Source organism: Salvelinus fontinalis, chromosome 35 (assembly GCF_029448725.1).
Source record: "Salvelinus fontinalis isolate EN_2023a chromosome 35, ASM2944872v1, whole genome shotgun sequence".
Taxonomy (NCBI): domain Eukaryota; kingdom Metazoa; phylum Chordata; class Actinopteri; order Salmoniformes; family Salmonidae; genus Salvelinus; species Salvelinus fontinalis.
In genome coordinates, this window is record NC_074699.1 from 16,869,793 (window position 1) to 17,013,971 (window position 144,179).

General features: G+C 43.1%; 5 protein-coding genes and 1 pseudogene across 10 annotated transcripts in view; 4 read left to right on the top strand and 2 right to left on the bottom strand.

The window, feature by feature from the left end:
• The first annotated feature begins 8,658 nt into the window (after positions 1 to 8,658).
• On the top strand, positions 8,659 to 27,193 carry LOC129834405 (protein GOLM2-like). 4 transcript variants are annotated; one of them, XM_055899351.1, is made up of 10 exons: positions 8,660 to 10,133; positions 20,731 to 20,785; positions 21,121 to 21,223; positions 21,414 to 21,504; positions 21,765 to 21,870; positions 21,984 to 22,067; positions 22,172 to 22,468; positions 23,674 to 23,820; positions 24,654 to 24,821; positions 25,688 to 27,193. In XM_055899351.1, exons 1-10 carry the CDS (start codon positions 9,807 to 9,809, stop codon positions 25,762 to 25,764), a joined length of 1,455 nt encoding a protein of 484 aa, XP_055755326.1. In that variant the 5' UTR covers positions 8,660 to 9,806; the 3' UTR covers positions 25,765 to 27,193. The 4 variants fall into 4 exon arrangements, with proteins under 4 accessions (XP_055755331.1, XP_055755326.1, XP_055755327.1 ...); XM_055899352.1 differs by having other exon boundaries at positions 21,987 to 22,067; XM_055899356.1 differs by lacking the exon at positions 24,654 to 24,821 and having other exon boundaries at positions 8,659 to 10,133; positions 21,987 to 22,067.
• A 1,348-nt stretch (positions 27,194 to 28,541) lies between these two features.
• LOC129834406 (CTD small phosphatase-like protein 2-B) lies at positions 28,542 to 49,200 on the top strand. 2 transcript variants are annotated; one of them, XR_008756247.1, is made up of 14 exons: positions 28,542 to 28,754; positions 35,889 to 36,079; positions 39,075 to 39,213; positions 39,341 to 39,493; positions 39,761 to 39,994; positions 40,111 to 40,204; positions 44,517 to 44,628; positions 45,063 to 45,149; positions 45,358 to 45,420; positions 45,537 to 45,616; positions 45,889 to 46,015; positions 46,163 to 46,258; positions 46,515 to 46,638; positions 46,871 to 49,200. XR_008756247.1 is itself a non-coding variant. In XM_055899357.1 (13 exons), exons 2-13 carry the CDS (start codon positions 35,912 to 35,914, stop codon positions 46,578 to 46,580), a joined length of 1,419 nt encoding a protein of 472 aa, XP_055755332.1. In that variant the 5' UTR covers positions 28,542 to 28,754; positions 35,889 to 35,911; the 3' UTR covers positions 46,581 to 49,200. The 2 variants fall into 2 exon arrangements, 1 of the variants encoding a protein (XP_055755332.1); XM_055899357.1 differs by having other exon boundaries at positions 46,515 to 49,200.
• Positions 49,201 to 50,901: 1,701 nt separating this feature from the next.
• LOC129834127 (uncharacterized) lies at positions 50,902 to 76,047 on the top strand (annotated as a pseudogene).
• A 291-nt stretch (positions 76,048 to 76,338) lies between these two features.
• On the top strand, positions 76,339 to 82,706 carry LOC129834408 (eukaryotic translation initiation factor 3 subunit J-A-like). The gene is made up of 8 exons (XM_055899360.1): positions 76,339 to 76,450; positions 76,594 to 76,685; positions 77,970 to 78,021; positions 79,997 to 80,088; positions 80,172 to 80,277; positions 80,364 to 80,540; positions 80,797 to 80,870; positions 81,141 to 82,706. The coding sequence occupies exons 1-8, from the start codon at positions 76,429 to 76,431 to the stop codon at positions 81,270 to 81,272; spliced, it is 747 nt and encodes a 248-aa protein (XP_055755335.1). The 5' UTR covers positions 76,339 to 76,428; the 3' UTR covers positions 81,273 to 82,706.
• A 148-nt stretch (positions 82,707 to 82,854) lies between these two features.
• LOC129834407 (cartilage intermediate layer protein 1-like) lies at positions 82,855 to 108,486 on the bottom strand. 2 transcript variants are annotated; one of them, XM_055899359.1, is made up of 9 exons: positions 108,313 to 108,486; positions 88,907 to 89,062; positions 87,638 to 87,703; positions 87,107 to 87,376; positions 86,769 to 86,966; positions 86,301 to 86,615; positions 86,101 to 86,209; positions 85,830 to 85,987; positions 82,855 to 85,635 (listed from the first exon to the last, which is right to left on the bottom strand). In XM_055899359.1, exons 2-9 carry the CDS (start codon positions 88,965 to 88,967, stop codon positions 83,285 to 83,287), a joined length of 3,528 nt encoding a protein of 1,175 aa, XP_055755334.1. In that variant the 5' UTR covers positions 88,968 to 89,062; positions 108,313 to 108,486; the 3' UTR covers positions 82,855 to 83,284. The 2 variants fall into 2 exon arrangements, with proteins under 2 accessions (XP_055755334.1, XP_055755333.1); XM_055899358.1 differs by lacking the exon at positions 108,313 to 108,486 and adding an exon at positions 90,180 to 90,268.
• A 27,032-nt stretch (positions 108,487 to 135,518) lies between these two features.
• The window catches only part of LOC129834409 (immunoglobulin superfamily DCC subclass member 3-like), a 109,899-nt gene continuing 101,238 nt past the window's right edge, over positions 135,519 to 144,179 (bottom strand). The window contains exon 14 of the mRNA XM_055899361.1: positions 135,519 to 142,881. Within this exon, the coding sequence (XP_055755336.1) occupies positions 142,702 to 142,881 (180 nt within the window). The 3' untranslated portion in view covers positions 135,519 to 142,701. The remainder of the gene's footprint in view (positions 142,882 to 144,179) is intronic.

Consider the following 144,179-nt stretch of genomic DNA (forward strand, 5'->3'; position numbering starts at 1 on the left):
CACCTGTCGTGTCTTTGCTATCGTTAAATTGAAGACTTATAGTTTTTATAAAAGATTCCTGTAATTAGGGATTACGCTATCACTTGAGTAATAACGTAACTAATTAACTATGAATTCGAGGGCACCAGGGAAAGTTATTAGATTACAAAGTTATAATTTCCCAATATAACCTTTCAGATATTTTCATATCTGATCAATAGTCTTCTAATTAATGATTTATTTACTCTACCTCACGTTAGTCTCATTCCAAACGTCGTAAATTATTGATTATCTGCACGAACCCAGTCTTCACTATGAGTCATCCATACATCAATTGTCTTAAATCATTTATTTATTACTAACTAACGTGGTATGGTTAAAGATTCAGCAATTATACTCAACCTTCGTTCTCCTCCTTGGAGGATAAACATGGTCTCAATGGTAATTTCTTAAAGTTGGCTTTTATTCAGATAGCAGAGAGGGGTGGTCCCATGGTCTCTGACCCAACTGGCTCAGGGCGGTCCTTGGATTTAGTTCAAATACAACAGGGATTTGTATTTTCCTTCATTAAACAGTTCAAAATCATATTACACAATTATACAAACAGTATCATACTCACTCATTCATTTTATACAACAAACAGGTGTAAACCTCATATCTGAGGTTATTATATAAACAGCGGTATGGTAATATGGTCCCACAGTCTCTCCTGAGTTTCCCACATGGGGACAAATGGACATGTTAATAGCTGGGATCTTCACCGATCTTTCCTACTTTTGCAGGAACATGAAATATGTTCATACCTCAAGTTCTGTGAGGTGGAAGAGAATTCCTTTGTCCTGAAAGTTTACCCTCTATCTATAATAATGTTGGCCATGAGGAGATTCTCAGGAATTTACGACATCTCTCTGTGATCACCGCATGGGTTGTGGTAGGAAAGGGAGAGGCAGGGAGAGGGGGATGGGGTTTGCAGTACCCAAGCAGGCAACATCATGACACACCCCTTTGTTATGAAGCCCCTAAATAAGATCTGATGCAACCAATTACTGTTAAGCGGAGCGACACAGGGGAACCCAAGAGCAGACTCAGATGAGGAAACAGGGATGAATGAACCAAAATATGTATTGTTACACAGGGAGATATGGAGTGCAGATCCAGGGAAGCTCGGATGAGTTGCAGAAAAAACAGATGTGAAGACTGAGGTTGGAGTTGGCTGAGTAGAACAGGGTAAACAGGTCCTGAGGGGAATCCAAGGTAGTGGTGGTGAGTAAAATCGAGAGCAAGGTAGTTGGGTGGTGAGATGTGGAACATGAGTCAGAGACAGAGCGGTAACTGCAATGAGAGGATAAACGGTGTCAGGCAGGGAAACAGGCACAGCAGAGTACCAGGATCTTGAATAATAATAAATGGCTAGAATCATGAGCTGACTGAGCAGAGATTACAATCCGGCAGAGTGGAAGTGGCAGGACTGAGTATTTGTAGAGGTGTTGATTATGGAACGAGTTGCAGCTGGTAGGGATCTTCTCTGACTCCAGCACACCTGTTTCCAACCACACAATCACACAGAGAGGGACAAGGAGAGAGAGAGGGTGTACAGGGGGAGTAACTGCAGGTCAAGAAGGGTAGAGCAGATGTGACAATTACCTTCAGAAGTCACATAATTAGTTAAATAAAGTGTCAACCCTGCTCCTGCGAAGGCCTCTACTGCTCATCCTATGTCTCCTTGACGTGCCGCCATTCGGCCAGTACTCTCTCGCTCTTCCTCTCTCTCTGTGTGTGTGTGTGTGATTGTGTGGGCGGAGACAGGTGTGCTGGAGTCAGAGCAGATCCCCCAGATGATGGGGGGGGGGGGGATAGTTATGCACGCTCAAGTTCTGTTTTTTTGTCTTATTTCTTGTTTGTTTCACAAAAAATATTATGCATCTACAAAGTGGCAGGCATGTTGTGTAAATCAAATGATACAAACCTCCCAAAAATCTAGTTTAATTCCAGGTGTAAGGCAGAACAATAGGAAAAATGCCAAGGGGGTAATACTTTTGCAAGCCACTGTAATAACCAGTAAACTTGGAGTAACATTATGATATGCGTATGTTGTGTCCTCACACTACAACTTGGGAAAATATGCAGTTTATTAGGCTACAGATGACATACTATGATGAACTTCACAGGGTGGTGAAAGTGCACTGTGCTCTTGATGCTCCTTTCCAATAAATATTGACAATCTTATTCTGGTTACATGATGCTTGACTGCAGGTTGACAAATAAAAACATTCTTGCTCTTATCCATAATCTCATCATGTAGACTACCTGCACATCCTACCTGCACTGTAGGCTATCTGCAAGCTGTTGTATAGAGCGCACGTACCAAGACCAGAGTAGGCTATTTAACGCAACTGTTTTTGTGACATAAGTATTGGTAGAGTTCAAAATGTGATGGAAACACATTGAACTGTAGATTTTTAGCTGGTAAATGGAAATGTAAGCGCAAAAGTACATTTTGTGTGCACTACGTCATCACACACTGATGTTTATCTGCAACGTGTCCCTTTGGTGGAAACAACTAGTGGGGAAAGTCACTTTTCTAGAATATTCGCACGAAAATCTGTTGCCAATTGGATTGAAATTTAGCTACAGTGATAAATATGCTGTTTCCATAAGGCCTCTCGTGACTTATTTTATACGTTCCATCCGCATGAAATTATTTGATGGAGACAAAGAGCAAGAGGCAAAGCGAGAGATTTCACTCTCAACAAAATCTGTCCAAAATAAGCCCAATGGGTTTATTTTGGATTTACAGTAAGCGTGGAGATATGAGCATCTCGTCATTGTATACAGATAATGGATGGAAACCTGGTTATTGTAGCTTACATCGTGACAGGGTTGTTTCATTTCAAAATTAGGTTATTGAGCCAGACCACTAACCAGAGGGTTATACTACAATCAATGAGTTAGCCAGATAACTTGCCCAATATTCTGAAATAACATGGTGTAATTGACTCAACAGCCAAAAACACATATCAAAGTTTAACTTTCATAATGAAACAGAAAATCAGTAGGTGTAGTTATTTCTGGTTGTTTATCAAAGTTAGCTGGCTAACTAATTGATCCTGCTTTGTAGTATACCCCTCAGGTATGACATTGGTTGTTGTGTTCCAAACAGCATTGGTGCATTTTGTACCATTTCCACACATCAATAGCACTCAATATAAATATAACATTTGTAGGAGTATAAACTAAATCTCCTTGAGAGTTAAGAAAAAAGCTGAACACCATTTAAATCTATCAAATTGCTTATTTTCTGTCAATTGTCTGTATTTTCTGTCAATTGTCTGTATTTTCTGTCAATTGCCACCCTGACACCTTCAGTGTAATGTCTGTTCTGATTCTTGATTGGTTCTCATTCTTTGAGGTTGTAGATACAATGAGAAATTACACACACACACACACATTTTAGTGGCCCCCCTCTTGACAGTGGAGGGAAAAATTGTAGTTTTAAAGCTCATTTACTGCAATTCCACACATTTTGCCATAAGGCTTAGAGAAAACGTTTGCAGATTTAAAGGTGATTGTCCTGTGGTTTATGTTTCCACATTATGAGGTTGGAATAATACTGTGAAATTGTGAACATGATAATGCCATTTTAGTGTAAGAGCAGTTTGAAAAGACCACCAACAATGTCAGTCTAATTTGGTGTGATGGAGTTTAGGCCTTCCATGGTGAAATCACCATGTGCTAAATTAGTTATTATAAACTGGGCGGTTTGAGGCCTGAATGCAGATTGGCTGACAGCCGTGGAATATCAGACCGTATACCACGGGTATGATAAAACATTTATTTGTACTGCTCTAATTACATTGGTAACCAGTTTATAACAGGAATAAGGCACCTCGGGGGTTTGTGGCATATGGCCAATTTACCACGGCTAAGCACTCAAATCAAATCAAATGATATTAGTCACATGCACCGAATACAACAGGTGTAGACCTTACAGTGAAATGCTTACTTACAAGCCCCTAACCAACAATGCAGTTTTTTAGAAATACGAGAAAGAATAACAAATAAAAGTAACAAGTAATTAAAGAGCAGCAGTAAAATAACAGGACAGTAACAGACTATATACAGGGGGGTACTGGTACCGAGTCAATGTGTGGGGGCACCGGTTAGTTGAGGTAATATGTACATGTAGGTAGTTATTAAAGTGACTATGCATAGTTGATAACAACAGAGAGTAGCAGCGGTGTAAAAGGGGGGGGGGGGGGGTGCAATGCAAATAGTCTGGGTAGACATTTGATTAGATTTTCAGGAGTCTTACTGCTTGGGGGTAGAAGTTGTTTAGAAGCCTCTAGGACCTAGACTTGCCGCTCCGGTACCGCTTGCCATGCATGCGGTAGCAGAGAGAACAGTCTATGACTAGGGTGGCTAGAGTCTTTGACAATATTTAGGGCCTTCCTCTGAGGTGAGATCTTGCATGGAGCCCCAGACCGAGGGTGATTGACCGTCATCTTGAACTTCCTCTATTTTCTAATAATTGCGCCAACAGTTGTTGCATTCTCACCAAGCTGCTTGCCTATTGTCCTGTAGCCCATCCCAGCCTTGTGCAGGTCTACAATTTTATCCCTGATGTCCTTACACAGCTCTCTGGTCTTGGCCATTGTGGAGAGGTTGGAGTCTGTTTGATTGAGTGTGTGGACAGGTGTCTTTTATACAGGTAACGAGTTCAAACAGGTGCAGTTAATACAGGTAATGAGTGGAGAACAGGAGGGCTTCTTAAAGAAAAACTAACAGGTCTGTGAGAGCCGGAATTCTTACTGGTTGGTAGGTGATCAAATATTCTGTCATGCAATAAAATGCTAATTAATTACTTAAAAATCATACAATGTGATTTTCTGTATTTTTGTTTTAGATTCCGTCTCTCACAGTTGAAGTGTACCTATGATAAAAATTACAGACCTCTACATGCTTTGTAAGTAGGAAAACCTGCAAAATCAGCAGTGTATCAAGTACTTGTTCTCCCCACTGTACGTACGGTCACGGTGGGGACGACGTCATCGATGCACTTATTGATGAAGCCAATGACTGATGTGGTGTACTCCTCAATGCCATCGGAGGAATCCCAGAACATATTCCAGGCTGTGCTACCTTCTTTAGATATCGTGCACCAGCTGTTATTTACAAAAATAAATAGTCCACCGCCCCTTGTCTTGCCAGACCCGCTGTTCTGTCTGGCCGATACAGCGTATAGCCAGCCAGCTGTATGTTGATAATGTCGACGTTCAGCCACGACTCCGTTAAGCATAAGATTTTACCATTTTGAATGTCCCGTTAATAGTTTAATCTTCTGCGTAGGTCATCGATTTTATTTTCCAAAGATTGCACTTTTGCTAGCAGAATGGAAGGAAGTGGGGGTTTATTTGATTGCCTATGAATTCTCAGAAGGCAGCCTGCCCTCTGGCCCCTTTTTCTCTACCTTCTCTTCACGTAAATGATGGGGATCTGGGCCTGTTCCCGGGGAAGCAGTATATCATTCACGTCAGGCTCGTCGGACTCGTTAAAGGAAAAAAGGATTGTGCCGGTCCGTGGTGGGTAATCGCAGTTCTCATGTCCAGAAGTTATTTTCGGTCATAAGAGACGGTAACAGCAACATTATGTACAAAATAAGTTTAAAAAAATAAGTTACAAACAATGCAAAGAAACAAACAAAAAAACACAATTGGTTAGTAATACGTAAACCGTCAGCCTTGTTTTCCCGGGGCCATATTTTTTCATCATCTACGTTGAGTCTTGCATAAGAACATCTCTTAGCCGTGGTATAATGGCCATATACTACAACCCCTCGTGCCTTATTTCTTAAATATACCAATAAGAAAGAGTTCCAAACCTCTCTGCCAATAACAGTTTTTCTGTTTTTTCCTCCCCACTCAGACCACTCCCAGACAGTCCTATCAAAATGTTTCCTTGAGAAATTTTTCTTGGCTAAGAAGCTATTTTTGTTCTTTTTTTATCATTTTAATTTAAAACAATCACAGTAAGGTACTTAATTGTTAACCAGAAATAATTTGATAGAGATAAAAACACTGCATTGCACCTTTACAGCAAGTTTTGTGAAATTCTACACATTCTGCCATGGGCCAGGGAAAAACATTGCAGTTTTACAGTTAATTTCCTGCAATTCTACCCATTTTGTAATTACTTATGCCATGTTTATATGATATCTGAGTGACAGTGACTAACAAAATCAATGGGGCTCCCCTTGAGGTCAGGGCCCCTGGGCATGTGTATGGTTGGTATTTGGCAATGATTACTACAAGTTTAGATAGCTGGCTAGACTAAATACCAATCAAAAAAATGTTAGCTGGATAATTGAGTGACAGTCAGTGACTGACATTATAAGAGAAAAACTGCTAATGCACAACCCCATTTCGTAATTGCACCTGGTGCAATCTACTATTCTTAAAGCTGCAATATGTAACTTTTTGGGTGACGACCAAATCCACATAGAAATCCACATAGACATTGAAAGCAATGTCATTCACATTGAAAGCAAGTCTAAGAAGCGGTAGATCTGTTCTATGTGCGCTATTTCTATGCGTCCCGTGCTTAAGTTTGGTATTTACATGTTTCCTTTCGGTTTTGTACAACACCTTCAAACAGCTACAATGATTCTCTAAACTAGACATAGCTTGTTTTGTCACATAAACTGAAATGATTATTTTATATATATACACTGCTCAAAAAAATAAAGGGAACACTTAAAAAACACAATGTAACTCCAAGTCAATCACACTTCTGTGAAATCAAACTGTCCACTTAGGAAGCAACACTGATTGACAATAAATTTCACATGCTGTTGTGCAAATGGAATAGACAAAAGGTGGAAATTATAGGCAATTAGCAAGACACCCCCCAAAACAGGAGTGATTCTGCAGGTGGTGACCACAGACCACTTCTCAGTTCCTATGCTTCCTGGCTGATGTTTTGGTCACTTTTGAATGCTGGCGGTGCTCTCACTCTAGTGGTAGCATGAGACGGAGTCTACAACCCACACAAGTGGCTCAGGTAGTGCAGTTCATCCAGGATGGCACATCAATGCGAACTGTGGCAAAAAGGTTTGCTGTGTCTGTCAGCGTAGTGTCCAGAGCATGCAGGTGCTACCAGGAGACAGGACAGTACATCAGGAGACGTGGAGGAGGCCGTAGGAGGGCAACAACCCAGCAGCAGGACCGCTACCTCCGCCTTTGTGCAAGGAGGTGCACTGCCAGCGCCCTGCAAAATGACCTCCAGCAGGCCACAAATGTGCATGTGTCTGCTCAAACGGTCAGAAACAGACTCCGTGAGGGTGGTATGAGGGCCCGACGTCCACAGGTGGGGGTTGTGCTTACAGCTCAACACCGTGCAGGACGTTTGGCATTTGCCAGAGAACACCAAGATTGGCAAATTCGCCACTGGTGCCCTGTGCTCTTCACAGATGAAAGCAGGTTCACACTGAGCACATGAGCACATGTGACAGACGTGACAGAGTCTGGAGACGCCGTGGAGAACGTTCTGCTGCCTGCAACATCCTCCAGCATGACCGGTTTGGCGATGGGTCAGTCATGGTGTGGGGTGGCATTTCTTTGTGGGGCCGCACAGCCCTCCATGTGCTCGCCAGAGGTAGCCTGACTGCCATTAGGTACCGAGATGAGATCCTCAGACCCCTTGTGAGACCATATGCTGACACATGCACATTTGTGGCCTGCTGGAGGTCATTTTGCAGGGCTCTGGCAGTGCACCTCCTTGCACAAAGGCGGAGGTAGCGGTCCTGCTGCTGGGTTGTTGCCCTCCTACGGCCTCCTCCACGTCTCCTGATGTACTGTCCTGTCTCCTGGTAGCGCCTGCATGCTCTGGACACTACGCTGACAGACACAGCAAACCTTTTTGCCACAGTTCGCATTGATGTGCCATCCTGGATGAACTGCACTACCTGAGCCACTTGTGTGGGTTGTAGACTCCGTCTCATGCTACCACTAGAGTGAGAGCACCGCCAGCATTCAAAAGTGACCAAAACATCAGCCAGGAAGCATAGGAACTGAGAAGTGGTCTGTGGTCACCACCTGCAGAATCACTCCTGTTTTGGGGGGTGTCTTGCTAATTGCCTATAATTTCCACCTTTTGTCTATTCCATTTGCACAACAGCATGTGAAATTTATTGTCAATCAGTGTTGCTTCCTAAGTGGACAGTTTGATTTCACAGAAGTGTGATTGACTTGGAGTTACATTGTGTTGTTTAAGTGTTCCCTTTATTTTTTTGAGCAGTGTATATATATATATATATATATATATATATATATATATATATATAATTGGTTGGGGCCCCTTAATTGACCACTTATTCTGCTTATGCCTGGAACCGGCCCTTCACACACACACGTTTCCACCAGAGTCAGACACCAGCAGTTTTGATACATTTGACTTGATGATCCTGAATCATATCATATTTCTGTCCGCTGTGTTCTGCATTGCCTACGAACACGGAACTTCAGCGCGTTAGAAATCAGAATCCAACACCCCCTCATGATCTGTAAAACCCCGTCCATGTCATTTTTTTCTCATCCAATGTGCTCCCAAAATTGCAAGAACTACCCAATAGAATGTGTTCTTTATTGCAAGACGTATGTCATGATTGGATCATTGTACTGTCACTTTAACCTAACCACGCACCTTGCACGCCTTGGCTACACTTCAGAAATCTGAAATGGGTGGTTTGACAAACTAGCTTGTATTGTGTGTCTACATTAGCTAGGCATTTGTCAATGTAACGTTAACTGTCTAACCTTTATAACGATATAGCTAATCACTGTTTTCAACGTCGCTTGCGTTTCGCATCCACGAGTCAAGAGGCACCAACATCAGAGGATATGCCAGCCAAACCAAGGTGGAAGTAGCTAAAGTAACCATATCAACAGACAAGACAGACTCGAGACTGGGGACTATCTTTAGGGGACAGGGGTAAAACAAAACTGATCGGATTAGGAATCTGACAGCAAACTAGCCCGCTAGTAATGGTAATTGTTATCTATCGGTAAAATAAGCGTTTACCACGTGTAACCTTATTTCAATGGGTCTAGTAGCTAGCTACAAAGAAAGCCTCTATATAGGGTTATCGTTATCTTGCGTAGTAGCTCCTTGGATTAGCAGTTAACGGGTAGCAACTACGTTGAATTGCATTGGATATCGCTAGAAAGGTTAGCTAGATTTAACGTTTGAATACAGTATTTTCTATGTACATAATTAAGATCCATAATCAAGATGTATCATTAGGATGACGATAGTAGTTTTGTAGTGTGTCTGACTAGCACTTTCAGTACATGCAACTAGCCAAACCAGTTTGTTTCATCTGTGTTAGCGCGTTAGCTAACTACTCTAGGTTTACGATTTGGTGGATAAATACACTATCTATCTTGAAACGATTCAGGGCCCACCAGAATAGCTCAGATGATTTTACACTGGACTCGTTAGATAGCTAAATCATTTGTCACTTGCGTGCTTGGCTAGTGTTTGTCCACGTTTGCTGTTGCATTTAGGCCACGTCGCTGCAGATGCATTTCATCCACTGACAGCGTCGTTGGATGAATGCAAACAAGACAGGCGACAACTGTGCGGAAGAGGGAAGACGCGTGAATAACTATTCCCTGAAGCTAACTAATGCAAGACACTCGTTTGATACAAATGCTTTCTTTATAGACTTTCTCAGTCGCTGTATTTTTGCCGTAATTGAACGGCATGTCACCTAACCAGTGGAAGCATAAGCTTTTTTAGTTTTCTAGATCAATCATCGAATACATTCTGAAATGGTTGGCTTTGGCGCAAACCGACGAGGAGGCCGTCTCCCTTCTTTCATCCTGATCGCGCTAATTGTGATCATTGCCATACTGTCTTTCAACTACTGGACTGTGTCCAACAAGCAAGGGCGCCTATTGGACGAGTTGGCGGAGGTGCAGACACAGGTGAAGCGGACCGACGCGGCGCGCAGTCGACTGGAGAAGCGCAACTCGGAGCTGATGGTGCAGGTAGACACCCACAGGAAACATATCGATCAGAAGGACGGAGATAACAGCATGCTGGAGGGCAAGCTGCAAGCTCGCGAAGCTCTCATCAAAAAGTGTACGGATGAAAAGGTGGGTAGGACTCGATACTAGATCACTTCATCCATCCGTAGTACCTATGCTTCATAGTTCCTGCAGATCTCAGGCTTATTAACTAACTGTGCCATAGGTTTGACAGGTGGAAAGCAGCCTTGCACCTGCATCCTATTGTTGTATTACAGTGGAGGGCAAAACCAATGATGTCAACCTAGTGACACCTACCAACATGGGTAAAGACTGAGCAGTTGAAAGTGGGTTGTCCCAGTGCCATAGGACTAACTGTCATCTAAGCCTCAGGTCATCTAAGCCTCAGATGAGTTTGAGGTTGTACTGATGTGTACCTAAGTGACAGTGACACCTTTTTATTTACTTCCTAATTCATGGAATGAGTCTTGTTGTAATTTTAAATGTAGGTTAAACTCATAAACAATATTTTAGTTTATCTACTTCAGCTATGATACCCATCAGATCCTTTGAATCTCAAAGGTGATTTCAAAAGCCATATCATGTAACAGCTTAACTAATTTTTCACAATAGTGCCTGCTAACCTGGCATTGCAGTTTGCACATTGTATATTGGTGTGTATTTGTGCACTTATATTAGTCATTTTACATGAGGTAGTCTCCCTCCCTGCAGACATGGGGGTTATGAGTCCCAGCTGGGTCCCCTCTGCAAGGGCCCATCTGTGTGCCCAGTGCTGGGGACCAGCCTCTTTTTACCCTTACTACAGTCAGCCCCCCCCCCCCCTCCCCCTGTCCCAACAGCCTCAATGTATGCTTATGTGTCTCACCAGATTGCATAGGAGGTGTGGAACAGCTGAGGGGGAGTGCCTACCTTTCATTAGCATTCTGCCGTACCCACACGGATGTTTGCTCTTCGGATTGTGTGGGCTAGCCATGCCCAAACCGGGTTGTATATTTTAATTACAGCTCATTTCCTGAATGTTAATGGTGTCCAACAGTTAAAATCTTCTGTTCAACATGAGGGATGTCGTAGTGTAAGGCCAATCCCAGATTTTTCCCAGCGTTAATCTACTCTTTGTCCCGTATCAGGATCTCATTTTCTGATGTTACCAGTGTTAGGGTTTGGTCGATGTCATCATTAGTCCGATTGTGATTATGTACCCATAAAACATGCCCCTTTTGCGCCCCCCCCCCCCCCCCCCCATAAAAAAAATTGTTGGGCTCTGTCGTGACATTGAATGCAACTGGATGAATCATGACAAAATATAGCCTGGAAAAAAGCTAAGTACAGGCAAAGGCAAATATGTTCTAATATTCCTTTCTGGTGTAGCAGAACAGGTTTGTTTGTGTCTCTGTATGGCGAACACATGATGGAGCAGCAGTGACTGTCTGATGAGGAACGGGCTGTCTTACCATAGTGTGCTAGGTTATAGGCCTAGATCATGGGCTGGATAGAAGCAGTCTACATTCTTCAGAATGGATTAATAATTGCTTTATTTCCCTCATAAAATAATAGAAAAATAAACTAGATGGTTATTTTCCATGAAGAAAAATTGGTGGGACTTGCTTTAACTCTTTACACGTGTTTTTGTGGAAGAAGTTTAAAATGTTTTACTTAAGCCAAGCAGTTAAATATATATTCAAAGTTAGATTTTGTAAAATAAATGGTCTTGCTTTGATAGACTACACTATCAACCTTATTACTTTGGATTGTGAGGCAGTTAGATCCCATATTTCATCACAAATAACTATACTGACTAGCCTACCGCACTTTTTCCCGCTGTCTTACTACAATACCACAATGTATATCCAAACTGTAATAATAGAGTACAGAAAACAAGGAGGCATTGTTGTAGTTTAAAATAAATGTAAAGCTGGAATATGTAACTTTTTGGGTGACCCTGACCAAATTCACATAGAAATTAGTTATAGATTTGTTTAAGAAGTGGTAGATCGGTTCTATGTGCACTATTGCTATGGTTCCCATTCTTAAATTGAGTTATTCTGGGTCTTACTTTTGGTTTTGTACACCAGCTGAAAATACATTTATCATAACCAAAAATATTGTATTTCACAGCGGTTTAGATGGTACAATGGTTCTCTACACTATACTGGCTTATTATGTGATTGGTTGTAGTTATTGCTGTTTTGATTTCAGATTTGAATATCGGAGAAGTAGACCATGGTGTCATACCCTTGAACTTTTTATCTATGATGCGTTGTTGGGAAAAGTGGTCAAGGTAGCTGATTTGTCAAAAGACACATTTGCTCATTGGGTGTTTCTCAAAATGCATACCACCATGCTCTGAGCACGGGAGGGCCAGAGTATGAGTCCAAATCATCTTTTCGAATGCGTACTCCGTTTGTATATATTTTTAAGCATGCATCGACGCAAGCTTCAATGGAAAGAATGCACAAATGGTGACGCAACCACGTAAAAAATTGTGCAACATTTCTTGAAATTAATGGCGGTCATTATTTGAGCTGAAGCGAGAGAAAATGCACTCTGACTTCGGAATGAAATGTTGCTTATTCACATCTTGTATGTTGCCCGACTACTATTTTTTATATATTTATCTTGAAATGTTAAATACATGCTGTGTTAATTTTGGTTTGTTTACCTGCCTACAATACCCACTGTAGTATGTGTAGATTGCAAGCCCATAGTAAGTCAATAGGGCTAACTGGTTAGCTACTACTGTTAGCTAGCCAGATAGCCACGAAGAATTGTTAGCTAGCTACCTACAAAGATTTTACATCTACCTTGCATAAAATAGTTTTAGGTCATGTTGCCTGTTGAACTAGCTGGCTAGATTTATTATGATTCACATATAACTAGCTGATAAGTAAAATGTTTGTTTTGCGTATGTATCTTGTTTAGTTTCTATTGTTGCCATTGTCTTGGCTGGAAGAAGGTTCAGTGGAGGTGCAGCGAGTTCTTCTCAAATGTAATGTTTTATGCGTTCTCCACACTTGTCCTCACAAGAACGTACTTAAGAGAACATCCTGAGAGAATGCACTTGAGCGTGGAGCACGGTAGCATTCAAATTGAGAAACAATCGTTTTCTCATGCTTAGACTGTGCTCCCCCATTGTTATAATTTGAATGTTCTGAGAAGTTTCATGGCAGTTCATTCAACAGTAGAAAGTTAGCTAAATTAGTTTGTTACTAAAACGGCTATACCTCTTGATTGGTAGTAGATATTTCTGTTAGAGGTCGACCGACTAATCGGCATGGCTGATTTAATTAGTGCCGATTTTCAAGTTTTCATAACAATCCTTAATCGGCCTTTTTGGACGCCAATTATGGCCGATTACATTGCAATCCGTGAGGAAACTGCGTGGCAGGCTGACCACCTGTTATGCGAGTGCAGCATCAAAAGGACCTTGTGGCTGCAATGAGCCAAGGTAAGTTGCTAGCTAGCATTAAACTCATCTTATAAAAAACAATCAATCTTCACATAATCACAAGTTAACTACACATGGTTGATATTACTAGGTTAACTAGCTTGTCCTGCGTTGCATATAATAACTTAACAGGCGCCGCATTGATCATCGAATCACAGCCTACTTCAACTTTACCAAACCGGTGATGATTTAACAAAAGCGCATTCGCAAAAAAGCAGTAGTTGCACAAATGTACCTAACCATAAACATCAATGCCTTTCTTAAAATCAGTACACAGAAGTATATATTTTTAAACCTGCATATTTAGTTAAAATAAATGCATGTTAGCAGGCACTATTAACTGGGAAAATTGTCACTTCTCTTGTGTTCAGTGCAAGCAGAGTCAGGGTATATGTAACAGTTTGGGACGCCTGGCTCGTTGCGAACTGTGTTTCTTCCTAACGAAGATTGTAATTAATTTGCCAGAATGTTACATAATTATAACATAACATTGAAGGTTGTGCAATGTAACAGCAGTATTTACACTTAGGGTTGCCACCCGTTCGACAAAATACGGAATGGTTCCGTATTTCACAGAAAGAATAAACTTTTTGTTTTCGAAATTATAGTTTCCGGATTTGACCATATTAATGACCAAAGGCTCGTATTTCTGTGTTTTTATTGTAATTAAGTCTATGATTTGATAGAGCAGTCTGACTTGAGAGGTGGTAGGCAGCAGCAGTCTCGTAAGCATTCATTCAAACAGCACTTTACTGCGTTTGCGAGCAGCTCTTAGCAATGCTTGAAGCACAGCGCTGTTTCTGACTTCAAGCCTATCAACTCCCAAGATTAGGCTGGCAATAAAGTGCCTATAAGAACATCGACTAGTCAAAGGTATATGAAATACAAATGGTATAGAGAGAAATAGTCGATGCGTCATAATTCCTATAATAACTAAAACCTAAAACTTCTTAACTGGGAATATTGAACCACCAGCTTTCATATGTTCTGAGCAAGGAACTTAATTAAACGTTAGCTTTTTACATGGCACATATTGCACTTTTACTTAATTCTCCAACACTGTTTTTGCATTATTTAAACATGTTTCATTATATATTTGAGACTAAATAGATTTTATTTATGTATTATATTAAGTTAAAATTAAAGGGTACATTCAGTATTGTTGTTATTGTCATTATTACACATAGATATCTATCTATCGGCCTATTAATCGGTATCGGCTTTTTTGGGTCCTCCAATAATCGGCATCCGCGTTGAAAAATCATAATCGGTCTACCTCTAATTTCTGTTCTTATTTCCAGATTTGAATAGCAGAGAAGTGGAGGAAGATTTCATACCCTCTAACTTTTTGTCAGTTCGGAAAGAGGTCAACCGCAGTTAAAAAAATTATACAACAAGTTGTTGATGTTGATACTAAAACGTCTATCATTAGATATGTACAATATATTTTTGTTCTGATTGCAGATTTGAATAGCAGAGGTAGACCAAGATGTCATATCCTCTAACATTGTGTATAACTTGTTAGAAAAAGTTGTCTCAAACACATTTTGTTAAAAAAGTATATATATATATATATATATATAGCTGTTTTAGTATCCGCATCAACAACTTTTTGTATATAAATATAAATATATACAAAAAGTTGTTGATGCGGATACTAAAACAGCTGTTTTGTTTAATCTCTACAAGATATTTCTGTTCCAGATTTGAGTAGCAGAGAAGTAGACAAAGCTGTCATACGCTATAACATTTTGTCTAATTTATTGGTAAAGTAGTCAAAGTAGCCGATTTGTGTCAAAAGTTACATTGTTTACAGTAAATGTGAAGTCATGATGGGGTGCTTTAGCCCATACAGTGTCTTCAGAAAGTATTCACTCCCCTTGACTTTTTCCACTTTTTGTTGTTATAAAGTGGGATTAAAATTGATTTAATTGTCCCTTTTTTTGTCAACGATCTACACAAAATACACTGTCAAAGTGGAATAAAAATTCTAACATTTAATGAATACTTATCTAGATTAGATAAGTATTCAACCCCCTGAGTCCGTACATGTTAGGATCACCTTTGGCAGTGATTACAACTGTGAGTCTTTTTGGGTACGTCTCTTAGAGCTTTGCACACCTGGATTGTAGTATATTTGCACAATTTATTCTTCAAGCTCTGTCAAGTTGGTGGTTGATCATTGCTAGACAGCCATTTTTAAGTCTATTCAGTTTCTTTTGATCCTTAAACTCCCTAGTCATTGCCGATGACAAACATACCCATAACATGATGCAGCCACAACCATGCTTGAAAATATGAAGTGGCACTCGGTGATGTTGATGGATTTGCCCCAAACATAACACTTTGCATTCCTTACATAAAGTAAAAACAAATTGACAATTTTTTTTGCAATTTTACTTTGGTGCCTTACTGTTCTGGAATATTTTTATTCGGTACAGTCTTCCTTTTCACTGTCATTTAGGTTAGTATTGTGGAGTAACTACAATGTTGTTGATCCATCCTCAGTTCTCTCCTATCACAGCCATTAAACTCTAACTGTTTTAAAGTCACCATTGGCCTCATGGTGAAATCTCTGAGCGGTTTCCTTCCTCTCCGGCTACTGAGTTAGGAAGGACGCCTGTATCTTTGTTGTGACTGGGTGTATTGATACACCATCCAAAGTGTAATTAATCACTTCACCATGCGCAAAGGGATATTTTCACCCATCTACCAATGGGTGCCCTTGTTTGAAATGCACTACTCGATTGAGGGGCCTTACAGTTATTTGTATATGTTGGGTGCAGAGATGAGGTAGTTATTTCAAAATCCTATTAAACACTATTATTCCACACAAGTGTCCATGGCAGTTATAATGTAACTTGTTTTTTTACTCCTGAAATTATTTAGGCTTGCCATAACAAAGGGGTTGAACTGTTATTGACTCAAGACATTTCAGCTTTTCATTTTTAATTAATAAAAAAAAAGTCACAATATCAGTGGTTTTATGTTGTGTAGGCCAGTGACACAATCAAAATATAATCCATTTAAAAATCAGGCTATAACACAACAAAATGTGGAAAAAGTCAAGGGGTGTGAATACTTTCTGAAGACACTAACATATTTAATGAAATAGGCTAATGTCTCATTCAGAGCATAAGAATTTTACTTTACTCTGCGGTTACATCTGCGACCCTGTGCATGTGACTAATAAACTGTCTGTCATATCATGATGTCGTCGTCGATTGATGATGCTATCGTAATATCGCCCAACCCTAACCAGCATCCTGTTCTACTCTGTTCCTCCTGTGCAGGTGTTCCACGCCTCTGTCAACACCACTACCAAGGACAGTGTTAGCAACTGTCAGTCACACACCATATCAGGAATGGGGTTTGAGTTACGGTGGTGGTGGTAGTAGTAATCAAGCTGTATTAGCATAGCCTAGTTAGGACAATACTCCTCTCATGTTAGTACTGCTGAAGGATAGAGAAGCACCACAATGTAAATGTCTGAGGTGTTTTTCTTTAATGTTTCGGTCTCCACATCTGCAGTGTGCTTTGTGGGTGCCTAGAAAGAGCACTGTTATTTTCCACACAGCAGATTTGGTGGAGAGACTGTGAATCACTCAGTGTCTCTCTCTGCAGGGAAGGTGACAGCATGAAGCTTTTATCTCTACAATGGCTGACATTGATGCTGTAATTACTGACACTCCTCTGTGCATTCTGCCTCATTAAAGTTCTGAGACTCTCTTTCCCTCCCTCCACTCTCTGTGTGGATTTGATTCAAGCTCTTGGATCTCCCTGGAGAATCCACCCCTGTGATTTGATTGGTGGCTAGTGACAACTGATGGGGACGTGAATCTCATTTGTGGTGGAGGAGTTTGTCTCTGGGACAGTCAGATAGGGGTGCCTGACTGGATACTATTCCCTCATTAGCCTATAAATAACGGTTCCTTCAGCCACTATTCCACACAGCTATAAAATGTTTAGTGACTGGGCCAATGGAGCTATCAGAGAGAATCTGCTTTGGGAGAGACTAGTATTGGATTGCACATATGGGCCAGGGCGCAGGCAAACAAAGTAGGGATCTCTTTTGACACGTGGTTACTTGCCACCTGGGAAGGGTAATCCCAGCCAGGCATCCCCTTGGTGTCTGCACCATGCTCAAATCGATTTGGTTTCTCCGGGCTGGGTTTGATGTTTTTGTCTTTTGATGTTCATTTCATGCATTGAGGGTGTAGGATACAGTAGGTCTAAGAAGCTCCTATGTTTGATGGTCCTTTGCCTGTGTTTCTAGCAGCTGGGATCTCCTGTCCTTACACTGGTGACAGTTTTGCTCATTCTGAGTGGTTATATGTTTGGCTGGGCTGTAGAGACTTAGTCAGACCCCAGATAAGGGAGATGGGGTAATTGGGTGGAGGGCAGACAGGGGCCTGTCTGGATCAGGAGGACAGAACTCTCTGTCTTCGGCCTCTCAGCCACTGACCTGACTGGACCTATATGGCCTGTGCTGGATTTTGGACAGCTTGAGTGCTTTCAATTAGATATGCTTTGATATATTTAAAATGAGTATTGCAAATGTGATGTGGCACATCTAACAAGTATTAGGCTGTGCATGTGCAGTAGCCCTCTCTGCGATGTACTGCCAATGAGGAGCGCTGCGATGACGGCTCCCTCTTCAGGTCACTGGGCAACACTGGGCGCTGAGGTCTTTTATTGTGGTCAAGGTAGGGGGAGGGGAAAGACGGGACAAAGGAAAGCGAACTGGACGAATTAGGATTTTGTCTCCTTTTGAAACAACCATTGCACAATTAGACATGAAACTGAACACAGGATGTATGCATAAATTAAGCTCGCAATGCCTTTATAATAAATCCGCAAATACCTACTCTTATTTGGCGTAGCATAATGTTGCCACACCCTCACCTCTTACTGTGTTCTATTATGTTCAATACAAAGAACTGTATACATTAATACAGCTCAGGTGTGTGTGGTCACGTAGGCTAATATCTGTCAAACATGTGCATATGGATACAGATACCAAACATGTAGACACTTCATGTTCTCTGTCCCTCTAAGCATGCATAAATGGTGCCCCAGGGATGGCCTTCCTTCCTATTTCTCTCCCAGCTGCATTTCATTCACCTCCTCCCCTCAGTCTCCTGAGATCAAACGCCTGCACCCCTCCCACTGTTCCATAAATCTACCTCAAAGCCACAGCCGCTCTCCTCTGGTGGAGGCAACAAAAACACTTGAGATTTAATTTTTTCTTTGTACATGAATGCAAATAAATTGAATAACCCCTTAGCCAGTCAGTGTGTAATGTGTCAATGGTGCATTGTTCTGACTAAGGTGGTTTCACTCTAAGCGGTCTAGGGGTGTATTATGAATTTCCTGATGCACAAAAGAGCAGTCACAGAAAGTCAATCAAAAATCAATCCAGTTTATTACAAGTTGCAACAGGGAGACACCTCGAAAACAGAAGCAGAGAAAATGCCTAACTGACCTTCTCTGAGACAGCCCTTTATCCTAAACTGCAGCCAATGGTTCTGTAAACGCGAGAAGCTATTAGGAAGTCAAAACAAAAGGCAATGACTTGGTCAGCTGCTACAGAACCAGTGTTTCACAGAATACAATCGTAATCAGTGTCCTCCAGTCTGGCATCAATCGCTATCAACAGATATGAGTTTGATCCATAACATACAGCATCCAGTTTAGAGCATCAACCCCAGTGTCACAAACGGAACACTAGAAACCATTTCACATTGTATAAGTCACATGCGCTGAACACAACAGTGAAATGCTTACTTACCAGCACCTAACCAACATTGCAGTTTAAAAAATACAAATAAGAAATACAAGTAGTTAAAGAGCAGCAGTAAAATAACAATAGCGAGACTATATACAGGGGGTACCGGTTAGTCGAGGTAATATGTCAATGTAGGTAGTTAGTGACTATGCATAGCTAGAGTAGCAGCAGCGTAAAAGAGGGGAGGCAATGCAAATAGTCTATTACAGAAAGAGAATGTTTAGCATATTTATACAATCACTCTAAATGTGAACTTATTCATCTTAAATATTCCTATTACAGTGAGCCATAGATGCGTTCAGCTTAGGTCTCTATCAGGCTTCATTATGAAGGGGAGAGGGGATCTAATGAAGGCTGCTGCTCTGTTCTGACTGCCTCAGCATGGTCCCCTAGGATCTCTCATTCATCTAATCTGACTCGATATCTGGCTGCAGATGGTCCTCCAGTCACTCGGCTGGTCAGACGCAATGAATGAGATGGAGTCTTTTGCAAGCAGACTTTTCACTCAACAGAACCTTTATGCAGCTAGATATCTCTACTGTTGCCGAGCTGACATTTCAAATGCTATTGCATGAGAACATAGTATAAAAAAGATATCTTTCCAGTTAGGCTAGTTCAGCCATGTAATAATGTAGATGTCCTGTTAAACCGGTTGTATTTGTCATTAGGAGGAGTGTTACGTACGCCTCTTGGATGGAATGCAGCACACTGCTACATCTCAACTCCCCGTGGAGTGAAAATAGTATGTGATCGTAGGTGCGGGGAAGGACGACAGAGGCAGAGAAAAATACCATATACAGGGTTTATTATTCCTTAACACGGTAATGTGGCGAAAAGGGGTTGGACGGAACCAAAGTAATTTAGTCCCCTCTCTTACCTTACCACTTCTTACCTAACCTTAAGCACCACCTGGCGCGCTAACCAAAATACAGGGGGTAGTCCGCCCAGGTCTTACCTAGTGTGCATAGACAGATTAAATACGACTGGTTATGTATCCCCGCAGGCCTTTCGCCTAAACACTCCCAAGGTGCCTTCCCCCCTGGGAACAAATGAAACAGAATACTTTAAGTGAAAAATTTCAATAGCCAAAAACCCTAAGCCCTATTGGCATAGGGCTACAAAATAATATCAACAAAACTTTTACTGCCCGCCACAACAACCAAAACAGGACATAAAAATAAGCTATTTTCTCTGACAAAGGAACACTGGTTTTTATCAAGCTGGAGAAGGAGTTGGTAATTGACGAGACCGCTGTATTCCCTGACGAAAGGGAGGGGTTCAGAGCTCCAATCAGCGATGGGGCCAACCAATCAGCTGCTTCAGGAATCCAGGAAGCCATTTCCTGAAATGCACACACTTACAAACCCACAACAACACAGAAACTGGGGAACGTAACAATGAACATAAAGGGTTCTGGTAACAAAGCGTTCTGGTGACTTCCTCAGACTGATGTTCTTTTCTCTCCTTTCCAGATGAAGGTGCAGGGTGATGTCACAACACAGATGTCAGAGGTTGTGAGGCTGAAAGGTAAGAGGAGACACTGGCCAGCAGAGGGCACACTTCTGTTGGAGTCTTAAGGCTAGGCTAGCAGAAAGCAGTATGGGCTTGTATTACCACAGATGGAACCTGGAGCAGTAACAGCAGTTTGCTTAATGCTGTTAAAACATCTTATCTCAAGTCCCCTGTGTGCCAAGTGGACTCTAATGCATACAGATTTGCAATGTTGTCAATCCTAGTTTCTTTATTGAACGATTGTTCAACACTAACGCAGTAGCCTAATATCACTACATGGTTGAAATTGTATTCGTTCATAGAATATGAACCCTAAGGTTATAATTTTATTTGGGGGGGCGGGGGTGTAGAGCAGCTGAAGGAGCTGAAACAGGAGTTTATGAGGCAGGAGATCCAGCTGAGGGAGGTGAAGAAGAACAGCACCAACCTGGAGAGGAAGCTGGAGTATGAGAGGTAGAGAGAAGGAACTCTTGCAACACATCTTTCATGTTTTTGCTCTAGGCTCTCAATCACAGCAAAGTTCAGGTTATGATGACTATCGCACCAATATAGCCATTGGTGTGAATTCTGACAAGAGCATCGTTGCTTTTCTCTGATTTATTTTAAAAGAATTTGTCTAACCAATTGTTTGTGTGTATGATAGCTTGCAGTGTGGGCGTCAAATCACACAACTAATGGACGAGTATGAAGAAGCTAAAAAGACCCTGGAGGAGGAGGCGGTGAAGCTGAGAAAGGTGAGGCCCTCTGTCAGAGCACCTAGTCATGATGTCCCTGCCTTTCCTTTCCTTCCCCAGTAATGTAAGTTGTCTACCACCCCCTGCTGGTGTTCATAGATCATACACTCTGTGGATTATCCTTTGCCCTGGATGTCAGCAGCTCTGCACTTAGTCATTGTGACTTTTTTACTTACCCAGCAATAGTAAAGGTGATTATATTAATCTCTCCCGTCCGTCCTTTTCTCTGTCCCTCGCTCCCTCCTGCCCGCCCTCTGCAGAGTGTGCTGGATAGCAGAAAGGTCGGAGCTGCAGAAGGAGGGACTGAGGTGGAGACAGCAGGAGAGCACCCAACTGTGGCCACACACCGAGACACTGACCTCAAAGGTAACATTACAACCAGCTCATATTGCCACGTTCTGCCTCTGTAATGTTTCAGAGCTAACCCACTCTCTCTCCCTCCACCCCATCCATTCTTCTCTTTCTCCCTCCTGGGATAGAAGTTTTGGGAAAGCCTGGCAGTGATGCTGGTATGCCTGGTATTGAGGACAGTGAAGTGGGAAAAATAGATGATGTGCAATTTGGTGAGTATATTCCCTCTGGTTATTCTACTTTTGATAACGATTCTGGCAGTAAGATTAGTGTGAAATTTCAACTGAAACTGTCCTCCTCCCCTCATTCTCTCCAGCCCTGAAGAAGCCAGCCATCACCCAGAACCACATAGAGATACCTGATACTGGGTTAAGAGAGGTGGGGGCCGGTATGGGAGCAGGGGCAGGTGAGGGGGCTGGTCGAGACCTCTCTCTGGACCGGCCTGTGCTCCAGATCCAGGACAAGGTCCTAGGGTTGGGGATGGACGGACGAGCGGGGGCCCTCCAGCAGCAGCCCCCCCAGGCGGTGGCAGACAGACCCATCCTCTTTGATGAGGACAACAAGGCAGCCATCCAGGCAGATGAGTTCGGAGAGCAGCACAGACCGCTTAGAGGTATGTCAACTCACACTCCACACACTCCATATTTGCATTTTCAGTTTACTTGATTAGTTTTGCTGCCCAGGGACAAAGCCACTTATTTAAAGCAGTAATGCTTTAGTGGTGACTTGTTATTGTGTGTCTGCCATTGAGTTTGAGACCTGAGGCCATGGCCTGGGTACTCAATCAAATGTATTTATAAAGCCCCAGCCGATGTCAAAGTGCTGTACAGAAACCCAGCCTAAAACCCCAAACAGCAAGCAATGCAGATGTAGAAGCACGGTGGCTAGGGAAAACTCCCTAGACAGGCCAAAACCTAGGCAGAAACCTAGAAAGAAACCTAGAGGAACCAGGCTATGAGGGGTGGCCAGTCCTCTTCTGGCTGTACCGGGTGGAGATTATAACAGAGCATGGCCAAGATGTTCAAACGTTCATAGATGACCAGCAGGGTCAGATAATAATGATCACAGTGGTTGTAGAGGGTGCAACAGGTCAGCACCTCAGGAGTAAATGTCAGTTGGCTTTTCATAACTGATCATTCAGTTAGAGACAGCAGGTGTGGTTGAGAGAGGGTCTAAAACAGCAGGTCCGGGGCAAGGTAGCACATCCGGTGAACGGGTCAGGGTTCCATAGCCGCAGGCAGAACAGTTGAAACTGGAGCAGCAGCATGACCAGTTGGACTGGGGACAGCAAGAAGTCATCAGGCCAGATAGGGGAGGTTAGGGGAAGAGAGAGAATAAATATATATTTCAATTCACACCGGATGAGACAGGAGAAATAGTGCTCTGACTGGGCTCTTAATGGCTGTACAGCAGAGGCTCTGCTGTTCTTGGCCTCCAACTCCACACTAGCTGCTATAAAACGTGAGCCATACTGGCTTCCTGTTTTCAGTTCAGATTTTTTTTCATGGATTGTTTGTGTAGAAAATGGAGGGAAACGTATTGTTGGCGCAGTGCTCTGCTCTGTTTGGCAACCTCTGTCTTTTTAAAGGTGATTCATCCCTTTCTCCCGGAGATTGAAACATGCTCCTTCAGACTGTAGGCTAGCTCTCTGTGAAGGAGCACGTTCCATACTACAGGAGAGAGTGCACCCTAAACCTCTATCCTATTGTACATTAGAAATGAAAAGCCCAAAAGGGATGACCAAATTTCAGGTGAAATATTTCTAACGGGGGAAAAAGTCATTATTTATGCTACCTCTGTTTCGATGTCTCATTTAAGCTCCTGCCAATGTGATGAAAGCAGATGGTGTACAGAGGAAAGGGGCAGAACTGCCTCTGCCTCCTAACCCCGCCCAGGTGCCCAACCCTATAGAACCTCGGCATGCCAGAGACCCCCGGCCTGCTGAGCCCCTGCGTCACAGACAGAGTGAGTGCCTCCAAAGGCTGATGGGGATGGGCGGGGGAGACTGAGTACCTCTCAGTACACAGGAGATGTGACACATGGAGACTGTGGTTGTGTCTTTACTCTGACCTTTAGCTGCAGCGTCCCAGTAAGAAGAGTTTCTCTCACTTGCAGATGTGTCAAGGTTACAACATAACCTTTACAATTACGTAAGTTATTTTTGAACGCACTCTACAGTCCGAGCCCTATCTAGAGTTTTCTTTCTCAAGGCTGCGTTAGGTCTACTATAAGTGGTTGCCATCCCTAGCTATCAGGGTTTTAACAAACCTTCAACACTGCTCGAAGTCATACATATTAGAGGTGCTGTCGCCACAGACTGAAAGAGATGGCCAGATGTCAGAGTGCACACAGTGGGAGAGGCCGCCTGACTTCAAGGGTCTCAGGGTGTTCCTTCCTGCTGCCCGCCTGGCTTCAGCTCTGCTCCCTCCCTCCCTTCGCTGCCTACTCTCCAAACAATACCCCAACCAGCTGCCCTACCAGCTACCCCTCTCCTTGCTTCATCTTCACACACTCTGCACCACACATACACACTCGTCCTGTTTTCGTCCCAAGTTTCTTTACACATATCACTTCATTGCCAATGACTCTATTGTCCCCCAAAAAATCCCCTTAAAACATATACACTATGCCTCCCTCCCATACCTTTACAGTCCAAACCATCACTACCTCCTTCAGTCCATCTGATCCCCTCCGTTTCTTAGTTTCATCATCCTCTCTCTCCAACCTTTCTCTTGTGACTCTGTCACAATCTCTTTGCTTCCCTCCCTTCCTGATGGGGCCCTTCTCTGCCTCTACAGGCCGTTTCTTTGATGAGAACGAGTCCCCTGTAGATCCGCAGCACGGCTCTAAGCTGGCGGACTACAATGGGGACGATGGGAACGTGGGTGAGTACGAGGCGGACAAGCAGGCCGAGCTGGCCTACAATGAGGAAGAGGATGGTGATGGTGGGGAGGAAGACGTCCAAGGTGAGCCAGGCCAGGGGTCTTCAAGTCCAGCTGTATCACCATTTTCTCCCTCCTCCACTCCTGCTGTCCCTGCATTAGACTGAGTACCACCAGCTCGGCCAGAGCTCACAGCACCCTGAGTTACCCACCATTCCTGTCTCAGGAACATCCATAACCAACCGCGCCTCAGGGTCTAAGCCTGAGGACTGTTCAGTGGGTCATTTAGGCTGGAGGGCAAGCCTCCCATCATTGTATACCACAATAAAGCCCTACCTCTACATGTGGTGGGGGGGAGGGCACTTCTCCACCTCAGTGACTTATGGTTCTTTGTGACTCCACTCCAATGTCTGCATGCCTCATCCAGCCGTGCGCTTCCCCACTATCTGTGCTCCACCACCTGTTTGTGCCCACTGGTCATCTCTGTGTACACCTGCAGTAGATTAGTAGATGCTGTGTTTGAGTAGTACTTGAAGTTTTAAATGCATGTGCGTTCTTGTCTTGTCATTATTGTACGGCTGTCATTCATTTCTCCACGACGGGTTAGGTTGTGAAGTGTTTTTTTTGTGTTACCCTTTTAATGGAACAGATTTCCATGTAGGTCCTTATCCCTTAGTCACTTAACCGCTTCATCTTGACATTTATAACAGCTATTGTTGTCCCTGCTATTGAAAATGCCATTGATAAATAGGCTACTGTGATAAAAGTAGTGTTAGGAATTCTATGGCCAATATGGCACCAGACTAATACGTACAGTATGTTGCTCTTCTATGGAGCATTCCTAATGATAATCTTTTAGATTTAAAAAGGAAATCCCATCTAGCAAATGTAATTTAGGGATGAGAGAGATGACTACTCCCTGATTTGTTCTGTCGTCAATCTCCTTTCAGATGATGAAGATCGAGACATGCAGGGAGACCGGGCAGTGGACTATGGGAAGAGACGTCAAGCCATCGACATTCTGTAAACCTTCTCAACTTGCTCTAGGATCTGGGATAGAACATTCTAACAAAAGCGTTTATTCCTCCGCATTGTTTCAATGGTGCTACAGATGTCATTCTTAGGACTGGTTGAAATCATGAAGTCGTTTTAGGTGCATCTCTTATGGCGATGGACTATTCTGAAGATACGATTACAGATTATTATTCCATGAATCAGTTTGACCTAAAACCATGTATCATTGAATCTATAAAACAGTTCATGATATCATTCTGTGCAGCTGTTGACTTGCAGCTATTTGTTTTGTAAGTTATTTGGTATTAGAATTCCTTAGCGATTACAATGATATAATGTACAAGAGTGCTATACAGTGTACATTTGTTTTTTTCATGACAGATTATGGATACTTTTGTTTTGTTTACTAATTTGAATGAACTGTCAGCTGCAAGAATAGACTGAAGTGGTCTGGGAGAGACAGTTTGGGCCAGAACCTCGCTGTCTTGGATGACTCTGTTGCTGACCCTGTCACCTAGACTTGCAGGCATGGCATATTGCTTGAAATTATCAACTTTAATTTGACTTGTCTTTTACCTAAAACGGAATATGTTTCCCTTTGATTTGGGACAGCTGTTGCTTGATAAAGAAAAAACCTGAGAACTATTGCTCCGAACTGTGTCAATGAATTTGACAGGACGGTTTCTTTGGCACATTCTCATATTGTTGGACTCTTGTATGGATGCCCACACTTCGAACACAGCTGTGCCAACCAACTCAGCGCTTATGCCAAGGACTTCTCAAGGCTTCTTAAACCTATTTGTTCACCTTATTTCTGTCAGACATAACTCTCCAAAGTGCTCATTCTGTCTTACAATTATGCTGTTGCTATTAATGCATGTAATTTTTATTAATCAACCTGAAGAACGTCTTGAAGCTGGAGGCAATACTTAGACCAGTTTAGAATTAGGAATCCTGTGGAAGACTAAATGCACATCTGTCCTGCTGTTATGAATGGACTACAGTAGGCATAGATGTACATATTTGAACTGCTTCTATTTTAACTGTAGGACTTGGGACTATTCTTCCTTTTGAATAATAAGCATAAAATCAGTTGTGTGTTTTTTAAAGTTGGTGATTTTCATATGGAAGGTCGGCATAATGAATGTACGCTGCTGATGTTTGGTTTTTCAAGATCATCATAATGTAATTAAGATATTTGGGTAGTTAATTGTTACAACTGTGCAATTTAGATGCTAATGGGTAAACTGTGGAGTCAGTCTGTTCCGAGCTAAGCTTTCCCTCAAATTCTATGTTACTAATCTGCTGGGGATTATTAAAAACTGTTGGTATCACTGTGATTTTGGGTAATTCATTTATCATTTCATACTGAAGAATAAGTCATTCTTAAGTGGTCATTATTGATGCAAGTAATTAAACGATTGTTTCCGTTTGCCCCTGAATGCCTTCTGCTCCATGATTTTGTTAAAAATATATATTTTGTTCTCTGTAACCTCTTTGGAATGTGCATGTGAACTGTACTTTACCTGAAAATGTGACTGGCAATGGGAAAACTGCATGTGATTCTGGCAGGGATGCTGGCCCATGTTGACTCCATGTTTCCCCACAGTTGTGTCAAATTGGTTGGATGTCCTTTGGGTGTGGTGGACCATTCTTGAAACACACGGTAAACTGTTGAGTGTGAAAAACCCAGCAGCGTTGCCGTTCTTGACACAAACTGTTGCGCCTGGCACCTACTAGCATATCCTGTTCAAAGTCACTTAAATGTTTTTGCCTTGCCCATTCACCCACTGAATGGCACGCATACACAATCCATGTCTCAGGTTAAAGAAGGATTATTAAACATTGTCTCCTCCCATTCATCTACCGTGATTGAAGTGGATTTAACTTCAAGTGAAATCAATACGGTATCATAGCTTTCACCTGGTCAGTCTGTTATGGAAAAGGGTGTGCTGTAATGTTTTGTTTACTGAGTGTATACTATGTTAGTGTTACCAGAAGCCTCTCTGTTGTAATAAAATCCATATCACCAGATTATCTTGATGCAGTTCAAATGCCCATAAAGCCACCGTAACATTTCTAGTATTTTACATGTTACTCGCTCTTTTTTCTCAACATTCGTAAGCGTTATTTGTCTGCATAGAAGACCCCAAAAGATCAAGTAATTGCAAGTAAATACCCGGGGTGAAGACACCTCGAAAGGAACCACACGCATGGATGCTCGGGGGATTCAGGACCAGGTAACGGTATGTACTGTCAGAGTATCTCTGGTATTGTACTGATTTTCAAATAAAAGGGGTGTGCGTTCATGTGCACAAGCAAAGGAAACATTGAGTTATATTACGCTGGCCCGGGTTGAACCGGGCAATGGCCCGGCACATTATAGGGCGAAAGCGGGAGGGTGGGGCGCCCTTCTCAAATCAAACAGCAATCTGCGCCGTTTGGTCATGTCAGCATGGTGCATCGTCCAGAAACGTACATCTCTTTTCCATCAAAATGTTGGAATTTTCAAACTAGTTTTCATTGGGAAGCCAGGTAAAGGGTTTTTATCCAAAGCAATCATTTTTGAATGTGAAAACACAAAACTCGACTTAGAATTCGTGCTTAATTAAGTTACTTTTGTTTTGAGCCGACTTCGCTGTCCGCCAGAGCGGGGCACCTGGCTCACGCACGGAAGCAGTCCGGTTCCACAATGAATGCAATCACTTCACCCAAACAAATTCCTCTCACCGGGGTAACCCGGGCCAGATAAACGAACCACCTCATTGACGCCTCTGGCTCAAGCGGTCCTCTGTCATCCGGGTATCTGCCATCGAGAGAGTGTGGGTGAGGAGGCGGGAAATGGCGTCTGTGAGCACATCGCAGTATCAGCTACTAGACCGTTCATAAAAACAGCAAAGCAGAGGAACTAAAAAAACGAAAAAGCAGCTGCTGTCCGCACCGTGGCAGCCAGCAGTGCTTGATCAGTCAACTCGTTTTCTAGATAAGGTGGAGTACTGTAAAGTAAGTAGGGATTATTTCAAGCGTCTTTCAGCATGTGTGAGTGACGTACAAATAAATATTTTCTATTCTCGCCCCCAAGGCATGGACAAAAACAATCTACAGTAGCTAGCCAGCCAATTTGACCCTATGTCTTGCTACAATCTCGGCCTCCTGGTTTGCTAACATGTAACCATTTCGCAGCGTAAAATTACTGAATGTTTTTGTAAATGTTGGTTTGATTTCTTATACATTTACAACAGTCTTGGCTAACTATTGCCTAAGGCAGCTAATTGACTAGATACATGTTGCCAAGCTAGGTATCTAACTAATCAGCTAGCAAAGTTTTGCTAGTGCTAGCTAATTAAGTTTAGCTAATGTTAGTTAGCTACCTAGTCAAATGTGCCTTTGGACAGAACAAGGGGCTAAATATTGCTTGTCCAGCCTCTCACAATCTACGTTTAAATTCATTAGCTAGATGTTCTAACAGCATAATTAAACAGTTAACATTTCTCAATTGAAAATGGACAGTGAGAAATGGCAGGTACAGTAGGTAGTTATCTAGGTACTGCATTTTTTTTGCTAGTTAGCGAGCTAGCCGCCACTGCTAGCGGTTAGCTACCGTTAACTAACCTCGCGCCTTGCTTTCGATGTTTGTTACTTGTTAGCAGCTTGCGAACTCGCGTGATGTTTAGCTAGTTAGTTACTATTGGTACCCTGTTTTTACGGCCTTCTACCTGGACACGAGTGGTCGGTAGCAAGCTTTAATTTCCCGCCCACTTTGTGTATGCAAGCCTGGTTAGCGCTGCCTGTCCATGGACATAGCAGAAGTTAGTTGGTTAGGTTAGCTGCGGAACAAGTGCGAAAGCTTAACATGTTTTCTTTTGAATTGTAACCAGCTTCGACCCATTACACGAAGGAATCAGAAACATGTTGAACAGTGACAATTCGATTAACTTGCCAGAAGACTTAAACAAACTTAGTCAAGTTAGCTAACTAGCTATTTCAATGAAGTGTGAGTGGTGTTCCCACTTGCCACTCATGTTGCTAGACCATTCCATCATATAACCATACCTTCCACATGTTATGTAACGATGCACCGCCGTCACCAAACGATTAGTAGTGAGGGCGAATGAATGGGCTGCTGGAGTCACTATGGGTACTCTTTCTAGAGCCCACAATTAAAGTCCAGGTAGCAATTAGACCAGTAAAAATAAATGTATTGTCATACCCGTGTTATACAGTATGAAAAACCACAGCTTTCAGCCAATCGGCATTCAGGGCAATAATAGCAATAAGGCACCTCGTGGTATATGCACAATATACCACTAGGGCTGTATCCAGGCACTCCGTGTTGCATCGTGGGTAAGAACAGCCCATAGCTATGGTATATTGGACATATACTACACGCCCTCATGCCTTACTGCTTAAATATACATGGGTTTTAACTCTAAAATATCTTTGTTTACAATTTATGCGCCCCTCATATAAGGAAAGCCCTGAACGCAAGATTGTAGTTTCTATGATTCACTTGGTGGAGGAACATATTGCCTGTGGCCTACTGTACACAGAGGAACATATTGCCTGTAACCTACTGTACATGATAGAGGAACATATTGCCTGTAGCCTACTGTACATGGTGGAGGAACATATTGCCTGTAGTCTACTGTACATGATAGAGGAACACATTGCCTGTAGTCTACTGTACATGGTGGAGGGACATATTGCCTGTAGTCTACTGTACATGGTGGAGGAACATATTGCCTGTAGCCTACTGTACATGGTGGAGGGACATATTGCCTGTAGTCTACTGTACATGGTGGAGGAACATATTGCCTGTAGTCTACTGTACATGGTGGAGAGACATGCTGTCTGTAGCCTACTGTAGACGGTGGAGGGACATATTGTCTGTAGTCTACTGTACATGGTGGAGGAACATATTGCAGTGGCACCTCCACTTTTTAATATGGAAAACTAATTTTCTAAAATATTCACAACATATTGACACAATTACAATCTTTATAGAAGAAATGTAATCAATTATATGTGGAAATATGTATTTCTGTGAATATATTTGCGTGAACTAAACTAAAGCATGTTTTATTTTTCAGTGTTATTTAGATGACGTGAGCTAAATCTGTTATAGCTAGCTAACGTTAGCATTGCTCTTTCACTTTCCCGCTTGACTTCCATGCTCACTGAAGCCCATGATGATGCTCATGCTCGGCTGGTGCTGCTGCCTGATGCTTTAAAGCCACATTGATGGTAGGTGCACCATCCACTTTGAGAAGCAACTTCTTGCTCAAATACTCCTTCCTTTGTTGATAGCCGTGGAAGTTCTCAGGGATGAAATGTGACCTGCAGATTAAATGCCCAATTCGCCCACAAAGTTTTACATTCATCGTGTGACGTTGACCGCGGGGCGTTGTGGTATTTTTTTTCTGGGGTCAGTTTATTTTGAGACCTCTAAAAGTTGAGATCGATCAACATTATAATATAACAATTGGTTTAACAGTTTGTAATTTGGGAATGTTTTCTTAGGGTGCTCTAAATCTATATGCATTTCTGGCATTGAGAAATAAGTGCTACACAACCTAAATTGTGCATCTGAGTTTGCGTCATACTAAATTAAAATATTGGCAGTTGCCATATTTCATTATTTTAGGTTGTGGTACCTTCCTTGATGTGGACAATGTGTTACTACATTACACAAGCTCACATTTTGAACACATCATATTGGTGAGTAACGTGGAGTGTTGGTGGTTAATCCAAACTGAATATTAATATTCAGTTTGGATCCCAGATCAACTCAAGATTGGTCTTGACGCAAACAATTTAACTGAACTTTTCATGTACTCCTTGGGAAATTATTAATTTGGTCATACTCTAGGGCAGGGCTATTCAACTGGCCGTTTATCAATTTAGAATGGCCCTTTGATACATTTCTGAACATTCATATGAAAAAAGCAAACCATTTCCAGCAAGAATTTCATTTTTATTACCAAATGGAGCCCTCATTCAATATTCTCCAATGGAAGAAATGTTTTCCTCTAGCCAGGTCACAGTTGCAAATGAGAACTTGTTCTCAACTAGCCTACCTGGTTAAATAAATAAATAAAGGTGAAATAAAAAATAAAAGTCCTGCCCATTAAGTGCTGTCAATTAATTTCACCTAACATACCAGTTACAGCCAATCAGCGCTGCTAACGGGTACAGGGTCTGTCTGCCCGCCTATCAGCTCTTTCACCACAGATGAGATCACTACACCAGAGAGTGTTTTGTGCTTAACTCGGCTGTGAGTTAAAAAACACTGGACTACCATTAACTTTATCTGATCAACATCCTAGCCTGCAACATTGCTTGTTTTGTAGTCTGCTGAGCATCATGATCTACTTTTACGCAATGATGTTCGATGGCTAAGCAAGGGTAATGCTGTCAAGAGCATTGTGATCTTTGGGAGGAGATGGTTGCTTTTCTCCGTGATTTCCGCCACAAGAAAGCCAACAAATATCTAGCGAAAATGCATGAGGAGCTCGTATCACGTTTTGTTTTTGTGACATCTTCAATCAATTGAATTGACTTAATTTGGGACTACAGGGGAGGGATGAAACAGCCATTGACATGATTGGTAAAACAGACTTTCAAAATGTTTTTTTCTCCTGATTTAAACTCAAACAAAACCTTCCATTTTCCATTCACTGCGCAACTATATTCAGCCATTAGTACAAATCACTCCTGTGATGTTGGAGTTTTTAGATTAACTGAAAGCAAACTCATAAAATGTTGTCATGTTAGTCCCTACAGAGGTGGTGCTTTTTTATTAAGGCACCCATTCTCTACTGACGCGGTAGGGAAAGAGACTGCTCTGCAAAAACTAGTCATCTGAGATATACCATGTGTAAAAAATAAAATAAAAAAAATAATAATAAAAAAAAATAACAAGTAGACAGAGAAAATAATGAAGAAATTGAAAATAGGACATAATTTGATGCTGGTCATCTGAGATATGCTATGCATTAAAGGTTTCCTATGTGTAAATAAAAATAAAATGAAGCTATGCATGTAAAACAGACAGGAAAGTAGAAATTAATGAATGTGAATGCGGTAAACTGTTATAACTACAAATGTGTTCCATTATTTAAACAATTTGATGCACTGAATTAGGCTGCTCTTAAAGCACTCAAAATGAGCTTCTAGTGACATTTTTATGAAAGTGCTTCATAAGATTATAATATAAATAACCTTTTTCAAATTAGGCCCCGTAAGAATTTAGTTGAATAACTGTGCAGTAGGGTAAACTGAGCCATGATAAAATGAGGTAATACCTGTTTAAATTTAACAACTTACATCACGGTCACACCACTGAGCTGTGTGTGCATGAGGCAATTTCAATGGTTCTCACACATCTTCTTTTTTTTTTTACATTTGTTTTAGAAAGCATATGGTGTATAATGGTGTGTGAGTAGCTAGCATCTAGCTACTATAGAGGTTGTTTTCTTTGTAGCATGTGTAACAGCTGGTTGTAATTTCAGAAATCTGGGGGCAGTGAAAATGGATAGTCTGTACTATACTTTTCTGAAATATAGCTTTATCCACAACCTTACTTGACGTGTGTATTATATATCCATAGATTTCCTTTGTTCTTAGAAAGAAAGAGAAATAAGGAAATCCTCTTCCCCCAGTATAGTGTTTCTGGTGCTACCGGCTGCAGCCCTGGGTTGTTGGAAGCTGTGAATGAGTCATGCTTTGAGGTGGTAAAAAATAGGCATGCTATGACTAGAGGAACTGCATGTGTGATTCATCTTCATTGGCTCTTGCATCCTTGCTGAGTTCTGTTGGCAAAATTGAGGCATGTCGTTTCTGCTGCATTGGAAGATTTGCTGGCTCCTTGGATGGTTTATCCCAGGGGTATCAAACTCAATCAGCACATGGGCCATATTGGGGGGGGAAACCACAACAAATTTGCGGGCCAGACATAGCCTATTGTTTGTTTTTTCTGTAGGCTACCGCAATGATCAGTTGGAACTGACACTTGGCATGGCCTACCACACCTTTAAACTTTCGGTCCGGTAGATTCGGTCACTGCCATTTAGTGATATGATACAGCATGCTTGTGTGTGTGTGGCAATGCACTGCTGTTTGGCGTGCATCATGTTGGCAGTGCTTCCTGTGACTTGTAGTGCAGTGCATCATGGGCGGTGTGGAAGCGGGCTAAAATGAATTGACACCCCAAATCAGTGCGCCGGCTGGATTCGGTCCACGGGCCTTGTTTGATCCCTGGCTTAGCCTAACCGAGAGCTAGGTCATTCCTTCATTCGTAAATAATCTTATTTACTGGCTATATTATTATCTAGGCGTAAAAAAAATATTGTCTCTGGATTTGAAGCTATTTTTAATCTCTGATTTGTAGCTAACCTCTCCATTGTGGCATTGCATTGCTCACACTGGCACCCCTGTGCCCATGGGGCTTGCAGTCTTTACAAGGACACTAATGCTGTCATATTACATAAATAGTACCACGTAACATCCCTGTTATGCTAGTTCAACATAACGGCTATTGCTTCCTCACGGTGAAGACTGTAGTGTTCATTTGGAAATAATCCTCCCTGTGGCTTGTATTGAATAAGTCTGGCTACTTGTCTTGTATCTATGGAAATATTGTTGAAGGCACATACGTTCCCCGAATCCCTGCCCTGTAATCAACTGCTCATTTAATGTGGGTGATAAAATAAAAAATTGTCCATCACATGTTTTGACAAGGGATGGAAACTTTACATTAGTGACTGAAAAAAGGGATGTTGTGTTCACATTCCTCCAGGTTTATCTGAGAAGTAAATGGACTTTGTTATATTAGGATCTGTTGAGAAAGTGTGTTCACTGTTTAGGCCAGGCGCCATGGTAATGTAATGCAGATGTAGTGAAGCAGTGGGTTTCTCTGCAGTGCAATGGGAGTGGTGGATAGAGAGGGCTGTGTGTCCACTGTCTGGCATGGTGCCTGATAGGTCCTGGACATGTCTGAACACATTTTCAGACAGTTATGTAATGTAGGATGCTGACCAAAACTTGCTTTGCAAAATGCACTTTATAATTTCCTCGAGCTTGCACGCGTCAATGGGTGTCTGTGTAGCCAAGTGCGAAAATAGAACCTGGTTCTATTTTAGATGCGTGAAGTGCTGCAAGTACCGCCTCTCCCATCTCTTCATTGGTGTTTAGGAGCATACTAACCCACGTGGGTCAATTGAAAGAAAAATGAGGTTCACACTCCACTCGGTTGTAGTAATGCACCTTAATAAAGTTGCCATATAAAATCCACAGAGAAATGAACAAGGAGTGATGAATCAAAAAAAACAAATTAACGTGGTTTCCCCTTTTTATCTGTGGAAAAATTGTTGGGGGAAGAGAACCTACGGTTATTACTCATAATGGGTGAAATTCTACAAAGATCCAGCAAAAAAGACCATGGACATTTCAAGTAAAATAACCCACTGTTTATCTCCCAGGACGATAGGCTAGCTAAATGTCCATGCATGTTTCGACCTGTCCCCAAATTTAATATAGTTGGTTTTGATATTGAACCTGTCTGGTGGGAATAGTTCAAAATCAACATGTGCAGAGCTGGTTTGGTCAGCATGTAAGAGTAAGTGCAGGGGGGGGGGGGGTTGTGCTCTTTGAGAGAAGAGAGATGTGGTTACTTACAGTAAATCACTTTCCTTGTGCATGTTTTTTTCGTTAATGAAACCCATAGGTCCATCTTATGTCTAATGTCCTCATACTTTTTGATCAATTTGTCCCTTCAGTTGTTAGATAAATACATTCACTGAAATAGTCTTGAGTACTCAGTTGTCGGGTCGTGTGATGGGTTTTTGGCTCACTGAGGCAGCGATGATGTACTGTGATGCAGAGGAAATGGTGTCTTGAATGCAACCAGATGTTAGCAGCAGTACTTTTTCTGCTGGTGTTTTGTTCACTGAGGGTTTTCAAATCACCAGCTTGTCCATGCCTTTTTAGCTGTTAGGCTGTATGTTATGTGAACGTATGAAGGGGGGCAAAATCAGGTCTTGCACTAAGTTTTTTCCCCCTTTCTCTCTCTTCCCACCCAATCTCCCCCCATTTGTCCGCTTTTGCCCATCAACCCGCTTTGCCCTGTCTGTCCTCCAGTCTTACATGTGGCTCTTAAAACAATGAGGCTGAGAATGCGGAAGGCATCTCAGCAGTCGAGCCCTGCCCATGCGCCCCGCCCATCCCGGACCAAGCGGAGGCATTCAGAAGTGGAGGAGTGCACGCCGACAGGTGGCAGGAGAGGCCTGCTGTCCACCATTAAGAAATTAATCAGAGGAAATGCTGTCAAGGTGAGCCGTCTCTCTGTTATCTGTCTCCGAAATGGCATTCTATTCCCTATATAGTACACTACTTTTGACCAGTGCCCTGTGAGTCTTGGTCAAAAGTAGGGCACTAGATAGTGAATATGGTGCCATCTCGCGATGGTAATATTCCCCCCTCCAACATTCCACAGCTGTTTGATCACTAAAGTTACATGCAGTCCTTAGCTTAACATCTTAGCAACGTGTTATGTAAGCAGCACCTTTTTTCACCCCACACACACCCCCTAGACCTTTATTTAGCCCCTGTCCAGATTTAAGAAGTAAAGTCTGTTTCAGTACCCCCAGTGTCATGTTTCCCTAGAAATGCATGGTGGATTGCAGCAGGTTGTCTTAGAACTCCAGCAGTGTTCTAATTTTAGCAGTGGCTCTAGAGATTGTAGAAGAATAGTAGGTAGTGGGGCTGTACGATTTGGGGGGGGAAATTATTGCAATTTTTGGGGGCCAGGTATTGTAATTGCGAATTTTTTTTGGGGGGGGGGGGTGAAAATTCCATCAGACATGTTTAAAACATTGGTAATTCCATCAGACATGTTTAAAACACGTTTCTGGGTAGAAAACAACATTTCTAAAATGAGATCATGAGTTAATACACACTGTACTAAATGAATACAAAACCAAATTAAGCAAATATTTTCCAACATTGTTATACATATGATGATAGGATTACTACACCTACACATTAACAAACCTAATTTAACATGCTCATCAAACTATAGCAGGGTTCCCCAACTGGTGGGTCAGATTTGGCTTGCAGGTGGTTTCATTTGTTTTCTGAGCCCCATTGCCCCCATTGTTGCACATAATAGACTGTAAAAACACCAGGAAATCAGCTCCAAGTGATTTTAATTTAGGAAATATTTTCTCAAGTATTCCCACACATGGTAGAGAGATGTGAAGGTATACAAATGTAAACAGTTGAAATTATGTTTTTGTCATATTATATATTTTTGGAGCTTATTGCAGTCAATTTGCAGCCTACAAGTTATTTGTAATTATGTTCTTGCCCCCTGACCATCCACTGAAGAATTTTTTTTCCTGTGGCTGAATCTAGTTGATGATCCTTGAAATATAGTGTGCTATAAGTGTAGCATGTTGTTCATTTAACCAATGAATAACATGAGTTCCTATTTTACCATGGAGTTCCATAAGTTAATTATTTAAAGCTAAGTTCATTATTTATTCAGCCAGCCATAAACTGCAGATGGAATAGGAAGCTTATGATTGTATTTATCTATAAGTAGGCTGAAACATAAGTCAAAGTTCATTTAAAAACATGTAACCTACCAATTTACAAGGTGCAGTCTGGTCCAGTCATTCAACGTGATGGCCTTCACCATGTGTGATCGTTATGCACCCTTAATGCTCCTCGTTCAGGCCTCAAGCGGCTAAAGCTTCTCTTAACCCCAGAGCTATGTTTTTTTTTTCTTGTGATCTCTGGGGAAGTAGCCTATAATGTTTGCAAGCACGGACCTTTCAGTTGAAACTTCTTATCAATAAAATGTAGCCTACTGTCAAACTAAATTAGGGCTTGGTTGTTGTTATTAGTGATGGGGGGGATAATTACATATTGGCTTATTTGTAACGCTATATCGAATTGTTTTGACTTTTACAATATTATTTTTGCACTAGTTGGCTGTACTTGCACAACTCCAGTATTTTCCTTTCATAGCTCGTTCGACATCTTTTTAAACAATTTTAGTTTTTCAGCACTTTTATTTCCTTGATGGCTCAACTCGTTTTCACATGGCTCTCTTATCCCTCTGCAGCAGACATATGGTAAGCAATATGTTTGGAACATTGAATCACAATAAAATCAGTGTCGAATCACAATACATATCGTATCGACACCTAAGTAGAGTGATATCGCGTTGTGAGGTCCCTGGCAATTCCCATCCCTTTGTTGTAATAGACCAAAGACAGGCCTATGTTGTAGTCACGTAATAATCATGTGAGTTCTGTTTCAACTTATCCCTTAATTTTGCTATACAGCGTTGGGATGGTGACTTGAGAGATGGAATCTTGTGTCCTGTCCAGCTTGTTTATCCTCTTTAAAAAAATAAAAAAATCTTTGCTGACTAAATGTGAACCATTTCTTTGGCTGGGTGATAGCCTCTGGGTGATTTCTATGTGTCCTGCGGGATGTTTTTTCATAGGGCGTTACCCTTGTCAATTCCTGTTTAACGTAGGTGGCTAGCTGTGGCTGAGGGGCTTTGCTGCTGTCGGGCGCTTTTTTTCCCACCATGCAATCGTCGTGAAGTAGGGGATGGTTCTTCAAAAGATTGAATGCATTTTTTGTGTTGTCGCTACAACTCTGAGGCACTTTTTGCACCACATGCATTTGGTTGACACCGGTTATCTGTAGCTGGAATACTGCCATGCCACTGAAGATGCGCCCTTTGGCACCAAATCGCTGTTCTGAGGTAAAGCCCTTTCTCTCCTCACCAGCATCTAACTGTGTGCTCTGTGGGATGCTTATGATTAGCCAGCATGCCTTACAAAGAGTGAGAGTCCGCTTGTGATTGGTCAGCATCCTCTGTGCATGTAGAGAGTGAATGGAGTCTAGAGAATCTTTTTGGAGAAGGTACCGTAGTCTAGAGTCAAAGAAAGTAGAGAATTGCAGCCTCTTGTGATATGGATATTGCACATCAATATCGCAATTTCTATCTGAATTTGATTAATCGTGCAGCCCAAGTAGGTAGCTAGGGTTGGCTGAAACAATATTTCAGGAGAGAAATGATCCCCCTGGGAAGGCATATGGGTTCTATGTCTTGGAACATTGTCACTTGGCATACTATAAGTCCATTGTACATCCAACCAGATATGAGTCAGAATTCCTTTGTCCTTCTGCTAGTGGGTAGATTCAAAATTAAATGTTGAACACTAAGATTTTTTTGAATTTGCTTTGTTCTAAAGTTATACTTCTTCCATCAGTTCTGATATGAGAGTTGTGTTTCTACTTAAGGTAGAGCAGGAGAACCCAGCAAAGAAGACACGGCTCACCTGCGACGTAGACGACAACCTGATCTCTTCCACACCACAAGGCGGCGATGCCCCCAGGAGGACAATCTCCAGGGTTAGCAGGAGAAACTCGGTCAACGGGGGTGAGTTTGGAAAGAGTGAAACGTTATTCTGTTCAGTAATCATACCTTCCACACCAACAAGCCTTTGCATGCCTTGATAAAGCGACATATCATGTTGTTCTTACCTGCTCCTCACCCTAAACCACAGAAGCGACAAACCATGACACGAGTAGTAAGCCTGTGAAGCCCAATGGGAAGCTGGAGGAGGCGGCAGAGACCTTGACCAGTCCGCCTAGAACCACACTCCTGGGAACCATCTTCTCTCCAGTCTTCAACTTCTTCTCACCAGCAAATAAAAATGGTAATACCCCAAAATTATGCTAGGTCGAGGAGTGCCAACTACTCTGCAGAAACTTGACTTAAAGTATGTTATATTGGCCTACATTGTTCCATATTTGTCTCTACTCCCTGCACTGATAAATGGCCTACTATATTACCTCAGTCTTCATTCAATCTTGTATGATGCTCATTTATGTTATTGTATTTTATATATTGTGGTCAAATCTAACTTCCCTGCAGAACTACGGTAATAAGTAGTATAAATATAGTAATCTAATGTAATTTTCAGGCACGTCAGGTTCGGACTCCCCAGACCAGGCGTTGGAGGCTGAGGAGATCGTCAAGCAGCTGGACATGGAGACGGTGGAGGAGACCCCCACCTGCACTGCCACCTCCACCAAGGAAGTGTGTACGACTATGCCCATTTACTCCAGCAACATGCTGCCCCCCATGCGGCCCCCACACCCTCCAGAAGTGCCCATCGAGGAAGAGGAGGTCGTCACAGACATGCCTCCTCTCACAGGTAGCTGGAGATAAAGAAATGTGTTCTTGGTGTAGAGTCCATGTCATTATGGACAAGGATCATGCTCACTTCTCTCCTGCCCATTTCTCTTGGTCTCCTCCTTCCTATCCTCTCAGCCCCAGACGCCCCCCCAGAAGGAGGCTATGTGGAGGCACAGCCCACAGCCCGTGCAGAGGGGACATACGAGGAGGACTGGGAGGTCTTTGACCCGTAAGTACAAATCTGCTCCCTCTATGCAAAATATTCTAGCCTTAGTTAAGGCCAAAATATGAATGTTTAGAATTAATTTTGATCTTGTGAATATAAAAAAGGAAAATGTACTGAACAAAAATATTAACTCAACATGCAACAATTTCAAAGCGTTACAGTTCATATAAGGAAATAAGTCAATTGAAATCAATTCATTAGGCCCTAATCTATGGATTTCACATGACTAGGAATACAGACATGCAACTGTTAGTCACAGAAAACCAAATAAATAGTATTTGCTTCATGCAGCGTGACACATGTACTTTGCATAGAGTTGATCAGGCTGTTGATTGTGGCCGGTTGTCCCACCCCTCTTCAATGATTGTGTGAAGTTTCTGGATATTGGCGGGAACTGGAACACGCTGTCATACATGTCAATCCAGAGCATCCCAAACATGCTCAATGGGTGAGTATGCAGGCCATGGAAGAACTGGGATGTGAATTCTGCTCTAACATGAGGTGATGGCAGCGGCTGAATGGCACGACAATGGGCCTCAGGATCTTGTCACGGTGTCTACAGTGCATTCGGAATGCATTCAGACCCCTTCCCTTTTTCCACATTTTGTTACGTTACAGCATTCTAAAATGGATTAAGTTTTAAACAGTTCCTCATTAATCTACATACAATAACTCATAATGACAAAGCGAAAACAGGTTTTTAGATATTTTTGCAAATGTATTACATTTTTTTTTTTAAACATACCTTATAAGTGTTCAGGCCTTTTGCTATGAGACTGAAAATTGTGCTCTCGTGCATCCTGTTTCCATTTAACATCCTTGTTGTTTCTACAACTTGATTGGAGTGCTCTGGTGGTAAATTAAATTGGTTGAACATGATATGGAAAGGCCCACACCTGTCTGTCAGATTAAATCCCAAGCCATGAGGTTGAAGGAATTGTCTGTAGAGCTCCAAGACAGGATTGTGTTGAGACACAGATCTGGGGAAAGGTAGCAAAAAATGTCTACAGCATTGAAGGTCCCCAAGAGCAACGTGGCCTCCATCATTCTTAAATGGAAGAAGTTTGGAACCACCAAGACTCTTCCTAGAGTTGGCCGCCCTGCCAAACTGAGCAATCGGTGGAGAAGGGCCTTGGTCAGGGAGGTGACCAAGAACCCATGGTCACTCTGACAGACTTCCTCTGTGGAGATGGTTGTCCTTCTGGAAGGTTCTCCCATCTCTGCAGCACTCCAAAAATCAGGCCTTTATGGTAGTGGCCAGACAGAAGCCACTCTTCAGTAAAAGACATGTGACAGCCCGCTTTGAGTTTGCCAAACGGCACCTAAAGGATTCTCAGACCATTAGAAACAAAATTCTCTGCTCTGATGAAACCAATATTGAACTCTTTGGCCTGAATGCCAAGTGTCACGTCTGGAGGAAACCTGGCACCATCCCTACGCTGTAGCATGGTGGTGGCAACATCATGCTGTGGGGATGCTTTTCACCGGCAGGGACTGGGAGACTAGTCAGGATTGAGGGAAAGGTGAACGGAGCAATGTGCAGAGAGCTCTTTGAGTAAAACCTGCTCCAGAGTGCTCAGGACCTCAGACTAGGGCGAAGGTTCACCTTCCAACAGGACAACGACCCTAAGTACACAGCCAAGACAACACAGGAGTGGCTTAAGGACAAGTCTCTGAATATCCTTGAGTGGCCCAGCCAGACCCCGGACTTGAACCCGATCGAACATCTTTGGAGAGACCTGAAAATAGTGTGCAGTGACGCTCCCCATCCAACCATCCAATCCTCGAGAGGATCTGCAGAGAAGAATGTGAGAAACTCCCCAAGAACAGGTGTGTGTGAAGCTTGTAGCGTCATACCCAAGAAGGCCGAAGGTGCTTCAACCAAGTTCTGAGTAAAGGGTCTGAATACTTCTGTTAATGTAATTCATTTTAGAAGGCTGTAACGTAACAAAATGTGGAAAAAGTCATGGGGTCTGAATACTTTCCGACTGCACCATATGTGCAGGCTGTATTACATCCGGCCGTGATGGGAGTCCCAGAGGGCGGCACACAATTGGCCCAGAGTTGTCCTGGATTGGCTGTCATTGTAATTAAGAATTTGTTCTTAACTGACTTGCCTACTTAAATAAAGGATAAATGAAAGTGCATTGATATTGCCATTGATAAAAATGCAATTGTCTTAGTTGTCAACATTGTTTACTAAGGACATCGGCAAACCGCTCGCCCACACAACGTCATACATGTGGTCTGCTGTTGAGGCCGGTTGGACGTTCTGCAAATTCTCTAAAACAATGTTGGAGACAGTTTATGGTAGAGAAATTAACATGAAATTTTGGCAACAGCACTTGTGGACATACAATTGAAGTCGGAAGTTTACATAGACTTCGTTTGGAGTCATTAACTCGTTTTTCAACCACTCCACAAATTTCTTGTTAACAAACTATAGTTTTGGCAAGTTGGTTAGGACATCTACTTTGTGCATGACACAAGTGTTTTTTCCCAACAATTGTTTAGACCGAGATTATTTCACTTACAATTCACTCTTTCACAATTCCAGTGGGTCATAAGTTTACATACACTAAGTTGACTGTGCCTTTAAACAGCTTGGAAAATTCCAGAAAATTGTCATGGCTTTGTAAGCTTCTGATAAATTATGTCAATTAGCCTAAGTCAATTGGAGGTGAACCTGTGGATGTATTTCAAGGCTACATTCAAACGCGGTGCCTCTTTGCTTGACATCATGGGAAAATCAAAAGAAATCAGCCTAGGCCTCAGAATTTTTTTTTTTGACCTCCACAAGTCTGGTTCATCCTTGGGAGCAATTTCCAAACGCCTGAAGGTACCACGTTCATCTGTACAAACAATAGTACGCAAGTATAAACACCATGGGACCACGCAGCCGTCATACTGCTCAGGAAGGAGATGTGTTCTGTCTGCTAGAGATGAACGTACTTTGGTGCGAAAAGTGCAAATCAATCCCAGGACAACAGCAAAGGACCTTGTGAAGATGCTGGAGGAAACCGGTACAAAAGTATCTATATCCACAGTAAAACGAGTCCTATATCAACATAACCTGAAAGGCTGCTCAGCAAGGAAGATGCCAGTGCTCCAAAACCACCATGAAAAAGCCAGACTATGGTTTGCAACTACACATGGGGAAAAAGATTGTACTTTTTGGAGAAATGTCTTCTGGTCTGATGAAACAAAAATAGAACTGTTTGGCCATAATAATGTTATGTTTGGAGGGATGCTTGCAAGCTGAACACCATCCCAACTGTGAAGCACAGGGGTGGCAGCATCATGTTGTGGTGCTTTGCTGCAGGAGGGACTGGTGTACTTCACAAAATAGATGGTATCATAAGGTGGGGAAATTGTGGATATATTGAAGCAACATCTGAAGACATCAGTCAGGAAGTTAAAGCTTGGTCGCAAATGGGCCCAAGCATACTTCCAAAGTTGTGGCAAAATGGCTAAGGGCAACAAAGTCAAGGTATTGGAGTGGCCATCAAAGCTTTGACCTCAATCCCATAGAACATTTGTGGTCAGAACTGAAAAGGCGTGTGCGATCAAGGAGGCCTACAAACCTGACTCGGTTACACCAGCTCTGTCAGGAGGAATGGGCCAAAATTCACCCAACTTATTGTGGGAAGCTTGTGGAAGGCTACTTCGAAATGTTTGACCCAAGTTAAACAATTGAATGGCAATGCTACCAAATACTAATTGAGTGTATGTGAACTTCTGACCCACTGGGAATGTGATGAAAGAAATTAAAGCTGAAATAAATCATTCTCTACTATTATTCTGACATTTCACATTCTTAAAATAAAGTGATCCTAACTGACCTAAAACAGAACATTTTTACTAGGGTTAAATGTCAGGAATTGTGAACTTGTAAATGTATTTGGCTAAGGTGTATGTAAACTTCCGACTTCAACTGTACCTGCAGTCAAGCATGCCAATTGCACAATTCCTTAACTTGAGACATCTGTGGCATTGTTGTGGCAACTGCACATTTTAGAGTTGCTTTTTGTTCCCAGCACAAGGTGCACATGTGTAATGATCATGTTTAATCAGCTTCTTGATATGCCACACTTGTCAGGTGGATGGATTATCTTGGCAAAGAAATGCTCACTAACAGGGATGTAAACAAATTTGTGCTCAACTTGAGTATTAAGCTTTTTGTGCTCATGGAACTTGGGACCAACATTTTACATGTTGCGTTTATATTTTTGTTCAGTGAAGTTTCTTTTTTTGTGTGTGATTTCATTGAAAGTCCTGTATTTACCTTTGAATGGTTTGATTTGGGTTTGTCCAGGTATTTCTTCATCAAGCATGTACCTCCACTGACTGAGGAACAGCTGACCAGGAAGCCTGCCCTCCCACTAAAGACCCGCAGTACACCAGAGTTCTCCCTGGTTCTCGACCTGGTGAGTGATGATTACATGGTGCTCTTCAATCCGACATTGGCCGTGCAGTTTTTACAGTGATACGGCCTCTGCAGATGTCAGGGCATTCATACTTCTTGCGCTTCCCAGAGCAGCTCAGAGCTTTTGAGCAAGCTGTTGTGAAGGAAGTGAGTTTGTTTATACAGGACGGACCCCCCCCCCCCCTACCTGCCGTCAACCAATCATGTCAATGCGAAGCTATACGGAGCCCTCGGCATTGTTCCCAAATTTGGTAGGCTCAATTTGGCCTCTACATGCCTCCGGAGGCTCTGCAATTGTCACACCTTCCGTATGGAGCCTCCGACCACATATTTCGGGTCAAACATATATTTATTTTTATTGTAAATGGTACATCCACTTAACGGGTATTGTTATGGTGGTTTGCAACTTACAACTATTTTTGTGATTCCTACCAGGATGAGACATTGGTGCACTGTAGCTTGAATGAGCTGGACGATGCAGCACTTACCTTCCCGGTCCTGTTTCAAGATGTAATTTACCAGGTATACAGAAGTTCTTGAGATTTGATATTGAGGCGTTTCTGTTTTAAATGGGACATAATTAAGCATTTTACTTTTCCACCAGAGGGTGCTAAAGCTGTGCCATTGTAGACAGCCACAGGTGAAAGTCGGAAATGCAGAATCAGTTTCTAGGAGAAACGGAGGCCTCTGAATACTTTGTACAAATAACTGGTACTTTGCTTGTCTGCAGGTGTATGTGCGTTTAAGGCCGTTCTTCAGAGAGTTCCTGGAGCGCACGTCTCAAATCTATGAGGTAAACTGGGCTTCCTTTTCTCCTATTTAATTGTAACAGTATATGGAAAGAGTACAGTTACTTGCATTAAGCTACTCGGAAATGAGAAACGTATTCAGTTGTCTTTTCCTCGTTAGATCATTCTCTTCACTGCCTCAAAGAAGGTTTATGCAGACAAGTTGCTCAACATCTTGGATCCCAAGAAACAGTTGGTTAGGTAAGTTAAATGTTTATTTCTACCCCTTCCTTAATTTAGATGCATTGGAATTCCTAATATGTTGTAACAGCTGTGTTTTTGTAATATAATACCAAGCCTTAGCTTTGACATGCATGTATAGTGTTATGTTTGTATGAGGTTGCTGTGTCTGTTGATTGTGGTATTGGGGCTGTTCAGTTGTTCAGTTGTCAACATTGTTGTTTTGACTGAATTATTCATAAACAGACCTTTAGACTTAACGATTGATTTATTTTCCTCTCCACCAACCATAGACACAGGTTATTTCGTGAGCATTGTGTCTGCGTACAAGGGAACTACATCAAGGACCTGAACATCCTTGGAAGAGACCTGTCCAAGACCGTCATCATTGACAATTCACCACAAGCCTTTGCATATCAGGTGAGCCTTTCAGTCCCAAGTGACATCTGTAGCCCAACCTAGCACAGCATAATTAAGCCTATTGTTTGCGTTTTAAATGATATTCACAGAATTGATATATGCTGTTGTACAATCCAATACAGAGTATACCTTCCTGTATCCCTACAGCTTTCCAATGGGATTCCCATTGAGAGCTGGTTCATGGACAAAAATGACAACGAACTCCTGAAGCTTGTCCCGTTCTTGGAGAAGCTTGTTGAGCTGGTACATACAAAACTACATTTTATGTGTTTTACTAATGCTTGGATAGTAATCATTTTGTTTATTTCTAAGTAATACATGCTTGAGCTGTCATTGACATGTGCTTTGCGATGCCCCCAACATTCATTTTTAGTAGCCCGCTACCAAAGTCTTTTACAAAAGGAAATGGTCTCGCCACTACAGAGAAATCATCTCTTTAAATCATTGGTTTATGTTCATATCACTGTGGTATTAATATAGTCTGTCTCCTGTGCTCCAGAACGAGGATGTGAGGCCACATGTTCGAGAACGGTTTCGTCTGCACGAGCTTCTTCCCCCAGACTGATCCCTGGAATAGACGGACAGAAGAGATAACGAATGATTGAATAAACCAACACAGACATGTAAAAAGCCCTCTTTGGATTACAACATTGCCATTACTGTTTAAGGTTTCACTTTTTCTCTTTTTACCCCACATTGTTTTTTTTTTTCTTTCATTGATAACGACAATGCAAAGTAAAAGTTTTGAAGCAACATCTGGTTAAAAATAATTTACAAAGCCACATGTTTAGATCACATTACTGTGGGCAAGATCAAGAAGGCTCCTCCTTTTGACTGGCTTTTTTTCATGAGCAGGTTCTTTCTCCCTGCTTCCTATCGGAGGGGCCAAGGTGCTGTCTGTCTGGACTGAATGTGTTAGCTGACAGAGAAGAGGATTATACTTGCTCCCTTTGGTGCTTTCATGGGACTGTTGACAGTGACACTCATTGGCTACAGACCAATTTGAACAGGAATGGCCAGTAAAGTGTGTGTGTTTTGTGTGTGGGTACATAGCTTATCTTTTCTTTCCAGCTTGGGGTTTTTACAAACTTTTTACCAGTAGCCTATAGGATCTCATTATGCATTCCTCTAGCTGAATTTCTTTGTTTTGTAGACACTCGTTGTAACCGCAATGTGTTATTTTACCCCATTTCACAATGTTGCATTTGCTTTTTTCTGGGACACTTTGCCAATAATCAATCAATCAATTAGTATAACGTTCAAGAAATTTGCATCAAGGGACAGACAGTTTGTTTGACTAAATGTTCCCCGCTTCTAAAGTAACGTGTTGACATTTTTCTTTTATAGTAACATTTTTATTTGTCATTCATATATTTCAATGTATTTTTACTAAACCAGGGTTTTATTTTTATGGATATGTCTAGTATTGAATTATAACTCATGTAGATTTCACCCCTGTCTGTTACTGGGGGCACATGGATGGATTGATGGATGGATAGGTGGCTGGGTCCTGAAACAGCCCAAAATGTAGCACCACCAGCATATAAACAGCAAGCCTCGGCACTGTGGTATAAACCCAACCTGCCTAGTAGGTTTTTTTTGTTTTAGGAAATGGTTTTATTATATGGCTTTAAAGCCTTTTTAAATGCAGTAGAAAGAAGCAGCGTTTTTGGAGAACCTTCGTTATGAATGTCTGGATGTTTCTCCCCAGACTTGGGAGAGTTGTAGAGAAATATACCATGATGCATTGTCAGATATTGTACCTAGTACTTGTTATTTCATGTGGCCTAACCAGATCATAGACACTTTATTGATGATAAACTGTAAGGAAAAAATTACACCTAAAACGGTTACCGTTCCATGTCCATTTGGCCCTTTTGTTGATATTATGGACTTGTACATTAGCTGGTCATGTATATGGTGCCATAACCTCCTTCCTAACATGATCAAACATCGCCACCCATGTCATCTTTTTTTCTCTCTCTCTCTTGTTGGAAGTGTTTATAAGTCGGAGACAATCAACCCTCGAATATCAAAACACTCAAATCGGAAAGGAAATTCTGGTCCGTTTGCTCTATATTTGTTCTAAATTGAATTGTGCCATGCGAACAAAGTTGTTAGGTGAATCCAACTGTGCCCTATCCCCGCTAATCATGCATGTCATTTTGCCAAACATCTGAAGGACTGAGGGTAAAAACCCTGTAGAATTCCAGTCCTTTTAGCCTGCTCTCTCATTGCCTTTCTGGAAATCATCGCCCTATAAAACTGAACTGACAGATGAGTTACACTACAGGGCGGATATTTGTTTTTAGATTTTTTTGCCAACCCTAAATATTTCCAGACTATGAATGTTATTTTTTCCCACACTTGATCCCAAAATGGGGGGGAATTAACAAATCAAAAGTCCATGATCCAAAGGATCTATCAATTTCTTAGATTTTTGCTGCTTTGAACGCGCACAACGAGTAATTTCTTTCCGCCATTTGTATAAAAAAAAAATATATATATATATATATATATATATAAATAATGAACACCCTATTCTATAGCATTTTCAAATATGCAACCCTATCCATACCCACTTTAGCGGTTGGTTGAGAGTTGTCCCCATAAGCCTGACATGGCCCCTAGGAGGATGAACCTGCTCCTTAAAGGGGGCCTGGCACTTTTCTATCAAGGGAGAGCTTACTTTGTCATTGTTTAAGGATGGGCTATTTGACATGTGCATCCAGTTCATTTTTATGTGAATTCTACCTGTTTTATTGTACAATGGAAATTGTACAATACATGCAGCTTTGCGTTAAAGGAAAATCTTTTTGTATTTTTTATTTCAAAAGGCATGTCATCTACTTTTTAAACGTATTCATTAAGATTTAACTTTACATCAGAGGGAGTGTTTTTCTTACAAATATCTGTGTATGTTTAGTTAGGGCAGTGTCACTGAACTGTTAGAAACCTAGCATGTATGTACAGAATCTTGTTTTGTGGGGAAGTCCTGAATTAAATTTTAATCTTGGCACTTTTTCTGCAGAAAAGAGCAACTGTGGTAATTAACTTTTTTCAATTTCCGTTAAGGCGTATTTAAAATGTATTTTTAAATGCTTAAAATGACATCTTTGTTAACCATGTTGTAAAATGTACATACCAAATTGCATTGAAGTATTGAACAAAGTTTTAAAGTTAAACCATCCAGCATGCTGTTTTTCTTTCCTATTGAACATGGTATTGTAACTCTCTTGTAGTTTATTTACACTTGACTTTCTCTAGATCAGGGTTTCACAAACTCCTTGGGATCCCCTGGGTGGAAGTTTTGGTTTTTGCCCTAGCACTACACAGCTGATTAAAATCTTCAAAGCTTGATGAGTTTTTTTAAAATCAGCTGTGTGGCGTGAGGGCAAGAATAAAATGTGGGGCCCCGTGACTGAGTTTGGGAAAACCCTACTCTAGATATGGGGTATTCAACTCTTACCCTATGAGGTCTGGAGCTGGTTTTCTGTTCTACCTGATAATTAATTGCATCTGGTGTTCCTGGTCTAAATCAGTCCCAGATTAGGGGGTAATAATGGGAAAAATGCAATGGAACTTGCTTTGTGTTAAGTTAGAGGGCTCTAGATTCTCCATTCATTTTACTGAGAAAGGAAGATATTTTTGGGGGGGGTGGACAGGTGCGGGTAGGTAGGCCTACTGGTGTCCAGTTAAAACACTGAGCCCCTCTTGAACATATAGTTCCTTATCCTATTTGAGCCTATATCAAACACCAGACTAAATAGCCTACTTAAAACCTCGGGATCGGTATCCCTAAACCGGGATGATTGTTGCTCAATATGCGATAATGTGACTAGAAAATGTTGTATAAACAACAGACAACTTTCGGGGACATAGACATGTGGGCAGAAAACTTAAATTATTGTTAATCTAACTGCAGTCCAATCTTACCAAAAAAGTAACATGCTATTGTTTTAGAATGGTACAACACACACATTGCAGCTGGTTTGATACATTAACCTCTGAAGGTAAATAATGTACTTAAATCAGAGCAAGATTACTGAATGTGTCATCCTGAGGATCCCAGAGCTGGGAATTGGGTTTACAGTTTGACCCCACCCCCTCCCTCCCGCCCGCCCATCTAGATGTGTGAAAGTTAGTGTCTTTTTTGTAGGGAAGCTAATGATCTATCATGTATGACTTCCTGGAAGTATGTAAACGTAAAATGTTTAGTACCATAGTATTTTTGTATGTTCTTTAGTTATGTACTTAAATGTATAAATTTACAAATTTGGCCCATTTGGGCATACTCCTGGCAGACTTGATGCAAAATATTGTGTAGTGAGATCAGTCAAACTTTGCAGTACACTGCTGCCATCTTTTGGACAATCTAAATTACACATAGGAGCCTATCTTTAATGTATGGCCTTTCTTGCGTTTCAAAGATGATAATAACAAACTTTTTAAAATTGTGTATCTTTTACCAGATCTAATGTGTTCTCCTACATTAATTTCAAAGTTCCACAAACGTCAGTGTTTTTTTTCTTCAAATGGTATCACAATATACATATTCTTGCTTCAGGACCTGAACTACAGGCAGTTAGATTTGGGTATGTAATTTTCAGGCGAAAATGTAAAAATAGGATTTATTAAACATTGTATTATTGGATATGGTTTATATAGGCCTATTTCAAACGTTCTGATGTGTTTATTAAATCTTTGTCTATCCTAAACGAGGACAGCATTTCTTGGCATGATCATCCATGAAAAGGTCATTTTTAAATGTTCAGTTTTATAACCCCAATTCTATATGTTTGTTCAACCACACTAATTGATTTAGGCAACCACCATCCTGTCTGGTGTCTCCGGCGCTTTTGACCTTTCAAGAGAAGAGGCTCGCGTTCGACAATGCACTGAGAGGGTTTAATCCAAAATTAGGAATTAGAATACTAATTTAATAGGATCTCTGAACACGACGTATTAATATTTCATAACCGACAGAAGTTTGTTTGCTAAATCCGTAATGTGCATTTCACAGCCCTTTGTTCGTACCTATTTTTATTTATTTTTGCCACTGTTTCTAATCAAGCTACTTTTAGCTCATGGACAGAGTTGCAGGTGGACACGGGAGCCGTGATGGAGGCGAAGGGGCAGGTAGCGTTCGTTTAGCGCACTATAAGTGGGCCACTACTTGGCAAAGCATAAAAGGAATCTGAAGTAGGGAAGCAAGAACAGATATAGGGGAGACGACAAAATTGCTTTGACAAAGACGGGTGTTTGATTTTGGTTCCAGGAATGTACAAGAACTATGGATGATTGGCGTAACTATTGCCTTTGTAGTGAGCCTGGATAATAGGCCTAAAAGTAAATATTTTTCTGAATGCACTGGATAGTTAGCATTTTAGTGGACTTTTCAAGCTATTTTCCACATGTACTTTGAGAATGCTGCTAAGGACGCAAATATTTTTTGCCCTTAGCATCCTTGGTAAGTAAGTTAGGCTACTTGCATTCTACCAACTTTGATACGATAATAATTATAAAGCGAATTTACTTGTTTGAAGCATGCTATGTATTTGATTTTTAGAGTTCATGTTTTTATTCGTCTTAAATGTAAGCTACTAGTTGGTGTATTAAATTGTATTATGGGGATGGTTTGCGATGCCGCAAGACCAGTGCGCTCATTGCCACGCACTGTATCAAGAAAAGGTTCCCCGGACGCCAGCGTGTTTGACAGAAACAGAAGAATTGATAGATCGAATACACGATTTATCCAACGAAAATCACGTTTATGCCAATGCCAGGAGCGGCATCAGCCCAGACAAACGTTTAGAGGACCCAAATGTCAGAACAGGCACCATGTTAGCGGGCGTTGACTTGAGCGCTTATTATGGTGTCCTGGGTAGTGTATTTGCCATGTATAGACCACTAATAGAAGATGGATTAATAGAAAACCTCCCTAAAGCGTTTGTGTGTTTTGTCTGGGAGAACGGACTGTGGTTTGGAGGCAGAATTGACAAGACTGTATCACTTGAGCTTGGCAAACCGTGATGGAAATCACCATAAATATGATATCCACGTGCATCCAGAATGATGACATGGGTTTTGTACTGGAGGTGTGCCAATGCCACCTTTCTGAATGAACTGCTCTGTAATAGTGCTACTGTATGTGTTGGAGAATACTGCACTGTCTCCCTTAACTCTCCACCCACCAACCCGCCTGTGGTGTTCAGCATCCCAGACTGGTGCAACTATGATAAGTGGAGCAAGGTGCTGGTGGACCCGTCAATGGTGAAGCTCTGCTGGCAACACGACCAGATGGGTTTAAATAAGAACGTGTGCTGCAACATGCCCCTGTTTGAGAAGCTCACCTTAGAGCCCCAGGACGAGTGGCTCATGTCTGTCTGTGTCAACAAGGAGACCAAGGACATCCTGCCCCAGGTGTGCCAATATCTGACCGGAACAAGTCCATCATTGTAGACATGACTGACCTGGCTCTCTGTGCTGAGCTGGACTCTCTGAACTTCACTCAGGTGTGCGCCAACGCCACGGTGCTACCCCACTCTTCCACCTGGACAATACATGGCGTATTGTGCTAACCACACTGGCCCTGGGGGTGGAGGGGGAAAAGGAGGAGGCCTGATTAGGTTTAATTAAGCCAGTAGAACAATGCCAGTACCACAGCTGGGCAGTGGCACTTCCTGACGCCGCTCTCCTGGCCCTGTGTTGGGACTGCGACCAGGCCAACTTTGCCTCATCCGTCTGCACCAACAATGGCCTCCTCTCCCTGCTCACCAAGGAGCCCTCCAGCCTGTGGGTGGGCACGCTCTGCACCAACTACACCAAAGGAAACCGCCAGGGCAAAACCAACAGCGCCTCCACATACTCCCAGCCCTGCCTGGTCAGAGACATTGTGAGGAGGCTGAACTGGACTTGTACTGCCGACTTCAGCCCAGCCTGTCAGCCAGGCTCCAGTCAGACGCAGGTTCTGCTGCTGCGCAGCGGGGTGGAGGCCCTGCAGCCTCGCTTGGAGGGGCTCCTGACCACACATATGGCCTCTGTGGTTGACCAGGCCACCAGTGTGACCGTGGTGCTGTTGGTGGCCCTGGAGGAGAGCCAGATGATGTCCCTACGTGTGACTGAAAACATCCGCTTCAATGTGCTGAAGTCTGTGGTGCTCTATGTGGAGAGGGAGACCAACCTTGACAACAAGAGGGTCCTGCTGCAGTGCTTTGGGGTAGGTGGGCTGGGCAGACTTCATCTGCAGATAAAGAATTCCAACATTGTGTGTATTGTAAACTGCTACATTGAACAGTCCTGAATGAATGGTGGTCATCTATACATTTCCCTCAGGTCACAAGGCCTGTGCGTCTCCTCGTGGACTGTACCAGATTTGCCAGTTGTTGCTGTGAGATGCTACCCCACTCTTCCACCAAGGCACCTGCAAGTTCCCGGACTTTTCTAGGGTTTGGATGTACCGACCCTGTGCAGGTGATGTTACACGTGGTCTGCCAATGCGAGAACGATCAGGTGTCCGTCCTTTCTCTGTAGTGCTGTCTTACAGTACGGACATTGCAATTTATTGCCCTAGCCACATCTGCAGTCCTCATGCCTCCTTGCAGCATGCCTAAGGCAAGTTCACGCAGATGAGCAAGAACCCTGGGCATCTTTCTTTTGGTGTTTTTCTGAGTCAGTAGAAAGTACTCTTTAGTGTCCTAAGTTTTTGTAACTGTGACCTTAATTGTCTGTAAGCTGTTAGTGTCTTAACGACCATTATACAGGTGCATGTTCATTAATTGTTTATGGTTCATTGAATAAGCATGGGAAACGGTGTTTAAACCCTTTACAATGAAGGTTTGTGAAGTTATTTGGATTTTTACGAATTATCTTTGAAAGACAGGGTCCTGAAAAGGGGACGTTTCATTTTTTTGCTGCGTTTATATCAATTACCATGAAGGCTATTGTTGTGTCAACAGATGGTGTACACAGTTTCACACCTGTCATTGATAGGGGACATTAAATCTCTTCCTCTGGATGAGATTGAATGACAAGCCAACACTAATCACATATGTTTATTGTTGTTGATACTGTGTTGTTGCTGTTGTCCATCTTGATTTTTTTTACCTTTAACCATTCAAATGATAAGCTTGAAGATTTGTTTGTTTTTCCATAACAGAAAGTACTGACCAGTTTGATGCAAACAGGAAGACATGTGACCAATGATGGATTCTTCCTCATCAAGGTGACAGAAGTAGGACTGATGTTTATTAGGTCTTTTTACATTTGTGACTGGTAATTTAGGTACTAACAAATACTCCCCTACGTATTTATTTGGCCAGTGAAGCTAAAACGTTTAATTTTGCTCTATTCTCCAACATTTTGGATTTGAGATCAAACTTTTTATGGGGTGACCGTACAGAATGTCCCCTTTTTATTTCAGTGTATTTTCAAACATATCTGTTTTACCGTTTAGAAATAAAAGCACTTAATGTATCTAGTCCCCCCATTTGAAGACAAAAATGTAGTGTTTGGTCCCATATTCCTAGCACCCAATGAGTAGCATCATGGTAGAATCCACATTTAATGTAGAAGTGTTCAGAAACATATATTCTTATTGACAATAAAACTGACTCCAAAATCACACAATAGATTATTTACCATTCAAATCTACTGGGCACAACATAATCCAAAACACAACCAAAACAAAATGCAAATGCATCTAAAAAGTGTGTAGAGTCTTGATGAAAAGCTTGATGTAGTCATTACGTGCTAAAAATATGGTACCAAATACGAAAGTTGACACTCACGAACACATGTTTTGCTCTACGACGCCAACAAGCCTCAACACTCGTCTGAAGGTAACCCGGTACCAGTTTAAAAATAAATAATAATAATTTCTCTCAGATATAGGACAGACACTTCAAAACATACTTCCTTTTGATAGTCAAAATGATTATGTTTTTCTGTGTATGAATATGTTACTCAATGTGTTTCTATGGGCTAATAGCAGTAAGGCCAAATTCAATCTTAAAAATATTTTTGGGGTTACCTACAGGGGTTCTAAAATTCAAAATCTAATAGCTAAATGGTCCTTGGTAGACCATCTTAAAACAATTCCATAAGTTAGCTTTGTAGAAAGGTTTGTAGGTATGAGTATTTGTTAGGTAGAGATTTTTTAGTTCGTTTATCATTTATTGTTGCTTGGTGACAGTTTTTGTTATGATATTCTTGTCTGGCTTATGGGTGTTTGGTTTTAGTATGTGGTGTGATTCTGTTACAGGAGTATTTCCGTATCCCTCTGGCCAATCTGAGGGCAGTGCTGAGTGCAGTGGACATCACCACAGTCAGACAGATACTGCAGTACTTCAGCAGGAACCAGGGAACATTGCAGGTAATATAACACCCTTCATATCAGTTGTCCTCTTAGACAGGTCTTCCATGGAAAATACTGAAGTCACTTGACCTCAATGGGACAACCTGATTTGAATACATTTTTATAAAATAATAAAATAAAATGTAGCAATCTTTTCAGCTCTATGTTCACACAGGATAATCACTTCACCTCTCTCTGTCCCAGCTTACAGATGACTACCTAGGCACCATGGTCTCTGTGCTTTTCCATACCCACTTGGTCAGGGACGGGAGCTTCTTTCCTGAACTGGTACCCCTACTTGCCCTGGTCAGCCCTGCAGACATCCAGTCACTGCCCCCCTTACAGACCAACCTCATTGTGTAAGTTAAGTAGGCTTCTGATACAAGTCATCATGAGTCAAGATGTCCTTGCATGTTGGTTTCTGCATTATAGATGTACATATAGTACTGAATGGCTATAGAATTCTTATTATTCTAGAATCAAAGGTCATGGACTTACGCTGTTAATTACCCCCTCTATTCAGAGACAGACTCCCAACATTGGAGTCATTTTCTATTTAAACTACTGCTTTGGCCTTCATTTATATTGGGTCATTTGAGTCTCTGAATGAGATGTGCTTTCCCAGTCATGTTTTGCTCTCTGCTTTTTGTTCAGGTTAACAAGTATGTCCTACATTCCTCTCTGCTCTCTGTCTCTATCTTCAGGAGAAATAGCATCAACAGCAACATCAGGAGCCTGTCGGTGGGGCAGCGCAGGGCCTTTGGGAGGTGGTACAGCCGAGCGCTCAGCTCCCTCAACATGACAGCCGGCAGCCCCTCCTTCATCAGGGACACTGGTAACCTGATCGTCTACCTGCTCTGTCACAGCTTCCAGCACCTCTCACCTGCTCAGGTAACAGACACGACACCTCTCTGTGAAACCAGAGCCGCCACAGCCAGGCAGTCGTCAGTCGTCTCCATTGTGTCCATAGCCAATGTTCAATAAGTAAACAGAATGCATGAATTAAGGTTGGCTATGTGAAGAATAGTGAGTGATCTTTCAATGCTTAAAATGTGAATATGATCGTTGCATGTAAACTCAGGTCCAAAATAATTGTCACCCTTGATAAAGATGAGCAAAAAAGACTGTATAAATTAAATAATACAAATACTGAGCTGTATTGTATACAGAATTTCTATTTATTTTATACTAATACAATTGCATTGAAACCACAGGTTTCAATGGGGTTCATCTGGAGACTGAGATGGCCATTGCAAAATGTAGATTTTTCTTTGGTTAATTAACCATTTCTTTGTGGATTTTGATGTGTGCTTCGGGTTGTTGTCTTGCTCAAAGATCCACTTGTAGCCAAATTTCAACCTCCTGGTAGAAGCAACTAGGTGTTTGGCTTAGATGGCCTGGTCACTGGCATACCACAGCCTCCTGCAGCTCCCGCAATAATTGGAGGAAATTAGCTTTAAAAATGCAAAATAGCATGGTATTAGCTATAAAACTGCAAAAAAAAATCTGATTTGCCCCATGGCAAAATGTGTTGAATTGTAGGAAGTTAGCTATTTTCCCCCATAAGAAATGCTTAGACCTTTCACAGACGTTGCTGAGTGCCCCACGAAACTGTGGTACGCCACTGGTCCTGGTACTGGGTTAAGTTCTGGTACTGGGTTAAGTTCTGGTACTGGGTTAAGTTTATTAAGTCGTTGACATTAAAGGCCCAGTGCAGTTAAAAGTCCTGTGTTTTTTATCATATTGTATAACAGCTGATAAAACACACACTGTAAAAATGTGTGAACGTGATCAGGGTTAGTTCCTGAGAGTTGCTGGTTAAAATACAATCAGATGACATTTTATCCCCCTTTTGAGAAAAAAAATTATATTACTATTATAAACAATCTATTTCTCTGAGCACTGTGCAACATTGTACGTGTATACAGTGCAAAAGAGTATACGTTTTCATTGTCTTAATTTCAAACGGTATACATATGAAAACGACGTTTTCATCATCGTGCACGGTAAACCAGAGTTGAGTGGTGTTTCTTCTCTCCTAGCTGTTGGATGGAATGGATGTGTTGCTGATGAACACCCTAAGCCTAATTGCCCCTCATCTATCTTCAGAGCTTGTGCTGCTAGGCGACCTAAACTGGAACATGCTTAACACCCCAGCCATCCTACAATCTAAGCTTGATGCCCTCAATCTCACACAAATGATCAATGAACCTACCAGGTACCACCCCAAATCCGTAAACACGGGCACCCTCATAGATATCATCCTAACCAACTTGCCCTCTAAATACACCTCTGCTGTTTTCAACCAAGATCTCAGCGATCACTGCCTCATTGCCTACATCCGTAATGGGTCAGCGGTCAAACGACCTCCACTCATCACTGTCAAACGCTCCCTGAAACACTTCAGCGAGCGGGCCTTTCTAATCGTATCCTGGAAGGAAATTGATCTCATCCCGTCAGTAGAGGATGCCTGGTTATTTTTTTTAAATGCCTTCCTCACCATCTTAAATAAGCATGTCCCATTCAAGAAATGTAGAACCAGGAACAGATATAGCCCTTGGTTCTCTTCAGACCTGACTGCCCTTAACCAACACAAAAACATCCTATGGCGTTCTGCATTAGCATCGAACAGCCCCCCGTGATATGCAACTTTTCAGGGAAGCTAGAAACCAACATACACAGGCAGTTAGAAAAGCCAAGGCTAGCTTTTTCAAGCAGAAATTTGCTTCCTGCAACACAAACTCAAAAAAGTTCTGGGACACTGTAAAGTCCATGGAGAATAAGAACACCACCTCCCAGCTGCCCACTGCGCTGAGGACAGGGAACACTGTCACCACCGATAAATTCCCATTAATTGAGAATTTCAATAAGCATTTTTCTACGGCTGGCCATGCTTTCCACCTGGCTACCCCTACCCCGGTCAACAGCACTGCACCCCCCACAGCAACTCACCCAAGCCTTCCCCATTTCTCCTTCTCCCAAATCCAGTCAGCTGATGTTCTGAAAGAGCTGCAAAATCTGGACCCCTACAAATCACCCGGGCTAGACAATCTGGACCCTTTCTCTCTAAAGTTATCTGCCAAAATTGTTACAACCCCTATTACTAGCCTGTTCAACCTCTCTTTCGTGTCGTCTGAGATTCCCAAAGATTGGAAAGCAGCTGCGGTCATTCCCCTCTTCAAACTCTTGACCCAAACTGCTACAGACCTATATCTATCCTACCCTGCCTTTCTAAGGTCTTCGAAAGCCAAGTCAACAAACAGATTACCGACCAATTCGAATCCCACCATACCTTCTCCGCTATGCAATCTGGTTTCCGAGCTGGTCATGGGTGCACCTCAGCCACGCTCAAGGTCCGAAACGATATCCTAACCGCCATCAATAAGAAACAATACTGTGCAGCCGTATTCATTGACCTGGCCAAGGCTTTCGACTCTGTCAATCACCACATTCTTATCGGCAGACTCAACAGTCTTGTTTTCTCAAATGACTGCCTCGCCTGGTTCACCAACTACTTCTCAAGACAGAATTTAGTGTGTCAAATCGGAGGGCCTGTTGTCCGGGCCACTGGCATTCTCTATGGGGGTGCCACAGGGTTCAATTCTTGGACCGACTCTTCTCTGTATACATCAATGATGTCGCTCTTGCTGCTGGTGAGTCTCCGATCCACCTCTACGCAGATGACACCATTCTGTATACTTCTGGCCCTTCTTTGGACACTGTGTTAACAACCCTCCAGACGAGCTTCAATGCCATACAACTCTCCTTCTGTGGCCTCCAACTGCTCTTAAATACAAGTAAAACTAAATGCATGCTCTTCAACCGATCGCTGCCTGCACCTGCCCGCCCGTCCAACATCACTACTCTGGACAGTTCTGACTTAGAATATGTGGACAACTACAAATACCTAGGTGTCTGGTTAGACTGTAAACTCTCCTTCCAGACACACATCAAACATCGCCAATCCAAACTTAAATCTAGAATTGGCTTCCTATTTTGCAACAAAGCATCCTTCACTCATGCTGCCAAACATACCCTTGTAAAACTGACCATCCTACCGATCCTCGACTTCGGCGATGTCATTTACAAAATAGCCTCCAATACCCTACTCAATAAATTGGATGCAGTCTATCACAGTGCCATCTGTTTTGTCACCAAAGCCCCATATACTACCCACCACTGCGACCTGTACGCTCTTGTTGGCTGGCCCTCGCTTCATACTCGTCGCCAAACCCACTGGCTCCAGGTCATCTACAAGACCCTGCTAGGTAAAGTCCCCCCTTATCTCAGCTCGCTGGTCACTATAGCAGCACCCACCTGTAGCACGCGCTCCAGCAGGTATATCTCTCTGGTCACCCCCAAAACCAATTCTTCCTTTGGCCCCTCCTTCCAGTTCTCTGCTGCCAATGACTGGAATGAACTACAAAAATCTCTGAAACTGGAAACACTTATCTCCCTCACTAGCTTTAAGCACCAGCTGTCAGAGCAGCTCACAGATTACTGCACCAGTACATAGCCCATCTATAATTTAGCCCAAACAACTACCTCTCCCCCCACTGTACTCTTTACCTACTGTATTTATTTATTTTGCTCCTTTGCACCCCATTATTTCTATCTCTACTTTGCACATTCTTCCACTGCAAATCTACCATTCCAGTGTTTTACTTGCTATATTGTATTTACTTCGCCACCATGGCCTTTTTTTTTTGCCTTTACCTCCCTTATCTCACCTTACTTGCTCACATTGTATATAGACTTATTTTTCTACTGTATTATTGACTATGTTTGTTTTACTCCATGTGTAACTCTGTGTTGTTGTATGTGTCGAACTGCTTTGCTTTATCTTGGCCAGGTCGCAGTTGTAAATGAGAACTTGTTCTCAACTTGCCTACCTGGTTAAATAAAGGTGAAAAAAATAAAATTAAAATAAGCCACCTACAGCAGGAGTTTGTGGCTGAGAGCCTCATAGGGACGTTCAGAAATCTAACAGCTGAACAATTCAGGAGGTCAGTGTCACAATATTTGATCGATGGTTGGTCATGTATCCTCTTGCAGAAATATTTGGTTTCAAACAAACTGATTTGAGTGTATGCGTTTAAGAAAATACTTTCCCTAGTCCTATGAAACTCAACATTCTGGTAGACACTGAAGTAACCAACTGTTTGGGATCCAAAAGTATCTTTGGATATGCTTGAGTAATTATCATCTTTGTCTCCCTAGGCTTGGCAACCTGACGTGTCTGTCAGACCCAAAGGACCTGCGGGTGTACAGAAACACAGAGGCCTTCTCTGTGATTTCAGGACAACATTAGGACATGTGTTGTCCAGGGCCTCAGGAGCCCCAGGGACATGGTAAGTGGAGCTGTCACAGACAGACACAGACTGACACTGTTATTCCTTACCATAGAACTACTTTCCTTTTCACCGAAAAGTTGAAGGGGAAACTTATATGGGTATGAGTGAATTTTTTTTATTTTATTTTACCTGTATTTATACAGGTTTTTGTCTCATTGAGATAATATCTCTTTTCCAAGAGAGACCTGGTCCAATAGCAGCAGGGGGAACAACGATTCAGACAAAACAACTTACATACACTAACACAACATTAAACAAAACTATAAACACACATACAGTACAACAATTACATATTACATTAAAAACACAAACATCTTGACTAAAAACAATTACACTCTTCTATGATATATACATCGATCAAGTGTTTAAACTCCACCAACGAAACTAGATCATCACATTTTAAAATGTTCAGGAGAGAATTCCAGGACCACGGAGCTGAGTAACTAAAACTATTTCTACCATGACCTGTTCTAATTTTTGGTACTGTTAGAAGCAAATCAGAATGGGACCGTAATTTATATTTATTTACTGACCTGACTAAAAAAGAACAGAGATAAAATGGCATTTTACCCAATATGGCCTTATAAATCAGTGTATACCAGTGTTTAAGCCTACGCAAGGTCAATGACGACCAGCCAACAGCGCTGTAGAGATCACAATGATGTGTTAGACGTTTCTGATTTGTAATGAACCTGAGGGCTGCATGATACACTGAATCAAGTGCTTTCAGGGTAGTGGCTGAGGCCTGCATATATATATATATATATATATACACTGCTCAAAAAAATAAAGGGAACACTAAAATAACACATCCTAGATCTGAATGAATGAAATATTCTTATTAAATACTTTTTTCTTTACATAGTTGAATGTGCTGACAACAAAATCACACAAAAATTATCAATGGAAATCAAATTTATCAACCCATGGAGGTCTGGATTTGGAGTCACACTCAAAATTAAAGTGGAAAACTACACTACAGGCTGATCCAACTTTGATGTAATGTCCTTAAAAGAAGTCAAAATGAGGCTCAGTAGTGTATGTGGCCTCCACGTGCCTGTATGACCTCCCTACAACGCCTGGGCATGCTCCTGATGAGGTGGCGGATGGTCTTCTGAGGGATCTCCTCCCAGACCTGGACTAAAGCATCCGCCAACTCCTGGACAGTCTGTGGTGCAACGTGGCGTTGGTGGATAGAGCGAGACATGATGTCCCAGATGTGCTCAATTGGATTCAGGTCTGGGGAACGGGCGGGCCAGTCCATAGCATCAATGCCTTCCTCTTACAGGAACTGCTGACACACTCCAGCCACATGAGATCTAGCATTGTCTTGCATTAGGAGGAACCCAGGGCCAACCGCACCAGCATATGGTCTCACAAGGGGTCTCAGGATCTCATCTCGGTACCTAATGGCAGTCAGGCTACCTCTGGCGAGCACATGGCCCCCCAAAGAAATGCCACCCCACACCATGACTGACCCACCGCCAAACCGGTCATGCTGGAGGATGTTGCAGGCAGCAGAACGTTCTCCACGGCGTCTCCAGACTCTGTCACGTCTGTCACGTGCTCAGTGTGAACCTGCTTTCATCTGTGAAGAGCACAGGGCGCCAGTGGCGAAGTTGCCAATCTTGGTGTTCTCTGGCAAATGCCAAACGTCCTGCACGGTGTTGGGCTGTAAGCACAACCCCCACCTGTGGACGTCGGGCCCTCATACCACCCTCATGGAGTCTGTTTCTGACCGTTTGAGCAGACACATGCCCATTTTGTGGCCTGCTGGAGGTCATTTTGCAGGGCTCTGGCAGTGCTCCTCCTTGCACAAAGGCGGAGGTAGCGGTCCTGCTGCTGGGTTGTTGCCCTCCTTCGGCCTCCTCCACGTCTCCTGATGTACTGGCCTGTCTCCTGGTAGCGCCTCCATGCTCTGGACACTACGCTGACAGACACAGCAAACCTTTTTGCCACAGCTCGCATTGATGTGCCATCCTGGATGAGCTGCACTACCTGAGCCACTTGTGTGGGTTGTAGACTCCGTCTCATGCTACCACTACAGTGAAAGCACCGCCAGCATTCAAAAGTGACCAAAACATCAGCCAGGAAGCATAGGAACTGAGAAGTGGTCTGTGGTCACCACCTGCAGAACCACTCCTTTATTGGGGGTGTCTTGCTAATTGCCTCTAATTTCCACCTGTTGTCTATTCCATTTGCACAACAGCATGTGAAATTTATTGTCAATCAGTGTTGCTTCCTAAGTGGACAGTTTGATTTCACAGAAGTGTGATTGACTTGGAGTTACATTGTGTTGTTTAAGTGTTCCCTTTATTTTTTTGAGCAGTGTATAACATCACTAAAATCTAAAACTGACAGTAATGTACATCGTACCAGCTCCTTCCTGGCCTCAAAAGAAAAACGAGCCTTATGCCGGTAGTACAATCCTATTTTCAGCTTGAGCTTCCTTATCAAGTTCTCTACATGCACAGTGAAGCTCAGCGTATCATCAACCCACACACCTAAATATTTGTACACTTTAACTTGCTCTATAGTATGTCCAGCCAATGTAGCAATGACATGATTAGTAACATGCCTGGCATTTGAAAATGCCATGCATTTTGTTTTACCCGAATTTAAAATCAGCTTTAAATCATACAGTTTCTGTTGTATGATGTTAAATGCTCTTTGGGCATTTTCAAAAGCTAAAGATAAACTAATACCACCTGAATAAAGAACAGAAGTAGACTAATATATGGGTTGAATGTCTTTTTTGCACTTTGTGTGATTCCTGTGTAAATATATGTGTGTGTGTTTGTTGTGCTTGTGACCATCCCTCTTCAGATCTCCAGCTTGTTCCTGAATGGGAGTGAGCTTCAGTCTCCTGGCTCTTTCTCCGCCACCCGAGTGTCTCAGCTGGCTCCCTTCTTGCTCTGGCTGGGTGTGGACTTTCTGCAGAAGCTCTGCCAATCCCAGCTCAGCCCTGTGCTGACAGCCCTGGCCTCTGTGCCCTTCACTCCTGCACAGGTAGAAGATCATCATCAACAGTCGTCACAAGCATACTCTCAGAGAGAGAGCTCTAATGGAGCACCTTCTGTTTGGTTTTCATACCTGATTGGGTTTGCGCAGTGCTGCCTGGCTTCAGTAACAGAGGGCGGGGATGATTATGGGGTTAGAATGGGGGTTGGTTATTAGGGGCTTTGTGACCGCTGACAAGCAGCCAGTCTGCAGCAGTCTGACCCCAGGTGAGGTGAGGGGGGTTCTGGAGGTGCCCCTTTGATTACAGAAGCACAACTAACCCCACATTTTCAACGTGTGCCCCACGGCTGCTGCCTGCCATGCGCCATAAGGGGCCTTAGTCAATGGAATGGTAGGGTGGGGAAACAGAAGCAGAAAACAAAGCTTTTGTTTTGAGCCTAGTGGGATTTTCTTCATTTTCCCAAGTAGTTTCCATCTTCATAATATAGATTTTAATTAAAGAGTTAAGACCAGTCATAATGATTTGTTCCATCTTCTTTTTGTGATGTCATTCTAGGCCAGTGTAATTGTGGACAAAGTGTCTCTAAACAACAGTATTATTTCTGTTTTTGAAGGACATGGCTTTCTGTTTCAGAAAGGGATTGTAAACAGGGTTGTGTATTGTCTCAGATATGGTATGCTAGATGTTTGAGAGTGTCTCTGTTTCAGTCTAATGCTTCTGTGCATAGTAATGGTCCATTCTGAGCCAGCTGGCCCAAAGCCTAGTGCAGTCTGGCCAGGGGTGACTCAAGGACACACACTATCACCATGGCAAACCACACAACCCTGTCAAGATGTGTGTTTCCTTACTTCATTATACACCAGATGACTCTCTTCCTGTATTAGCTTAGTATCTAATAGCTGTATAGTGTTACAAAGAGCAAGGACAATTTGTCAGATCTTTTGTATCTAGTTTCATTTAACAGATGATTTTTGCATTATTAAAAGTGTTTGAATGATGAGTTAGAAATAGACTCTGTCTTTCTTTCTCCATATCCCCCCCCCCCCACTCTTTCATATCCACAACCTTCCTTTCTCGCTCTCACTTTCTCTCTTTTCTGCTCTCTCTCCCTCCTTGTGGCCCTTCTAGCTGGTTCTGCTGGGGCAGCTGCAGAAGCTGGGCTCTCTGGTGAGTGGGGTGAAGGTTGATACTCTGTGGAACTTGCCCTCTGACATCCTGCTGTCCTCGCTGCCTGACATCGTCCTGCACACACCCGGCCTCAACACCCCACAGGCCAACACCATCACCACCAAACTCTGGGTACGGCCTTAGAGGGACACACCGACACTGACCCCCATCCTCACAAACAGTGACATGCTCACTCATACTAAATGAAGACAATCGACAAGGTACACAGTAACATGGCTTCGGCAGTACGCTGCTACTCTTGGCTCAGTGGGAGGTATGTTTACAAGGCTCATGACCATAACCAATGGAGAGTGAATGGAAAGGAGGAGTGTAGAGGGGGACCACAGCTGGCATGCCCAGGTGTACCCAGACTCCTTGCCCTGCCTGACAGTAAGATAGGGGTGCTGTGGCCCTGTGCCAGCTGGAGCTGTATGCTCCATAAGGACCAGAGCCAGGTATAGACTGACACACTGGGCAGGCTCAGAATTGGGCTGTTTCTTAGAGAGGAGGTGCCAACTATGTATGAATGAGGTCGCTCTGAGACGTTTGTAATTACCCGTCTTTTCTGTCTGCCCGAGTTATTTTTTTATGGTTTGTGAACATGTATTTACATTCCACCAACATATTGTGTGTACCGATAGTGTCTGTCAGAAGCCTATTTAGTCACCATTGAAATCCACTTTATATCTACGTGTTTATCTTTGAATTGGTGTTTAGTCACTATACTGTCTGTGTTGTGTTGACCTTTGTCCAGGGCTCACCAGAGGTGACTGGCTGGTTGGATAAGGTGGAGCCCCTGCTTCCCACCAACAGGACCTTGGCAGGAAGACAGGCCTGGAACACTCAGCAGGTAACATCTATGAGCTGACTCATGTCCTCTCTGCTCCAGCAATACCGGTTACCTGCAAGTCGTTTTCAAGGGGATACAATTCATGTATATCAGTATAGGAACATCTATCTATCCCTAAATACTTTGTGATTTTATTCACCCAATGAAATGTAGAGGTTTGAAAAGGATTTCTGAGTGTGTGTCTAGAGATGTCAGCATGTTACGCAATGTGGGTCTCCTGTGTCATGCAGAGGTGTGTATGACACGGTCTTGATTAGATGTTAAATAATTAACCATCAGTGGAGAGGTCGGCCTGTTGTACAACCCCTGCCCTCACTGTTTAAATAGGCTGTTCTATGTTCTGAACACACGCAGCGTATCTGTGACTGTCAACACACACCAGGTCCCAGCTGTCACTATGTGGTGGTGTCTCAGACGGGTGATGGCCCTGCTGCTAGCCTAGCGCTGGTCTGGTCTGTTTCACCACACTGGCCATGAAAGCTGCCCTATAATCCCCTGTCTGTTGCTACTAATGGGCTTGAGGGCGGCCTGCCAGCACCATTAAATCACAGCTCCCTCATCCTGCATGTTTATGCACACTGAAGTGGCAAAGCACAACAATACTGTGCTACTGAATTACTACACACCTCGAAACACTCAAACCGTATTCCAAAACCGCAAATCACCTCTATAGCACTGCAGGGTATTCTCTCTCTGGCTTTCTCAACGTGTGTTGGGAGATGGTTTGTGATCAATACTAATGATCGCTTCTGGTTTCTTTTCCCAGGCTAAAACTCTTTATAAAGAAGCAGTGAAGACCATGCCCAATCTTTCCACTGAGACGTTTCTGTGAGTGCATATCCATGTCAACGTAGCTGCAGTTGATTTATTACTAACCTCTTGTGAATGTGCTCCCATTCATATTTGTAATCTATTTTGTCTCTCTGGTTATACAGTGCCCTTGGAAGCATTGCTCGAGGTGTAAGCTGCACAGCCCTGCGACAGCTCTTCCGGGACAAGCCATCATTTTCCTCAATGCGCAGTGTCCTTGCATTCATGAATAAGCAGTCTGTTCCTCTCCATTCCTCACTGGTAGATGAGCAAATACTTAACTCAATTAACTGGCTCAAAGGATTATGGTTAACAGTGGAACCATGCCAGATGTCAGGTATAAAGATAGCTGTAATATAAGCGTAATTGACGACCCTCATGCTTTTGTCTTGACTTACAGAAAAAGTGCATCATCGAGGAGCTGTACTACTTTGACTTCTTCTCTGAGCTGCTGGGAGAGTTTGGCGCGCAGATCGCTCTGGCCCTGCCGTGAGTCGGTCTTACTGCCATTAATCATCACTACAGATGGTTTGAGCATCAACAATGCATCACTGTCAACTTTGTGTGTGTGTACATGCTCTTGTCTGTGTGCATTTGCAGGGTGAGCACTATTAAGAAGTTCCCTGCTGACATGATGGATACTTTCAGGAAGATGATTGTGAAGGACTCCATCACTTCCTGCTCCTACCCAGTACCTAACAGGATATTCTGGTGGACAAGATGGAGCAGAGACTTGTCAGTACCCTCTCCTGTACCCCATTACTGCCAACACATTAAGCCTGGGGTTTAACTTTGGTGTCTTCAATTTGAAATCTTTATGTTGAAAATAATCTACAGGTATAAATCGAAAATGTTCTCTCCCCCAGGGCATGTACACAGGAGAGTTCACTGAGGATGAATTCCGTTCACTGGGCATCATGGCGACCTATGTAGTGGATGAGGTGTTTGTGCAGCTGGTGCGGAGCTTCTTTGTGGAGAGCCTGGAGTTCCTCCGGGAGTTCTGCTATAACAGCAGCAAGAGGGACATCGTCGCACAGATCCTACAGGAGCCAGGCAACTTTGGGTACTGTAGCACCCTCTTAAACAACCACCCCACATTACAGCACACACCCCATTTAACCTTTCGTGATAACTCCTCTGTCTCCTCACGTCAAATGAAAAATGAGCCTTTTTGTGCGCTCTTAGCCCCGTTCAGAACTGGACCCCTGAGACACTCAATCAAGTGGACAGATTATTATTTTTCTTCCTTCCCAAAGAGACGCTGCAGCAGATTCCCGAAGTGCGTTTCCTGTTTTACTTTTCCCTCAGTCTTTAACACATCTATTTCCATTATTTATTCAAGGTTAGTTCCTTTGCAATTGATTTGACCATTGTCATGATTCATTAATTTGGGTGTCCTTAAAGTTATTGAGAGATGTTACAATTGCTACATGACACCAGGAATCGGGAAAGGATGGATTTGTAAAAGAATCCTGCAGGTGTCCACTGACAGGACTCCTAGAGTTGTCCAGGTGCTATGCTCCCCTGGCCTGTTGGCCCCTAGTCAGGCTGATGACCCAGGGGCGTAAAGTGAGGCTGTTTCTGAGTCAGCGCCAGTGGGAGTCGGGTGCTGTCGGAGCCCTCTGGATTCAGGGCCGGGACCAGGTTCAACAGACACAGCTGTTTGAGAGGCAGCAGTTTGTTCTTCAGTGCTTCCTGGGTTTTCTCAAAGTGGGGCAGGTCACACGAGAGTGCCACTCTGTCTCACATTGAGACCTCTGTCTTACAGTTGAAGTCTGAAGTTACATACACCTTAGCCAGATACATTTAAACTCAGTGTTTCACAATTCCTGACATTTAATCCTAGTAGAAAATTCCCTGTCTTAGGTCAGTTATGATCACCACTTTATTTTAAGAATGTAAAATGTCAGAATAACAGTAGAGTGATTTCTTTCATCACATTCCCAGTGGGTCAGAAGTTTACATACACTCAATTAGTATTTGGTAGCATTGCCTTTAAATTGTTTAACTTGGGTCAAACGTTTTGGGTAGCCTTCCACAAGCTTCCCACAATAAGTTGGGTGAATTTTGGCCCATTCCTCCTGACAGAGCTGGTGTAACTGAGTCAGGTTAGTAGGCCTCCTTGCTCGCACACGCTTTTTCAGTTCTGACCACAAATGTTCTATAGGATTGAGGTTAGGGCTTTGTGATGGCCACTCCAATACCTTGACTTTGTTGTCCATAAGCCATTTTGCCACACATTTGGAAGTATGCTTGGGGTCATTATCCATTTGGAAGACCCATTTGCGACCAAGCTTTTACTTCCTGAATGATGTCTTGAGATGTTGCTTCAATATATCCACATAATTTCCCTACCTCATGATGCCATCTATTTTGTGAAGTGCACCAGTCCCTCCTTCAGCAAAGCACCCCCACAACATGTTGCTGCCACCCCCGTGCTTCACGGTTGGGATGGTGTTCTTCAGCTTGCAAGCATCCCCCTTTTTCCTCCAAACATAACGATGGTCATTATTGCCAAACAGTTCTATATTTGTTTCATCAGACCAGAGGACATTTCTCTTAAAAGTACAATCTTTGTCCCCATGTTCAGTTGCAAACCGTAGTCTGGCTTTTTTATGGCAGTTTTGGAGCAGTTGCTTCTCATGTTAGCGGGCTTTCAAGTTATGTCGTAATAGGACTTGTTTTACTGTGGATATAGATACTTTTGTACCTGTTTCCTCCAGCATCTTCACAAGGTCCTTTGCTGTTTTTTTGGGATTGATTTGCACTTTTCACACCACAGTACATTCATTTCTAGGAGACAGAACACGTCTCCTTCCTAAGCGGTATGACGGCTGCGTGGTGCCATGGTGGTTATACTTGCGTACTATTGTTTGTACAGATGAACGTGGTATCTTCAGGCGTTTGGAAATTACTACCAAGGATGAACCAGACTTGTGGAGGTCTACAATTGTTTTTCTGAGGTCTTGGCTGATTTCTTTTGATTTTGCCATGATGTCAAGCAGAGGCACTGAGTTTGAATGTAGCCTTGAAATACATCCACAGGTACACCTCCAATTAACTCAAATTATGTCAATTAGCCTATCAGAAGCTTCTAAAGCATTGACATCATTTTCTGGAATTTTCCAAGCTGTTTAAAGGCACAGTCAACTTAGTGCATGTAAACTTCTGACCCACTGCAATTGTGAAATAATCTGTCTGTAAACAATTGTTGGAAGAATTACTTGTGTCATGCACAAAGTAGATGTCCTAACCGACTTGCCAAAACTATAGTTTGTTTACAAGAAATTTGTGGAGTGGTTGAAAAACGAGTTTTAATGACTCCAACCTAAGTGTATGTAAACTTCCGACTTCAACTGTAGGTAAGGTGACTCTTTCGGTCAGAAGCATTCGATTTTGCAATGCATACATTATTTTGGATTTGTGTGCTCATGAAACTGTTTTACCCACAACATAAGGAGATACTAAATGATGTAGTTAGACTGCATTTCTGAGATCACTATACAAAAAACTGTCCTACAGCTAGATCTGGGATTCTTACAGGGTTCAAGTGTAATGGCTAATTTTACTGATTAATGCTTAATATATTATATAACAACAATTTACACTGCCATAAATCCAAGGACAGAAAAGCCATGTTTTATGTCACACTATTTTGGACAAATCAGTCAAGACACCAACCATGATAAAAGGTTAAACACACAGTAGGTTTAAATAAACTTGTGAATTTGTTTTACTATAGCTATGATCCCCTCTTATCTTAATGTAATGACATAAAAAAATTAGCAGATTATTATTGATTACTTACAAACAGCTATAACAAGTTGTCCAGTGTAGGAAATCCTCACTGGAACCCTAGTTTATAGAAAAACCCTGGATTGCTGATGCTATGTATTGGCCAATGAGCGGCTTTGAAGCCACAGGTCGGCCATATTGGCACTCCCCAGAAGAATCAGTCTTGCTAAGGAATGAATGGAATTCAAAGGATTTCAATGAAATGTTTCAAAGACAAATTGCATGTATTTTTGTTGTCGTAGTGGGGACAGTACAATTTGTACTTTCTAAAATGTATACTTTAAGGGGAAACAAAACATCTATATATTTTATGGTAAGCACACATAATATAATTTAAAAGTATGCATTAACGTGACTTATATAATAAACATGGCAAAAATAAATGGAGACATTAATAAATGCATTTCTATAACTTTCAAAACATTTTTTACTATGATAGGAGTGCCAAGATGGGGGCTCGTGACTTCAAACACTGCCCTCTGTAAGTCACCTAGTGTGTGTGTGTGTGTGTGTGTGTGTGTATATATATATATACACTGCTCAAAAAAATAAAGGGAACACTTAAACAACACAATGTAACTCCAAGTCAATCACACTTCTGTGAAATCAAACTGTCCACTTAGGAAGCAACACTGATTGACAATAAATTTCACATGCTGTTGTGCAAATGGAATAGACAACAGGTGGAAATTAGAGGCAATTAGCAAGACACCCCCAATAAAGGAGTGGTTCTGCAGGTGGTGACCACAGACCACTTCTCAGTTCCTATGCTTCCTGGCTGATGTTTTGGTCACTTTTGAATGCTGGCGGTGCTTTCACTGTAGTGGTAGCATGAGACGGAGTCTACAACCCACACAAGTGGCTCAGGGAGTGCAGCTCATCCAGGATGGCACATCAATGCGAGCTGTGGCAAGAAGGTTTGCTGTGTCTGTCAGCATAGTGTCCAGAGCATGGAGGCGCTACCAGGAGACAGGCCAGTACATCAGGAGACGTGGAGGAGGCCGTAGGAGGGCAACAACCCAGCAGCAGGACCGCTACCTCCGCCTTTGTGCAAGGAGGAGCACTGCCAGAGCCCTGTAAAAAAATGACCTCCAGCAGGCCACAATATTGCATGTGTCTGCTCAAATGGTCAGAAACAGACTCCATGAGGGTGGTATGAGGGCCCGACGTCCACAGGTGGGGGTTGTGCTTACAGCCCAACACCTTGCAGGACGTTTGGCATTTGCCAGAGAACACCAAGATTGGCAAATTCGCCACTGGCGCCCTGTGCTCTTCACAGATGAAAGCAGGTTCACACTGAGCACATGTGACAGAGTCTGGAGACGCCGTGGAGAACGTTCTGCTGCCTGTAACATCCTCCAGCATGACCGGTTTGGCGGTGGGTCAGTCATGGTGTGGGGTGGCATTTCTTTGGGGGGCCGCACAGCCCTCCATGTGCTCGCCAGAGGTAGCCTGACTGCCATTAGGTACCGAGATGAGATCCTCAGACCCCTTGTGAGACCATATGCTGGTGCGGTTGGCCCTGGGTTCCTCCTAATGCAAGACAATGCTAGACCTCATGTGGCTGGAGTGTGTCAGCAGTTCCTGCAAGAGGAAGGCATTGATGCTATGGACTGGCCCGCCCGTTCCCCAGACCTGAATCCAATTGAGTACATCTGGGACATCATGTCTCGCTCCATCCACCAACGCCACGTTGCACCACAGACTGTCCAGGAGTTGGCGGATGCTTTAGTCCAGGTCTGGGAGGAGATCCCTCAGGAGACCATCCGCCACCTCATCAGGAGCATGCCCAGGCGTTGTAGGGAGGTCATACAGGCACGTGGAGGCCACACACACTACTGAGCCTCATTTTGACTTCTTTTAAGGACATTACATCAAAGTTGGATCAGCCTGTAGTGTGGTTTTCCACTTTAATTTTGAGTGTGACTCCAAATCCAGACCTCCATGGTTTGATAAATTTGATTTCCATTGATAATTTTTGTGTGATTTTGTTGTCAGCACATTCAACTATGTAAAGAAAAAAGTATTTAATAAGAATATTTCATTCATTCAGATCTAGGATGTGTTATTTTTTTGAGCAGTGTATATAAATAAATAATTGTCTGTAACTCACCTCTCCCCCTCCTGGCTGAGGTAAGGCAGTTCTGAGGCTGGGCCGTCTGAGGCTGACCTGTTCAGAAGAGCAGCAGTAGGCTTTAACGGGACTGCTGAGCCATAGCCTGGCTTTTGGACCCATAAGCTCCTGGCGCCCTGAGGTCTTCATTGAGGTTGGAGCACTGGCAGGTACAGCATGCCTTTTGTTGTTTTGCTACCACAAATATGTCTTGTGCCTGAAATTAGTTTCAAATCCTCTTATAACTTGTTACTATCTGCAGCTGGCCTCCCAGATATGGCCATGTCATCTTTGGTGAAGGTTGAAGGACTTACACCATTTTGGCTGTGTCCCTCATCCAGGCAGACAAGTTTGAGGATTCAAAATGCCCATGATTCAATAACACATGTCAGTTTATCTTCCATGTTCTGTATTGCCCCCTATAAATTTGTTATTTTTCTTTGTGTTCATGTGAATTGTCCAGGTCGTATTTGACCCAGCCCAGATCAGCATGTTTCTCCTATAAACAGCGATTGCTTTCGTCACGTGTGCAGCTATGTCTATTTATTTAACTAGGCAAGTCAGTGAAGAACAAATTATTATTTTCTAGGAACAGTGGGTTAACTGCCTTGTTCAGGGGCAGAAAGAGATTTTTTCCGTATCAGCTCGGTATTTGATCCTGCAACCTTTCGGTTACTAGTCCAATGCTCTAACCACTAGGCTACCTACCGCCCGAAATGGTGCTGAACGTCTTTTCATATGTGTGGCGGCCTAGGGAAACCCTTCATATCGTGAAATGTTTATTTTTTTTAAAGCTACCTTGAACAAATACAAAGTAGATGCAGGTAGTGAAGATCTGGTAGGTTTTATAAAGTCTAGCTAATAGATTGTGTACTTAACTAGCGTAATATACATTGCTTTCTCCTCATTGAAGATGCTCTCATCTCTCCATCCATGATGAGGTGACAGAAGATAATAATTATTGTAAAATAATGATTGATTACCGGTAATTCAGAGCATACTGGCAGCTTTGCTCAAAGTAATGACATCTAACTATCTAAATCAAACAAGCAATATCGCTATTTATCTGAGAAGTCAGCTTCAACGATGATTGATCAAGTACATTTTAATTTGATGATTGACTAACTACAAAAAGGAAAGACTGCGTGCGTGTAGACTATGCTACAATGACAGGAGCCCAATCCCAATTATACCCATTCTCGCCTGTGCACTCGTTCACACCCCCTCAAAGATTAAAGGCAGGGGGGATTGGTATAACTGTGTTGGTAGATAATTCATCTACACCTATCCTATTTTACATTTTTGAAGGGAGTGAAGGCGAGTGGCCAGGGCTAGCAAGAAATTGGCTGTGGCTCAAAATGACAGATAATGACGTCATGATGCCTCTTGCTTCTACCAAGTTTTAGAATAGGATCTCAATTGCTTTGTTACCTAAAATCTAAATGAAATTAAGGCAATACTGTTTATATATTTTGATCCCTTTTCATGTCATTTTGGCAGCGAACAGGCCAACCCACTGATCAAGCAACATCGGAAGAATGTGTGAACTTCTTTTATGAACGTTTGCTCTGGCGTGGCCTACGGCTACTTATAGACAAAATGAAAATCTGACCCACTTGTATTAATAACTACTTTGTTGATTGTGAATGACAACTTTATACTATTATATTACTAACTATCTAGCAAATTATTCTGTCTTAACTAGCCTGATTTCATTGATCTGTTGCATGTTGTCTTGAATGTGCCAAATCAACTGGAACACTCTCAGGCAAGTTTAAACTAGCGTTTTTCACATTGAGCAAATTGCTGGCTAATGACGACAAACCTGGGAAATTAACTATTTTCCGTAAGTAATGATACAATATGTTTTACATTACAATAAAGTAAAGCGTTTAAATAATCCTTTAACAACCAAAATCTCAATTTCCAGATTCGGGCTTTTTCCCAACTATGAGGGCTTGATATCCGACGGGTTTTCGTGGTCAGCCTTACATGTTTCACTGAAGCTAACATTGTCTTGATCTTAGCAGAGGGTAGTTAAATTAGATGCGTATTATGTCAGTACATACTTTCAGCATGTATATTTTGTAACGTTGAGTCTGAATAAGAAGAGGAATCAGGATCTAGTGGAAGAAGGACAGCTCAAGGTTTGAGGGAGTGTTGGATGTAGGATACAATTGTATGCTGCTTCTATTGTTGATGTTGACTTTGTCGCCATACAGTTAGTGTTGCTTTTCTGTTTGTCCCAATGCAGGCAGTTCATCCGGGCTGGCACTGTGCCCTAGTCCTCTGTCACCTTCTGGGACTGCTGATGGTGCTGTTAGTTTCAGCTCTGTAATGGCCTCCCCTTCTGATGTGTAACCCCCTCACCCCCAATGGGCCAAGAGGACTCTCTCCCACACAACTACAATGTTAAACAATACGTGTAATATATTTGAGTAGCCCTGCAAGGCTATTGTAATGGATGGTTATTTATTTATATCAAATTGGTCACATACACATATTTAGCAGATGCTATTGTGGGTGTAGCAAAAATGCTTGTGTTCCTAGCTCCAACAGTGCAGTAATATCTAACAATACAATCACATTTATAAATACAGAAATATATAAATATTAGGACGAGCAATGTCGGAGTGGCATTGACTAAAATACAATAGAATACAGTATATACATATGAGATGAGTAAAGCAGTATGTAAATGTGACAGTTTTGCTTCCGTCCCCTCCTCGCCCCGAACCAGGGACTCTGCACACATCAACAACTACCTCCCATGAAGCATTGTTATCCATCGCTCCACAAAAGCCACGGCCCTTGCAGAGCAAGGGGAACAACTACTTCAAGGTCTCAGAGCGAGTGACGTCACCAATTGAAATGCTGTTAGCGTTCACCCCAATAACTAGCTAGCCATTTCACACCGATTACATAAACATTATTAAAGTGACCAGTGAGTCCATGTCTATGTATATAGGGCAGCAGCCTCTAAGGTGCAGGGTTAAGTAACCGGCTAGTGATGGCTATTTAACATTCTGATGGCCTTGATAGAAGCTGTTTTTCTGTCTCAGTCCCAGCTTTGCTGCACCTGTACTGACCTAGCCTTCTGAAGAGACATATTTGCTATCGGCCTATTCTCTGAGTGAAGAAAAATACATTTCTGCATTTATTTATTGCACGTTGCCGAGTTGTAGTCTTCAGTTTAGGCTGACAATTATTTTGTTTGGTTTAAGGTTGAATAAAATCGTATTTTAATGCTTAAATGTAATTGTTTTAAATGTAAAGAGAGAACCACATGAATACGCTTATATCAAAAGTACAGTGATGTTTTCTATTATTTGAGAATTAATGTTTCTAAATTGTTTTTAAATTCTTGTCTACCTGTAAAGTATTTCGGCAACAATTTACATGGTGTACTTTATAAAGGCTCTGTTAATGGTTTATAAGTAGTCCAGTAGACTACTTTCTGAAGTTGTGTTAAGTGTTACCAATATTTCTGTAACACCAAAATAATCTAGCCTATATAACACATTGCAAATCCTTTTGGGGTATTTACTCCAAGTATTGTAATTGCTGTGAGTTTTGTGTGAACACTCATGCATAAATGTTTTCTAATAAAGAACTTCTACATTGTATTCCTTTAATTTAGAACTTTTTTGGTCAGCAAAATGTTTAGCCGAAAAACATGTTTAACATGGAGCTGTCAATCATCCCAGCTTCGCCTAAATTTCCTAAACAAAGTGGCAGGGTCATGGTGTTGATTATGCCTTTAGTTAAATATTAATTAATATTAATTAAATATTAAAATGTAAGATTGAGGGACAGTGCGATTTTTTTTTTTTTTATCAAAAGGCATACTTTTCCATGAAGGGGCTTTCCTTTCTTGAATTTTTTTTTTAAAGAGAGCAGCAACTCCTAGCTTTGCAGAGCGGTAAAGCCTCGTTGTCTACTTTCTCCATCTGCTTTGCTGCTTTCAGTTCAGAGTTCTGTCAAACCCGCACACACACACAGCCAAGATGGCGGATGCCGACGATTGGGGTGAGAAGAAAGTTAGAAATGATATCTTGTGACAGCTATATTTAGGGTTTTGGGAAAGATGTGTAACATTGTGATTGATAATAGCTCGTTTATCTTTTTTGAACGTTTAAGGTAACTGTTACCATTACAATGTGTATTTATAGACGCTGACAACTTCGAGACGGACGTCGCGCCGATCAAAAAGGCGGTAGTGCTGGACAAATGGGAAGGCGAAGACGAAGATGAAGATGTGAAGGTAACCAGCCAACTAACTAACTAGCTAGCTAGTTACATGATAAAGGCCATATTTCAGGTCATAATTAACCCATTAGTTGTGTGTAACACAACACGCCTTGCTAGTTAGTCTGTGGTCATTAGCTAGCTAGCCGCCAACTAGCATAGCATTATCCACGTTTCTAGCTAGTTAGCGTTAACCGATATATCTTAGCTAGCTCGATCTTGTACAAGCTGTGAGGCCGCACATGTGAAAACTGTTGGTGTGTGTCTCTTGGTTCGAGATGAGCATAGAGTCATTCTCTGACACTTTTGTTTTTGAATTGACCTACGTTAGTTCCTTTTTGGGGGGTGTAGTTAGAAGCTAGCTAACGTTAGCTACTGAACTAGCTTTTTAGGTTAGCAGCTAACTTATCACATTAGTTCAGACCTAACTTGCTGACTGGCTAGCTTTAAGATAAACATTAATCATAATCTGACAGCGATTGGTCATTGAAGTCAGTTCAAGGCTTTGTTATACATTTGATAAATATGCACTTGAATGTAAGTTAGCTGGCTAACGTTGTCAATCTTCCCTGATGATATTATGACTGAATTGAGCCTTACTACTAGATGCTTCCAACTATGACATATGGTAAAGGTAAAGTGTGTTTTCGAGAATCTTCAACAGACTTATCCCGTTGACTCATTTTCACCATGCATATCTAGAAAGTCATCTGAATGTATAGCGTTACTGTGGGATCATACAGCTGTGGAAAAAGCTAGTAAAGCTGTTACAATTGTTGCCCATGGATTCTGTCGAGTATAGGTAGTGTTCAAGTCATATGGTGTATTCATGTCCCTAAAACAAGTCATATGGTGTATTCATGTCCCTAAAACAACACTTGATCAGTACAGTAGGCCCACAGTTGTTGTTTTTATTTTTAACTAGGCAAGTCAGTTAAGAACAACTTATATACAATGACGGCATACACCTAGAGAAACGTTGTGTGTTTTTTTTTGGGATAAGACTTGGGCTAGGTACTTGTCTTATTCACTTATTAGGGCCTCAGTGGATATGAAACATTTGCCAAATATTGGTTGAAATGCTTTACATAACCACATTTTGTGATAATGTGACTGGTTCTGACTTGTCTTCTGATGTTTGATAATGCAGTTGGTCTCAACCTCAGATCTTGTTTATTTCCTTGAAAATTAAGTCAAGACCTACTCTAGACAAGTCCCAGAACCAACCACTTAACTACCCAGTAGTTAACTACCTCTCGTCACATCATTTGACTCATTCCTGTCTGTTCTCCCTCTGCAGGATAACTGGGATGATGAAGAGGAAGAGAAGAAAGCAGAGGCAAAGAAATCAGGTGCATAAATATACAATTTACAACCAATGGTTTGAGAAAGTAGTGGCTGCAGCCTGTTGTCATATAATATGTTGATCTGCACATTAGAGGTCGACCGATTAATTGGAATGGCCGATTAATTAGGGCCGATTTCAAGTTTTCATAACAATCGGAAATTGGTTAAAAAAAATACACCTTTATTTAACTAGGCAAGTCAGTTAGGAACACGTTCTTATTTTCAATGACGGCCTAGGAACGGTGGGTTAACTGCCTTGTTCAGGGGCAGAATGACAGATTTTTACCTTGTCAGCTCAGGGATTCAATCTTGCAACCTTACGGTTAACTAGTCCGACGCTCTAACCACCTGCCTCACGAGGAGCCCGCCTGTTACGCGAATGCAGTAAGATGGCAAGGTAAGTTGCTAGCTAGCATTAGACTTATCTTATAAAAAACAATCAATCAATCATAATCACTAGTTATAACTACACATGGTTGATGATATTACTAGTTTATCTAGCGTGTCCTGCGTTGCATATAATCGGTACAGTGCGCATTCGCGAAAAAGGACTGCCTTTGCTCCAACGTGTACCTAACCATAAACATCCATGGCTTTCTTAAAATCAATACACAGAAGTATATATTTTTAAACCTGCATATTTAGCTAAAAGAAATCCAGGTTAGCAGGCAATATTAACCAGGTGAAATTGTGTCACTTCCCTTGCGTTCATTGCACGCAGAGTCAGGGTATATGCAACAGTTTGGGCCGCCTGGCTCATTGTGAACTAATTTGCCACAATTTTACATAATTATGACAACATTGAAGGTTGTGCAATGTAACAGGAATATTTAGACTGATGGATGCCACCCATTAGATAAAATACGGAACGGTTCCATATTTCACTGAAAGAATAAATGTTTTGTTTTCGAGATGATAGTTTTCAGATTCGACCATATTAATGACCTAAGGCTCGTATTTCTGTGTGTTAATATGTTATAATTAAGTCTATGATTTGATAGAGCAATCTGACTGAGCGATGGTGGGCACCAGCAGGCTCGTAAGCATTCATTCAAACAACAGCACTTTCGTGCGTTTTCCCAGCAGCTCTGCTGTTTATGAATTCAAGCCTATCAACTCCTGAGATTAGGCTGCTGTAACCGATGTGAAATGGCTAGCTAGTTAGCGGGGTGCGCGCTAATAGCGTTTCAAACGTCACTCGCTCTGAGACTTGGAGTAGTTGTTCCCCTTGCTCTGCATGGGTAACGCTGCTTCGAGGGTGGCTGTTGTCGATGTGTTCCTGGTTCGAGCCCAGGTAGCGGCGAGGAGAGGGATGGAAGCTATACTGTTACACTGGCAATACTAAAGTGCCTATAAGAACATCCAATAGTCAAAGGTATATGAAATACAAATGGTATAGAGAGAAATAGTCTTATAATTCCTATAATAACTACAACCTAAAACTTCTTACCTGTAAATATTGAAGACTCATGTTAAAAGGAACCACCAGCTTTCATATGTTCACGAGCAAGGAACTTAAACGTTAGCTTTCTTACGTGGCACATATTGAACTTTTATTTTCTTCTCCAACACTTTGTTTTTGCATTATTTAAACCAAATTGAACATGTTTCATTATTTATTTGAGGCTAAATTGTGATTTTATTGATGTATTATATTAAGTTAAAATAAGTGTTCATTCAGTATTGATGTAATTGTCATTATTACAAATACATTTTTAAAAATTGGCAGATTAATCGGTATTGGCTTTTTTGGTCCTCCAATAATCGGTATCGGCGTTGAAAAATCATAATAGGTCGACCTCTACTGCACATAACTGTATATATTTTTGTGAATAAATCACAAACATTTTCTTGCATCATACTGGCTGCTGCCATGTCTTTTTATTATTGGGTACTGGCTGAAAATATGTGTACTTTCAACTTGATTTGATGGTGGTTTCTGTTCCAGAGGTTTGCTGTAACGTTGCTTTTTTATTTCAGAGGCCAAAGTGTCTGAGAAGAAAAAACTGGCCGAAAAAATAAAGGAGAAAGAAATCCGGCTAAGGAAGAAGCAACAAGAGCTGAAAAAGAATGTGAGTTTTGGAAATGTTGGATTAACCTTACAGTTCTGAATCTTTTCTCTCTTATGAATCCTTTACTTTTTTCTTGTTGATAGTTGGATGAAGAGGAAGAGCTTACACCCGAACAACAGCTAGCAGAAAAGTTGGAAGTCCAGAAGATGCAGGAGGAAGCAGACTTGGAGCTGGCAAAAGAGGCGTTTGGTAAGGTCCTGGAATATCCTGTCAGGTTTAACCCACTAGCCAGCCATACTGTTATTGTGTGTTCTCATTAGTTTTTGTCATTTCAGGAATTTCAGGGGGTAGTACCACAAACAATGTTTCTGGAATTGAAGCCATGTGCCCATCTTCTAAAGAGGACTTCACAGAGTTTGAAAAGCTGCTGAAAGTGAAGATATTACAGTATGAAAAATCTGTGCATTATTCAAGCTTCTTGGAGTCGTTGTTTCGGGAGCTTTGTATTTCATGTGAGTTCAACATCCTTCATGAATTTTGATACATGAAACATGCTTTATTATTTAGTGTGTTTTAGGTTTGTGTACTTATTACCTTAAAACAAATGCCAAACTACATGTCATAAATACCTCATGTCGAGATATGTTTATATACATAAGCCATTCAACAATGGTTTGACTTGACATATTTGGAGTTCACTAACATTCAGGCTCAACCGTTGTCATAACGTATTAACGTGTCTAAACTAAATGTTCTGTTTCTACACAGTGGAAGTTGAAGACTTAAAGAAAATCAGCTCTTCCCTGACAGTGCTACTTAATGAAAAACAGAAGCAAGAAAAAGTAAGTTGTTGACCGTCTTATTCATGCTGAACAAAAATGATGTCATCCTTCTGGAGTTTTCTGGAGTTTTCTTCAAGAATTGTAGTTCTCCTTACGTTCAGTGGAGGGAGCCCTCTACCAGTACCTCCATATTGCATTTCATTGGACTCTGCTCAAGGAACTAACTTACACCCTGTTTGCCCCATTTACATGAATATTCACTCAATTCACTTTGAATAACACCAAGTGTTTGTTTGTAGCAATGATTTAAGTTTTGTTTTGGTTCCACAGGCAATCAAAGGCAAAAAGAAGAAGAAAGGAGTTGTACTTGGTGGCGGTATGAAAGCCAAGGGGAAAGATGACCTTGCAGACTATGGAGAATTCGATGGTGGCTACACCCAAGACTATGATGACTTCATGTGACGACAGCTATATCCCCACTGCCCTTTCACCCTTTAACCCTCAGAAATGCAGCTGTACTTCTCATGCTATCCAGTGTCATCCTGGAAAAACCTGAACAATGTGTCGCCCTTTCATTTTGCTTCAATGATCCAAGGGACTATACAGGGAGCATCCAGTACCAACACTTCTGTTAATACATTATGAAATTGCCTTTTCTCTCATTCAGCCTCCAAACTTCATCAAGATACAAAACAGTGAAAAATACTTTACAAGCTGTATGTGATTTGTAGAGCATGTTTTTGATTTAGAGAAATGATATGCTCATGTCAAATTCCAGTTGCTACTGCAGTGACATCTAAACAAATTAGGTTCTATGCAAATCATTTCACCCAGAATGTCTATAAATATAGGTATTTCACTTTACCTGTCGATGGGTTTCTTACAGGAAAGTATATAGTATCTATAACGTTGGTTGCCAAATACACATGTTATCTTTATCCATCGAAAGTTGCGTTCATGCTTTGAAACTGACACTACATGTTTAGTAGTTGATTTTACAGGGGGCTTATGCATTCACTGTAAAAACGGATAGAAAAGTGTAATGCATTTTAGAGTTGGACGGTATCTAGATTTTCATACCATCATACTGGTCCTGTACGCTCAAAATACATTTTAAGCAGCAGGGATTTATCCAGGAGGGACTTGATTGTCTCTGCTGTAACCAAGAAGCTTGATCTTGCAAGTTAGCAAACCAAATGTATAGCTGGAGATAATTTATTTGGCATGTCTAAGATGTATTGAAAATCATACTGTCTGTATTTCAAAAGTATATGGTTTACCGCCCAAGCCGAATTAATTTTACAATAGATGTGACTCAAACCTTATGGCCATCTCTGGATACATCTCTTGAATATCGTTGAACAGTTGAAGCAAGAGTGATTGTAGTTAATTCGTGTGCATGACAAACAGGAAATTTGCTCATCAATTACTAATGCAGATAAAATGTATTTCAAAAGTATATGGTTTACCGCCCAAGCCGAATTAATTTTACAATAGATGTGACTCAAACCTTATGGCCATCTCTGGATACATCTCTTGAATATCGTTGAACAGTTGAAGCAAGAGTGATTGTAGTTAATTCGTGTGCATGACAAACAGGAAATTTGCTCATCAATTACTAATGCAGATAAAATTGTGATCTGGCATGTTCTCACACAACTGGTCTCCTTAACATTGCTTCTGCAGGCTTGTATCAAGTGAGATGAGGGGGCTTATGGGCTGACCTTAGTGTCTTCATACTGGTAGAAAGGGACATGTTTGATCCTATTTTCTAACATTTGGTAGTTTTCAAATTGTTAAGGAAATTGGAAATGGTGTACAATATACCACAAAAGATGACCAGCTCTTCAGTGTTTTATATGCATCTAATTTAATAAAATCACTGGTCTTAAGTGATCCAATTTCTCAACTTTTTTTTTTTAACCTGAATTCACTGACCGTTGTGGCTTTCGTGAATTATAAGTAGCTTGTCTGTAGTGTGCGCTTCACAATGGTGTCAGCTGTGTTGTGAATGTGCCAACAAAGAGGAATCAGCAATCCAACATGTTCTCAGGTTCTTGTTTTATTTGGGGCGTGGTGTCTTCATCACAGGTTACATTCTTGAATGGCATGTGTAATAAATATCCCATTATTTACAATTTCAAGTAGTAAATATTAATCACACCACAGTTTAAGAAAATGCAGTAACATTAAAATCTCAATGTTCCCTGGGCGATACCTGTGTTATAGATAACAAAATATTTGTTCAGTTATGAATTTATGGTTATGGGCCTTACAATTGATAAACATATTTCAGTAACAAATCAAATGTTATTACAAACCGTACATTATGAAGACAAAAAACCTGTGCATCTTTACTAAAGGGCTAAAATATATACATTTGAATCCCATCACCAATACCCACTTTCTTTAGTGATTTGCCAACATGTCTGATGTGATTGTGATGTGGAGACCCTGATCTGTAGTGCTGTGCTTTAGCCTGAGGTGCGTGTGGCGGTGGGATTCCGAGTACTGCGTCTACGGCTGTTGCGGAGTGCATTGGCTCCTGCTCTCTGCTTCCTGCCTCGGCCATCCCTCACTGCGCTCGCCAGAGACTGCCCGGGGGAGTTCTGCAGAGCCTGGAACACGCTTTGACGGGTCACCTCACGGTTGCCACAGGTAAAGGTAAGTGCCACTCCCTCGTTGCTCTTCATGACACGGGAAGTGCCGTCAGAGGTGCCATCAAAGCAGCGTCCCAGTGCTATCTCTTTAGCTGTGCGGGGGTCCTGGTCTGTCACTGTGTAGATGCCATAGTTGTGGCCCAGAGGGTCCAGTGGTGCCAGCATTGTGAACTCATTGGTGTCGTTGTTGACGGCTAGAGGCAGGTGATTAATCAGGTACTCCTGAAGCATGGAGTTAACGTTGTCTCTCTTACAGCTGCCCTGAGGGATCACCTTCACCAGAGTGCGGTCCACTCGGTCCTGGTCGTAGAGCATGCCGCTGCACTTGAACTCCAGGCACACAGCAGAGACGGTGGACTGGTCCATGTCGCGGATGCTGCGGGTGTCGCGGAGGCCATACAATTGGCCAACGGTCTTGGGGTGAGTGCCGCCCTGGTTTCGGGAGCGCATGTTGATCTCATGGGGACCATTGATCTTGACCTTGGCATAGCAGGCTCGGTACTCCATGGGCTTGGGCCACCAGCTCAGGTAGTCTTCTGTCCAGCTCATAGGATCGTCTTCGTGGAAAGGCACTGTGTTGTAGTCGTAGCGATCTCCCTCCACTCTGGTGAAGCGGAAGTGACCTGCAGTAAATGGGGCTTCCTCACACTCTTTCAGTTGGTCAAATGAGTACACCGGTCCGTTGAGCTCTTCAGCTGTGTTTGGGCTGGGCTTGGCCACATTGATGCTGAAGGCTGTCTTCTTTAACCTGGGGTCATTGTGGTCTGACCGTCTGTAGTTCAGCTTGCCCAGGTATGGCTGAGGGACTCCAATGATGTTGGGGTTAAACTTGGGAGCAGATGGGACTGCCTCGAGTTCTTCTCCTCCCATGTTGGCCATGACGTGGGCAGAATATGCGTCAGGTTTCTGGTCGTCGCAGAAGGCAGGCAGACAGGCACCATTGGGGCCAGTGATGACGCTGTCAAAGCGTCCCCAGGCACGAGGGTTGGAGGAGTAACCTGCAGTGGGCTCCATGTTGATCAGGGTCACCACCACTCCCTCTACCTGCTCGCTGGCCATGAAGCGATCGCTGCGGAAGCCTCGCACCTTGATGTAACACCTCCTGTTCTCTGGGACGTCCAGGTTAAACAGCCTCCTCTCTCTGATCTCCATGTTCCCAATGAGGAAGGTCCTCTCTTCCCTTTTACCACGTTGCTTCTTCTCCATCTGGAAGCTCCCCTCCTCCTCCCACATGCCTGTATCGGGGTTCAAGGACCACAGCTTCATGGTGTCCAGGTGCTCAGGCATTTTCACCTGTGTTGAATCCATTTTCACCTTCACCTCTCCGGCGTTCAGTGGTTCTCCGGCCTCCTCGTCCCTGAAGTCGACTGAGAACATACCGTAGGTTCTCAGGGGCAAGGTGTCACCCTCATCTCCTACGAAGTTGAGGTCACTCTGTGCGGCTGCTGCTGTGGACACGTCTCTAGCGTCCAGAAAAGTGATGCTAGCCTTCACATTACCCACAAATACTTCTCCACTCTGCTTGTAGAAAGAGTTGGGTGGGATCTGGATCTCAGCAATAGGATCCTGGCCCTCCACCTCTCCCAGCTGAAGAGTGTTGAGCTCTGTTGAGCTGATGGTCACTGGTTCTTTCTTCCTCAAAAGCTTGATCTCATGGTAGACGGCGCCCCCTTTGGTGTTGAATGGAAGAACCTTGGTGGTGTTGACGAACTTATCCATGTTGTCCACAAAGGTCATCACCAGCCTCTCAGTGTCATGGGGGACCTGGATGGAGAAGGTGCCTTTGTAGCCTGTGCGGCTGACTCTGGCTCCATTGATATAGACGTGACCAAATCTCATGGGCTCCCCAGTGTCTGCAGCCACAGCCCGCCCACGCACAATGACTTTGGTCTCCACACACTTCTGGCAGCCACATTCGGCCACCACCATGGTGGGGAGCTCATAGCCCTGGCATTTCAGTTGTTTCTTCTCCATCTTTGCCACCCCACAGCAGTATGCCACTGAGTCTTTGCACCTGATTCCATTGTCCAGCTGTCCTGCACAAGTCCCTGAGTGGCACTTTCCTACGTCGTAATAGAGTGAGTCGGTGCTGTTTTGATAGCAGTCATGAGGTAAGCGAATAAGGTAGGATCCGGGTTTTGGGTTACATGAAGGTTGATCTTTACCTGTGAGGAGAAAGGAGTAGAATACAGACCAACCCATATTAAAAGATTTACAATCTGATTATACAATGGAATTATTTTGAGAAAATCAATGCCCTTTCATTCTCCATCTGATCATTGACTGATGTCATGCTAATGGCTGTTCACATAGTAAATATGAATGTGTGAATATCAACTGTGGTGCTTTGTGATCAGACCTAAGACTGTGACTATGGCAGGTTTGGACTTGATGGCCCCAGCCTGGTTGCTGGCTCTGCAGTAGTACTCCCCAGTCTGCTCCATGCTCAGGTTTCTTAAGACCAGCGTGCTGTCATAGTTCAGCTGCTTCCTGTCCAGCAGGCTGCCGTTGTGAAACCTACCGAGTCACAGAAGACTGTTGAACACTATACCCAGCAAAAACTGTTTGATTTTGATATGGTATATATATATAACATTTTTCAAGCTGTCATTACAGATCCATTGGCTTACCACTGGTACTCTTCTGGCTCTGGTGATCCACCCACTTTGCAGCAGAGAGCAGCTGTCTGGCCCTCTCTTCTGGCCTTGTTCTCAGGGTTCTTCACCACATGGAGCTTCTCTGAGGGATCACATTACAGTGTCTGAGACCAATGTAAAACAGAGAAATGTAACAATGTCAGCTTTAATTTCTTTTTCTGTGGCCATTTTACCTGCTCTTTTCAGCATGATACTGAGGACAGAGGTGTGTTCGGTGCTGTGGGTCACAGTGACAGTGTGAGGGGCGTGGTTCCGCAGCTGGACGGTCAGTGTGGCGTTGCCGTCGGGACAGATCCCTGGGATGCGGAAGTGTCCATTGTGGTCGGTGACGGTGAGGAGTTTGGAGCTGGGGCCGAAGCGGAGGATGGTGGCCCCTGGGGCAGGGAGACCTCCAGCACCGCGCACAGAGCCCAGTACAATGTGGTCCTGACACATACAAGCGTCACACTCCGCATTCACCCTACCCATCTCACAGTGCAGTGTGCAACCTGGAACAAAAGCAGCAATACAATTTAGCATGTCAGACAGTGACTTTGTACATTGGTTTAGATTTCTAGAAAAAAAATGCTTATGGTACTGTGACATTACAAAAGTTTCCATCATATTTAATAGCTGTAATGGAGATGCTGAGAGCGACTCACCAGTCCCAGGGCATTCAGGTCCTTTGCAGGCTCTACCCTCCACTGTAGGTCCGCTGCACTGCTTATCCCACTGCTTAGGCTGGGACTGGCATTTCCTGGAGCGCACCTGCATTGCCACCTGACCACACTTGGCAGAGCAATGGCTCCAGTCTGACCAAGGACCCCAGGCATCCTGAGAGACTTCTGACCCAGTGTTGCCTGATTGAAAACAGGTTTTCACTCCATTACAAAAGTCAGATATAATTGCAGTAGATAGAAATGTTTTATTTGACGTAATACAGTAGCTACTTCTCAACTGTATTTAAAGTAAGGCTTCCAGCCACACATACCAGACTGACCTTTAGGGCACAGGAAGCGCACAGCGTAGTTGGAGCAGTTGCGGCCAGGGGCCTGCTCAGTGTTGGCGCACCAGAAGCCCAGGGTAGGATCTGCGTGGATCTTCTCCCCTGTGTTGCGAGCGGGGATCCAGTCAGTGGTGCGAGCCTCCAGGGTCCGGGGGACGTCACACACCCGCGCACGGTAGTAGAAACGGATAGCATCCAACTGCTCATAGTCTCCTCGACCTCCAGGGTGGTCCACGTTGAACCAAGTGGTCCACTCATAGTTATCTGGACACAGAATGTCGCACGGAGAATACTACTTCAGAATGTTACAGTGTTTCCTCTTTGGCCATAAAACAATGGCATTACATTGTTTAGCTCTTTTCGCTGCTGCTGTAAACATAACTGGTGCCATTGGGCTGTAATTCTGAAAGTTATACTTCTTCATACCATATTATTACATAGACATTAACCAGACTGAAAGCCACAAGCTGGACTTAATGCCACAGTAGTGACAATTGTGTAAAGAGATGTATTTTGGGATGTTACCTTCAGAGTGGTAGACTGCAGGGTTGTTTTGTCTCGCAACTCTCAAACTGTCTCTCCTCCATGTTCCTGTAAAACATCACACACACCTCACGATGACTCATGATTGACCTGTTGTGACATCACTGACCAATGCCTTACTGCTGACCGGACTGCCCAAACCTCAGACCAGACAGACCAAACCTCTGGCTATTTCTTCCTAGAGTAGTCTGGCCACCCGTAAAGCAATGGGAAAGAATCTGTATCTTTCAAATCGTTCAACTTTTCAACTATACTCTGAGTCATGGAACAATATATTACGACTTTGACTTTCTCTTCATGTTATGCCACACTCTAATCTCTTTCTGGTGATTTGCCCTGTGTACTTTGGAAATATAATGAATTGCTCCAACACATGAATGTGCCAATGGCATTTCAAAGGGGTCAAGGAAATATGTTGTGGACCAACAGTGAAAAGGCTACTAGAGCTGATTTCTTTTCCATTTATGTCCCATCGTTACTCTCAGCTGCAAACAATCAACTGCTTTGTACTAATGTCACTGATCCCAAGAGATTGATACTCATTATTCATTCTCATTGCTGTGTAATTTACAGACTGACTTTTGTAGTGTACAGTGTTACATAATGCACATTTGGACATTTCCCAGACCATTGCATTTACAGTACCTACCAAACGCTATAATCGTTCTGAGTTCACATAGGGGCTCAGTATAAACATGCTACTGGCACGTACTTGTGTGGCCAATTGCAGACAGGTGTCTCCTTAGCCTGGTACTTATACATATCCCGCCTACTTAAGGATGTGGAGCAGAATCAGTAATGGTGACATGCAACAATATACCTCTGTTTACTAATGATTTGGGAGAATATGGAGCACAGGCTTCTGCAGAGTCAGAAGATCACCAGGTTGCGGTCAATGTCCAAAGGAGACCTCTGTTCTGACTTCTCAAATTCACATGAGATAATACTCTCAACTGTATCTATTTATTTATTTCACCTTTATTTAACCAGGTAGGCAAGTTGAGAACACGTAATGAAATGATCAATGATAATCGAATTTCCACATACAGGATATCATCCTGGTTTACGTTTTGACACATGTTGAAAAAATGTAAAAGTTTTCCAGTTGAAATAATAGTTACAATTCCCAAACCGAGCTGTGTGTGTGTTCTTGTGTGTGTGTGTGTCAGGGATGTGTGTACATGTTAGGAATGTGTGTGTGTGTATTGGGGACAGTAAGAATGTAAATAGTAACTGCTAATGAAGACCAACCTTGTGCCGTAGTGGTGACTCCCAGAGCTAGGAGGAGAGCCCATGTTGACAGGCAGCACATCCTGGCACGCTGCTGTTGCCTCTGACCTGTGACCTGTGACCTTGTAGTAATGACCTTCACACGCCAGAATAGTCCACCAACACCTCCAGCAACTCCTGTAGAGGGAAAATGTAAATACTTAGCCAGAATCATTGCTGGCAGATTATCACAAACAAAAACAGTAAAGTGTAACTTTGTGTTACACAGTATTAATTTTAATAATTTTATTTTCTATTGCATATGATTCCATGGATGGAATATTAGGTATTTTAAATATCTCAAACATATCAAGTAGAGGACCTCCACCAAAGGAGGCTGGAAGGAGGAGCTATAGGAGGATGGGCTCATTGTAATGGCTGGAATGGAATAAATGGAAAGGTATCAAACATATGGAAACTACGTTTGACTCTGTTCTATTAATGGCATTCCAGCCATTACAATGAGACGGTCCTCCTATAACTCCTCCCACCAGCCTCCACTGATCTACAACCCGGTCACAGTTATTACATGCATATTTTCACTGAGGAGATTTTTTAAAAACATACAGTATATTGGTGGTTAAATACCCCAAGCAGAATGACACATTTATCAAATAAAACAATCCCTATTTTTTATCCTTCTCACTCAGGTCTCTAGGAGGGACACTAGAGGCGGGTGCAGAAACATACAGAATGAAAGAACATTATGGATGTGCAGAACCCCTCTCAAATGACACATCTGTGCTAGCCATCACTTGGTGTCACGGGAACACTAAAACGTTTCTGCATCCATTCACCAAGCACAGGGCTACACAAGCCAAATAGAAAACACACGCACACAAGCACACTTACATACACAAACGATATCCCATGAAAAGCCACGCACACTTTTACTTATTTCCATGAATAGGCTACCTCCTTGCACAATCACACACAAACACTCATAGCTACACACATGCAAGCTGAAACCTATTGTCTTTCAATACGTCAAACTTTCTTTCAAGTTCACACAGACTAACGAGAATGTCTTCCATTATTTTAGGAAATGTCTGAACTCACAAATGTGCATATATTGAACAGTTTTATATCATCAATAAAGCAACACTCAAAGAACAGAAGCTGAACTCGCTTCAGCACCCCCAAATCGTCTGTAAAAAATCTGTCTGTTGAAAGAACAACGTTAATAGTAAAGTTCAAAGACGGGCCAACAGGGAACGAGAGGGAAAGAGAAGGTGACTATGGATCTCAGTCTTACCCTGTGAGTATCTCTGTATAGTAGTGTTCAGTAGTCTCTCTCCTCCCTGTATGCAGGGTGCTGTGTCTGTGCTGACTGTCCTGCTGCTCTCTCTCTTATATAGCTCAGTGCAGAGCCCAGGGGTCGGATCTGTGCTATTCACAGGAAGCCAGCTGAGAGCGTGAAGACTGGAGACCACAAGTACGACTGAGCCCACTCTCTGCTGCTGCTTCTGGGAAGGTAGGGGGCTTACTGTAACCTTCTGCTGTACCTCTGTGTCTATAGATGAGGATACCCAGGTCTAGACATAAGGGAGAATCAGTCAGATGGGTCATCATTTTAAGTGGACATGGAACCTAGTTAAAGCTGGAATCCGTTGCCCTTTACACTTCTACCAGTCTACGGGTTGAAAATGGCAGATTTGGGCACTGATAAACACCTAAATTGGAACCCAGCATCTTTACAGTAACGTGCTATACATGACGTCAGAGCTATTCTATACATGATGTCAGAGCTCTTTACAGAGACTCTGTATTTTGAAAGATGAGACGTTGAGGATGATAATAAGTGCTGCTTTGATGTCATACAAGCAAGCCAATCATCTGTGAGTCCAAGTGTGCAGTTCACATTTCCATCAGTGTCAACCTTTATGATCTCTGTGTTTGATGTACAGTTACAAGATGACACGGAGTCATACTCTCGGTTGTTCTGAACATGTTTGTCTATTGTGAAGAAAATTGATCTCAACACTCTTGACCCCTTTCTATGCGCACCAAAATGATGATCTGTTTCCCTGAATTGCATTGTGAAAGCTTAAAACTGTAAGATCATATTTTATAACTTAGCTAGTCATGTTGGCAATAGAACAAGCTTTAAAATGAGGCACACCTGACCCAGATGACAGCAACAACAGTAATGTGCTTGATCTAGTTCCTCAACCTCACAGCTAGGAGAGAAAAAAGAAAGCACCTTATAGTTGAAGACTCTTTTTTAAGTCATGAAAGCGCATTGAAATGACTTGGGAACCGTGTACACTTTGGAGAGGTGTGTGGCCACTTGGAGACACCAGTTAGTCCTCTGACTCAAACCCTTGTCATTTTGATGTCTTATGTTGCACCTACCCCACATTTGTCAGGAATATTCTTATCATGTTACTGAATGTATCCAGAGTATTTTCAGATGTTGTTATAGATAAGCGCGGTGAGAAGTACAGTAAATGTAAAATGCGCATAAAATCAACAGTGTAATGTTTGGATTGAGTCTTGTCCGGTCAACTGTTGTGTCCTCACCTTTAGTCTAATAATTTTCCCATAATTTCCTAACTATTCCTTTAATTTTTAAATCTTTTTTTTTTTTTTTTTACAAATACAAACATGCTATTCCATTTCAATTGCTACCATGGTTATGTATATGGTTCATATTTATTCTGTAATGAATATTTCATTTTAGCCCTATCCATATAGTCCAATTCCCGCAAGTGATAAAGGTTAATGGTGAAACTACCCCATCCATTTGGGATATTACAATAACAAAGAAGTTACTGCAAACATCAAACTTTTTTTTTGTTTTAACCATGCTTCGCGAAGCTCCTCAGTTCGTCAACAAAAACAACTGTGCTGGGGCGGCCAGTGGAGCTGTTTCCCCATACTGCGGATTCCATCTTTAACCACCTAATGTACATGCGATGGATGGTCTGGTATTTCCTACCCTTCATATTGGAGTAGGCTTATATCAGTATTCAACTATACAAAAAGAGAGTAGGATACTGTGGTAACTATAGTGAGAAAGAGAGTAGGATACTGTGGTAACTATAGTGAGAAAGAGAGTAGGATACTGTGGTAACTATAGTGAGAAAGAGAGTAGGATACTGTGGTAACTATAGTGAGAAAGAGAGTAGGATACTGTGGTAACTATAGTGAGAAAGAGAGTAGGATACTGTGGTAACTATAGTGAGAAAGAGAGAGTCAAAGACCTTCCAACACAGACAAGAACACAACACACCCATTCCTAAACGATTATATTAATGGTTTCAAGTTGAAATGCCAGCAATAGCATCTAATGTGAATTGGTAATTACAATGGCTTCATCCCATGTGGGATTGTCTTTTGTTGTGCAACATCAACACACAGTAACATTTCTCTGAAGCTGCTCCCATCAACAGTTTAGATTAGAGGCCATGAAAACAGTTATCATGAACGACACCATGTTAGGACAGTAAACACACAGATTCATGCCCTCTATTATTGGTATTAATTTATCCAGACTTCGATCTGTTGATAAACAGTGTCTTTGTGATTTTCCGTAATGGCATGCCAACAGCAATATACTGACTTACGATAGCACTAAAAGCTATAAACATGTGTAGCCCAACAACATGAGGTCATAGCGGTCACACATCTAGCTAGTTAGGAGAGAATATGTGACAGACCGGGTGATGGAAAATCTTCCATGACTCACTGCTTAGATTCTGAACAGAGGTTGAGGTTAACTAAGAATTCTGTGATTATAAACATTTTAAAAATGATGTAACCTTTATTTAACCAGGAAAAGCCCATTGAGACCCTGAGTCTCTTTTTCAAGGGAGACCTGGCCAAGAAGACAGCAACAATCAATACATTACAGAATGAAAACATACAACACAACATGATCCAGCCTAAAAAAAACATTTACACTCCTCTGTAACAGAGTCTCCCATCAATATTTAAAATTCATTCAGTAGCACTAACATATCTAGATGAAGCATGGATTGTAGACTTTTCCATGCCTCCATGCCTCTGGTGCACAAGACGAGAAGGAAGTCTTGACTAATACTGTGAATGTCCTGAGGACTTTAAGTAGCAATAACCTAGCAGACCAGGTATGGTAACTGCTTGTGGTGAAGGAGACCAGACTACAGAGGTAAAGAGGGAGTGTATCCAAAAGGGCTTTGTAGATGAACACATACAAATGCAGCCTTCTGCGCATATAAAGTGAGGTCCAACCTACCATTTGGTACAAGGTGCAATGGTGACTTGGCATTTGTAATAAAGCGAGAGTCCAGTCTCTGTAAGACGGAGGAGGCTGCATGCATATACAACACGTCACCATAATCAATAACAGAGAGAAAAGTGGCCTGAACAAGCTTCTTTCTAGCCATAAGCGGGAAGCAAGCCTTATTACAAAAATAAAAACCCAATTTACATTTAAGCTTTGTCACAAGATTATCCATAGTCATCCAACCATATACCTAGGTATTTGTAGTATGATACTTTTTCAATGGATAAGCCACCAGATGTGACATTGCTAATTTTCTCTGGCTGAGTGCGAGCTCTGGTAAAGGTCAGGAATTTTATTTTTTGTACATTCAAAACCAGTTTGAGACCATAAACAAAAAATTCTCTGATTATAATGATGAATGTAAACGTAAGTACTTCCCAATCTAGTATTCTGTTGCTACTATATACGAGTAGGACAACATTCAACTTGACATTTTTTGACATTATTCAACAAATGGAGTGGATACATTCATACATTGATTCACCATTTGCGAGAAGGTGAGTCAGAACAGAATAGCCCCTCATCGGTCTAATCATGTGAATCCCGTTCTACTAACATCCCTCTCACCACCAGACTAGCCTGCAATGTTGACACCTTAGGCCCGTCACTTAGCACCTGAGCACAGTGCGGTATTAGTGTGAAATTCTACAACAGCTGAATCCAATTGAACGAGCTTGTTCCTTTACCTAATGAGAATTTAAGAGACTCACTGTGTCTTTAAACAAGATAAATTAACTTTCAAATCCACTATAAAAAAAAAAAACTAAATAGACACAATATCATTAAGATCAGAAAATGTAATTATAGGAACATTAGATCAAAGACAAATAAAATGGTTGTATTTATACAACTCATCCACTTGTCATCATGCTGTCACTCACTCTTCATCATCCACTAAATCACGGTGAAACCAAACATGAACCCTTAATAGATGAATGTTGACTGACGCTGCATCATCATCAGGGATCCTGTATGAGACATTTAACCCTATCTTCTCAATCACATTATAGCAGGCCTGCACAATCTTGGAAATGGAATGGCAGTAGTCTTCACATTAGTCATTTACATTCATTAATAACTTTATAGATAGGGTTCTTATGAAATGAAAGTCTATTTCATTATATTTGCATCGTGCAATCATTGTGTCTACTCATCAATTATTGGTCATCAGTAAAAGGACATGAGGTTTTCTCATGGGTTTTCTGGGATTGATGAAGTCATTCATTTCATCCCCTTGGTTGAAAAGGCTGGTTGGTAGACTGGCATTTCTAGGAACTGTGGAAACATACTAAAAATACCTGGTCAGCGTGACTCTACTAAACGGTCCTGGACAGTTCTTAGTCTGATGGTTTTCCACGCGACCCTCATTAACTTACCTCATCATGTAAATTAAAAGGCGCGGTATGCACAGCAGGAGGAGTGGACGGATGCCACTCACCCGCTGGCATAACAACAGAACTGGAGTTCAAATGGACACCAAATCAAATGTTATTGGTCACATACACATGGTTAGCAGATGTTAATGCGAGTGTAGCAAAATGCTTGTGCTAGAACCAGAGGGTTTCTCCCAGAGATGTCTACATCTAGAGCTGGGTAGGGGGCCAGTCTTACACACAGGGGAAGTGACAGAGAGAAACCACAGCTCTTTTGATGCATGCTGTTATTTATATCCCTAACCTCACTGATAAATACTGATATTAATGAGAGCTTTGTGTTTGATGTTCACCGATAGTTTTAGATTTGGACATTGATAGATTATAGATTGTGTAAAATAAAAAGATGCAGACCAAAGCTTGTCGAAGTCGAAAAGGAAGTTCCTACGGAGTGGCCCCGAGAGCCATGTCCAAATGGAAAAGCCTGCACTGTCCTTAAGTAAAATCTTACCTCATGTTTACCTGCCACCAATTATTGCATTTCCTGTGCAGTGATTTGGTTTGGTCATTAGAATAGTGGAATCAGTAAGTAGTTTGGAGCGGGGCTCTGAGCCAGACACATGTCCCAGGGAGCTGAAGCTCTTTCCAGACAGTGTTCCACTAGATTCCTTAACTCTCCTGTACTTTTCACTGATAGCAACTAATGAAAGGGAAATACAGAGGAGGGACCATTAATTAGCAGAAAAATGCTATGGTAGGCACAGACCAGTACAGTAGCTTGGTGGACTTCACATGTTGTGTTTATATGGAAAGCATGTTTCAACTTATAATACATAATGTATTATTTAACATTATGAATGTATCCTGTGGTGTGGTTCTACATGTTTGGATTGCAGTAAACGGGGACCTGAAGGAAGAGAACCTCAAGGAGCATTATGCCCTTAACAGTGGTGGTCTTAGATGGACTCTCACAGGGCTGGGTGACATGCCCCCATTAGTCACCTAGCTACCTACCACATTTCCCATGCCACTGTACTGCCAGCTAAAACACTCAGACAGCAATTTTCTATAGAGGTGTATTTTACTAACTGTACAATTTACAGGCTGTTAAGAGGGGGCAACTTTATGACATTCTGTCAGTCTTCAAAGGCAGTTCTTTCTCACTAAATGAGGAGGATGGGCTGGAGGGGAAAGGAAGTGGGAGAAGGACAAAAAACATAAGCAAACACTCAATGTTTCCAGGCAACAGTCTGGGTCATAGGACACCGTGCACCACATGGTCTGTCCCTCAGTTGGACTCCAGACAGGTCATGTTTATAATGACATCGCACAACACTGTCCAGTTTTCCCAAACTGTGTCCAGTTTTATTTGTTGTTTTATGTTATTCTGGTTTAATAGGGTGACAGTCATTATCTCATTGTCTGTATGTATGACGTCATCATTTAGAAGTCAATGGCTGGGATAATCCCTGCAGCTATACAGTTCCTGATAAAAAAAGTGTTCCAACAACAGTATGAGAGCAAACATTGTTTCTGTTATGGCAGGTTGGAAATATACTTTTTGAAATTGGTCTGTATGCTTTGTTTTACGGCCAACATAACCATAATCTCCATAATCTGGATGGAAAATGATATGGCTCCCATACAATTACCTAAGTATAAATGACAACAAGATAATCAGATCCTTAGAAATACAATCTGGCAGCATGGTGAAGGATAAACTTTCTGAGAACTGGATTTGAACCAAAACATGATGCATGACTCCTGATTTTACATAAAGACGTTAAGAGATTAATACATTTCCCAGGATAAGAGCGTTATAATCTAAATCTGTTCAAGTAATACGTCTTCAAGAGATTCTTCAATTTACAGTCTGACCCCATTTTCACAGTGATATTCACCTCCAAGATATAGTTCTGCTGAGGCCCAGCCAAGCATCAACAGTAGAAGTCTCCCTGAAGTGTTGTGGAGTTGAAACCATACCTAACCAGAGCAGACAGGAGACTCCAGTGGTTTGTATCAGTGTGGACTGGGGGGTTCATGGGGATCCTGGGCTTAATGACTCCACCAGAGCAGCTTCTGTTTCTGTCGTTAGGGGCCCGCTTCACGGGAGAAGGACACGGAGGAGGAGAGAGACTTTCTTCTTCTTCCTGACATGTTCAGAAAGACGTCGCCATTTGCCGATGTCAATGTGTGGACGTTTAACTCTTGGAAGGAAATGGATGGATGTAGGCTACAGAAGTTACGTCAGTAATGTAAATGGACAACGTCTCCAACTGTGAATGGTTTTCTCATTGTGTTCTTTGTAGTCTCCCCATTGGTTTAAATATTAGAAAGTGAAAAGCCAATGGATGGGGAGGTTCAGCTTCATACTCTAGGCCCAGCAGACTCCTGTTTGATGCTTTTGATATTTGAAATTCCATACACACCCACAGGTACGTCAAGATGATGTGTGCCACTGGATAAGTAATCTCTTGGCCGTTTCACAAAACACTGAATAACGTTATCTTGGCTCGTACACAATCATCCTCATTTCAGACTAAATCAACGCCTGCTATTAACACTGACAGACCTATAAAACAGTCTCTTGTCTACTCGTCAATGGGAAAAGTCTTGCTGGAACCCAACAGTTGGGACAGTCTGTGTGCCGCTGAGAGACGGGCATAAATAAGAGCTGAGCGGAGACAGGGTTGAGAGGCCAGTCTCCAACTGCCGTGTGATGAAGCGGGACTGGTCTTTGACAACAGTCCATCGGATCTTTCAAGATTTCTCTTAGATTTAACAGGCTGCTTTTATTAAAGCGAGGAAAAAGTAACTGTTTAAAAATGTGTACTTAAGCACTTACATAATAATAGGGCAATAATGTTTCGAAGATGTCATTCAGTTTAAGCCTTGCAAAAGGATCAGGCGAAAAACAATGCCATATGAATTGAAAGCATTAAAAGGTGTGATGAAATAGAAAACAGAAGGAGTCAGAAAGGAAAACGCTGTGGTAAGAGTGAGAAAACATGAAAAAGATAATGGAAAGCTTTTGGTAATTAATGCTCCTAGGGCTAAACGATGATTGATTCAAGACATAAAAAATCTCATCTGATTTAGCCTCTACTATCCCAGGGCAAGTGGGTCTCATTGTGACTTTCAGATTTCATAGTGTTTTGAGAAAAAAAACAAAGGTGAAATACATTACTCTACCCTAGTTTCTAAGGTTGAAATCATTAAAGACCTGGTATTCCCTAGCCAACTGTGGACCTAAGCACGTCAACTCTTCACACGTCAGAGATCCCCTTCCACAGCTGTGTAGGAAACGGAAGTGTAGGTCACATTTGCTCTCCTACAGGTGCCTGATCTCTTCAGCAAACATCACATAGATAAGAAAACCTGTAAAGGATTTACGGTGCACTCATTGGCATGCACACACACCATCAAGTGCAAACCTAGTTCCACTTACACCACTATAAAGACTCTTTACCTGAGCACATGTAGTTGAGAGAACATATGTTTCACTTTCCCACGCGAGTAACACGTACACCCACACATCATTTAAAGACCACAAGTAAAGGCTCAGGCAAATCCTCTATGGTGCTAGCCAGCCTGGACCTGGCTCACAGCTATAAACCATGGAGGAATGTAGAATGGATGGCCAGATTAAAAACATGTGGGGTGACTGAAAAGATGGATGGTATGTGTTTCATGAAATCAGCAGGACGAGGTCATCCATCTTTTGCTCGCTCTTGTTTGCCGGAGACCCCTGAGGCCTCCAGCTAAAGGTCAGGAGGGATTGACTCACTCCGGAGAAGAAAAACGGAGAAATGTTTTGTTGAAAGTACAACATTGCACAGGTGTCTCATACTGCATGTTCTTTATTTGATTCTATTCCTTACAGATATGAGAATAACACTCTTACATTCTGAAGCCCTCAGAAAGACTTTCCTCAGTTAGAAGCAGGGAATAAAGGAAAATCAGATCCCAGAGCAGCGAAGCATACATTTAAAATGTGTCTTATCTTTAGGAGAACCTTAACTCATACATCAATAAAATAAGAATAGAAAAAAATTATTCTATTTCTCAGAGAACACAGACAATTCATACACCATAAAGTGCCCAACCTACACCATGATGAATCCCATACTCTGTCTCCATTCCAAGACCTCTGAAGACAGGAGCTTTAGACAGTTTGAAGACATGGGAAAGAGTCGCGAATGGTTTCATGCTGCTCGGTCTAGAGCCTCATCTAGGCTTGAAAGAGCCGTGAGTAAGCAGGAAAGAGAAGGATCCTCTTAGGGAGCTGGTGAACCCTGTTCCCCGAATCAGATGACTCACAGGTCCTTATGAAACCTGGAGGGAGCACCCTATCAAATGTGTGTGTGTGTGTGTCTCTCAGGGCCCACTGCTTCTCCAGTTTAATGCTTTTACAGTACCTGTATTGTCTGGTGATCTGAGCCTGAAAATATGAGCACAAAGACAATGACTTAAAGATTGTGGTAAATGAGGTTTACAATGCTGTCATAGTTGACCTCCCTACAGTTGAATGTATTTCAAGTGGACTCCTTTAAATACAAAAGAATTTAAACACTGTACCAGAGAAAATAACACTGAAAGGAAAACAATTACCTACCGAAATAAAAAGTGATATGTACACAGTGCTCTCATACTAAAATGCGACCATAAAAGATGGTCTGGATTCTTCGAAGAACAAAACTGCAAATACACTTATAGCTTTTCAACTGGCTTCACTGGCAAGGCAGCACACATAATGACAAAGAAGAGTGGGGAATGTTGTCAAAGGGCTTTGGCCAATGTTTTAATGTGGAACAATAAGTGTTATTACAGGGTAGTCTGTGAGGAAGTGATGGAAGCGTGCTATAACACAGTGTCTTATCTAACAAGGATAACCACTATCATAGGCATATTATTAAGGAAGCACTGTCTAAAAAGTATTATTTACAAACTATCTAGATTAGTATGTTCATGACAAGGAGCAACAATGAAACAACAATTCCTCATATACTTTTGGGCTGGGATTCAATCCAATGTTGCTTTGTTGACAATACACCATTTGAAGGAAACGTTCCTGTGTTTTGAAAGTGTTCAACATTGAACTCTGTTGCAATGTTCCCCATTCAACTCTTAAAGTGTTCAAATGAACTTGATCGTGGTGTTTGCATAGCTCTACTGTAGAGTAATATGCAACACCTACATTGTAAAACATAACACTTGATTTAGAGTAAACTGGAGTCACTTTGCTTAGTGTTACACTTTCTCAGTGTAAGAAATTAACATCTGTAATGTTACAGTAAATCGTTTTTTGGGTGTTGTTTTAACACTGTATGGTGTAAAGCCAAATTTGCATATTTCCCACAGTGCCTTTTCTTTTCGAGTGAGTTGTAGAGTTACCACCCATGATTGTATTTGTTAGTGACAGAGACATGGTTATCCGATTATCCTTTTAAAGGTCTGTGGCTTTCACCAAGTGAGTACCTAGGTGAATGCTATCATAAAAATGTAACTATGACAATACATACATCATAAGGCCTTACTTGATGACCTCATTTTACCCTTACCCAAAGTGCTATGTAATTCCTACTGAAATCCAACCAGTTAGGATATCCAACAGTTGGAATTTTTCTTCACCCGCAATCTGCATTTAGAATAACTGTCAGGGTTTGGAAAGATTGTGGATAAGAAGACTACTTAAACCATTTAAACTGGAACAACCATTTTAGTAACGGGTGCAATGAATCTAACTAACTGGATTACTTTAGAAAAATGAATGTTATTTATCTTTGCTGCAAGATATTAACCAATCAGTACATGCAAAAACAAATATATTAAAAACAATCCTAAAAAAATCTACCTGCAGTAGAGCATGCTGGGAAAAAGGATAATGATGGGTATGGTTTTGATGGGACTGTTTCACTTTCCAAAGTGTAACACAATAACTCTGGTTATTAACACCAACACTGGGGGTTATTTTACACCACTGAGTCTTACAGAGTGAATTTAACTCCTGAATCAACACTAGAAATTATAAACTGAAAAATTTGCACTGGCCAATTTGCTGTGTAAGACGTCTGTGGTTGCTCAATATAAACAGGGTAGAATTGAGATCTTGGATCTTAGTTCACTTTCCCATAGATGCAATAAAGAAGACAATGGAACTTCCAAAAACAATGGAAATGCCATGGAAACGTGTGGGGGAAAGATGCCTTGGAGGACAGATCCCGAATCTCCTAATTTCTCCCCAACAAAATGAGCCTACATTCAGGCTGTTGTTTATATGTGTATTTCACACTATGTTGAGGCTATGTTGAGGTAAAAACATGAATACGGATGTCAATCCCAATATTCATGTCATCTTCACCAATCAGCTGCATTACAGTTAAAAAACGACTTTGACTACCTCCACCGGTATCTTTATGCTAACCATGCTACCAGCTTATACGAACGGGAGTTAGCATTTAGCAGTCATATCTTATAAACTGTAAAATGGACTACTTCTAAATATAATGCAGCAAAAACAGCCAAATATATAAAAATCGGACTTCAGTAACCACATTGTAGGCTTGTTACAATACATCAATCATGACGGATTTGATTAATATCCACTTTGTTAGATCAGATTTGTTCAATGTGTACCAATCCAGCGTCCTTATTCTATCCCCATAGTCTGCGTTCCATTGACCTCTTTACCGCATCTATCTGATTTGATATAAGATCTCTCACATAATTTCTGCCTTTCCTATGCACTTTTCACTAGTTGGCATTCAGACTTGCCTTATGCAGATCGGTGAAGGGCTTTGCAGGCGTGGTTCCGTTGTGCGCGCTGAATACATTTTAATAGAACACTGAAAACCCACCCACTTGCTGGCCAACATATTTTCTCATTGAGTTTTCATTCAATATATTATTCTAGAAATCCTAAATGAACTTTGTAGGTTTGGCGCTATACTGTCATTTGCGCATGGCTACAGAAGCCTATAACTTGGATCTCTACATTTCAATCCCAAATTATAAAGCCAGCATTTCATAAATTTCACTGTGGAAAAGGTGATATGTTGATACTGCGTGCTTCAGTTTGCTGTCATATGACTGGTTTCACATTTGTCTCCAGCGATCATAAAGTCAAATAGATCTAAAACAATTGTCATTTATATTTACAATCCCCTTATTCAAACGGCTTACACTTTTACCTTCCACTGGGCACACACTGGTTGAATCTACGTTTCAGTTCAATGAAATTTGTTTGAACCAATGTGGAATAGACGTTGAATTGACGTCTGTGCCATGTGGACTAGCTCTTATCAATAGCTCTTATCAATTTGTAAATTACAGTGCATGGAGAATGGTGTTATTTATATCGGACAAAGGAAGTAGATGTTGCTCCACTTGGAACCGATAGGTTGCTCCACCTTATTCATCGTTTCATAGAGTGTAAAGGTGGTGGAATTATGAGGGTCAAGGTCAGAATAGGGTGTATCTGTAGACACACCTTCATGTCGTTGATCTCCACCCCAAACGAATAGCGAGTGAATAGCATGCTATTCTCATGCTTAAATTCAAGATCAGAATACGCGTAGAGAGAAAAGTGCATAAAAAGGTAATTAGATAAAATTTACGCTAACTTAACTCGGGCTGGAATTCCCACATACTGCACTAGCTGAGAATTTAGTCTCACTTTAATAGGATAGTCACCTATAGATGGTACATAGATGCTCAAACTAATAAGAAACGATCAACTACAACTCTGTTGACATGCAACAGTTTGCCTGGGATCAAGGTTATGGCTAGGGTTGTTGAGCCAGGGTGTGGACATAAAGCCAGGGTTGGGGTTAGAGTTAGGGCTGGTCAATAGTTAGTTGAACAGTTTGTTTGATTTTTAAACCATCTGTAGTAGAATATCCAAATATATACAAGTTTACTGAGAATATTCTTCATTATACTGCCATGATCCTTACATAAAAAAAAAAAACAATAATAGACAGTATTTAAAAAACACTAAAGCATTGAGTCACACCACCACAGTCAGGCAACTGTCATGTCACGGATCTCAACCTTTAATGGGTGAACCTGCTGCAGGTTGTAATTCAAAGGATTTCTCCATGTTCCATGAGAGACAAACAGGAAGATTGACCACAGCGCCCTATGGGTTACTATGATGCAACATAATGTGGAGTGGGAGGGATGGAGATAAGTCTGGCTAAAAACAGCAGCAGCAGAGGAAATTCCATGTGGTTTGGTATAGAGAGAACCAGTCTCCCACAAAATGTGACCCCGATGGGAAGTAGGTGTTGCAATCACTTTTTTGTTTTTGAGAAACACATGACATCACTGTCTAGAACCTCCTGGCCAGCCTCAGTCCCAGTTCCTTCCTTCTCTTTGCTCACCATCTTATCACGCCAGCCACGGTGGGAAACTGGAAAACTGATATTCCGCATCAGACTGGAATTATTCACCTTCACTGGCTAAAGGAACACAAATGTTTTCCTGGAGTCACTTACAGAGAAAATACAACATCAAAATAAAGCAAGAAATGCATAACTGGTACTTATTTCCAGAACAACATCTGTTTGTAATTGAAATGAAGGTCTTGGCTACTGGACTGAGATCATGTACTGAGTGAGTGAGCCTGTTGTTCAGGTCCTGTTTGGCTGAAGAAGCACAGCTTCTCCACTCTGTAACCATGGCACTCCTGTGTGTGGTGTGGCTTCTTTTGGAGCTCTCGCTGCTATGCTTTCAGAAAAGCATTGACCCCACATCACCCATTTGTCCAATGTCTCAATAATTCATAGATTCATTACTTCGTGGATATGAAAATAACTGCTGGGCTGGGATCGCCCCATTCCATCTCTATCTCTAACCTCTTCTCCTCGGCTTTGAGGCCAGGACAGACTCTAACACCAGGGAAAGAACTGATGGATGCCTGAAATGAACTTAGAACAGAGACAAGAACCCCTTTTTAAAGACTCTGGTGTGGTAACATAATGTTATATGATAAACCTGCTGTCAGTAAAGCAGCTTTGTCAGGAAGTGGTGCTCCCCCAGTTCCAGCCCCCCTCTACTAGACAGGAAACAGTGGGGCTGGAAAAGCCATCAGAGTCCACCTCATCCCCCTCTCTCCTCCTCCTTTCCCTTTACACCAAACGTATCCTACTAGAAGAGGATCATGAACAACACAAACCACACGAGTGACAGGTCTACTCAGCCAAGACAAAACACCCATCCACCTCAGAATTCTTTGTGTATATTGTCATTGAACAAGATCATTATGATGGTATATGGATTAGAAGAAAATACTGAACTACTGAAATCTGATTGGAGTAAGAACAACTGTTATCTGGACAGTTGGACAGTCAGGCAGCTCTATTGGCAAACGTACAAAAATGTTCTGAACCATTACAGAATAATGAATCGGATGAATCACAGCTGTTCTGTTAGCTCCACAGTGCAGACACACAGAGATTCTGTCACCCCCTTCTCTACCACTCTCCCTCTCATCACTCCATCCATTTGCTCTTTACTAGAACAATGATCATCATAAACTCTGCTCATGTATGCAGAAAAGAGGGAAGGTAGCGCACAGTATGTTTCTTTAGTGTTTTTTAAGTATTGTGTTTTGTGTAAATTTATACCACTATCATGCGCTGATGGTTTTGGACTGCAGGTTCAAACATTTTATTGAAAAAGTAAAGTATTATTGCCACCTTGTGGTTAAAGGCTACTCTCACCTGTGCTTGCACATTCACCCATTTTTATTTAACCACAGGACCAAAAAGTACGGGGGGGACATCATAAGGTACAGCGATCGAAGATTGATCTTGGGAACACTCACCTATGCTTTATTTACTACAAACTCCTCAATTTATATAGAGACCAACTAAAGAATCTCTTTAAAATTATCACCATAACGTAAATCAAAAAATCAAAATGTGAAATGGCCTGTTGACTGTGTGTTAGCGGAAATACGTGTGGATTGTGTTGCTGTGCCACAGGGTGTCACTGTGAGGCAGTGGACGGCCGCCACATGTATGCATCACCATTGGAACACAGCTAAAGACAAATGAATGGTGAGATGAAATCCATCAGTCAAGCAAAAAGCCGTTTCCAGATACGGCAGAGCTCACACGGAGCTTTCAATGAAAGAAAGGACCAGACGAGAGGAAAACGCAGAGCCATAGCCTCCAGAAGCTCCATCAGAGCCAACAGCCTCACATTAAGCCATGATAGCTTTCTAAAAGGTGGGCTGGTCCAAGGCGTTTCCTACTAGGAATAGGTGATGACGTTGTGTCTTTAAATCCTCACTCTGTGAGGTTGTTTATCCCAGCAGTAAAACAAAACCAATCCTGTTACTGGTCAAATGGCCATTATCACACATTTCTCACCCCAAGACAAGACAATAAAGAGTGGGTGTGGAAAGAGCCATTGATGACAGGTTAAACAAGCATCAACTATATGACTCGACGTGTGTGTGCTTGAGTGTGTGTGTTTGTTCCTCCAGGTGTGGCGTGCCCAGCTAACCCGCAGTAATGAGTGTAATTTGCTGGTCATAGTCCAGGCTTGTGGCGGGCGGCACTAAGCAGAACAGACCCTTTGCTGCATACCATAAGTAATAGTCACACAGGCAAAAGACAATCACTGGGTAACGGCCGATTCGCTTCCCATTAGGACCTCTAAACGCCTCATTCCCACTTTGCCTAATTACCCAATTAAAGCTTACTCTGCAGATTTCTCTCTCTCTCCTCTTCCCCTTTGGACTACGAATGTGGTGTCATGCTTAGCAATGCCATTTGGAAAAAACAGAGGACATGAGGACAATCAGGTTTGGTTTAGTATTCAATAAGAATCAGTTTATATTTTATGAAATTTTAGATTGGTTAATTTGGCTCTTTTGATGGAGACTGTTGAATGCGTGTCCAGCTCTAGTGTATTACAGTAAGAGTACATAATCAGTCCTTTAGCTAGTGTACATTCGTGTGTGACCCAAACAGGTGATAGCCTGGAGCTCATTCTGGACAGACAATCTTAGCCGTAAATTAATTGCAGCTGTTTTATAATGACAGAAGTCCCATTGAGGGGGCCATCCCGGGCCAAGCTTTCTGCCGATGTGTGTGAGAGAGAGGTGGGGTGTTTGGACCGCCTCTGTTGCTGCTGAACAACTGTCACAAGGAAACGTTCCTTTCCTGATTCTGACAGAAAATTCTGACCGATTAATCTCAACTAGAGCTTAAATTAAATTCTTTACAATGCTATGGGTGTGAGTCAGTGGCAGGAAAACAGCTAACTTCCTACAATTCTACACATTTGCCATGGGGCAAAGAAAAAACATTTCAGTTTAAGAGCTAATATTATGCTATTCTACACATTTTGGCATGAAGCTGAGAGAAATGTTTTTATTTGTTATTTATTTAACCTTTATTTAACTAGGCAAGTCAGTGTCACGAATCCCTCCGGAACATTCATTTTGCACACCTGGCCTCTATTCCCAGTGATTAGTAATTGTATAAGTGTGCCCTTGGTTTACCTTGGTGTCCTGTCGATTTTAGTTACAATGTCCGTTGGTCGTGCTGTGTGTTTTGGCTTTCGTGCCATTGTGGATTGCGCAGATGATTACGGGTCTCGTCCCGTGTGATCATCATTGTGCGCTTGTGTTATTTATTTGAGGTACTACTCGCTCTTTTGTTTGGGTTTAAACCCTGTGTTTTGTATGGTGTTTGTTTGGTCTTCGTCCCTGTGCCTTTACACGGCACTCTGTGATTTGGGTAAATAAAAACCCCTATTACGCATTCCTGTGCCTGTCTCCCGACCCTTTATACTGACGTGATAGTCAGTTAAGAACAAATTCTTATTTACAATGACGGCCTACCAGAAGGCAAAAGGCCTCCTGCGGCGACGGGGGCTGGGATTAAAATAAAATAAAATATATAGGACAAAACACACATCACGACAAGAGAGACACCACAACACTACATAAAGAGATACATAAGACAACAACATAGCATGGTAGCAACACATGAAAACACAGCATGGTAGCAACACAACATGACAACAACATGGTAGCAACACAACATGGCAGCAACACAACATGGTAGCAGCACAAAACTTGGTACAAACATTGAGCACAGACAACAGCACAAAGGGCAAGAAGGTAGAGACAACAATACATCACGCTAAGCAGCCACAACTGTCAGTAAGAGTGTCCATGATTGAGTCCATGAATGAAGAGATGGAGATAAAATGGTCCAGTTTGAGTGTTTTTTGCAGCTTGTTCCAGTCGCTAGCTGCAGCAAACTGAAAATGTTGCAGTTTTACAGCTAATTTCCTGTCATATTTTTTTTGTTTCCATGGCTTATGACGTGTTCATATGGTATTATTTTTATTTTCGACGGTTGGGGGGCCTCCAGAGCCTGTGCGTTTTAAAAATGTTTTGGTCTTTTGACCAATCAAATCAGCTCTGAAAAAGATATGATGTGAAAAGATCTGATGTGATTGAACAAAAGATCAATTAGTGGAAGAAATATCAGAATTGGGCAATGACGGTAGGCTGTCATTGTGAATAAGAATTTGTTCTTAACTGACTTGCCTAGTTAAATAAAGGTTACATAAATAAAATACAAATAAATGTAACTCATCATTATCCCACCCTCTAAAATCATTGACAGGTGGCACTATTGACTTATGGTATTAATGTGTCTTAAAATAGATTTTTTTTAAAAATTTAGAACAAATATCTGTAAAATAATTAGCATACAGGGATATCTGGTCACAATGCGGACACAGTGGATGGATAAGAGAAACATTTTAGTACCATGTGTAGATGCATCGGCTAATAAATTGGCACAATCAGAATGTATACAAGATCAAGACAAAGGACGCATGTTAGCACCAGGTATGAACGAGGCTTATGTATTAGGGGCCAGGACGATACCAGTATCGCAATACTTGTTAGTACCGTGGCAAGGAAACAAAAAACGAAGCAGATTTAATATTTTTAGGAAAACAGTCCTAATGTTCGTTAGGGAGAAGAACGTAGACAGAGATTAGGGAGGAGACCATGTAGATTAGGGGTAGGCAACCATGGCCCTGTTTTTGATTGAACCGACCTGGAAGACCAGGTGTGTTGAATTTAGGCAATCACTGAACTGATCAATTAGCTCAGTTGGTAAAGGTGTGGTGCCTAGTTGGAACAAAATACCTGTGGCACTCCAGGAACACGGTTGCTTACCCCTAATGTAGAGCGATATACAGTATACGGTATACAAAGGAGGGTGTGGAACATTGTTGTTCTTTTAGTTTATTTTGCACTTGTGGGAGTACACAAATACAGTGTTTATGAGTTGGTGGTGCCACATCTTGCTCAAGGACAAGCACTGTACAGCTGTCATCGAGCCACATAAATGATAGAAAGCATTTAGCAGTAGCTCTGTTAGAAAATGAAATATTTACTAGATTGAAACCAGCTTCTAAAAAGCTATTTGCTATCTTTACTCACCACACTCCCTTAAACTGCTCAGGTGGGGAGAGAGAGAGATTGAGAGAGAGAGTTTGAGGGAGAGAGAGCGCTGGAGAAAGCGGGAATGTGATTGCTTAGAGGTGGGTGGGAGAGCGGATCCCATGTGCTGGTTCTAGCTTGTTACCGCCTGTGAAGTGAAGTGTGCAGCCTGTGTGCCAGAGATAATGGAGGCGCGTTTACCTGCAGGGTAGAGGGGGCGTTACCGCTATAGAGGGGCTCCTTGGACCTTGAGACCTACCTCACAGCTGCAGGCAGGGCCCTCCTGAGAACAGCAGCAGGCGAGGCAGGATGACGGACTGGGAGGGCTGGACTCCTGCTGGGGTTACAACCAGGGATTCTACAGGCCCTGTGTTGTCTCTCCACATCGGGTGGTGGACTCCAGTAGTACTGTGGGTGGCTGTAGGGAGAACAGAACAGGCCATCTGGACTGGGCTGCACTGTAGTGGCCACAGAGGATTCAGCCACAGCTCTACTGAGAACTGCTACAATAAGAGCCTGTGTGGGCAAAACTAGAAACAAGTAAACAAAGAATGGCATGGGAGAATTTCCCTACACTCTTATCTATCTATTTAAAGTAGTTATTCCTCCTCTTTCTTCTGCCTTTCTCTCCCTGCATTCTGTATCTCACCCTTTCTGCGGCCCACTTGGGATGGCTCTGCTTACATGAGTTTCTAAATCCTTTTTTGTGTTGCTTCATTTATTCATTCTTTGTCTTTGCGCTCCTGGCTTTGCCCAATTCAAAAGGAAAGCCGTGGGTCTGCAGAGAGGAGAACATTGGGAAAAGAGCCTTTTGTTGTTCATTTGAAAGAGCAGCTTCCAGTCTGACAAATGGCAGCCCTCTGATGGGGAACGACAGGAGTCTGAATACACACACGGCTCTGAACACACTCCAACTCTGATCCTGCCAATGTTCTGATCTCAAGTGTGTCTTGCTGTGTGGTGAGGATAACTGGCAACAGTCTCAGCACTCCACCTCTCCCGTCAAACTCCAAATGAGAGCAGAGAAAGACAGGAGGGAAATAATGCAATTCCACACAAAACACAAAACCACCTTTTCCCTCATTCATTTCCATGACATTGGAACAGTTGCTGGAACAATAAACCTCTCTCCATTTCTCAACAGCCTATTGGCCATTGTGGGGGTTCTGAATGAGAGGATGTCTGGGTGCTATGAATGCTTATGTTGTGCTGTGTGTCCGACACTCTTGACCTGTATTCTTGTCGCAGTTTCCATGCACTTGTGCCCCTTGACCCTCTCCAGTGCAATAAGAGCTCAGGGCTGTGCCTGGGATCCCCATGGACTCTGGGTCCCCATGACCACTCCTTGTTCTTCCTCTGTTCAACAAGGGGCATTGTAGGGGAGTGTCACCTCCATGGAGAGCGGCCGCGTGTTCCAGGCAGCCCATACTGTCCTAATGCAGCGTGTGAGGAGATGGGGAGTGGAGGGGCAGACTGAAGGACCGTTGGGAGGGAGTGACACCATCCTCCTGCACAATTGCTCCACACCTCTATTGTCCAGCCAACTGTTAGGTATTGTGGACGGGTCAGGTTGGATTCAGGCCTGGGTGATAATATGCAGTGTTCCTGTGAGAGTGCTCCTGTCTGCAGTGTGTTTTACAGGCTGAATGAATATGTACAATGCTGTGAGACAGACAGGGAGAGATGGAGTCTCATACGTCTTTCTCCAGGTGTTTCAAGTTTCAAGTTTCAAGTTTTAATGTCACGTGCACAAGTACAATGAAATGCCTTTCTTGCACGCTCTAAACACAACAATGCATGAATAAATAACAATGTAATCCTAAAAATAACATAAGGAAGAACAAAAACACAACAAGAAATAGAAATATGAAGAACACGAGAGGGTAAGTAAGTATGCATACTATATACAGGGTCAGTTCCAGTACCATATTTACAATGTGCAGGGACACTGGATCTATACAGGTAGGTATGTATATGTATATAGGTATATGGACAACACCCTGTCGTTCTCAACTAACATCAAGGCGGTGACCCGTTCCTGTAGGTTCATGCTCTACAACATTCGCAGAGTACGACCCTGCCTCACGCAGGAAGCGGCGCAGGTCCTAATCCAGGCACTTGTCATCTCCCGTCTGGATTACTGCAACTCGCTGTTGGCTGGGCTCCCTGCCTGTGCCATTAAACCCCTACAACTCATCCAGAACGCCGCAGCCCGTCTGGTGTTCAACTTTCCCAAGTTCTCTCACGTCACTCCGCTCCTCCGCTCTCTCCACTGGCTTCCAGTTGAAGCTCGCATCCGCTACAAGACCATGGTGCTTGCCTACGGAGCTGTGAGGGGAACGGCACCTCCGTACCTTCAGGCTCTGATCAGGCCCTACACCCAAACAAGGGCACTGCGTTCATCCACCTCTGGCCTGCTCACCTCCCTACCTCTGAGGAAGTACAGTTCCCGCTCAGCCCAGTCAAAACTGTTCGCTGCTCTGGCACCCCAATGGTGGAACAAACTCCCTCACGACGCCAGGTCAGCGGAGTCAATCACCACCTTCCGGAGACACCTGAAACCCCACCTCTTTAAGGAATACCTAGGATAGGATAAAGTAATCCTTCTAACCCCCCCCCCCCCACCCCCCTTAAAAGAGTTAGATGCACTATTGTAAAGTGGTTGTTCCACTGGATATCATAAGGTGAATGCACCAATTTGTAAGTCGCTCTGGATAAGAGCGTCTGCTAAATGACTTAAATGTAAATGTAAATGTATGTATATGGGTAAGGTGACTGGGCATCAGGATATAATATAAACAGAGTAGCAGCAGCGTGTATGATGATTGTTTGGGAGTGGGTGTGTGTGTAGAATCAGTATAAATGTATGTGCATATTATGTGTGTGAGAAAATTATGAATTGAGCGTTTGTGTGTGTGTTGGAGTGTCACTGTGTGTGAGTGTGTAGGGCCCTGTGAGTGTGCACAGAGACAGTGCAAAAATAATAATAAAACACAAGGGTCAACTCAGATAGTCTGTGTAGCTATTTTGTTAGCTATTTAGCAGTCTTATGGCTTGGGGGTGGAAGCTGTTCAGGAGCCTGTTGGTGCCAGACTTGATGCACCTTGTCGCTTGCCATGCGGAAGCAGAGAGAACAGTTTATGTGTGGCGAGACGTCTGGGACAGAGGCCTTCTGTGTATGGAGGTAGATCAGGCTAGGTGGGGTGGACGGACGAGGGTGACTGCAGCTGGTAAGGATCCTGTTTGGACATGAGATCCAAAGCACTCTCATGGATAATACTCTCCTCTCCTATGACTTGCAGCTTTGGGGCAATGCATGTCGCCATTGCCCTAGTCTACAGAGAGCAGAATGTGGATAACAAACTCCTTTTACTCTTCTATATGAGTTCCATCCTCCCATTACCCCTGGAGTCCTGGAGGGCAGAGGGACGGACATATTCAGATGTAGTTACAGTATTATAGTAGAATAGTTACAGTATAGTAAAGCCAGTAGAGAGGAATCACCATGAGTAGTTCATTCTGACAATCTCTGGCTTTGTGGAGATTAAATTGCCTCTGCCACTCGCTGATTAGAAGAGCTCTCAGAGGAGGAGAGTGAATGGCTCTTTCATACACTGTCCTCTATCTGTCTGTGTCTATGGGTGATGCCATAGAGACTTAGTGAGAGAGAGAGAGTCATTCCATAATCCACACAGAGAGTTGAGGAGGTGGTCAGGGAGCTGCAGCTGGGATAAAGGCAGTGATTGTAGCCCCATCCCCTTCCACCAGTCAACTGATGATGGACGAGGGGCTGGAGGTAGAGTCTCTCTGGTCCCTGGCAGAAGAAGGAGGAGAACGTCTCTCTCTAGTTCTAGGAGTTCCCTACCCAGCATTGATCCCCACTGGCCAGGACTCAGCAGGAGTCTATTATCTGGGAGATTACATTTAAAGCCCTTCATTTTGTACGCATGGCTTTTTGAATGGCCCGGTCACAAAAGGCCTGATTGAGTTTCCACTGGCCATCTGAGCTGAACAGTAGCTCTCACCCCGCTCCACCCTGACCTGGACAGAGACTGTGCATCATCCTGAACAAATTACAATGCCCTCTATCATGTCCTTTACCCTCTAACCTATCCCCTGTTCTCTTTCTCTTTCCTTTATACTTTCCTCTTTACCTACCAAGATAATCCTCATCAGTTATAGTCACAGTTGTTTACATTCCCCCTCAAGCAGACACCAAGACGGCCACCAAGGAACTTCACTGTACTATATGCAAACTGGAAACCATACATCCTGAGGCTGCATTTATTGTAGCTGGAGATTTTAGCAAAGCAAATTTGAGAACAAGTCTACCTAAATTCTTCCAGCGTATTGATTGCGCTACGCGCATGCGCAACACCCTCGTCCACAGCTACTCTAACTTCCGCGATGCATACAAAGCCCTACCCCACCCTCCCTTCGGCAAATCCGACCACGATGCCATCTTGCTCCTTCTGTCTTATGGGCACAAACTTAAAAAGGATGTACCAGTGACGAGAACCATTCAACGCTGTTCCGACTAATAGGAAGCCACGCTTCAAGATTGTTTTGATCACGCGGACTAATATGTCAGCCTCAGAGAACAACATCGACCTATACACTGACTCAGTGAGTGCGTTTATAAAGAAGTGCATTGGAGATATTGTACCCACTGTGACTATTAAAACCTACTCTAACCAGAAACCCTGGATGGATGAAAGCATTCGCGCAAAACTGAAAGCACGATCCACCGCATTTAACCATGGAAAGAGGTCTGGGAATACGTCTGAATATAAACAGTGTAGCTATTCCCTCAGCAAGGCAATCAAACAAGTGAAATGCCTGTACAGGGACAAGGTGGAGTCGCAAGTCAACGGCTCAGACACAAGACGTATGTGGCAGGGTCTACAGGAAATCACGGACTACAAAAAGAAATCCAGCCACGTCATGGACACCGACGTCACGCTTCCAGACAAACTAAACACCTTCTTTGCCCGCTTTGAGGATAATACAGTGCCACCATTGCGGCCCGCTAACAAGGACTGCGCCCCTCTCCTTCTCCATTGCTGACGTGAGTAAAACATTTAAACGTATTAACCCTTGCAAGGCTGCTGCCCCAGACGGGATCCCTAGCCGCGTCCTCAAAGCATGCACAGACCAGCTGGCTGGTGTGTTTACGTACATATTCAATCGCTCCCTATTCCAATCTGTTGTCCCCACATGCTTCAAGATGGCTACCATTGTTCCTGTACCCAAGAAGGGAAAGATAACTGAACTAAATGACTACCGCCCTGTAGCACTCACTTCTGTCATCATGAAGTGCTTCGAGAGACTAGTCAAGGATCATATCACCTCCACCTTACCGGCCAGCCTAGAACCACTTCAGTTTGCATACCGCCCAAACAGGTCCACAGACGATGCAATTCCCATCACACTGCACACTGCACACTGCCCTATCCCATTTGGACAACAGGAATACCTATGTAAGAATGTTGTTCATTGACTACAGCTCAGCATTCAACACCATAGTACCCTCCAAGCTCACCATCAAGCTGGAGGCCCTGGGTCTCAACCCCGCCCTGTGCAATTGGGTCCTGGACTTTCTGACGGGTCGCCCCCAGGTGGTGAAGGTAGGAAACATCATCTCCACTTCGCTGACCCTCAACACTGGGCCCCACAAGGGTGCATGCCCAGCCCCCTCCTGTACTCCCTGTTCACCCACGACTGCATGGCCATGCACGCCTCCAACTCAATCATCAAGTTTGCAGACGACACAACAGTAGTGGGCTTGATTACCAACAACGAAGAGACAGCCTACAGGGAGGAGGTGAGGGCACTCGGAGTGTGGTGTCAGGAAAACAACCTCTCACTCAATGTCAACAAAACAAAGGAGATGATCGTGGACTTCAGGAAACAGCAGAGGGAGCACCCCCCTATCCACATCGACGGGACAGCAGTGGAGAAGGTGGAAAGTTTTAAGTTCCTCGGCGTACACATCACAGACAAACTGAAATGGTCCACCCACACAGACAGTGTGGTGAAGAAGGCACAGCAGAAGAAATTTGGCTTGTCACCCAAAACCCTGACAAACTTTTACAGATGCACAATCGAGAGCATCCTGTCGGGCTGTATCCCAGCCTGGTGTGGCAACTGCACCGCCCTCAACCGCAACGCTCTCCAGAGGGTGGTGCGGTCTGCACAACGCATCACCGGGGGCAAACTACCTGCCCTCCATGACACCTACAGCACCCGATGTCACAGGAAGGCCAAAAATATCATCAAGGACATCAACCACAGAGCCACTGCCTGTTCACACCGCTACCATCCAGAAGGCGAGGTCAGTACAGGTGCATCAAACTGAAAAACAGTTGATCTCAAGGCCATCAGACTGCTAAACAGCAATCACTGACTCAGAGAGGTTGCTGCCTACATTGAGACTCAGTCACTGGCCACTTTAATAAATGGATCACTAGTCACTTTATACAATGCACTCTAAATAATGACACTTTAATAATGTTTACATATGTTACATCATTCATATCACATGTATATACTGTATTTTATACCATCTATTGCACCTTGCCTATGCCGCTCGGCCATCGCTCATCCATATACTTATATGTACATATTCTCATTCACCCCTTTAGATTGGTGTGTATTCGGTAGTTGTTAGATTACTTGTTAGATATTACTGCACTGTCGGAACTAGAAGCACAAGCATTTCGCTACACTCGCATTAATATCTGCTAACCATGTGTATGTGATGAATAAAATGTGATTTGATTTGATTTTACTGTATATAGTTGATATATTGTGATAATCGACAAGCGGTGTTGTCGGGCAAAAATATAATAACCACATTCATGCCATTATCTTCTTGTTGTCATGTATGTACTGAATAATGCAGACCCCATCACCCCAACACTAATGACTGCAACATATCTTAGATCCCAATTCCCATACCTAGCAACAGTGCCATGATTACCGGCCACATCAGCATACATTAAAACATCTCTTCGTATATCATTATATTAAAGCACACAGATGGCTGTCCACAGAGAAAGAGAAAGAGAGCGCATTCCTCCCCTCCAGCTAACTCCATCAGGGTAAACATCCTGGGTCAGAGGAGCATCCTTTTCCCTCTCTCTCTGTGAGACACTCCTGCTTCAGGACCAATCTGCTCCCAGGGGCAACCTGAGACCAGTGGTGGAAAAAGTACTCAATTGTCATACTTGAGTAAAAGTAAAGATAAAAAATGACTCAAGTAGAAGTGAAAGTCAGCCGGTAAAACACTACTTGAGTAAAAGTCTAAAAGTATTTGGTTCTAAATATATATAAGTATCAAAAGTAAATGTAACTTATAAAATGTACTTAAGTATCAAAAGTAAAAGTATAAATCATTTAAAATTCCTTATATTAAGCAAATCAGACGGCACAATTTTCTTGTTTTTTTAATTTACGGAGAGCGAGAGTTACACTCCAACACTCAGACATCATTTACAAACAAAGTGTTTGTGTTGAGTGAATCTGACAGATCAGGTAGCAGGGAAGACCAGGGATGTTCTCTTGATAAGTGTGTGAATTGGACTACTTTTCTGTCCTGCTAAATGTAGTAAGGTAGTGAAGTACAAGTAAAAGTTGTCAAAAATATAAATAGTTAAGTAAAGTACAGATACAAAAAAAAAACTTATTAGTACTTAACTTAGTACTTATTAAGTATTTTTACTTAAGTACTTTACACCACTGCCCCCCTCACCCCACACCACCTCCCATCGTCCCTTTACATCCCTGGGTGTCATTACTATATACAACAGCAGAGCCATGTTAACTAGAGGAACAGGCTAGCTAGGAGAATCCCCTCAGCCTTTAACAATTTATCTATTTTTTTCCCCCCATCAGGGGTGGGAAACTCTGGTCCTCGAGGGCCTGATTGGTGTCACACTTTTTCTCCATCCCTAGCAAACGCAGCTGATTAATGAAATTGCATTCCAAACTGAACATCATGATTAGGTGATTATTGGAGTCAGGTGTGTTGGCTGGAGCTGGGGCAAAACTGTGACACCAATCAGGCCCTCGAGGACTGGAATTTCCTACCTCTGCTTGATGATTGTTCTTTTCTTTCTTTCTTTCTTTAATATTTTGCAACTCAGCAGTCCAGAGGTCAATATTATGTTGGTCAAATCTCATACTAGGCTGGCAGCGGGCAATTGATTACCCCTACAAGGTTATATTCCCTGGATGATATTGATCAATTAATCATGATGGATTTCCAATGGTGACTGTCCTTCTTGTCTAGGTACCTTTAAGGCCTCTATTCAATCAGATCCGCTGTAGCTAACATCTGCCTAGGGTTGTTTTGATGTTGTCAGAAGGGGAACTGCTTTAGAGCTGTTAAATCCACAAGTGGCTCCCGGCATTACACCTAAGGCGGGCATTGCCATTGACTGCATGGAGTCGCATTAACAGAAATCCCATGCAACCCTGATAGAAATCCTCATTATTTAGTTGAATGATTTTTCAATTTGAGTGTAATTATGTCTTTATAGCCTACACTTTCTCTTTCTGAACTGGTAACAGGAGTGGGATGGGTGTGGCTTCGTGACCATGATCGCAAGAGCAGCTGCTCACCATTTTACGACTCCAATGCAGTTCCACCTCCTACACCGCCAAAACATCCGCTATGTGGGTGTCTGCTATCCCCAGTTAACGGTTGATCTGATTGAATCTAGGCCTAAAGCTGAGATCCACATTAGGAGAAACAACGCCACTGGCCGCCCCAGGCATTTATGTTATTGTTTTTGTTTTGTTTATGAAATGGAGGAGAGGAGCTGCAGCATGAAAGTAAAACAATCATGTAGTAAATACTCTGCTGTTCTATCGCACGTACAATGATGTCCGTCTGTACGGTGTTTGAAGTAACGTCTTCGCTGTTGTAATATCGCAAACGAACATGGCAGTTTCACTGCTACGGATTCCAACTTTAATGCCCAAGAGACAGATGAAATTACCTCTGCCGGACTTGACAAGGTGCAATACAATCAAGAATAACAAGTTATAGTGGATGTGTTAGAAAAATACACAATACAAAAATGATTGGAAAAAAACACCATCGCCTTCCCATAAGAGGGTGAAACCTTTCTTAGTTTTCCACTTTTTCTCTACAGCACACGGTCTTGACATGTGACCTGAGATTTGCAAACACTATTGTGGTGATGAAATTGTGATTGAAAAAACGAATAATGTCCATTGTCTTGCAAACTAGATTCTCTGCGAGCTAATGTGAACCATTGTCACTGTATTGGCACTGTACTGGCTTCGAGCACAACAAAAAGACCTTTGTGAATTTGTGACAAATCAGATTATCAGAAATCAAGGTAAGACCCAGATGCAGACACGTTGAATTGACAATGGTTTAATATTCCAACAGGGGCAGGCAATAGACAGGTCAAGGCAGGCAGAGGTCAACAATCCAGAGGTGAGGCAAAGGTACAGGTCGGCAGGCAGGCTCAGGGTAAGGGGTAGGCAGAGTGGTCAGGCAGGTGGGCTCAGAGCCAGGACAGGCAAGGGTCAAAACCAGGAGTGCGAGAAAAAGCGAGTCTGGGAAAAGCAAGAGCTGATAACAAAAACGCTGGTTGACCTGACAAACAAGACGAACTGGCAACGGACAAACAGAGAACACAGGTATAAATACACAGGGGATAATGGGGAAGATAGGCGAAACCTGGAGTGGGTGGAGACAGGTGAAAGAGATCAGGGTGTGACAAATCAGATAGGCCCTTTTTACATCAGCAGTTGTCACAAAGTGCTTATACAGATACCCAGCCTAAAACCCCAAAGAACAAGCAATGGAGATGAAATAGCACAGTGGCTAGGAAAAACACCCTAGAAAGGCAGGAACCTAGGAAGAAACCTAGAGAGGAACCAGGCTCCGAGGGGTGGCCAGTCCTCTTCTGGCTGTGCCAGATAGGAATTCAAGATGTTGCAGCATAGACACTGGGGACTGAGACAGGGGGGGGGGCAGGGGACACTGTGGCCCCATCCAATGTTACCTCTGGACAGGGCCAACCAGGATGAGTTGAGTACACCATGCTAGTGTATGAGTTAAGCTTTATGAGAGTGTGTGTACTGTCCAGTGCCCCCCCCCCCCCCCCCCCCCCTCTTTGGTTATTGTCCGAACCGTTCAATAGAGGGCACAAGGTGAATTGATTTGAGAGGTGTCTTATTCCTCGGAAAAGGTATTTGATGAAAGACAGGAGGGGAAGGGCTGGTGGCAGAACAGAGCAGAGCAAAGTGTGCCGAATGACATTGATTTTCAGTTGGGGGAAGAAGAAGAGGGGTGTGGGGGAGAGAGAGAGCGAGTAGGCAATCTGTTGCTAAGCCTGGTCTCGTCCTTTATTAGACCTTGAGAGATAATAATAAGCCTGGTTGTCACGCCTCTCTTTCAGCTCCTGTAATTTCCGTGACTCACTGCATTTCTCCCCTTCGTCCTGTTTTCACAAAGGGCAGTTATCATTTCCAATTAGGCCGGTGTACATATGAAGCTCAGGGACCCAGAGGCATTTCATTAAGGGCCCAACCTCCATTTGGAGTCCCATTGTGGGAATTATTCTGAGGGCTATTGGTTGGAAGAATGAGGGCACACAGGACGAAGCACCTGAACAAAGACAGCTGGAGAGGAGATGTCAACATTGACTGCACACACCCATCACTGCTGGAGCGCACACACACACACACACACACACACACACACACACACACACACACACACACACACACACACACACACACACACACACACACACACACACACACACACACACACACACACACACACACACACACACACACACCCACCCTACGGTCCTTTACTAGTTTTAAGGCATATGCAAATTAGGCAAGCACAAATCCCCACCACGCATTTGTCACTAATTGAAGACATGTCAATTATGAATGTAGGAACATACAGAGCAGTGCCACTGTTAATCCCTGTGTGGTTGTGGTTTAAAAAGCTGCTCTGGCTGTAAGTGGCAGGACTCATATGGGAGACAGGAGAGAGGGGGAGGGAGAGAGGAGGGAAGGAGAATTCTTCATTCTCTGTTATCGCAACATGTTTGACAGGCATTATCTCTCACCAAACAAAGTGGCATATTAAAGCTGGCTGGTAAACTCTGTCTCGTAGTGCAATATGAAAACTGTTAGATCTAAACCCTGCTGTGTTCACTGCTGGAGATGAAACACGGAGGAGACTGGTTTAAATCAATGCAGAGCAACTTCTTACGTTGTCACACATTTCCATGTGTGTGTGTGTGTGTGTGTGTGTGTGTGTGTGTGTGTCTGTGTCTGTGTGTCTGTGTGTCTGTGTCTGTGTGTCTGTCAAATCCCGAGTGAATAGAAGCCCACCACTTCCACAGGGCAGTAATCAGGTTGCTGGCTGATTCTCCTGGTAATACTCTGTGGAGTTCAGAACACTGATACATTCCACCACCGACACATTATTTGCGATCTCAAGGAGAAGTATACACAAACAGAAACATAGACTCCACACGCACGCACACGCACACTTTACTATTTCTATAGCATATGCAAATTAGGCAAGCACAAAACCCCACCACGCATTTGTCACTAATTGAAGACATGTCAATTATGAATGTAGGAACATACAGAGCAGTGCCACTGTTAATCCCTGTGTGGTTGTGGTTTAAAAAGCTGCTCTGGCTGTAAGTGGCAGGACTCATATGGGATACAGGAGAGAGGGGGAGGGAGGGAGACAGGAGAAAGGTGGAGGGAAGAAGACAGGAGAGAGGGGGAGGAAGACAGGAGGGAGGGGGTTGGAAGGAGAGAGGAGAGAGGGGTGGGAGGGATACAGGAGAGAGGGGGAGGAAGGAAGACAGGAGGGAGGGGGAGGGAGGAAGACAGGAGGGAGGGGGAGGGAGGGAGACAGGAGAGAGGTGGAGGGAAGAAGACAGGAGAGAGGGGGAGGAAGACAGGAGGGAGGGGGTTGGAAGGAGAGAGGAGAGAGGGGTGGGAGGGATACAGGAGAGAGGGGGAGGAAGGAAGACAGGAGGGAGGGGGAGGGAGGAAGACAGGAGGGAGGGGGAGGGAGGGAGACAGGAGAGAGGGGGAGGGAGGAAGACAAGAGGGGCACGGAGGGAGGGAGACAGGAGAGGGGGGAGGGAGGAAGACAGGAGGGAGGGGGAGGGAAGGAGAGAGGAGAGAGGGGAGGGAGAGATACAGGCGAGAGGGGGAGGGAGGAAGACAGGAGAGAGGGGGAGGAAGACAGGAGGGAGGGGTTGGAAGGAGAGAGGAGAGAGGGGTGGGAGGGATATAGGAGAGAGGGGGAGGGAGGAAGACAAGAGGGGCATGGAGGGAGGGAGACAGGAGAGGGGGGAGGGATTAAGACAGGAGGGAGGGGGTGGGAAGGAGAGAGGAGAGAGGGGGAGGAAGACAGGAGGGAGGGGGAGGGAGGGAGAGAGGAGGGAGGGGGAGGAAGACAGGAGGGAGGGGGTGGGAAGGAGAGAGGAGAAGGAAGACAGGAGGGAGGGGGTGGGAAGGAGAGAGGAGAGAGGGGGAGGAAGACAGGAGGGAGGGGGTGGGAAGGAGAGAGGAGAGAGGGGGAGGAAGACAGGAGGGAGGGGGTGGGAAGGAGAGAAGAGAGAGGGGAGGGAGAGATACAGGCGAGAGGGGGAGGGAGGAAGACAGGAGGGAGGTGGGAGGGAAGGAGGGAAGGAGAATTCTTCATTCTCTGTTATCGCATTATGACAGGCATTATCTCTCGCCAAACAACATGTCACGCTGCAGTTATTGAAAAGCAAATTAGAATAATAATAAAAGAGGTCGCAAACATCAGCAGATTTTTCATATTAAAGCTGGCTGGTAAACTCTGTCTCGTAGTGCAATATGAAAACTGTTAGATCTAAACCCTGCTGTGTTCACTGCTGGAGATGAAACACGGAGGAGACTGGTTTAAATCAATGCAGAGCAACTTCTTACGTTGTCACACGTTTCCATGTGTGTGCGTGTGTGTGTGTGTGTGTGTGTGTGTCAGTGTGAAGGAGAGGACACGCCTGTCAAATCTCGAGTGAATAGAAGCCCACCACTTCCACAGGGCAGTAATCAGGTTGCTGGCTGATTCCCCTGGTAATACTCTGTGGAGTTCACCACCGACACATTGTTTGCAATCTCACGGCTACCATATGACATGCAGTATGGATACACAAACAGAAATGCAGACACCACACACACACACACACACACACACACACACACACACACACACACACACACACACACACACACACACACACACACACACACACACACACACACACACACACACACACACAGATCTGGATTGCCTGGGATTGCAATGAGATGTTTTTCCATTTCCCAGCACATTTAAACCAATACATTTCCTCAGTTACATGCCCATTTTAAAAATGCAGTTGTATGCCTGCAACCTCACTGTTGATATTTTACATCAGCCAGCTGTGGCTGTTGGAACAGAGCAGGTGATGTGATGAGGCCAGAGAGATAGCTGAATGGTTCCTCGCAGGAGTGTTGACAAATCCCCAGCTATTGATTGGTGCATGGGCTGACTGAGCACAAGTCTCAAATGATCTCCATCAAGCCCTGTGAGTGTCTGTTAACCAATACCAGCTGCAGCCAGCCAGGTAAAGAAGCAGAACCACAGACAATTGTGGTGACAAAGACATGTATTTTTTGTGTCCTCTGGCTCAGAACAGAGTGTATAGTTTCCACAGGTGCTGGGTTAGGAAGCTGTACTGTGTACTGTGTAACTTTTGGATACCTAATTTCTTGAGAACAGGAGACTGTTCCTCCTGTTTGTTTGTATGATGAAGGGGTGGGTGGCGGGGGGTCCGTGCATACTGTATGTGTGTGTGTGTGTGTCCAGCAGAAGCCATTGTCCAGGCTCCCTGGCCAGTGATTGACTGCGCCGCTGAGTACAGCTGACAGTCCTCCGGCGTTGACCTGAGCCCTGTGCATCGATAAACAAGCCCAGCTAGTACTCCTCTAATCAGGCCTCCCGCAGCAGCACAACACACTCTGAATCACAGCACAGGGACAGACCTACAGAGAACAAAGACTACGGGGCCACTGGGGAGCTCAGTGTGGCTTCCATAGGTGTGTGAGTGGCCGTGTTGCTACCTTTGCATGGAGCATATTTGTAGCAGAAGCGTAGGGGAAGGATGTTCAGCAGAGAATTAAGCAGAGAATCACTCTGCATGACTGACTCAAGAGAGACACGACAGAGAGAATTATGAAAAGAGTTGGTCAAAGCCTGTGCGATGCCGATCAATAATTTGCAATCATGCAAGACAATAAGAGATCCTCTCTCTAGGATTGTGAACAATGTAAAGCTGAGGAAAGGTCTGTATTACAGTATTACAAGTTTTGGGGAAAGGGGAAGAGAGTGATAATCATCCTGCCTGCTAGTGATGAGTCCTGAGTACAGTGTCTGCAGTTGTCCGTCCAGCAGATGGCAGTGTCTTTCTTCCCTGTCTGTCCAATGAGCAGTCCGGGCTGGTATGAACCCTTGGACATTCAACAAACGGGAGACTATCAGTACAGGTGAAAACCATCTAAAGAGAAATTATATTAATCTCTTCTCCTCTACTGATCTAACAATGGGGGCAGGTTAGGAGGCTTATTACCAATCTGTACAGTAGCAGAAGATGGATTGTGCTAGTCATAGAGAAAGGTTGTTATAAAAGCAATCCACCACTCAGCTACATAAGCTTTGACCCTGAGTGCCCTTCCTGTCCTTCCCCCTGTCCCCAGGTCAGTTAGTCAGCCACATGTGCAGGGCCGGCACCAGGCATAAGCGACATAAGCAGTCGCTTAGGGCCCCAGGCTGCTAGGGGGCCCCGACCAAGTCGGGGTCTCAACTTACTGTTGAGAGTTAGAATTGTAGAATACACAAGGTGCAATTTCTAAATTTTGTTGTGTATCAGCAGTTTTTATCTTGTCATGTCAGTCACTGATAGTCACTCAATTAGCAAAGTCAGCTAACAATTTTTATATTGGTAAATTTGTCGAGCCAGCTATCTAAACTTGTAGTAATCATGGCCGAATACCGACCAGGCACACAGGGCACATGCCCAAGATTTTGTTAGTCACTCTAATCAGAAAACATTAACATGTCATAAGTCATATCAAAATGTGTAGCATTGCAGGAAATTAGCTTTAAAACTGAAAAAGAATTCACTCTGCCCCATGGAAAAATGTGTTGAGTAGCATAAAATGTGTTAGAAAATTGCAACATTTTCTCTCCGCCCCATGGTAACGTGTAGAACTGCAGAAAATATACTTTAAAATGAAGAAGAAAATGATCCGCCATCAAGAGGGGATCTCTAAAAGGTTTAGCTGTGAGGAGTGGTGTAGTGCTATTTTTATAGGTACAGGACCAAGAGAGAAAAAAGTAAATGAAGTCATCATTTCATAGTTTCATATTTCATAGCTTGTACCGACAGATGTAGCCTATTGAACTTGATTATAGAATATGCATAAAATGTATCCTCCAACTCTCTAAGGGCCCCCTGTGCTTAATTACAGTGATTCAATTAGCGCTACCTCCTCTTAACTAATAAGATCCCTATGTTGTGTTCCCTGGTATTTTGCCCCTTGACCACCTGGTCATGGTCACCAGACTGGAAGCTCAGGCTGGAGAGGGAGATGGTCATGTTAATGGATTATGGAGAGGTCTAGAGATCACCAGATCACCCTTCCTCTATAACAGGGTTCCACAACTGGAGGCTCCGTGACGAATTTGGCCCGTGGGTGGTTTTATTTGGCCCTTAAATAAATCGTATTATCATTATATACACTGCTCAAAAAAATAAAGGGAACACTTAAACAACACAATGTAACTCCAAGTCAATCACACTTCTGTGAAATCAAACTGTCCACTTAGGAAGCAACACTGATTGACAATAAATTTCACATGCTGTTGTGCAAATGGAATAGACAACAGGTGGAAATTAGAGGCAATTAGCAAGACACCCCCAATAAAGGAGTGGTTCTGCAGGTGGTGACCACAGACCACTTCTCAGTTCCTATGCTTCCTGGCTGATGCTTTGGTCACTTTTGAATGCTGGCGGTGCTTTCACTCTAGTGGTAGCATGAGACGGAGTCTACAACCCACACAAGTGGCTCAGGTAGTGCAGTTCATCCAGGATGGCACATCAATGCGAGCTGTGGCAAGAAGGTTTGCTGTGTCTGTCAGCGTAGTGTCCAGTGCATGGAGGCGCTACCAGGAGACAGGCCAGTACATCAGGAGACGTGGAGGAAGCCGTAGGAGGGCAAGAACCCAGCAGCAGGACCGCTACCTCCGCCTTTGTGCAAGAAGGAGCAGGAGGAGCACTGCCAGAGCCCTGCAAAATGACCTCCAGCGGGCCACAAATGTGTATGTGTCTGCTCAAACGGTCAGAAACAGACTCCACGAGGGTGGTATGAGGGCCCGACGTCCACAGGTGGGGGTTGTGCTTACAGCCCAACACCGTGCAGGACGTTTGGCATTTGCCAGAAAACACCAAGATTGGCAAATTCGCCACTGGCGCCCTGTGCTCTTCACAGATGAAAGCAGGTTCACACTGAGCACATGTGACAGACGTGACAGTCTGGAGACGCCGTGGAGAACGCTCTGCTGCCTGCAACATCCTCCAGCATGACCGGTTTGGCGGTGGGTCAGTCATGGTGTGGGGTGGCATTTCTTTGGGGGGCCGCAGAGCCCTCCTTGGGCTCGCCAGAGGTAGCCTGACTGCCATTAGGTACCGAGATGAGATCCTCAGACCCCTTGTGAGACCATATGCTGGTGCGGTTGGCCCTGGGTTCCTCCTAATGCAAGACAATGCTAGACCTCATGTGGCTGGAGTGTGTCAGCAGTTCCTGCAAGAGGAAGGCATTGATGCTATGGACTGGCCCGCCCGTTCCCCAGACCTGAATCCAATTGAGCACATCTGGGACATCATGTCTCGCTCCATCCACCAACGCCACGTTGCACCACAGACTGTCCAGGAGTTGGCGGATGCTTTAGTCCAGGTCTGGGAGGAGATCCCTCAGGAAACCATCCGCCACCTCATCAGGAGCATGCCCAGGCGTTGTAGGGAGGTCATACAGGCACGTGGAGGCCACACACACTACTGAGCCTCATTTTGACTTGTTTTAAGAACATTACATCAAAGTTGAATCAGCCTGTGGTGTGGATTTCCACTTTAATTTTGAGTGTGACTCCAAATCCAGACCTCCATGGGTTATTACATTTGATTTCCATTGATAATTTTTGTGTGATTTTGTTGTCAGCAGATTCAACTATGTAAAGAAAAAAGTATTTAATAAGAATATTTCATTCATTCAGATCTAGGATGTGTTATTTTAGTGTTCCCTTTATTTTTTTGAGCAGTGTATATTTTTTTAAATTGCTGAATTTTCATTGTTGGACATAAAAGACTGTAAAAACACCAAGATATCAGCTCCAACTGATTTTAATTTTGCAAATCTGTTCCCAACTATTCCCACGCATAATAGAGAGATATGTGATTGTATACAAGTGTAAGCAAGGTTTGAAATGATTGTTATAATCAAATATTATATCTGGTTGGGTGTCTTACGGTCAATTTGCAGTCTACAAATGATTTGTAATTATGTTCTGACCCCCTGAACATCCGCTCAAGAATAATATGTCCCACGGCTGAATCTAGTAGATGATCCCTGCTCTATAATAACATCATAACCCCCTATCCAGCCTTCACACCGCACATCCGCCCCTGTGAATGTGGATGATGCAATCAGCAGCAATAGCATCACTCCACTGATCCATGGGTAAAGCCATGTGATTAAACACAGAACCCAGGGCAGAAGGGTTCTCTTTACCTCATCGTCCAACAACAACAGCTCCCCTCCAGGCTCTCACCAGTCTCCACTCTTCAGTCCCAGGCTGGGGATCAGCTCTCTGCTCTCTGGGATTCTCTCAGACCCCCAGGACTGAACGCCATGCCTCTAGACAGCGATAGAGAGATGGAGACACACATCAACAACAACACATTCTCATTCCATCACTCTGGACGACATCTACAGACTACTGTAAATCTATGACAATAAGCGGAAAGTCTAAATAAACCAAGAGTGACGAGATAGCCATAGATGAGGTGAGTAACGGCTATTTATAGACACTGGTTTTTATGGTTAGCGTGTCAGTAAAATAAAAAAGGAGTAACAGTCACCAGCATGTATCATATTATCTAACATGTCAGTGACTATGGGTGTTTATTGTATGTTCTGTATATGTTAATACACAAAACCCTGGAACCTACAGTGGAAGTCATTCTATCTGAGTGAGAATGTCAGATCATGTTGGCTTGGTTTTATTCAGCAGCGCTGGTCCCACTAGTAAACATCCATATGACCTGGGGCTGAAGAGAGGATGAGAGAGAGAGAGGGAGGGAGAGAGAGAGGGAAAGAGAGAGAGAGAGAGAGATGGAAGGAGGGAGGGAGAGAGAGAGAGAGAGAGAGAGGAATGGAAGGAACGAGGGAGGGAGAAATAGAGGGATGGATTGAGGGAAGGATGGAGGGAGGGATGGAGGGAGGACTGGAGAGAGGGAGGGATTGAGGGAGAGGAGGAGGGAGGGAGAGATGGAGGAATAGATGGAGAGATGGAGGGAGATGGAGGGATGGAGGGAAGGATAGAGGTAGGGAGGGAGGGAAGGAGATGGAGGGAAGGATAGAGGCAGGGAGGGAGTGAGTGCTTAATTTGTAAATCGTGGATTCCCGTAACACATAGTGTGTGTGTGTGGGGGGGGGGGGGGGGGGGGGGGGGGGGCTGTCCAGGGGGCTGTCCAGGGGGCTCTGAGGTACTGGAACACATTGAGAAAAAAAGTGTCAAACACAACGTAGCAGCCAAGTAGCCTACTACCTATGGTGGTGAAACGAAACGGACAGCACTCTCCAAGGTGCTAATTAATTCAAAGCATTTTAGACGTCACTGCACACTTACTTGAGTATAGCTGCGGGGCTTACACAAGTCCCAATTTCTTATATCAATGTACAGCAACATTTTTAGATGACACTGCATAACACCCACCATATGCACACATACTCAGCTGTGGGGTTTACAAGACACATATTTCATATAATTTTCAAGACATCAATGTAGCAATAAAACAAATATCACAATATCGGAATATAACTTCAAATAAAATAAATCTCTGTAGGCTACAGCAGAACACACATATGAGAATATATAGGCCTCCTGCCTATGTGATAATATGAAGCACATATTCAGATTACAAACTTGTTCTGTGCTGTGAAGGTAAAGGGGAAAAAAGGTCCTACCTTAGTTTTCAAAACCTCCCACAATGACTCTCCCCATGTCAAGTCATGCCGCCAGAGGTACCGGATCTGGGAAAATAGGTGCCTGAACAAATAAAGTCAAATCTGAGAGGTGACGGATCTTGTTCCGGTAGGAGCTGGCTCAAATTAAGCACTGGAGGGAGGGATGGAGGGAGGGAGGGAGGAATAGATGGAAGGAAGGATAGAGGGAAAGAGGCAGATGGATGGAAGGATAGAGGGAAAGAGGGAGAGGGAGGAGGGGGGACTGGAGAGAGGGAGGGACGGAGGGAGGAGTGGAGAGAGGGAGAGATGGAGGGATGAGAGCAAGTGTCCAGAGGTCACCCCGTGACTGGGGGGTAAATAAATATATAAATGAGATGTGTAAAGCAGATCTCTGTTGGCATCAGAACGCAGCCTAAATCATCATACCACTGGTGAGCCCCGCCTGCCAGGCCATGCTACTGCAATCACACTGCTGGGGACCAGGGTCTTCATCGGTTGGCAATGGCCAACAAAGTGATATGTCACCGCAACTGAGGTGGTGGACTTAAGTTTTCAATTCCGCATTCTGGAGATGTGGGTGGAAAATAAAAGAAGAGGGGAAATTTGCCAGGCAAGACGACAGGGGGGGCTTTGTGGGGATTACAGTGTCTGTGGATGAGGAAGGCATTAGAGTGGAAACACAAGCCAGGAGCCCCTGCAAGACAGGGAACAGTGGAGGAGGGTAAAGAGAGGGTGGCCGCGCTCTGAAACTGATACAACTGCATTCTCCTCTAAACATCACAGGGCCAGCTAACCCCTCCACACATTCCCCCAACCCCCCAAACCCCTCCCCTGTCGTGATGTAAGACAGGGGCCTCATCCCACCACTTTGTCTTCTGTGATTTATCAAAGAAAAGGGCACTCCATGTCCACCTCCAAACCCCCCCCCCCCACACATCCCCCTCCGTCCTCACCCCTCTAACTATCCCTCCCTACGCCCCCCAACCCCTACACCCCCCTCCGTCCTCACCCCTCTAACTATCCCTCCCTACGCCCCCCGATCCCACTACACCCCCCTCCGTCCTCACCCCTCTAACTATCCCTCCCTACGCCCCCCCAACCCCTACACCCCCCTCCGTTCTCACCCCTCTAACTATCCCTCCCTACGCCCCCCGATCCCACTACACCCCCCTCCGTCCTCACCCCTCTAACTATCCCTCCCTACGCCCCCAACCCCTACACCCCCCTCCGTTCTCACCCCTCTAACTATCCCTCCCTACGCCCCCCAACCCCTACACCCCCCTCCGTCCTCACCCCTATAACTATCCCTCCCTACGCCCCCCGATCCCACTACACCCCCCTCCGTCCTCACCCCTCTAACTATCCCTCCCTACGCCCCCCCAACCCCTACACCCCCCTCCGTACTCACCCCTCTAACTATCCCTCCCTACGCCCCCCCAACCCACTACACCCCCCTCCGTCCTCACTCCTTTAACCATCCCTCTCTACACCCCCACCCCCACTACACCCCACTCCGTCCTCACCCCTTTAACTATCCCTCTCTACGCCCCCCACCCCCTCTACACCCCCCTCCTTCCTCACTCCTTTAACTGTACCCCTCTATACCCCACACCCCCCTATGTCCTCGCCCCACTCCGTCCTCACCCCTCTAACTATCCCTTCCTACGCCCACCACCCTCCTAAACCCCCTTCCGTCCTCAACCCTTTAACTGTCCCTCCCTCTTCAACTGGCCCTGGAGACAGCTGGGCAAACACTGACCCGTATCGCCCATTTATCCCCATGACCCCCAGAATCCCTGCTCGCTTCCCAGCCTCACCCCCAGCTTTGGCCCCTGGCTCCAGCCTCTACCTCACCAGCCTAGCAACTGCGACAGTGGCCCACCCATGGCACCAGGGCCCTCTGTGGGACTATACATGTGAGACTCTGGAATTCTAAACACCCTAAGAGCTCTGGCAAACAGCAAAGGTCAGGCAGAGACACAGACACTGAAGCAGTGTCCGGAATCTGAATGTGTGTGAATCTGGCTGAAAATTCCATTCAGGCTGCCGCCAGCAATAGGCAAAGATAGCAAGGGAGTGTGAGTTCTGCCAGAGACAGTGAGAAGAAGATAGAAGGATGAGAGAAGACAAGCTGCTCTCTTTCCTCCTTTGTGGGAAGATGGGAAGATGGGAAGATGAGGCGCTCCATTGAGAAAGGTTATGCGTGGTGTTCCTGCGGCTGTGTATATCCAGTGGTGTGGAGACAGAGCTCAGAGTATGGACGGCCTGCCACCTTGTCCTCTCCCACAGGGCAAGGCAGAATGACACATTTGACACACAGTGAAATAGGATGACTGGAAGAAAAACATTACACCTCCCTCCCTCCCTCCCTCCCTCCCTCCCTCCCTCCCTCCCTCCCTCCCTCCCTCCCTCCCTCCCTCCCTCCCTCCCTCCCTCCCTCCCTCCCTCCCTCCCTCCCTCCCATTCTCATTCCTCCCCTATTATCCTTTATGCTCTCTTTGTCTGTACACATTCCCCTACCTCTCTGCACCGCTCTCCTCCTAGTCTAGCTGTATCATCTCTTTGTCTGAACACATCCCTTTTTATTCCAGCATCTCTCCCTTTCTCTCTAACGCTGATACATCACACATTATCCCTGTAGAGAAATGAAAGACAGAAAAGGATAAGGAGGGTAAATGGTGAAGGGCTAATGATGTGCAGTACTATACCTGCAGTAGACGTAATCTAAAGTGGCAGTAGATAAAAGAGCTGAGGCTTGACCAAGACGTTACTTAGTCAAGTAGAGTTCCACAGAGCTTTGTTTCTGTCAGAGACTAACATGGTGCATGGCTTAAACGCATACACATCTGAAGAGAGAAACACTAACACACACACACACGCAACACTAACACACACAGATACACAAACACTGGCACAGATACACACACACACACACATACAAGCCCCCCTTGCTCCATCCCCCAGTTGTTTCAGTAATTAACCCCGCGCAGTGCTTATACAGGCTTATATAATCTGTGAAGTACACATTTACATACATAATACTTGGAGCTCTGCATCGGTTCCATCCAACAAAACTGTCCTGATGCCTGATGCTTGTCTTTTAAAGCATGAGCATTAAAGTGAGAGAATGGGGCTCAGAAATGCCTGCCGCGGCTACAGTGTTCTGGCAATGCAAACAGGAAACAGCCCAGTGTATAGGCTAGGCTAGTATAGTACAGACTAGCAGCCTGCCTGCCGTCCCATCTTCTAACTGACAGCAGGGATCATTAGCGCCATGACGAGTCTGAAGGAGACACGAAAGGGGCTTAATTCGAGACACTGACCTGTAGTCAGGCACAATGCAGCAGCAACGGACCGATCGACGACCACATCACAGCATCTGACAAACACAGGCCACTGCTAAATATAAACCTGCGAATTAGGGCTGCCTCTGTGTACATTTACTTCTATGTTAATTATTAGGCTCACACACAGACGAGGGCAGTATAACCCCATATTGGGAAGGATCTGAAGCAGTCTAGGAAGTCATTTGCGAGAGACTTTTTCATTTGGCCATTTACATGACACAGAACATGAAGGCACTGGTATAGTGTCTAATTAGCTAACACACAGTGAGACTTCTAAAGACTGGATAGTTATAAAAATGATCATTTTAATCAATGTTCTGCACCTTGAGGCCAGAAGCAAAATTGTACTTTTTCAACTAGCTAGATACAATAATAGGTACCTCCCATTTCTTCAAATATAGATTATGTTAATTACACCAGGAGCCACCCAGCAGTAAGATCAGATCAAATCGGTTGCTTCCCTCCAAGTCTCCACTGTGCAACCAGCACACCATCACACAAACTGAGCCAATTGTTCAACCAAGCACAGCGGCTTTCACAACACAGCTGAGGGGTGGTGGTGGTGATGATGGTGGCCATGATCCTGCTCAAAAACAAAGCTGCTCCGTCAGGTGAAATAGATCAGGTAGCCATTTTCTCCTGGGAAAGAGGTAGACTACCTCTCTCCCACTGCCTCTCCTCTCCTACACCGGTAGCCTAGCGAGTATGTCAGTGTGTGAGCCGCTGCTCTGTGGTCTAATTAATGCAGCACACTGTGCACCCATATGGCTACATGTGATTAAACAGATCGAAAAGAGAAGAGAGCGAGTCAACCACACGGGTCCCCATCTACCTCTCTCTGTCCATGCAGCCTGGATTGCTGCGTCAGCTTGCCTTCTCTCTAACCTCTCTCTCTCTCTCTCTCTCTAAGACAGTGATTTGACCTTGACGCAGAGGAGTTTGATTAGACCCAGGGAAATCAATACTGAACATGTCCAAGTCAGTCAAACACACAATGAATTATATATTTTGTCATGTCATTATGCCCAAGCTATTTTTCATCTCCAAGGCCAAAGCAAGGTAAATATGTAGTTGTCTTTTCCTGTGGGGACAAAGGCTGTACGCGTCCCTCAGCCAGCTGAGCAGGCTGGGGGCTTCGTCTCTATCTCCCAGCTATTACTGGTGCCATGGCTGCTGGCTTTCACTCTGTGTGCATGTGTTTGATTAGGGAGGGGCTCCCTGGGCTCACGGATGGGTGCTTTTGGAGATGTCATTTCTCTCCCTCCTCCTGCTCATCCCCTCTCTCCCTCTTTCTCTCCCCTCTTTGTCCTGCTTCACACATCTCAGGCATCAGGCGCTCTGGGGATGCGACATCTCTGCCTGCCTGCTTGCCCAATGACAGCAGCTCTCCTACCCTTCCTTCCTTCCTTCCTTCCTTCCTTCCTTCCTTCCTTCCTTCAGGGGCTGATGTGTGTGTACTCTATGTGTGTGGAGGAGAGAGAGGGAGAGGGAGAGAGATGGAGAGGGAAAGGGAGGGAGGAATAGATGGAGAGGGAGGGAAGGAGAGCGAGAGAGAAAGAGATTAGTGCATGTGTCAGAGATATGATTCCATATCTGTGCATGTGAGCCATTCACTCACTGCCACTGAAAAGGTCACCAGATTTATTTCTGGCAAATACATAGAAATGTGTTATAGGGGCAGCCATTTTACTCCTTCGAAGCAATTCCCTCGGCACGGTCTGCAATTACATCAGTCCTCCTTTCTGGGGAGAACCAGTCACTCCATTAATGCATTCAGTGCCACGTCTCCTGTGGCCTCCCAAAGTTAATGCACACATCCTCCATCACACACGACAAAATGTCAGCTAGCACTGAAATCCTGTATGCCTCCACCATGACCAAAGGGAAGAAATGTCAGTCCAGCACCATCCGAAGGGGATGGGAAGGGTCAAAATTACTGTAACTCGTCTGGGCTTAGTATGCGGTTACAATTAGAAAAAGACACAAAGACACAAAGACCCAAAGACACACACACACACACGCACACACACACACACACACACACACACACACACACACACACACACACACACACACACACACACACACACACACACACACACACACACACACACACACACACACACACATAGGCAAACACACAGAGGACCCACTCCAAACCAGAGGAGCTGACAAGATGGTTTTGATTATTTGCGATGTGTGAGGAGGTACGTTTCCCCCTTCACAGTCACCTGGGAAGCGTGTTACGGCTGGGAAATCTGGAAGCAGTAAAAAAGCTGAAAACTTCAGAGGGAGGCGGGCATGAAAGTTGGCTGGTCTGACCTGTGACCGCCTTCTCTCTCGACTGCTCCCTTTGAGCTGCTAAAAGGCGTGCGTTGTGAGAATCCAAAAGACAGCTGCACCCCCCTTCTTGAAGCGCTCTTGGGGAGCGCAGAGGTCCCCCTCTCTCAGTTCCGGTCTAAATTATGTGGGGTCAGGGGGGTTGGTTGACCCCCAGTGGAGGTGGTCCGGCCGGGCCGGGGATAGAGTTTCACTGGTTTATATGACCAGCCTGGGCTGCTCTGCTCAGCTCTGTGCTGTTATGTGGTTGAGGGGCCATCCATCCTGCCTCTGAACACAGCTCCCTGTTTTCTCTGATTTACTATCGCAAGAGATAATGAAGAAACCAGCGCCGCAGGGCTCTCTCTCACACACTCTCTCTCACACACACTCTCTCTCTCACACACTCTCTCACACACACACTCTCTCACACACTCTCTCTCACACACACTTACAGTTACACACGCAGATACACACACACACCACACTCAGTCACATGTACGCAAGCACACACACTTACACATACACACCACCCACACCAACCACACCACACACAGATACACACACACACGTACACACCACACAGATACATACACACCACACAGATACATACACACGTACACACCACACACAGATACACAACCCAGACACACCCATATACACTGTCATCACAGGAGGCTGCTGAGGGGAGGACGGCTCATAATAATGGCTGGAATAGAGTCAATGGAATGGCATCAAACACATGGAAACCATGTTTTTGATGTATTTGACACCATTCCACTAATTCCGCTCCAGCCATCACCTCGAGCCCATCCTCCCCAATGAAGGTGACACCAGCCTCCTGTGACTGTCACATATTCGACAGTCACATGTACGCAAGCACCCACAGTAATGACACAGCTCAGAGGGTTGTACCACACCACAAACGTGTCCACAGGGCAGCACTGCAGGGAGATATGGAGACAGGAGGAGTGTGTGTGTGTGTGTGGTTGTATATGTGTGTGTATATATGTGTGTGTATATGTGTGTGTATATGTGTGTGTGTATATATATATGTGTGTGTGTGTGTGTATATGTGTGTGTGTATATATATATGTGTGTGTGTGTGTATATATGTGTGTGTGTATGTCAATGTTATTTATAGTGCTGTTATTGATCTCATGCATCAGGGAGTGAGGCAGAGTCAGGGTGCCTCAGATTACAGGGACATTCACATGCATTTCATACTGTACTATACCCAGTGGGACAGCGTGGCAGCGTGAGACTGCACTGTGGGGCTTCGGGAACATACATATACATACACACAAATAGCAGACCACCTTAGACTAATATAGTGTACAAACTAGCGATGGGGAACAAAATCGATATAGTTACATATCTAGATATTATTTCTGATGATATATCGTATTGTTTTGACAATATCGCAATATTATTTTTGGAGTAGTTGGCTGTACCTGCACCAACAACTCCATACCTTGTTCTCCATCACCATTTCATTTAGGGAGCACTTTTATTTCCATGACTGATCAAAACGTGTTTTCTCATGGCTCTCTCTTGTCTCTGCAGCAGACATATGAGGAGCAATATGTTTGGAACATCGAATCTCATCAAATTCACAGTATTTGAATCATAACATATTGAATCGTGAGAATCGCAATACATATCGTATATCGACACCTAAGTATCTTGATAATATCGTATTGTGAGGTCACCGGCTTTTCCCAGCTCTAGTACACATAGTTGCTACCACGTGAAGACGTATATTTTTACTGGCCAATGTTTTATCAAAGTAAAACACTACACACACTTTTTACTGATCATCCACGGCTTAACCCGGATAAAATATGGATAGCCCCTTGGTACTGAAAAGTAAGGGATTCTAAAAGTTTAGGATTACGGTAACAATATGTTCCGATTTAGAATTAGGATTAAAGAGTGGAGTATAAAGAAGGTGTTGAATTAGATGGAGAGGTTTTGGTGCTGGTTTTCTCTCCAGGATTTACATTTAAGCAAGTGAACTGGATGATGAAACTAGTACTGAAACAGGCTTCAGGATATAATTCACAGCCCAAATAAGCAGAGTTTGATTTAGATTCCCAGTCTTTCTTAAAGCCTGACTATCTTGGATTGGCAGTGATTAGAAATCCGCATACAGTAATGAGTGTACTCATGAGTGTATTATAAACCAACGCCATGAATGGGGTTCATCATGGCAGAATGTGAGGCATTGTAGGATGCAGCTTCGATGTACTGTAGGGTTAACCTTGTGTTTCCATGTTCTGCTATGCCTTATTTAACCTGATGTGTCATGAGCGTGGATGTGCTTTTGATGAAGGCCGTCCATTTCTTAATTACAATACGTGAGACAAATGTGAAGATCATTGTGTCGCCAAAACAACCACGCGGCCATGCACACACATCCACACGCAGAGTAAGAAACAGTTCACACCTGTCCTTTTAATTACTACAGCTAGTTTATTAACATTGTTGTTGTCGTCTTTTGCCTTTAATCAGCGTGGCACAATGACTTCTAAAACAATACAAACCACTAAAAAAGATCTAGTCTGTCTTTATACACATATACACATACATACAGTATTATACTTATGTATACACATGTGAATCACGACCAACTACAGATACTGTATCATAGAGAACACACATTTGTGGACACATAAAAATGATCCCTGACGGGAAACATTTCATATTGACCTGAATTTGATTGTGGGACAATTGAGCAGGCAGAGGCACTGACCTCAGCAGACATATAGACAGACATATAGACAGACAGACAGTGATTGAACAGCTCCCCACAGAAAATATGCAGCTGATTATACTATACTGTACAGGTTTGTGCTCTCTTTGTTCCTTCTCCATAGCCTGGCTATTCTCATAACACCAGCTCTGTCCCTATATCAAACCCAACATAAGCACTAAAAACCGAGGCACCTTTCCCCACATTAAAAGTACAGAGGCTATAGAAACTGTCTGGGGACTGTATTTGTCATTTGGTTTAGGTTAGCACCTTTGCGGCTATACAATAACCCAATGGCATGGTAGTAGCAGTAGCAACAATGACTTTGACAGTCGTACGTATAGTAACTGTATTGGAAAGCCTTTTCCCCTTGCTCTGTGCGATGCCTGGTGGCTTCTACAGGAAGTGAGAGAGGCTCTGGAGAGAATGCCATAGGTTTGTGAGGAAGTGAGGAGGGATACAGTCATTATTGCCAACCAAACTGGGTAAGAGGAGATCAAATATGACAGAAATACCACCTGTGTAAGCTCAACTGTAGCTACAATAAGTAGGCACAAGTTTTCCTGGAGATACAAGCAGCTCTCGTATCCCTGCTGATGCGGTAATAGCGCAGGTTTGTACTGTAGATTACACCTGTGCACACTTTGTGTGTATTTCCATAAACGCATGCTTCTCTAAGCACAGCTTTAACATGAAACATGTTAATAAACGTTTGTACGGAAAGGTTCATGCTTTATTGTCTCCACTGTTTAATGAACATTAACTCGATTTTACGGTTTGACCGTGAATCAATTACATCTCTTAGTGGTGGAAAGGGATCAAACAAAACAAAGTGAGCTATAATAACAGGTAAGACGATATGAAGACGATCAACAATCTGTCAAGATTATATTTAACAATGTCTTTCTGAGTAGAAACAGTTTTAGCAAATACACACTATCAAATATGTAGACCAACGATGTGGAATAGAAACATCAATAGCACCATGTTGAGATGACAATACTTGCCCTATTCCAATGGCTAAATGTCACAGTGTCACCATCACAAATCCAATAATGATAAACTAACACTTTAGCAATCTGCTAAAACAGCACATTTGCAAATAGCTGAGAAAGATATGGTTTAAAAAACTATTTTCCCTGTAGCCATGCTTAAATACATTGGATTTAACAAGTTTCTCGACAGAGGTACAAATATACTATTGATCTCAAACATGCTTTAAGTTACAATTCCATTAATTCACCATTAAATGACAAGAATTCAAATGATTAGAACATCTTCAAATCAGCATTATCTGCCATGTACAGTCAGTGAGTTCTTGGGAGAATATCTGAGAGATAATAGCATCAGAAATGCAATCAATTTACAATCAAAAGTATAGTCATTTGGTGCCACAGTGATCAATACAACGCATATGAACAGATCAATACATCTGAACTGTGTAGTGTTACAGCATAACAAAAAAGGCCAATCCCTCAACAGTCCTTGTTTGTTGGTTACACCCATTGTAGCTTCAAACATGTCAACAATGAGATATTACTGTAATCGTTTTCGCTAAGCTCCTACAATATGTAGCTAGCTTTCTCCTGTTTCTACAATATGAACAAACATGTGGAATGCATGGACAGACTTGGAGTTGTATCTCATCTAACTTCAACACCACACCATATTTCATGGACATGTTGGAACAAATCTTACTAAGATACTAACTCATGCCCAATCCAGTTTGGGGGGAGGGTTACCTTCTTTGTTTTAAGATATCAGGCCAGTATGTCATACCGTGACTACCTACTTCTACAGTAACATGATCTAAAATTCAAACAATCACTTCTACAAGATTGTGCAAGTGTCTATATTAGTCTTGGTAGATACTTGACTATTTCCTTTGTGGCCACTGGTCAGCAACTGCCAGTTAAGAGAATTCCTAACTTGTTAGGAGTCCAAATTATCATGAATAGGATCTGCAAAAATAGAATGGGAAAAAAACTGTAAAATAACATGGCCAGCAGTAGTTTGAGAGTTTCCCCTTGCCTTCCATGGCTGGGGTAGAGAACAGAGAAAACAGTTGAACATTTAATCCCTTTCATGAAGAGGCTTAAAAAGCTGAAATGGTAACATTACTGTCACACAGAAAAAATGTTTGTTTTACAGAGTCCCGGTTTGATGTTTTTCCTATCCAGTTCTCAATAGGCTTGTGTTGCCAGAGATAAACCAGCTAATGTCTCTCCCCTGATTCTCTCTGGGGAGAGCTGGGGCACTGGGGTAATTCTGACAAACACTCCTTTCTTTACAAAGTTGTGTGTGTGTCGCTGGTGTGTGTGTGTGTGTAGGGAGAGGTGGCATTACAGAGGGGCAAGGAAGAGAGACAAAAGGAGACAAAACCGTACTAAGAAGAGCGGTTGTGAACTTCATTCATGAATCCCTATATATGTGGCTCACTGAGGCTACACATCTTCATGCATGGAGGATTACCATTACCTGCTCAGTATGTGTGACAGTGGACAGATTATCTCCTTGATTATTTGCCTAGTTGATAAACAAAAAAGGCAATCCCTCCCCCTAAACTGGTTGAATAGGGCACAGTCAGAGCACTGTGAGAGGAAGATTGTCCTAATAACATGGACTCTCATAGTGGAGCGCCCAGTCCATGTTCCGCTGTGACGAATACAACATAAGGATTAGATAGACGTTCCCTGAGCACAGTCAGCCCACTCTCTCTTTGTCCAGAGAAACAAACTCAGCGAGAGGAAGAAGCAGGGCTGAGAATAGATAGCGGGAGAATCTCATCTCACCAGCCAATGGAGTGGTAATAAGTCAGAATAGACTAGAGCAGCTTCAGCAGTTAATCACAGAGGGCAGCTCTTAACATTGATCTATAGGAGTGTAAAGCACTGGGAGAATCATGATCATATAAATCATGTAAACATGATGCCTCAATTTACAGCTCGGCATTCTGGGTGAAGGGTAAATAAGCTGTGCACTGTATGGCACTAAAACCTGTCAAATCAGGGATGAGATGTGGGCAATTTCCAGCATCGGAAATTAACCGCAAATTATTAAGAAAAAGTACCTCTGGTTTCTCTGGAGAGACCCCTCACAAACATCCATTACGTTTTTAAAGAAGCACTAGAGAGAACATTACATCAACAGTTCATAAATACACGTGTAACATTGAGGCATTTCTTTCTGCTAGTTTGACAACTATCATTACTCTTCACTAAGACTTGCCATGTAAATCTACCATCATGTACAATCAAAATACAAGCAATGAATAGACGTGAGACAACAAAAGAAATGCACGGTGAAGAAACTTACAAACACAAAGTACAGAATTACTGCAGATGAGTTCTGGTGCCACGTTTTCAGCAATAATGCAATGCATTAACAACAACGACTTCTACTGCATCGTACAATAAAAACCCTCTGCTGGAGGAGCCCCCACTGACGCGTCTCTCTGGAATGTAATGTGCATTATAACTGTACAATAGATAGTCTAATAGAAACACAGTTCTACAGCCCGGCTTTAACACAGACATCCCATTTATTTAACCAATCCGTTTCAGGCTAGTGTAGTTACCATATCAAATCTAGAATGGACCAAGCGCTGGACACACTTCCTCTAATCAGCCAACTACCAAGGGATGAGAGCACTGGCTGCTCTAAACGATCTAACTCAAACATATTGGACCAACAAATTACTACAATTCAATCGATTACTGCAGTCAAGGAAGGTAGGAATATGTGTGTGCCTTTCTTTATAGGAGATGTTGTACATGAAGGGTACAGTATTTAATATCTAATAGAGTTACTCCATTTATTAACACAATTTGAGTATGATAATTGCAGAGATCCCTTGCAATAAATCAGGGGTGAGAACTGGTGACTCTTCATAATCCTTACTTACAAACACCTGTTGCTGCAGATCATCATGCACATCATCTGTGAGGAGGGTTCTGGGAGTAAAAGAGTAGTAGCTATACTACAGTTTATACTGAGTAGCTATACTACAGTTTGTAGTGAGTAGCCGTACTACAGTTTGTAGTGAGTAGCCGTACTACAGTTTATACTGAGTAGCCGTACTACAGTTTATACTGAGTAGCCGTACTACAGTTTATACTGAGTAGCCGTACTACAGTTTATACTGAGTAGCTATACTACAGTTTGTAGTGAGTAGCCGTACTACAGTTTATACTGAGTAGCCGTACTACAGTTTATACTGAGTAGCTATACTACAGTTTGTAGTGAGTAGCCGTACTACAGTTTATACTGAGTAGCCGTACTACAGTTTATACTGAGTAGCTGTACTACAGTTTGTAGTGAGTAGCCGTACTACAGTTTATACTGAGTAGCTATACTACAGTTTGCAGTGAGTGCTTGATGTCCTCGTTTATTAGTCCATAACAGACACATGTTCAAAGACATTCAAGTCTGAGTGGAAAAACAAAAAGGTAAAAGCTTCTGATACAACAAGAATGTAATAAAAACAATAGTGACACATTCACATCCACAAAAGCTAAGCATAAAGACGAAAACAACTGTTTTTCTGTCACACAACTGCACTACCACAAGGCCCTGAAGACATCCTCCCTTCCCTAGGAGTGTGTGTGTCAGTACGTGTCTGTGTGTGTGGTGTATATTTATGCACATATAGAAGTTTCCTTCAGAGTGCGAGAGGGAGCAACCTGAGAGCAGGACTGTCGTGTCGGGGTTGAGGTAGGTTACCAGAGTAATACTGCTTTAGGCCATTATGTGACTGAGACACAGTAGAGAGCATAGAGTTAAGATGTGATCCATCTCTACAGTAGAGAGAGCCAGAGAGAAGACAAGGGGTCCGTCCGACAGCGGCCCTAACCCAGGCTACCGTAAGAGTACTGGCTCAGGTTGGCTCTGCCTCAGGGAAGCTCCAGCTGCAAAGAGCATGGTTCTGGAGGAACAGTGGTGGTGGTACTCCCAGATCTGACCCTGGATCAGATCCAAGTCTAATAACATCCCGTTGACTGTGTGTTTGCTCAGGAAGATGACAGCATGAGCACACTGAACTCAGACCTGTGAGTTAATACCTGTGGTCCACCTGTTAAACCATCTCCCTCTGGATTTACACGCAGCACTGTAATAAAGGTTTTCCTGAAGCACTTTCATTTGTCAGTGTGGAGGAGGGATGGAGTGAGGGATCTGGGATGGACAGGTTCGATAAGTCTGGGCTATTCCTTTCTGACAGAAGAGAATTGATTTGAATTGATTTGATGAACTATAACAAAAGGAGTGCACTGTGCCACAGCTTGGAGTGAGTGACAGGCAGAGCGCAAAAATCTGATTAAAACAACATTATTGCCAATTGAAGAGCCAATTACCTGGGATCATATCAGATACATTAACATTTGTGGTTGTCAACGCCTACAATGACATTTTGATACATTTGTGCTTATTTCTCTTAATACATCACATATACCATATGTACATTCTTTCACTCGCTGTCTCTCACACACACACACACACACACACACACACACACACACACACACACACACACACACACACACACACACACACACACACACACACACACACACACACACACACACACACACACACACACACACACACACACACAATTCCATCCTGCAATCATTCATAAATACACATATGATGTATGTCTCAATCAAGTGTAAATGTAACTAAAACCTCCCCTGCCCAATGGAATATCTGCAGCAGTTCTCACACAGCAGTAAAATTGTCCTGAAATGATTAGTGGCAGTGCAGTGCATCTCTAACAGTCTTTTCCATCAACAGAAGCAACTAAGATTCAAATAAAACAAAGACAAAATATCTCACGCAAACACGATGGAAAACGATGAAAAATGTCTTTACAGGTAGAATACATACAATAATATCATCTGTCAACTTGCATGAGGTACTGACATATCCACAAACAGCCATCGACGGAGGGAAGCCAGGAGCTCCTCACAACAGAAGTACATGTTTCATTATGAAAGAACAACTACAACATCGTTATCTTGAGGTAGAACGTGGACTTCAGCGTTTTCTTGAAGTGCTTTCCGTTACATTTTTCTTTCTTCTTTTCCCGGCTTCGACAAGCAGGAGAGCGGCGGTTCTTGACATCTGAGGTAGCGTGGCACCTGTTCTCGTGTTTTACGAACCGATCGCTCTACATGTAAAAGTAACTGAACACAAGGGGAAAAGACGGATCCCAAAAAGGTTTCCCACGTCACATTCATTCCGGCTGAGGTAGGTTTTTGTTGAATCCTAAGGTTCACAGAGCCAAGTTAAGAACCTGTATGAAGGCCGAGAACTAATAAAAAACCATTGATATCACTGAAAATAAAAGTCCTGAGACAGAGAATATATGAAATCACTGGAAGAAGGCCTTAGTCTTCGTTGGATGCTTCTGTGGAATCCTTGCTAGGCTAAGAGTAGGCAGCAGTCTGACATTGAAAGAAAAAGTAGAAATTAGACCAATAACTTATTACCATTTTGTAAGATAGTAGAGAAATAAAAACATATTCGACTCTGAGATAAAATGACGAGTGTATAACAAATACATTCTGGGCATCTCTTCTGTGTGCTGCCGGCAACCAGAAAATGAAGGAAGTACAAAAAAAACAAAAACACTTAATTCACCTGCCAAAGCTAAAACTTAGCTGTCCATCACAAAAGCGTACCAAAAAACTAGGCCGGGGACACCTCAAGAACGAGTCTGAGACCCTATAACTTTTCCAGAGGCGACTTAATTAACTTACCAATAACACAATTCTTTGCACAATGAAAAACCTAATATGAAAAGAAATACTTCGGTCGACCTGAGTGTGATACGAGTCTGAGGTGACACTGTGACCGTGTCACAGACTTGACCTTCATGCTTCTATCAGGTCTGGTCCTGCAGGGTGACCCCGGCCACAGCCCTGTCACCGGCCCCTCGGCCCTCTGCCGGAGGCCTCTGGAACTGCGTCTCTCTGTCCCCCTCCACCACAAGGCTGAAGTCATCCAGCGGAAGAGTGGACAACTGGGTCTCGTTCAGTGCACAGGACACCAGGGATCTATCCAACTGGAAACACACACACAGTAATGTAGTTAAAGATGGAATGAGTAGTAGGGGAACCACTGGTGTTGTTATTGTTTTGCTGACGAGGTGAGGAAAAAATTGCTGGAAGAAATTGTTCTGTTCTACCACGTGTGCAATGATGTCAGAGGGAAAAATCTGTGTTAGTTGTTTGCAGTAACTGTCACGCCCTGGCCTTAGTATTCTTTGTTTTCTTTATTATTTTAGTTAGGTCAGGGTGTGACATGGGTATTTATGTGGGTTTTGTAGTGTCCAGGGTGATTGTAAGGTTTAGGGGGTTTATTTAGAGTAGTTGGGTTTATGTTTAGTATAGTTGTCTAGCTGTGTCTATGTTGTGTATAGTTGTCTAGGAAAGTCTATGGTTGCCTGAATGGGTTCCCAATTAGAGACAGCTGGTTTCTGTTGTCTCTGATTGGGAGCCATATTTAAGGTAGCCATAGGCTTTAGTTTGTTGTGGGGAATTGTCTATGTCGATGTTCTATGTTGCATGTATGCACTAGTACATTCTTAGCTTCACATTCGTCAGTTTTGTTATTTTGTTAGTTTGTTAAAGTGGTTTCGTTTTGGTGTTTGTTCTCTTCTTAATAAAAGGAAGATGTTCTTTTCACGCGCTGCGCCTTGGTCCTCTCTCAGTCCCTTTGACGATCGTGACAGTAACTCTGTTGTTGTTGTAATATCGTTAACGGCCGTGGCAGTTTCACCAATTAACGATTCCAGCTTCAATATGGGAATTTACAGTTGAAGTCTACATGCACCTAGGTGGGAGTCATCAAAACTCATTTTTCAACCACTATACACATTTCTTGTTAACAAACTATAGTTTTGGCAAGTCAGTGCATGACACAAGTCATTTTCCAACAATTTATTTTACTGTTTGGCCACAATGACCATCATTATGTTAGGAGGAAAAAGGGGGAGGCTTGCAAGCTGAAGAACACCATCCCAACCGTGAAGCACGGGGGTGGCAGCAACATGTTGCGGGGGTGCTTTGCTGCAGGAGGGACTGGTGCACTTCACAAAATAGATGGCATCATGAGGAAAGAAAATTATGTGGACATATTGAAGCAACATCTCAAGACGTCAGTCAGGAAGTTAAAGCTTGGTCGCAAATGGGCCCAAGCATACTTCCAAAGTTGTGTCAAAATGGCTAAGGACAACAAAGTCAAGGTATTGGAGTGGCCATCACAAAGCCCTGACCTCATCATATAGAACATTTGTGGACAGAACTGAAAAAGCGTGTGCGAGTAAGGAGGCCTACAAACCGGATTCAGTTATACCAGCTC

Bases quoted from the DNA above. Each gene is read 5' to 3' on its own strand.
- LOC129834407 (XM_055899359.1), bottom strand. From the start codon at position 88,967: ATGTGCTGCCTGTCAACATGGGCTCTCCTCCTAGCTCTGGGAGTCACC. The intron at 87,377-87,637 runs GTAACATCCCAA...TTCTGTGTCCAG, and splicing joins TGCAGTCTACCACTCTGAAG to ATAACTATGAGTGGACCACT. The intron at 85,988-86,100 runs GTAAGCCAATGG...GTGACTCGGTAG, and splicing joins GAGCCAGAAGAGTACCAGTG to GTTTCACAACGGCAGCCTGC.
- LOC129834408 (XM_055899360.1), top strand. From the start codon at position 76,429: ATGGCGGATGCCGACGATTGGG. The intron at 80,541-80,796 runs GTGAGTTCAACA...GTTTCTACACAG, and splicing joins TCGGGAGCTTTGTATTTCAT to TGGAAGTTGAAGACTTAAAG. The intron at 80,871-81,140 runs GTAAGTTGTTGA...TTGGTTCCACAG, and splicing joins AAAAACAGAAGCAAGAAAAA to GCAATCAAAGGCAAAAAGAA.
- LOC129834406 (XM_055899357.1), top strand. From the start codon at position 35,912: ATGAGGCTGAGAATGCGGAAGGCATCTCAGCAGTCGAGCCCTGCCCAT. The intron at 36,080-39,074 runs GTGAGCCGTCTC...TTTCTACTTAAG, and splicing joins TCAGAGGAAATGCTGTCAAG to GTAGAGCAGGAGAACCCAGC. The intron at 46,259-46,514 runs GTACATACAAAA...CCTGTGCTCCAG, and splicing joins TGGAGAAGCTTGTTGAGCTG to AACGAGGATGTGAGGCCACA.
- LOC129834405 (XM_055899351.1), top strand. From the start codon at position 9,807: ATGGTTGGCTTTGGCGCAAACCGACGAGGAGGCCGTCTCCCTTCTTTC. The intron at 10,134-20,730 runs GTGGGTAGGACT...TCTCCTTTCCAG, and splicing joins AAAAGTGTACGGATGAAAAG to ATGAAGGTGCAGGGTGATGT. The intron at 21,224-21,413 runs GTAGAGAGAAGG...TGTGTATGATAG, and splicing joins AGGAAGCTGGAGTATGAGAG to CTTGCAGTGTGGGCGTCAAA.